Below are 144,179 nucleotides of genomic sequence, written 5' to 3' on the forward strand. Positions count from 1 at the left end.
TGTGCCATTTGCACAGCCTCTCTCAGAGGTTTAGAGGAGGCTAAGCTCTATAGAATGAGAAAATCTATGCGTCTCTAAAGCAATGTTTTTCAACCTTTTTAATCTCATGGCACACTTAAATTATGTCGATCAAAAAGGACTGTTTTGAACTTCTTTGGAAAATAATGTAATGATCTTCAAATATTTTTGCAGTTGAAAAATCACTGCTTTAGTGCCTTCTGCATTTACCATGTCTTATTTTGACAACCTGTTAATAGGTCCGAAGTCTGTGTTATTTCATGCATAGCTTATAATATGTAGGAGCAGGTTGTTCTCTATTAATCTAAAGTATACTTCCTCCAGTTCAAACTTCTGAATCATGAATTATTGCTAAAAGGGAGGGAGCTGAGATGACTGGGACCAAGTGAACAGACCACAACATGTCCTTTAAGATAATAAATGTCTTACATAAGTAAGGGACTCACCATCAAATAAGTGTGTAAAATACTTGATTAAATGTATTTCTTTAATGCAGGACTTTTTTTCCAGAAACTTTAGCAAGTAAATATGTGCCATGACTCTCCAAGTTAAAGCTCCAATGCACAGTATTCTCACATTTATTTCTTCTGAGACTTTTTTTCTACAGTGACTTGTAGAGCAACTATTCTGCAGAGCATGCTTTGGAAACCTCCCAGAGAAGTTTCTGTAAGCCACAACAGTACAGAGCTTTGGGGCACTTCTGTTTTTTCAACGTGACAAGGTAGATTTGGGCTGCCTTATTCAAGAGGAGGATGGGAGCGGCCTTCTGAAACAAAGGAGAAAGAATTGATTCAGTAGGGAGGACATACTTACGTTTCAGAGACTTGGCATTCTTTTAGTTATTTCACCTTCACAACCACTCTCAGATATCAGTTATCCCCATTTTACAGACAAAGAAATGGGCACTTATGAATTTCTTAAATAGCACATCCAACCTCTCATAGCCGAGAAGTAACAGGGCTGATTTTTGGAGCAAGATCTTCTTTACTGCAGAAACCAAGCCCAGTATTGGAGACCGCAGCAGGGGTTGGGGGATAAGAATTGATTTTGTTTTTGTGATCACCTGAGTAGTGAAAAATGAAGACTGGGAGAATAAGGTAGTAGTCAGTATTCAGTCAGTCAGCAGAAGAAAACCCCCAGGGTTGGGATTTGATGTTGGGTTGGAGATAATCCTTCCAAAAGATGCATGGTCAGGAAAAATTGGGAAATTTGTTTTGCTAGGAGATGAGTTAAAAATACAGGTATACCTCAAACATATTATGGGCTCAGATCTCAGGTGATTGCAGTAATGCAAATTACAAGAAAGCAAGTCACACAAATGTGTGGGTTTCCCAGTGCAAATGAAAGTTATGTTTATATTATACTGTAGTCTATTAAGTGTGCAATAGTATTATGTTCAAGAAAACAACATACATACCTTAATTAAAAATCCTTTATTGTCAAAAAGTGCTAACAATCATCTGAGCCTTCAGCAGGTCATAATCTTTTTGCTGATTGAGGATCCTGCTTCAATGTTGATGGCTGACTGAATGACAGGGGTGCTAGCTGCTGATGGTGGAGGTGGCTGTGGAAATTTCATAGACAACAATACATTTTGCTGCATCTGTTGACTTTTCCCTTTACAAAACATTTATCTGTTTGATAGTATTTTACCCACAGTGGAATTTCTTTCAAAATTCTCTCAAATCCTGACACTGCTTTATCAACTAAGTTTACATAATCCTTTTAACAATGTTCACTGCACTTTCACTAGCAGTTCTATCTCAAGGATGCACTTTCCTTGCTCATTAAGAAGCCTCCTACTCAGCTGTTCATGTTTTATCATGAGATTACAGCAATTCAGCATATAGTTAGGCTCCAATTCCAATTCTGATTTTCTTGCTATTACCAGTTTCTTACTACATTAAAAATTAAACCTCTCAAGTCATCCATGAGGGTTGAAATCAACTTGTTCAAAACTCCTGTTAATATTGCTGTTTTGATACCTTCTCATGAATCATCAATTTTTTTTTATTATTATTATTTTTTTTTGTAGAGGCAGAGTTTCATTTTGTGGCCCTCGGTAGAGTAGCGTGGCCTCACCCAGCTCACAGCAACCTCCAACGCCTGGGCTTAAGTGATTCTCTTGCCTCAGCCTCCTGAGTAGCTGGGACTACAGGAGAATCATCAATGTTTTTAATGGCATCTAGACTAGTGAATACTTTCCAGAAGATTTACAATTTGCTTTCCCCAGATCCATCAGAAGAATCACTACATAAGGTAGTACAGCTGGGACTACAGGCGCGCGCCACAATGCCTGGCTATTTTTTTGTTGCAGTTGGGCCGGGGCTGGGTTTGAAACCAACACCCTCGGAATATGGGGCCGGCGCCCTGCTCACTGAGCCACAGGACCCGCCCCGGTCCTATTCCATTCTTAACAATAGCTTCCCCCCGCCACACATACAACTCTCCAGATACAGTGAAACCAGGTGTGGGAGAATGATATTTAACTAAATCGAATTAGGCTGGGCGATGTGAGGTGGCACAGGACTGTAATCATAGAACTTGGGAGTTCTAGGTGGGCGGATCACTTCAGCTCACTGAATTGACCTCCCGAAAATTTGTTTGTTTCTTTGTTTTCCAGTTCTGGCGGAGTCAGGGCTTGAACCAACACCCACGGTATAGTATGGGGCCGGCCCCTACTCCTTGAGCCACGGACTGCGCCCACTCAAACGCACACGCGTTTCTGAACCGAGCAACCCCACCCACCCACCTACACCCGCTGAGGCCGCAGACCCTGACCTCTTGTGGGCCTCCAATTGGCTGCGGAGCGTGCCGGTCCTGCGTTTCTGCAGGTTGCTGACTTGTTGTGACTGCGTGGCCAAAGGCACCACTTTCGGGGTTTCTTTTTTCTTCTTTCTTCCCTTGTTTCTCTCTTTCTCTCTTTCCACATCTCACACGTGTGCTCGAACACATCATCATGACGCTTATGAACTACTAAAGGAGATGCTGCGACACGCATCCCTCCCTCTCCCCTTTCTTTATCTCCTTCCCTGGTAACATCCCCCCAGGCACCCGCACCTGCATATGAAACACCTGAGCTACCGAGGAATGAGCACCCCGCGTTCTCTTGCCAGGCAGGCAGGCATGCATGACATGTGCTCCACGTGGGTGTTAGGTAACTTCGGTCTCCCCAGTGCCCCGCCGATGACCAGACGTCCGTGGCCGACCTCAGACCGGGGATCTTGTCACCTTAGCGCCTGTCGGTCCACCAGATGTCTCTTCTGCGTGCTTTGGCGTACTCAGTCCAGCAGGTGGCGGCCGTGTATAAGTTCTGGTCCCCCTGAGGCTCGGAGCCTCGCCTAGCCCCTCCAAACCCCGTGTTCCTGCTTTCGTGTTCGTCTGCTCTCTCTATCTCCCTCTCTCTCTCTCCCTCTCCCCCTCCCTTTCTCCCAGCTCTCTCTCTCTACCCCCCTCATTCTCTCTCTCCCTTTATTCTGAAACGGTTCTTCTGACACTATGCACTGCTTGCCTCCTATGTAACTACTAGAGCTGAGGAGCGAGCGGGGCAGCGTGTGAGCCTAGGGGGTGTGTCATTTCTATCAAAAAAAAAAACAAAAAAAACAAAAAAACAACTCTTCTTCATTCACGTCTACACAACCAGCTAGGACAATGTATGTCTGTGGGATTATATAATTATTTATTCATAGATTTTTTTTGCCCATACACTCTCAGTCCACCTTCCATAGGAAGAGCGGGGTCTCGCCATTCACAAGTCACAGCACACTGGAATTCTTGAGCTCCAGGGATGCTTCTGCTTCAGATTCCCGAACAGCTGGGTCAATGGTGGGGAGGAGGGCGGTCGTCTCCTGTCTCCACCGGCCTCGGCCTCCCAGAATGCTAGCATTAGAGTGGAGATCAACCGCCCCCGGCCCCGTAACTTCTTTGTGCCTGTATGCAGCATTTCCGCGAAGGACAGATCCGTCCTGTCAAAGCCCAGTGGGGAGGCGGTGCGGGGAAGGGCGGGGACAGATCCTAGGCGTTCTTCCCTTCAACCTCGGCTCTCGGGTCAGGTCAGGTCAGCGCCTCAGTGTTTGGCTACCTAGCTCTCCTGTAAAACGGAACAGATCAGAAAGAAAGGTCGAAAACTTAACTGAGGGGCGGTGCCTGTGGCTCAGTCTGTAAGGCGCCTGCCCCATATAACGAGGGTGGCAGATTCAAACCCGGCCCCGGCTGAACTGCACCCAAAAAATTGCTGGGCCTTGGGGCGGGCGTCTGTAGTCCCAGCTACTCGGGAGGCTGAGGCAAGAGAATCGCTTAAGCCCAGGAGTTGGAGGTTGCTGTGAGCTGTGTGATGCCATGGCACTGGACCCGAGGGTTATAAAGTGACACTCTGTCTCTACAAACAAACAAACAAACAAACAAACAAACGAAACTTAACTGACGACTGGTGTTTTTCTCTGGACTGGAAAGCGGGTGTCGGGGAAGAGGTAGGGTTTCTGTTCCAGGAACTGTGCTACGTGACCATTTACTTCTTTATTTGATGCATTTTAATATTTATTTATTTTTTTTCGTTCATTTGATTTTTTTTCTTTTTCTTGGTGAGGCAGACTCTCACTGAGTCACCCTCCGTAGATTGCTTTGGTGTGCTGTCACAGCTCACAAGAACCTCCAACTCCTGGGCATTAAGGATTCTCTGGCCTCAGCGTCCCAAGTACCTGGGACTGCATGAGCCAGCCACAACGCTGGGGTATTTTTGCTTTGTTGCAGTTGTCATTGTTGTTTAGCTTGTCAGGCAGGGCTGGAATCCGCCACCCTCCTGGGTGGATGTGGTTGGTGCCTTAACCACTGGGCTATGCACCACCCCCCCCACCCCACCCCAGCCTATTTATTTATCTATTTATTTTTTTAATATTTTCCTTCTTTTGCGGTGTTTGACTGGGGCCCGCTTTCAACCCGCCACCTGCAGTACATGGGGCCGGTGCCCTACCCCTCTGAGCCACAGGCAATGAACAACTTTTACTCTTGGATTTTCCTTCCTGCCTTCCATCCTTCCTTCCTTCCTGCCTTCCTTCCTTCCTGCCTGCCTTCCTTCCGTCCCATCCTTTGTCCCTCCCTTTCTCCCTCTCTTCCTTCCATCCTTCTTTCTCGTTCATTTCCTTTCCAGTTTTTGGCCAGGGCTTGGTTTGACCCCGCCACCTCCCGCATATGCGGGAGGGTTGGGCGGGGGTGCCCGCAGGCGAACTCTTTCAACTAAATGATGTTGAGGAGGGGGCAGTTTTTCTTGCCAGCCACCGCCTCTGTATATGGGGCCGGCACACTACTCCTTTCACCCACAGGCGCCACCCGTCAACTTCTATTCTTTTTCTTTTCTGTAGAGACAGAGTTTCACTCTATTGCCCTCTGTAGAGTGCCGCGGCGTCACACAGCTCACAGCAACCTCCAACTCCTGGACTTAGGCCATTCTCCAGCCTCAGCCTGCCGAGTAGCTGGGACTACAGGCACCTGCCACAATGCCCGGCTATTTTTTTGTTGCAGTTCGGCCGGGGCTGGGTTTGAACCCACCACCCTCGGTATATGGGGCCGGCGCCCTGCTCACTGAGCCACAGGACCCGCCCCCGTTCTCTTCCATTCTTAACAAAAGCTTCCCCCCGCCACACATACAACTCTCCAGATACAGTGAAACCAGGTGTGGGAGAATGATATTTAACTAAATCGAATTAGGCTGGGCGACCGTGAGGTGGCTCAGGCCCGTAATCCTAGCACTTTGGGAGGTCTAGGTGGGCGGATCGCTTCAGCTCACTGAGTTGAGCTCCCGAAAATTTGTTTGTTTCTTTGTTTTCCAGTTCTGGCGGAGTTCGGGCTTGAACCAACACCCACGGTATAATATGGGGCCGGCGCCCTGCTCCTTGAGCCACGGACTGCGCCCACTCACACGCACACGCGTTTCTGAACTGAGCAACCCCACCCACTCACCCACCCCCTCTGAGGCCGCAGACCCTGACCTCTTGTGGGCCTCCAATTGGCTGCGGAGCGTGCCGGTCCTGCGTTTCTGCAGGTTGCTGACTTGTTGTGACTGCGTGGCCAAAGGCACCACTTTCGGGGTTTCTTTTTTCTTCTTTCTTCCCTTGTTTCTCTCTTTCTCTCTTTCCACATCTCACACGTGTGCTCGAACACATCATCATGACGCTTATGAACTACTAAAGGAGATGCTGCGACACGCATCCCTCCCTCCTTCCCTCCCTCTCCCCTTTCTTTCTCTCCTTCCCTGGTAACATCCCTCCCAGGCACCCGCACCTGCATATGAAACACCTGAGCTAGCGAGGAATGAGCACCCCGTGTTCTCTTGCCAGGCAGGCAGGCATGCATGACATGTGCTCCACGTGGGTGTTAGGTAACTTCGGTCTCCCCAGTGCCCCGCCGATGACCAGACGTCCGTGGCCGACCTCAGACCGGGGATCTTGTCACCTTAGCGCCTGTCGGTCCACCAGATGTCTCTTCTGCGTGCTTTGGCGTACTCAGTCCACTCAGTCCAGCAGGTGGCGGCCGTGTATAAGTTCTGGTCCCCCTGAGGCTCGGAGCCTCGCCTAGCCCCTCCAAACCCCGTGTTCCTGCTTTCGTGTTCGTCTGCTCTCTCTGTCTCCCTCTCTCTCTCTCCCTCTCCTCCTCCCTTTCTCCCAGCTCTCTCTCTCGACCCCCCTCATTCTCTCTCTCCCTTTATCCTGAAACGGTTCTTCTGACACTATGCACTGCTTGCCTCCTGTGTAACTACTAGAGCTGAGGAGCGAGCGGGGCAGCGTGTGAGCCTAGGGGGTGTGTCATTTCTATCAAAAAAAAACAAAAAAACAAAAAAACAACTCTTCTTCATTCACGTCTACACAACCAGCTAGGACAATATATGTCTGTGGGATTATATAATTATTTATTCATAGATTTTTTTTGCCCATAAACTCTCAGTCCACCTTCCACAGGAAGAGCGGGGTCTCGCCATTCACAAGTCACAGCACACTGGAATTCTTGAGCTCCAGGGATGCTTCTGCTTCAGATTCCCGAACAGCTGGGACTATGGTGGGGAGGGGGGCGGTCGTCTCCTGTCTCCACCGGCCTGGGCCTCCCAGAATGCTAGCATTAGAGTGGAGATCAACCACCCCGGCCCCGTAACTTCTTTGTGTCTGTATGCAGCTGTTCCGCGAAGGACAGATCCGTCCTCTCAAAGCCCAGTGTGGAGGCGGTGCGGGGAAGGGCTGGAACAGATCCTAGGCGTTCTTCCCTTCAACCTGGGCTCTCGGGTCAGGTCAGGTCAGCGCCTCAGTGTTTGGCTACCTAGCTCTCCTGTAAAACGGAACAGATCAGAAAGAAAGGTCGAAAACTTAACTGAGGGGCGGCGCCTGTGGCTCAGTCTGTAAGGCGCCTGCCCCATATAACGAGGGTGGCGGATTCAAACCCGGCCCCAGCTGAACTGCAACCAAAAAATTGCTAGGCCTTGTGGCGGGCGTCTTTAGTCCCAGCTACTCGGGAGGCTAAGGCAAGAGAATCGCTTAAGCCCAGGAGTTGGAGGTTGCTGTGAGCTGTGTGATGCCATGGCACTCTACCCGAAGTGCATAAAGTGACACTCTGTCTCTACAAAAAAAAACACTTAACTCATTACTGAAGTTCTTTTCTGGATTGGAAAGCGGGGGTTGGGAGAGAGGCAGGGTTTCTGTTCCAGGAAGTGTGCTAAGTGTCTATTTACTTGTTTATTAGATTGATTTTAATATTTATTAATTTATTTTTTGGTCCATTTGATTCTTTTTCTTTTTTTTTTGGTGAGGCAGACCTTCACTGAGTCACCCTCCGTAGATTGCCGTGGTGTGGTGTCACAGCTCTCAAGAACCTCCAACTCTTGGGCGTTAACGATTGTTTGGCCTCAGCCTCCCAAGTACCTGGGACTGCATGAGACCGCCACAGCGCCGGGGTATTTTTGCTTTGCTCTTCTGTAAAACGGAACAGATCAAAAATAAAAGTCGAAAACTTAACTGAGGGGGCGGCACATGTGGCTCAGTCGGTAAGGCGCCGGCCCCACATACCGAGGGTGGCGGGTTCAAACCCGGCCCCGGCTGAACTGCAACCAAAAATAGCTGGGCATGGTGGCGGGCTCCTGTCGTCCCAGCTACTCGGGAGGCTGAGGCAAGAGAATCGCTTAAGCGCAGGAGTTGGAAGTTGCTGTGAGCTGTGTCATGCCATGGCACTCTACCCGAAGGGCATAAAGTGACACTCTGTCTCTACAAAAAAAAAACACTTAATTCATTACTGAAGTTTTTTTCTGGTTTGGAAAGCGGGGGTTGGGGGAGAGGAAGGGTTTCTGTTCCAGGAACTGTGCTACGTGTGTATTTACATCTTTATTTTTATTTATTTATTTTTATTTATTTATATATTTATTTATTTTTTTGTAGAGACAGAGTCTCACTGTACCGCCCTCAGGTAGAGTGCCGTGGCGTCACATGGCTCACAACAACCTGTAACTCCTGGGCTTCCGCGATTCTCTTGCTTCAGCCTCCTGAGCAGCCGGGACTACAGGCGCCCGCCACAACGCCCGGCTATTTTTCTGTTGCAGTTTGGCCGGGGCTGGGTCCGAAACCACCACCCTCGGCATATGGGGCCGGCGCCCTACTCACTGAGCCACAGGCGCCCCCCCTGTATTTACTTCTTTATTAGATTGGCCGTGGTGTGGTGTCAAGCTCTCAAGAACCTCCAACTCTTGGGCGTAATGATTGTCTGGCCGCAGCCTCCCAAGTACCTGGGACTGCATGAGATCGCCACAGCGCCGGGGTATTTTTGCTTTGTTGCAGTTGTCATTGTTGTTAAGGTTGTCAGACAGGTCTGGAATCAGCCAGCCTCCTCGGTGAATGTGGTTGGTGCCTTAACCAGTGTGCTATGCACCAACCCCCACCCCACGCCAGCCTATTTATTTATCTATTTATTTATTAAATATTTTCCTTCTTCTGCGCTGTTTGATTGGGGCCCGGTTTCAACCCGCCGCCTCTGTTACTTGGGGCCGGTGCCCTACTCCTCTGAGGAACAGGCACTGAACTACCATTACTCTTTCCTATTCCTTCCTTCCTTCCTTCCTTCCTTCCTTCCTTCCTTCCTTCCTTCCTTCCTTCCTTCCTTCCTTCCTTCCTTCCTTCCTTCCTTCCTTCCTTCCTTCCTTCCTTCCTTCCTTCCTTCCTTCCATCGTTCCGTCCCATCCTTTCTCCTTCCCTCCATCCCTCCCTTTCTTCCTTCGTTCTTTCTTGTTTTTTTTCTTTCCAGTTTTTTGCCGGGGCTTGGTTTGAACCCGCCACCTCCGAAATATGCGGGGGGAGGGCGGGGGTGCCGGCAGGCGAACTCTTTCAACTAAATGGTTTTGAGGAGGGGGCAGTTTTTCTCGCCACCCACCTCCTCTGTATATGGGGCCGGCACCCTACTCCTTTCACCCACAGGCGCCACCCGTTAACTTGTATTCTTTTTCCTTTTTGTAGAGACAGAGTTTCACTTTACTGCCCTCGGTAGAGTGCCAAGGCGTCACACAGCTCACAGCAACCTCTATCTCCTGGGCTTAGGCGATTATCCTGCCTCGGTCTCCCGAGTAGCTGGGACTACAGGCGGCCGCCACAACGCCCGGCTACTTTTTTGTTGCAGTTCGGCCGGGCCTGGGGTTGAACACACCACCCTCCGTATATGGGGCCGGCGCCTTGCTCACTGAGCCACAGGCCCCGCCCCCGTTATCTTCTATACTTAACAAGAGCTTCCCCCACACACATACACCTCTCCAGATACAGTGAAACCAGGTGTGGGAGAAGGATGTTTAACTAAATCGAATTAGGCTTGGCGACGTGAGGCGGCTCAGGCCTGTAATCATAGCACTTTGGGAGGTCTAGGTGGGCGGATCGCTTCAGCTCACTGAGTTGAGCTCCCGAAAATGGGTTTGTTTGTTTGCTTTCCAGTTCTGGCGGAGTTCGGGCTTGAACCAACACCCACGGTATAATATGGGGCCGACGCCCTAATCCTTGAGCCAGGGGCACACGCGTTTCTGAACTGAGCAAAACCCCCGCTGAGGCCCCAGCTCCTGACCTCTTGTCGGCTTCCAATTGGCTGCGGAGAGGGCCGGTCCTCCGTGTCTGCAGGTTGCTGACTTGTTCTGACTGCGTGTCCCAAGGCACCACTTTCGGGGTTTCTGTTTTCTTCTTTTATCCCTTGTTTCTCTCATTGCACATCTCACACTTGTGCTGGAACACATGATCGTGACGCCTATGAACGACTAAAGGAGATGCTGCGACACACATCCCTCCGTCCTCCACTCCCTCTCCCCTTTCTTTCTCTCCTTCCCTCGTAACATCCCCCCTCCCCTGGCCCCCCGCACCTGCATATGAAACACCAGAGCTAGCTAAGAATGAGCACGCCAGGTTCTCCTGCCAGGCAGGCAGGCATGCATGACTCCCACGTAGAGCACATGTGGGTATTAGGAAACTTGGGTCTCCACAGTGCCCGGCGGATGAGCAGACGTCCGTAGCCGACCTTAGAGCGGGGATCTTGTCACCTTAGCGCCTGTTGCTCGACCAGATGTCTCTTCTGCGTGCTTTGGCCTAGTCAGTCCAGAAGGTAGCGGCCTTGTATAAGTTGTGGTTCCCCTGAGGCTCTGAGACTCGCCTCGCTCCTCCAAACCCCGTGTTCCTTCTTTCCTGTTCGTCTTCTCTCTCTCTCCGTCTCTCCCTCCCTTTCTCCCGCCTCTCCGTCTCTCTTCCCCCTCGTTCTCACTCTCCCTTTATTCTGAAACGGTTGCTCTGACAATACGCACTGCTTGCCTCCTGTGTAACTACTAGAGCACAGGAGCGAACTCGGCAGCGTGGGAGCCTAGGGGGTGTGTCATTCCTATCAAAATAAAAACAAAAACCTCTTCTTCATTCAGGTCTGCACCACCAGCTAGGACAGTATATGTGTGTGGGATTATATATTTATTTATTTATATATTTTTTGGCCATACACCCTCAGTCCACCTTCACTGGGAAGAGCGGAGTGGCGCCATTCACAAGTCACAGCACGCTCGAATTCTTGAGCTCCAGGGATGCTTTTGCTTCAGACTCCCGAACAGGTGGGACGATGGTGTGGTGTGGGGCGGTCGTCTCCTGTCTCCACCGGCCTCGGCCTCCCAGAATGCTAGCATCAGAGTGGAGATCAACCGCCCCGACCACATAACTTCTTTGGGTGTGTATGGAGCTGTTCCCCGGGGACAGATCCGTCCTCTCAAACCCAGTGGGGAGGTGGTGCGGAGAAGGGCGGGGACAGATCCTAGGAGTTTTTCCCTTCAACCTCGGCTCCGGTCAGGTCAGGTCAGGTCAGTTCATGTCAGCGCCTCTGTGCTTGGCTGCTTAGCTCTTCTGTAAAACGGAACAGATCAGAAATAAAGGTCGAAAACTTAACTGAGGGGCGGCGCCTGTGGCTCAGTCGGTAAGGCGCCGGCCCCACAGCCCGAGGGTGGCGGGTTCAAACCCGGCCCCGGCTGAACTGCAACCAAAAAATAGCTGGGCATGATGGCGGGCTCCTGTCGTCCCAGCTACTCGGGAGGCTGAGGCAAGAGAATCGCTTAAGCCCAGGAGTTGGAAGTTGCTGTGAGCTGTGTGATGCCATGGCACTCTACCCGAAGGGCATAAAGTGACACTCTGTCTCTACAAAAAAAAAAACAAAAAAACAGAAAACACTTAACTCATTACTGAAGTTCTTTTCTGGATTGGAAAGCGGGGGTTGGGAGAGAGGAAGGGTTTCTGTTCCAGAAACTGTGCTACGTGTCTATTTACTTGTTTATTAGATTGATTTTAATATTTATTAATTTATTTTTTGGTCCATTTGATTCTTTTTTTTTTTTTTTTTTTGGTGAGGCAGACGTTCACTGAGTCACCCTCCGTAGATGGCCGTGGTGTGGTGTCACAGCTCTCAAGAACCTCCAACTCTTGGGCGTTAACGATTGTCTGGCCTCAGCCTCCCAAGTACCTGGGACTGCATGAGACCGCCACAGCGCCAGGGTATTTTTGCTTTGTTGCAGTTGTCATTATCGTCTAGCTTGTCAGACAGGGCTGGAATCCGCCAGCCTCCTCGGTGGATGTGGTTGGTGCCTTAACCAGTGTGCTATGCACCACCCCCTAACCCCACGCCAGCCTATTTATTTATCTATTTATTTATTAAATATTTTCCTTCTTCTGCGGTGTTTGACTGGGGCCCGGTTTCAACCCGCCGCCTCTTGTACTTGGGGCCGGTGCTCTACTCCTCTGAGGAACAGGCACTGAACCACTTTTACTCTTTCATTTTCCTTCCTTCCTTCCTTCCTTCCATTGTTCTGTCCCATCCTTTCTCCTTTCCTCCATTCCTCCCTTCCTTCCTTCGTTCTTTCTTGTTTTTTTTCTTACCAGTTTTTTGCCGGGGCTTGGTTTGAATCCGCCACCTCCGAAATATGCGGGGGGAGGGCGGGGGTGCCCGCAGACGAACTCTTTCAGCTAAAGGATTTTGAGGAGGGGGCAGTTTTTCTCGCCACCCACCTCCTCTGTATATGGGGCCGGCACCCTACTCCTTTCACCCACAGGCGCCACCCGTTAACTTGTATTCTTTTTCTTTTCTGTAGAGACAGAGTTTCACTTTGTTGTGCTCGGTAGAGTGCCGAGGCGTCACACAGCTCACAGCAACCTCCATCTCCTGGGCTTAGGCGATTATCCTGCCTCGGTCTCCCGAGTACCTGGGACTACAGGCGGCCGCCACAACGCCCGGCTACTGTTTTGTTGCAGTTCGGCCTGGCCTGGGGTTGAACACACCACCCTCCGTATACGGGCCGGCCTTGCTCACTGAGCCACAGGCCTCGCCCCCGTTATCTTCTATACTTAACAATAGCTTCCCCCCCCCCCACATACATCTCTCCAGATACAGTGAAACAAGGTGTGGGAGGATATTTAACTAAATCGAATTAGGTGGCTCAGGCCTGTAATCGTAGCACTTTGGGAGGTCTAAGTGGGCGGATCGCTTCAGCTCAGTTAGTTGAGCTCCGGAAAATGGGTTTGTTTGTTTGCTTTCCAGTTCTGGCGGAGTCCGGGCTTGAACCAACACCCACGGTATAATATGGAGCCGGCGCCCTAATCCTTGAGCCAGGGGCTGCGCCCACTCACAGGCACATGCGTTTCTGAACTGAGCAAAACCCCCCCTGAGGCCCCAGCTCCTGACCTCTTGTTGGCCTCCAATTGGCTGCGGAGAGGGCCGGTCCTCCGTGTCTGCAGGTTGCTTACTTGTTCTTACTGCGAGTCCCAAGGCACCACTTTCGGGGTTTCTTTTCTCTTCTTTTATCCCTTGTTTCTCTCACTGCACATCTCACACTTGTGCTCGAACACATGATCATGACGCCTATGAACTACTAAAAGAGATGCTGCCACACCCATCCCTCTGTCCTCCCCTCCCTCTCCCCTTTCTTTCTCTGCTTACCTGGTAACATCCCCCTCCCTTGGCCCCCGCATCTGCATATGAAACACGGGAGCTAGCTAAGAATGAGCATCCTGGGTTCTCTTGCCAGGCAGGCAGGCATGCATGACAACCATGTAGAGCACATGTGGGTGTTAGGAAACTTGGGTCTCCACAGTGCCCCGCGGATGATCAGACGTTCGTGGCTGACCTTAGACCCGGGATCTTGTCACCTTAGCGCCTGTTGGTCGACCAGATGTCTCTTCTGCGAGCTTTGGCCTAGTCAATCCAGCAGGTGCACCGGAAGCCTCAGCAGGGGAGTCGGAACCAGCAGGCTCACACACAGCTCCAGGGGGTGCTGGGGCTAAGACAGATGTGCTTTTGAAGTCTGTGTAAGTAGTAGCTAGAATTCCCTATCCCATTTCCACTTTCCCCAAACCATGTAGCCACATAACTGCTTCTCTCAAATCCCAGCAAAAGACTGAAGGCTAACTCTCCAGAGAAACTAAGCTGGAGGGAATCTGCACTTGGGGGCATCAATCAGGCCAGAGAACAGTGGGGACCTTTCAGAAAGTAGTGGACGACATTAATAGGAGAGCCCCAACCCATTCTGCTCCTATATGCCCTTATGCTCTCTAGCCAGGAGGCAGAGGATTCTCTCTGGGGAGAAGACAAAGGGGATTTTTAGGGTGGGGAGCCTGAAAGGGTGATGGTGGTAAGGAATTTGCTCAGCCAGTCCCACAACAGGGAAGCCCACTTAGTTAGGGTCCTCATTTAAAATACGACTGAGGGTGGCACCTGTGGCTCAGTGGGTAGGGCGCCGGCCCCATATACCAAGGGTGGCGGGTTTGAACCTCGCCCTGGCCAAACGGCAACAACAACAACAACAACAACAACAAATAGCCGGCTGTTGTGGCAGGTGCCTATAGTCCCAGCTACTCAGGAGACTGAGGCAAGAGAATCGCCTAAGTCCAAGAACTGGAGGTTGCTGTGAGCTGTGACACTACAGCACTCTACTGAGAGCGATACACTCAGACTCTGTCTCCAAAATAAAATAAAATACGACTGAATATGGCCCTGTGGTTAACAGCACAAACTTTCTGGGTATGCACCCTCTCTGCTAACACTATCCTGATAATGCCATTAATTGGTTTTACCTGATTTTGAACTTTACATAAATGGAAATCGAACAAACAGTGTATGTATTTTTTATTTTTATTTTTTGGAGAAAGGGTCTATTTTCTTTCACTCAGTAATGTGTGTGAGAGGCATGCAACTTAGGGTGAAGAGCTATAGTTGATCTTTTTCATGGCTATTTATTAATAATATCCCATTATATACATAATAGGTTGCTTCCAATTTGTAGCTATTATCAATTCTTTTATTAATTTTCTCACATGGAGAGGGACAGCTCGCTCAGTAATCTTCCTTTTATAAAATCCTTGTCTCCAGCCCCTTCCCCGATCTCTTTTCTTTTTCTCTTTTTCTGTCTTTGGGGTGTCTCTTGTCTTCTGATGAACATCCCACAGGTCAAGGGGAGTGGAACAAAAGATAAAAGTCTTTCTTTCACTTAGTTTCTCCTTTCTGTCCCCTTATAATGAAATGCTTATATAGTCCTCAGAACCCTATCTGTTTTCATTTTATCTCTATTCTAATTCTGTTGATTCTCTTCTCCTTTCCCCTTCCCGTCCTCCCCTCCCTCCCTTTCTCTCGCCCTCCCTCCTTTCCTTCCTTTTTTTTGAGACAAAATTCATTTTTTTTTTTTGAGACAGAGTCTCACTATGTCATCTTCAGTAGAGTGCTGTGACATCACAGCTCTCAGCATACTCAAACTCTTGGCCTTAAGCTATTCTCTTACCTCATCCTCCCAAGTAGCTGGAACTACAGGCACCTGCCACGACATCCAGCTTTTTTTTCGTTGGAGTTGTCATTGTTGCATAGCCAGCCTGGGTGTATGTGGCCAGCGCCCTACCCACTGAGCTACGGGCGCTGCCTAGTGACAAAATTCTTAAGTCTCCGGATTCTCTATTCTTGATGTCTCTTGGACAATTTCCTTCTTCCTTGAGAATGCTCTGATCTTTTAGAAACCTAGTGGGGTGGAAACCTGTGGCCTTGTAGGTCCTGAAGTGAGGCCTTTTGACTGAATCCTGATTTTATACAACTAATCCTTTTATATTAAAAAGGGGGTGCAGCAGAGAAAGAAGAAGCTCTTCTTTCTTCCTTTGGTGCTTAAAAAAGAACAATCTAGAAATCAGAAGGCCATGGGTCTCCCACCCCTGCAGATACCTTATATAATTACATCAGAACAGTTACCAACTAAAAGCTCTTATTACTACCAACAGCCGTTGCAGTAGTAACAATGAGAACATTTTTTTTTTTGACTGTGTAAATCTGTACGGTGAGTATTTTCAGTAGAGGGAAAAAGAAATACATAATGAAAGAAGTAGAAGTAATAAAGTGTCTTCCTTGTGTGTTAGGAAAACAGTACATGCCCAAGATTTCTATTGCTTTAATATTTATCTTTGCAATATTGGCTGTATATTTAAAACTTCTAACTGGAGCAGTTTAAGTTTTTTTTTTCTTTTTTTGCAGCTTTTGGCCGGGACAGGATTTGAACCCGCCATCTCTGGCATATGGGGTCGGCACCCTACTCCTTTGAGCCACAGGCACCGCCCCAGTCTAAGTTTTTAAACATTTTTGTTATTCCTTTTCTTAAGTTGCCTATTAGGCTTTTTACCATTTTAAGATGTTCCTTCTGCCTCATTTCAGAAATTGGGTTTACTAGAAGAGTTACTAGAAAGGCTTCTAATACAGATTTAAAGTATGGCAGTGAATGGGTAACAATAATTTGGTTGTAATCACTCTTGAAATCTCCTTTCAAATTTTCCTCTTCTAGATTTCCAGGTGTTGTAAAACAAGCTCATAACTGTCACAAGTAAATGCTTCTTTGTCACATGTAAACAGTGCCCTGTGTTTGGTTCAGTGAACGTTTCCTCGAAGGAAAGCTTTGCACACAAAGGAGGTTGGATGATCAAGATGTGGACAACCTTGCCATAGCGGCTTGGTCACACCTACACATTATGGAGTCTCAGACCATCTTCATTGTGCTGCTGAGACCCACGGTCATGCCAAACAAGGCTGTTGTGGAGATTGTTTGAGCTCAAGGAGTCATATGTTTGGAATAATAACTTCTGAAAATTCTTGCCTGAAAATTATAATTGTATTGATAAGATTATATAACAATGACAGTTATATGTTTAATATGTTAGAGAATAAAGTTAAAATTACTGTGGATGGCCCATAATCTAGGAAATTATCAAACTGATTTAAATTTAAATACAGTAGAAGCCCTGTAAGGAACTGCAACAAACTGGTCCACACACAGAGGTGGTCAACATGAGGCCCCCTGTGTGGATATGTACGTGTGGTGCACGTCTGGCCTATGATAGTGAGGTCAGTTTAAGGAGGTGGTAAGTGTAGGGAGGTGATGAGCTATGGAGGTTCTGGTGTACATGCTCCTTAGAATTAGGTGCTGAGGGCATGTGTTTATGCTAGAATAAGGGATTTTTTTTTTTTTTTTTGTAGAGACAGAGTCTCACTTTATCGCCCTTGGTAGAGTGCCATGGCATCACACAGCTCACAGCAACCTCCAGCTCCTGGGTTTAAGCGATTCTCTTGCCTCAGCCTCCAAGTAAGTAGCTGGGACTACAGGAGCCCACCACAATGCCCAGCTATTTTTTTGTTGCAGTTTGGCTAGGGCCGGGTTTGAACCTGCCACCTTTGGTATATGGGGCCGGTGCCCTACCCACTGAGCCACAGACACCACCCAGAATAAGGGATTTTAATGGTTTCACAAGTTCAGATAACTTAAATAGCTATGTTCACTCACATAGAAAAATTCACTTTAAACCTGGTCTGAAGTGGAAACTATAGTAGATTTATTGTGGTAATTAAAAGACATAGTTTGGCTTTAGAAACAAATTATTGAATGAACAAGTTGACAGTGAAATTAAGTTAAGTGTTAATGAAAGCTTAAAAATTTTGCCATTTGCCTCAGTGCCTATAGATCAGTGGGTAGGGTGCCGGCCACATACACAGGGCTGGCAGGTTTGAACCTGGCCAGGGCCTAATAAACAACATTGACAACTATAACAAAAAAATAGCTGGGCGTTGTGGCAGCACCTGTAGACCCAGCTACTTGGGAGGCTGAGGCAGGAGAACCACTCAAGCCCAAGACTTTGAGGTTGCTGTGAGCCACGACAGTCCACCGAGGGTGACATAGTAAGACTCTGTCTCAAAAAATATATATATTATTTTTATTCTTTTTGCCATTTGTTTCCTGATCAAAGCATCCATCAGCTTAAAAGATATTTATCTGTTCTGATTTTCAGGCCCTTGAGCATAATTACAAATGCTTTGGTATCATTCTTTCTGTTCTTATTTATCACTGCTTATTTATCTGTATTTAATTCAAAGGGACTGAGGGTCAGTTTTGAAAGGTTATCATTGGGACCATTAATAATTTTTAAATTTAGGCTCCGCACCAGTGGCTCAAGTGCATAAGGCGCCAACCACATACACCTGTGCTGGGGAGTTCAAATCCAGCCCAGGCCTACCAAACAACAATGATGGCTACAACCCAAATATAGCCAGGCATTGTGCAGGTGCCTGTAGTCCCAGCTACTTGGGATATGGAGGCAGGAGAATGGCTGAGCCCAGGAGTTGGAGGTTGCTGTGAGCTGTGATGCCACAGCACTCTACCCGGACGACAGCTTGAAGCTCTGCTTGAAATTTTTTTTTTTTTAATTTAGTGTTAACGAAAGTAATGAGATACACATTTTTTTATTAATTATTTTTATGTTAGCACATTTTGTTAGAATATTGGTTTTTATTCCTGGAGTTGAATATTTCATATACATTCTACTGTGTCTGGGAATACCATTATGTGTTCAAGTGTCTGAGAGATTTAAAGTAGATCTTGCTTATGTTCTATTTTTTATTTCAGGTATAATTATTTTTTTAAAGTGGTAGTCATCGTTGATGTTGATGAAGACCTAGTTTTACCACATGTACTTAGATTCCTCTTTTGTAACAGCGTGTTATGGGAATGATACCTGGTGACCTAGTGTCAACTCTGCATTTGCAGGGTCCTCGCTCTGGTTGTAAATGCTTGATTAACTTATTTTGGTTTCTTTTTAAAACATGATGAGTGAACTGGATGAGAAAACTCAGGGATATCATTGAAATTGTTACTTGTATTAGGTCTTAATGTAAATAGTACTTGAGAAATAACGGTACCTTTTGATTTATTTGAATGTTCTTTTTAAAACATCATACAAATGATGAAAGAACTCCTATGGTCCTTTTTTGTTAGAAAATGTATCTTTTAATTTTTTTTTTTTTTTTGCAGTTTTTGGCCGGGGCTGGGTTTGTACCCGCAACCTCTAGCATATGGGGCCGGCGCCCCACTCCTTTGAGCCACAGGTGCTGCCTGAAAATGCATCTTTTAGATGTAATCTCAAGAAATTCATTTTAAAACTCTGATGCCATTATTTTGTTTTTTTGTTTGTTTAGCCCGGGGTCCTCAAACTGCGGCCCACAGGCCACATGAAGCGCTGTGAATTGTATTTGTTCCCATTTTGTTTTTTACTTCAAAATAAGATATGTGCAGTGTGCATAGGAATTTGTTCATAGTTTTGTGTTTTTTTAAACTATAGTCCAGCCCTCCAACGGTCTGAGGGACAGTGAATTGGCCCCCTGTTTAAAAAGTTTGAGGACACCTGGTTTAGGCAGAGTCTCACTTTGCCGCCCTTGGTAGAGTGCCATGGTGTCATAGCTTACAGCAACCTTAAACTTTTGGACTCAAGTGATTCTCTTGCCTCAACCTCCTGAGTAGCTGGGACTGCAGGCACCCAACTGTAGTAATTTAAATTATAAATAATGCCTGGCTATTTTTAGAGATGGGGTCTTGCTGTTGCTCAGGCTGTTCTCAAACTCCTGAACTCAGGTGATCACCTGCCTCAGCCTCCCAGAGTACTAGGATTACAGGTGTGAGCCACCACACCCATCCTAATGCCATTATTTTTGTACTTAGAATTGATAAGCTTGTAGTATCGCCTAATTATATGAAAGTGTATAGCATCACAGGCAAAAAGGGGAAAATATGCTTGAGGTGAACTAGTTGATCTACTTTTCTTGAAGAGAGATGATACTTTACTATCTAGAAGGTATATTCTAAAGCATAGGAAAGATGAATTAAGTCAGTGTGTTAAACTGTAGTTCAAGTGGTCCTGGTCCCCTGCTCACACTACATGCCTCAACACATACATAACTAAAGGAAATTCAAAGTACTTATTAATTTTTTATAAAAATAACTCTCACTGTATTGTTGTCCTTTTTTTTCTTTCTGTCTTAATCTTAATCCACGTATTTAGTGAGGAACTACTAGGTTCTGGCCACTCTGTTCTTTCTTAACGTGCTCATCATTTCCTTAACAACAAAGAAATGTCTGTGGAAACTGTGGCGTAAATTCATGGTTTCTATGGAGATAAAGGGGTAGGGAATGGTGAATTATTTTTTTCTGTAGTAATTTAAATGTTTAAAAATGTAACAGATGTATTTTGCTATTGCGAGTCAAAAAGTAATAACTTGTTTAATCTAAACACTTCTTCCTTTTTTGCTTATTGGGCCATGAACTTGGAAACTTTGTAGTCTGATCTGTCACATTAGGCCAAGAATATGAAATTTATTTTTTTTGTGTCATAGTTAAACTTAGTCAGTAGTTAATTAAAGTACTGAAAAATAACACAGCAGCCAGCCCCTCAGAGTAAACAGCCATGAAGTTCTAGATCAGTATTTTTCAACTTTTTTTTTTTTTTTTTATCTCAGAGCATACTTGAACCTATAGTTAAATTTCCATGGCACACTTAAATTATGTTGAACAAGAAAAAGAGTGAAAATGGCTCGTCGCCTGTAGCTCAGTGATTAGGGTGCCCGCCACATACACCGGGGCTGGTGGTTTTGAATCTGGCCCAGGCCTGCTAAACAATGACAACTACAACAAAAAAATAGCCGGGCGTTGTGGCGGGCGCCTGTAGTCCCAGCTACTCTGGAGGCTGAGGCAAGAGAATCGCTTAAGGCTGGGAGTTTGAGGTTGCTGTGACAGCACGGCACTCCACTGAGGGGGACAGAGTGAGACTCTGTCCCAAAAAAAAAAAGAAAGAAAAGGAAAAGAGTGAAAAAAGAATGTATTTATTGTGCTTTGAACTTCTTTTGAAAAACAATTTTCATATTACTCCTAAGATCGTTTCATGGCACACTGGTTGAAAATCATTGTTTGAGACTCTTTAGTGGAGGGTCTTAATTATTATTAGTATTGTTTTTGGGTTGTCAGAGTTAGCAAATAAAATACAGGCACCTAGTTCTAGTTACATTTGAATTTTAAATAATGAATACTTTTTTAGTCTAACATTGTCCCAGATACTTTGTGGGACAGGATTATACCCAAGAAATTATTTGTCATTTCTTTACATCACCAGTCCATTCACATTTAACTTGTGTCTGGTCTGGTCTTTTATTTGACCACCATAGTTATTTCTATTTTTAAAAAAATTTTTAATATTTTTACTTTTTTTGGAGACAGAGTCTTGCTCTGTCGCTCTGGCTAGAGTACAGTGGTGTTATCATAGCTCATTACAACCTCAAACTCTTGGGCACCAGGGATCCTCCTGTCTTAGCCTCCCAAGTAGCTGGCGCTCTAGGTACATGCCAACACGCCTAGCTAATAACTCTTGCTCAGGCTGGTCTCAAACTCCTGACCTCAAGCAATCCTCCTGCCTTGGACTTTTAGAGTACTAGAATTATAGGTGTGAGCCACCCCACATAGCAGTTTTTATTTATTTTATATTAGATGCCAAGCGGTTCAGGGATGATTAAGGAGTTTTTGAGGGTCTCAAAATCTAACTGGGAGAGGCAAGAAGGAAGAGATGTGGAGAAGAGAACACCAGAGAGGGGAAAACATCACGGGAATCTATGTGTTTGGTGCTGGGGGTCCGAGCCACAGTGGGGGTGAGGAGATTGTTACAGTGCCTTATCAATGCCGAGGAAGGTCATCAGCTTGTTTAGACCCACACGCCATCCGGGTCGGCAAACCGCGCCTGCAAGTGCCTTTGAGTGGATGATGGGAAGGGAGAGAGGAGGAAACTAGAGAGTAATAAAAATGATAAAAAGAAATGAGAATGGGAGAAATTAGAGGAAAATGAGAGAAAGAGTCGAGTCCATCCTTTTTCTTCGGTTGTGGTGTCTCAGAGAAGGAGCCCTGAGAACCCTCGGTGCCTGGCGTGGCGATTCCTTACCTTGAGAAACTAGCAGACTCTGCACCTCAGGCTCCTCACTGGTTAGATGAGGGGCTGGCTGAGACAGTCTCGGACGTGATCTGATTATCAGGCCTTCCACACAACAGAGGCCTAACCCCGGGCTTTCTGTCTTTGAAGAGGCATTATCCAGGTTTTGATACCCTTCCTCCCATTCCCTCAGTCTTGCTCTGTCCTTCCAGCCACTTTTTGGAGGTTACAACGGTGCCTTCAAGCCTTTTGTTTGACCCCAACATTCAGTATCTTTGCAATGAAAATGGTTCAGACTGCCTCGAAGATATTTGTTTCTTAATTTTTTTTTCTTTGCACTGACACCAGTGTAGTTTAAAATAAACAGTTGATAAATAAATCCTTCTAATATATTTTAAAATTTCCTTTTGTTCATTTTTGATAATTCATTTCAGATTGAATAAAATGAAGGCTTAGAGCTAAAGCCTTGTATTTTAATATATAACAGAGGCAGTTTGTGAGATTGGAAATATTCAAATGTGTTTTGATCTGTCCCTTGTATGCTTCACTAAACTACCACGTGGTGGGGAATTAGGGCAGGGGTTACTTGTGGCCATTACCTGTTTAATACTCCATTTAAGCCTAGGCTATAAACTCAAAAGTGACTGCCAGTGATGATGGAAGATTTAATAGAAATAAATTTACTATTTAAAGTAGTGTTTTTTAACCATTTTTAGATTTGGAAAGTGTTTTGAAAATCTGATGAAGGCAACCAGCCCTCTTATCTGTTGAAGATAATTCAGGGGATTTTAGAGACGTCCTCCTCTCACTGATGGATGACCAGATTTTAAATTCATGATTTTGGACCTCAACTGTATAGTTAAACTGATCTGTTCATTCAGTTCTTAAATCATTCATTCATGAACTAAGCTTAGGTATTGTGGGAGGCTCTGATTTTTAACTCTCTCCAAACAGTAATAATAGTATTAATATAAACAGATTCAAGAGACCATTTTCATCTTGAAATGAGAAGCGTTATCTCACATACTGTGTGTCTCTAGCACGTGCTTTCTAAAGATGTAAGACTTACTTGGTGTGTCCTAAGGGAAACACGTCACAACAGCGACCTCCCTGGCTTGTTGTCCGTGGCCTTCTTGCTTCCTTTTAGTACCCGCATACGTTATTAATAGTTATAATCACATAGTATTCTCTCGCCTCCCCATCTAAATCTTTATTTATAGAATTTTTGTGCTTCCATATGACTGTTATCTTTTTTTTTTCCTTTTTTTTTGGGGGTCAAATATTAGTGTAATGTTAATTTACAAGAAAGTAAACCAAACCTCTGCAGCAGCTCATTACCAACTGGGAAAACATAGGGGTCAGTGTTCTAGAGCTTTAAAAGGTAAGTATCAATACAATTGAGGAACCCTCCTCTATAGATAAAATGGGATGCTGTATCCATATTGCCAGTGACATTCTCCCCAGGAAATGCAAGCAGCCACATCCACCCTCCTTCAGACTGTAGAGCCATTACATTGTCACTGAAGACTCGGACCCAGCCATCATTTTGCGTGTGATAAGAGGTCAATCAAACCTCCTGCGCAGGCATCTCTGTTGGTTTGGTAGATGGCTCAATGGGTCAGATCATAGGAGTAACCTTGATCCATGACCCCATAAGCATATACAAAGCCAGAACTCAGAGAGTAGGTGTCTCCCTGAGGTCCAGTTCCCTTCACTATCCACATAGTAGAGGCCGGCAACAGCTCCATGTCTTTGTAAAGATGCGCCCTGTTGGCCAACAGCTTGGAGGCAGCTGAGACCGAGATGCCTCCCTTATTTCAAAGCTTGTAGATTTGATGCTGCTGAGCCAGTAACTACTCCCGGAATCTGCAGGCTGCTGCATCCCAGTCATGGTGCCCAGCAGGTACCTTCTTCACCACCCGGGAGGCTATGTAAGTACCCAGTGTAGTCCTGGAGTTGGCTACAACTATGACTGTGACAGAACTTGAAGGCCAGAGTGGTGTTTCCATGAAGCATTTCAATTCCTGTTCCTCTGGGATACCCCAGCTGGGCATGACCAGGCTCAGCCTATCAGCCTGGACTCCTTGAGCCCAGATCCAACAGTCTGCACCACCCCCAGGTCTGAAAAACTCACGCCAGTAGCAGCCTCTCTAGCGTGCTTACCACACCACGTCTACTGAGGGCAAAAGGAACTGACTGCTATCTCTAATGCTGCGCCACACTCCACTGAGTTGATGTTCCTCTCTAACGCTGGCCATAGATGCTGTGTTCTATTTTACACTTTTTGGAGAACGTTGAAAGTAACAATTTTAAGTTGCTTTTTCAGTCTTGTCTTGGATTAGTTTTTTCTGAGGGTAGATTCTCAAGGATGGAAGTAATGGTTTATTCGTTAACGTTTTTATTAAGTAGCTACTATATATCAGGCTGGGTCAAAGGCTTGGCTATTTCCGTGACACTTGATATGGTTTGCCATTCTTTCCCTGTGTATGGGAGAAATACTTAACCAGTCAAGTCAGCTCTGAATTATCTAACCCAATAGACATGTGTTTGGTGAATGTTTAGAAGTAAACAAAAAGCATGTCAGAAAGGTAAATTTGAAGAAATGTCAGTATATAGCTAAATGAGATGTGGGTGTTTTTAGAATGATCTGCTGTTTGGTTTATTGACCCAACTTGGCCTTCTTTTGATATGGTAACTGAGTCATGAAACTGATAAGATCAGAGGAGTAGAAACATACACAAAGTTAAACATCCTGATAAATAACCTAGATTTATTTAAATCACCCAGAAAACTTTAAATTGAGTATTGACTGGGCCAGGTGCAGTGGCTCATGTCTGTAATCCTAATGCTCTGAGAGGCCGAGGCCGGTGGATAGCTTGAGCTTACAGGTTCGAGACCAGCTTGAGTAAAAAGTGAGACCCCGTCTCTACTAAAAAGAGAAAAACTGAGGGAAGAGTATCGCTTGAGCCCAAGAGTTGGAGGTTGCTGTAAACTATGATGCCACGACACTCTACCCAGGGCAACAGCTTGAGATTCTGTCTCAAAAAACAAACAAACGAACAAACAAAAACAGCAACTGAATTTTGATTAAAGCAAAACCATAGTACACAGCTTTATTAATATAGCCAAACTTCTATTTTTGAATATTTTTTGAACACAGTATGTTCTAGGAAAACAAATGTGTTGCCTATTCTTGATTATTTCTTGATTAGTGGGGAGAGACAAATATACAAACAGATAGTTGTGCAGCATGTGGCAGACACTGGAAGAGAGTTTGTATGTCAGAAAATAGAAAGGAGCAAAAGTTTCTGTTTACCCAGATTTTTTACTATAGAGAGGCCTTTCTTTTCCTTTCATGGTTTACTTTTATGTCTTTGGAGAGGAAAAATAACACTTGTTAAAGAGTATGGTAAATATAAGTAACTTAGTTGGGATGAAAGTTCAACGAGTTTTTGAGATACATGTATAATTTAATGAAGATTCAAAGTTGCATAATTAAAGGACCTTTGACTTAATGGATTGCGGTATGGCTGGCTGGTTGAAGAAAAGTCATGGGTTGATGGTTATCTGAAAAGTAGCTAGTTTCTTCATCAATATAATTTCTAATTATCTTTGGAAGAGAAAATAGAATTGTGCATGCTGTCATTAGCCATAGCAAAAATATATTCTAGGATCTTTTTTTTCTGTCATCTAAATTAAAGAGCAAAAGGGTTGGTTTACCTGCTCTTCTAGAACACTGTGAAGATCTCTGTGTCCTTGGTGGTAAATTGGGATATTAACAGCACACACTTGATAAGGCCGCCCAGTCCACTACTGTGCTGTGTTAGATACAGATACTGTACTGTGCTCATCTTTCTCAACCTCTGAGCAGCTTTTGTTACTCTTGACCCTTCTTTCATCTTAAAGACTCTTCTCATTTAGCTCCTGAGACTGCAAACTCTAATTCTTTTCTTCGACCCCCTGCTCCTTTTCATTTTCTCTTCTTGGCTCTTCTACTTAATTACTAAATGTTGGGTGCCAAGAACCTCTAATCTTTCTGTTTATTCCTTTCCAAGGTGATCCATTAGTCCCATGGTTTTCAGTATCATCTATATCCTGATGAATCTCCAGATATGACCTGTGCAACTCAGAAGTCCAGAGTCCAGTCTGATTACTTCTTAGCTGTTACTCCTTTAATCCATCTCTAAGTCGGTCTCTGCATCTGTCCACCAAAACAGCAAACAGAGGTTCCCGTCCTCTGTAATCTCCATGTTCAGTAAATGGCCTCGGATCTGTGACTTGTCCATGATGTTTCCGTCTTTTCCAAGCCAGCGAGTGGCAAGTGCTGTCTCCAGAACGCATGTGTTTTGAATCCATCTATTTCTGTCTTCCCTACCACCATTGTAGTCCAAACCATCCCTTGCCACACGGCCTTCTAATTTGTCCCTTTCCTGTCTATTCTGTATAGATCTCAGATCACGTGACTTCCCTGTGTAAGATCCACTAATGACTTCCCATTGCAGTTAAAATTGAGTCTTTTTCCTTACACATCTGAGCTCGGTTTCCATAGCCAGGGAAATGGGGATAACTATAGCTTTAACTAGAATACATCCCTGAGGACATGGATTTTTTTTTCTTTGAGACAGAGTCTCAGTATGTTGCCCTGGATAGAGTGCTGTGGTGTCACAGCTCACAGCAACCTCTAACTCCTGGGCTTATGCAACTCTCTGGCCTTACCCTCCCTAGTAGCTGGGACTACAGGCGCCTGGCTATTTTTTGGTTGCAGTTGTCATTTTTGTTTAGCAGGCCAGGGCTGGGCTCAAACCTACCCCCTTCGGTGCATGTGGCTGGTGCCCTACTCACTGAGTTACGGGCGCCAAGCCGAGGACATGGATTTTTATCTGCTTTGTTCACTACCGTTTTCTCATTGTTTAGAATAATGTGTACATAGAATAGACAATAAGTATTTGTTGGATGAATAAACAGATGTAAATTGTCTGGAGCCCCCAAAGCCTTTTTTCTTTCCTCTTTGAGAGAAACATATTATAGCTCGTATTTTCCACATTACCTGAAAGTCCATCAAAGGCTTCTCGTGCCAGTGTCTCCCTCCTTTGCCTTTCTCTACTTCTCTGCACACTCTCCTCCAGCCCTGCTTGTTTTATTCTTTAGACCTGAGGACATTAGGAGAAGTTAGGTTATTAGTAAGTACGGCAGGAAACAAATCGAAAAGGCACCCTAATATCAACGACAATTTATTTATTCATTTATGTATGTATTTAGACAGTCTTACTTTGTTGTCCTTGGTAGAGTGCCATGGTGTCATAGCTCACAGCAACCTCAGACCCTTGGGCTCAAGCCATCTTCTTGGCTCAGCCTTCCAAGTACTGGGACTACAGGTACCCCCTGCAACACCCAGCTATTTTTTTTTTTTTTTGTAGAAACAGAGTTTCACTTTATTGCCCTCGGTAGAGTGCCGTGGCGTCACACAGCTCACAGCAACCTCCAACTCCTGGGCTTAGGCGATTCTCCTGCCTCAGCCTCCGAGTAGCTGGAACTACAGGTGCCTGCCGCAACATCCGGCTAACACCCAGCTATTTTTAGAGATGAGGTCTCACTCTGGCTCAGGCTGGTCTCGAACCTGTGAGCTCAGGCAATCCACCTGCCTCAGCCTCCCAAGTGCTAGGATTATAGGCATGAGCTACCACGCCTGGCCTAACAACATTTTAAAAATAAGCATTTTATTATAGAAATCTTGTCATAAGTAGACAGAAATAGTAGATAATGTAATGAATCCTCATCTCTCTATCACATAGTTAGAAGAGTTACCAGTCATGGCTGTTGTGGCATGTAATTTGATGCCTACGGTAACGGAATGCCTAGAGCCCTGGCCTATAGAGGTTTATATCACAAACATAATCTTACCCTGGGCATTGTGGCCTACCATTTTGTAAATGAACTTATTGAGGACAGATCAGGAATATTTTTAAGGGTAATAGAAAGGTTCTAAAATATCTCTCCTGATTCATTTTTGTGAATATCTAAAATTTCACCATTAGTTCAACCATAAATTTGCAAATTGTGAATAAGCCTGAGAAGGGAAGGACATGAAGCCCCTTGCAGTTACTTTTATCTTAGTGGAAATTGGCTAATTATAAGCAGGCTTGACAGGTAAGCAAGCAAGAGCAGGCTTTGATGGAAGGTAGAGAATCATGAGGACTTAAGGTGGAAAGGGCCAAATAGAGACAAGACATGCAGCATTCAAGACAGCAGGAGGGGCTGCTTTGCTCCCTTCCCACCTGGCCTCCAGGTGATCCTGGTGGCAAAGCCTGGAGCGAGGGGCCCTTATTCCAGTTGAGGGTGCCCCTCATGCCATTACCTGGGTAGCTGGCACCTCAGGAGCCCCCTCATACCCCTCATACCCATTAGCTGGCTCCTCAGGACCCTCAGTGCCCTAATTCCAGTTGAGGGTGCCCCTCATGCCGTTACCTGGGTAGCTGGCTCCTCAGGAGCCCCCTCATGACCCTCATACCCATTAGCTGGCTCCTCAGGACCTTATGTAAAGCTGTCCAGAAGATGCTTCCAGCTAACTCTGCTGCTTGTTTATTTTTAGGTATCTTGCAATATATTCAGAACTCTCCCTCCTAGTGACAGCAACGAATTTGATCCAGAAGAAGATGAACCTACCCTTTAGGTGTCATGGCCACACTTACAGGTACTTTGAACTACCATTTGTTATAAAAGAAAGCTCCATTAACTCATTAGCTGATTCAGCATGGAAATTCCTTTGAAGGCCGTTATTCACCAAGATATCAAATTAGAGTACATCAATGGAAAATTGGAGAGTGCTTTTTATGTTTTTACTCTTGATAATCAGGATGCCAAAAGAATAAAATAATAGGTGTCAATGTAATGCTTTAGTGTGGGTCCCCCATGTTGCAGGGACAGGCATAGTTCTTACTCTTTTGATAGAGCTTCTCGAAGATCCTGCCCACTGAAGTCTCAAACAAGAACAGCTCTGTTTCCACATTATTATTAGTTGGATGTGATTAGGTCACAGAGTACATATCTCACTTTTAGCAGTCGGTACCCTGGGGACTTTGTATGCCTGTCTTCATGATGACCACTAATATGTTCCTTTAAGGACAAAAACTGCGATAGCTATTTCTTTCAGTGTTGTAAGGGAGAGCAGCAGCTGGGAGAAAGCCTGGGTGAAGGCCAGTTGTGTTCTCTGGCCCTGAGAAGGCCATGCTTTGCCATCATACCTGTGTGCCAGGACAGAATGGGGCGTCTGCGTCTGCCTGTCCAGGACAGATCGGGGCATCTGCGTCTCCTTGTCCAGCACCAGGCCCACCTGTACTGTAGGTAGTTACTCAGACTTGTTGCTTTGCAGCTCCTTTCTAGTTGCCTTCTCTATGTTGACATTTCTCAAAAGAATAGAACGAGGAAAATTGTACATATTGAGCCCCAAAGCCATCTTTCCATTCATTGAGTCAGAATGTCTTCAGAGGCTGGTTGACCAAACACAAGGACGGAGGATTGGAAGACAAGGATTATGACCTTGTGGGCCGTCTTCACCCCTAGGCAGAAGCCACTGCATCTCTGCAGAAGTGTGTTCACTTTGAAGAGCAAAAAACCATGCAGCAGGGAGCTAGAAGGCCTAGAGATATCTAGGAGTTAATTTTTTCCCCCACTTTGGAATTTTTGGCATAAATCTGCAACTTTGCCTGTCCTGCTTTGGCAACTCAGGGTTTCTACAGATACATGTGTGTGCTGTTTCCCTGGTTATACAGAGAGCCTTGGGGGGCTTTGTTTTCTTATCTCTTACTCAGGCACGTCATACATGGGTATATATTCCTGCTGCCAGTGCCAAGATTGGGTAAATTAGATAAAACACTACAGGTGATTTACTATCTTAGATGTTTCATTTTTTTCTTAAGGTGCTAGACATGTTATCTGCATTCTAAGAACTTTGTAAGACTATTTATGCTTTGCCCAGATTGTGACAAGTTCCAAAAAAGAGTTACTCTTTTGAATGGGCATGTCTTATTTGTAATTCTAGGTCATCAGATTACAGTTTAGTCTGGGAGAAACTTTAAAAAAAAAGAAAGATAATCTCCTCAGGAGATCCCCACATCCTATGGTGGAAGAGGCAAAGAGAGAGATGCCTTTAAACATTCAACTTTCTTTCTTCTCTGTATCCCAAAGAAGACCACCTTGCCATTTGTAAGAATTTTTTCAATACCTTAAATCATGATCACCATAGACAACTTCCCTCTAAATTACAAGAAGGTTTAACTCAATATTTCAGTTAATCCTTCCTATACTTAATAACTCTATAAAATATAAGATCAAATTATTTTCTGAACCTATTAAACTAAATTCTGCCACCTGAAAAACTCTAGAACTGTTAGTACTGTAGGAAAATTAATCATTAGTTGATCTAAAACCTGAAAACCAAAGCGATGATGAGATCTGTGCTCTTTTGGCTATGAAGTCACAAATTTCATTACAAAACTGGCTCTTTCATCTGGGTTGATGTTCTCTTCAAGCCTGAGATCCTTCTGGTCCCTTCTTTAGCTCAGATCCCTAACTACATCATTTTAAAATTCCCAAACCAACAGGCACGCTACTGCCTCCCGCCTGTTGTTCTGTGTAAATCTTGTGTAAGCTCCTGACTTGTCTCAAGAATCCTGTGTTTCCTTTATATATTCTTCTTCTTTTTTCAATATAATAGTCACTTTTTATTATTATGAGTTTAAAATATATATATTTTTTCATAGCTGTGTACATGCAATCATGGGTCCTGTATATATTCTTAACTGCACAAATGAGTTACCTGTCCATTTGCACCATGGGGTGGTTTTAGCACTGTCAAGAGCATTCATGGAGTGTGTAAGAAATGGTTTTTGTTTATGTATTTTCTGAAATTAAGTCTGTCTTTTTAGTAAAATACGGTTTTGTGGGACTTCCATTTTACAATTAAGGAATTGTTGTTAATGCACTTGAGACTGAAAAATGGGAATGCTGAAATCTTTTTATTCAATTCCTTGGAGAATTCATCTGTGTGATCCTGAGAAGCAGTGTGTCCTTGGCCGTTTAGAAATCGTTCTCTTTAGAAATTTAAGAGAAATTTTTCATTCTGAGGTAATAACGTTTCTCTTAAGCTCAAAGAACATTTATTTATACTTATTAATAAATGTCTGAAGTGTTTCCACCAAACTGTTTTAAGCCACATCTGCTTTCAAGGGACCAGAGATACAGGAGAGCTCTGCCACCCTGCGTGCCTGGGAGATGAGACTCTCCCCATTTTGTGGGAATTAAAAGAGGGATAAAACCCACTTTGAATAAGGCTAACATTCTGTTTGTAAAACTGAGAGTTGGAAGATGCATAAATTAATAAAAGAACAATTATAAGAGGTGTTAGGACTCAAGCATTATTTTGACCAGAAGAACAACATATCAAACTCAGCAACACCCAGATCATTGGGAAAGAAATTTTTCTGACTTCAGAGTTTCAGAGAGAAAAACATAGTTTTATAAAGAAGTAAAACGCTAATGTGAATACCAAATTTAAGTTTTAAGTGGAGTCAGAAGTCACAAGGTCTGATATTTAGGAAGCACATAAGTCAGCAGTATCTGTGGACAGGTAAGGGAAGCCCTAGACGTGATTTTCAGTGGCCTGCAAGGTTAAAACTACTTTAATGCTGGGTAGTACTCCCTATGCTGTTTTCCCATGTCACCATATTGACACTTGTACTATTCATTGTAAAACCAGTGGTGTTTAAAAGTGCTGCTGCCTTAGTGACAGGATGATAATTAAGGCATTTGTGCCAAACTGGTCAAGTTGTCATTGCATTCTTTTTTTTTTTGAGGTAGAGTCTCAAGGTGTCGCCCTGGGTAGAGTGCTGTGGCGTCATATCTCACAGCAACCTCAAACTCTTGGACTTTATTGATTCACTTGCCTCAGCCTCCCAAGTAGCTGGAACTACAGCCGGCCACCACAACACCCGGCTATTTTGTTGTTGTAGCTGTCATTGTTGTTTGGCAGGCCCGGGCTGGATTCGAACTCACCAGCCCTGGTGTATGTGGCTGGCTCCCTAGCCCCTGAGCTACAGGCTCCGAGCCATCATTGCATTCTTTACTACTGTCATGCATTTGCAAGTAAAAAAAAAAAAAGCCAATTGAACTTGTTGAACATCCTTGAAGAAGCACTATAAATTATTAACCTGGGCGGCGCCTGTGGCTCAGTCGGTTCAAACCCATCCCCAGCTGAACTGCAACCAAAAAATAGCCGGGCGTTGTGGCAGGCACCTGTAGTCCCAGCTACTCGGGAGGCTGAGGCAAGAGAATCGCTGAAGCCCAGGTGTTGGAGGTTGCTGTGAGCTGTGTGATACCACGGCACCCTACCAAGTGCTATAAAGTGAAACTCTGCCTCTACAAAAAAAAAAAAAAAAAAATTATTAACCTTATTAAAGTTTGACCCTGGAGCACATATTTAAAAACAATATCCTGCATGACAAAATGGAAAGTATTGATGAATCACTTCTGCACAGCGTACCAGTTATTTTGTGGAAAGGCACTGGTGCGATTGTTTTTATCTGCGGTGTAACAGCAGATTTTCATGAAACATTTTTACTTGAAGAAATGATTAGCAGAGAGCAGGATGTCCAGCTTCCAGCTTGGAACTTTGGTGCTGTCAGTAACCAAAGAATGAATTAAACATGGGTGATAGAGAAAGGAAAGACGATTTTTGTTGAGAAGTGTGCCCAGGGCCATACTGTGGGAAAGGGGGTCAGGCACAAGACTGGCCAAATCTCCATGGTCTCTGGGGTGGAAGACAGGTCAGGCTTCTGGCTCCTCGTACACAGAGGCCAATGAGAACAAAGGCATCACCTGGGGAGGGGATACACTGACGCAGTATTTGGAGAATCCCCAGAAGTACATCCCCGGAAAAAATAAAAATGATCTTCACCAGCATTAAGAAGAAGGGACAAAGGGCAGACTTGATAACGTGTCTCAAAAAAGCTACTTATGAGAAATAGTTGGCCACGGCCTTACTTATTACAAAAGAGAACTATCTCACTGCTTTTTTTTTATGTGTACAGTAATTTGATCCGTCACATTTACCAGAATTTAGACCATGAATGAGTAGCAGAGTATTTTTGTTGGACAGTCCTGATTTAACTAAGACTGGCTTGTGGCTAAGTGAATAGGATTGGGTTTTTTGGATTTTGATAGTGATTCCAGTTCAGTAGATGTTATAACTGTCTTCCCGTTCTAAAGATATGATTAGATTTAATTAGTGATGTTCACCTTTTCACAAAGGTAGTAAACTGTCATCCCCAAACCTACTGAAGAGTGGTTTATATTAAGATTTATATAACTGGTTATGTGAATATATTTAAATACTGGGGAAATCCCCTCACTGTCTGAGAACCAAACAAAACTCACTGGTGTTTTAATTGATGTTCATTAGGTGTTCAAGGCTGGAGAGAAGGTTAAAAAAAGAAAAGGAAATGATTAGCAAACTGTGGTCATTCAGACTTGAGTATTTGGCAAATTCTTTCTCTAAAACAAGGACACCAATTAACAGTTTTGTTACCACTGATCAAATTGGAGCATTCAAGCAAAATTTAAAATTAGAAATTTTGAAAACTTGTATCTGTTTTGTGTCAGTCACCATGAGCTGTATACAGCTTCCCAAAACTTGAAGTATTTTTTAGAGTAAATTTGGAGATATTAAATAATATATTTTTTAAAGATAAGGATCCATTCAAAGCATAAGACAAATGGTTGGATTTTAGTGTAACGTATGAAAAGTTCACTGATACAGTTTCAGATTCTACTTTACAACTAATATTTAAGAAATGACACATTTTTGAGTTTTGATGTAGTATCAAGGAATATCCACAATTATGTAAAAAGATAAAGTAGTCTTCCTTTTTCCAACTACTAGATCTCTGTGAGGCTTGATTTTCTTTATATACATCAACAGTGTATCACAACAGATTGAACACAGAAGCAGATGAGAATCTGTCTTCTATTAAGTGCGACATTAAAGAGATTTACAAAAATGTAATCAATACCTCTCAATAATTTGTTTTGGGAAAAAAGTTATGTCTCATTATGTTGCCCTCGGTAGAGTGCTGTAGTGTCACAGCTCACAGCAACCTCAAACTCTTGGGCTTAGGCGATTCTCTTGCCTCAGCCTGCCAAGTAGCTGGGACTACAGGCACCTGCCACAACGCCCAGCTATTTTTGGTTGCAGTTGTCATTGTTTAGCAGGCCTGGGCCTGGCTCGAACCCGCCACCCTCGGCTTATTCACTGAGCTACAGGCACCGCGCCCCCCCAAATATATCCTTTAACATGTAATACATTTTATTGTTTTAAAATGAAATACTAAAAACATTTTAAATTTTCACAGTCTGGTGGGGTGTAGTGGCTCTGCAGTGCAGTGGTCCTAGTACTCTGGCAGGCCCAGGTGGGTAGATTGCTTGAGCTCAGGAGTCTGAGACCAGCCTGAGCAAGAGTGAGACTCTGTCTCTACTAAAAGTAAAAAAACTAGCCAAGTGTAGCGGTAGGAGCCTGTAGTCCCAGCTACTTGGGAGGCTGAGGCAAGAGGATGGCTGGAGCCCAAGAGTTTTAGGTTGCTGTGAGCTGCAACACCATGGCACTCTACCCCAGTGCACCAGAGTGAGGCTCTGTCTCAAAAAACAAAATAGAAGTTCACAGTTTTATATATAGCATATAAACGAAAGCTTTTTTTTTTTTTGCAAATGCTGTTCTAAGAATAGTGACAGTGATGCTATTTATTATTTGCTGTACAGAGGGCTTTATGTATATTATCAAATTCAATCTTAGGGATTATTACAACCAGTTTCAGAGAAATTAAATTGCTCAATTTTATACAGTTTGTAAGGGAAAGAACTAGGCTTCTAGCCCTAATGCTTTTCTCTTAAAAGTTCTGATTTTGATGTTCTGTTGTATATTACACCAGGATCGAATGTAGCCTTTAATAATAATTTATTATGTAAAGAGAATAAACAGTTATCTCCCACTGTTTATCAGAACAGTAATTTGGGTTTGACTCTTGGTAGATGAGAATATTGTGCTGTACCACCCTATGTTGCTTGGAGGAATGTACATTGCCGTAAACTTTCTGAAAGGAAATTTGACAATGAGTATCAAAAACCCTGAATGTTTTGATATTTTTTGCTCTAGCAATTTTACTTTTAGAAATAGTTCCTCATAAGGTAATTGAACAAGTGCACAAATGATGTGTGTTATATGATGCATATTGTGGCATAATGACAGAGAAATCATTCAGAAATTACTTAAATGTCAAAGCATAGGAGATTGATTAAATTAATCGTAAATTGTGATGACTACTTAGTAGCTACTAAGATAGTTGATGTAAATTGTTTGCAATATATTGGGTTTTTTTGTTGTTGTTGTTGCAGTTTGGCCTGGGTCGGGTTCAAACCTGCCACCCTTGGTATATGGAGCTGACACCCTACCCACTGAGCCACAGGCACTGCCCGTGCAATATATTGTTTAAATGGTAAAAGTAGTTTGCAAAACTTTGTAAAATATAATACACTGGTATGTTGTAGAACAGCGGTTCTCAACCTGTGGGTTGTGACCCCTTTGTAACAATGAAAATACATCATTAGGAAGGTTGAGAGCCACTGTTGTAGGAGGAGGTATATATGTTAAAATGGTAATAATAGTGGTTGTCTCTGAATGGTGAGACTATGGTAGATTCCTATTTGCTTTGTTTGATTGTATTTTCTAATTTTTAATTTTAAAAGTTAAAAAGCATAACAATAACTGTGAGCTGCAAAAAGGCTAGCATGATTGTCAATTGATACAAAAATTAATTTTCTAAGCCCTGTCAGTTTTGGTGTTATAGGCTTTTCATGGTTTTTAATACTATTCTCAGTGACTCGTGATTTGAAATTAACTATAATCTGTTTGTTACAGCTTGTATATGAATTTTTCATCCGATTTTTGGAAAGCCAAGAATTCCAACCTAGCATTGCCAAAAAATATATAGATCAGAAATTTGTATTACAGGTAAGCATATTCTTGTAGACATGGTTATCTGTTAATCAATTAACACTGTGTAATTTTCTATTGGTATTTGTTTAGAGAAAGTTTGCAGTGACAGTTAACATCACCTCATAAACGTATATACGTGGGTTAATTTCCATTGCTGCCCGTTAAAAGTTATAGGTATAGCTTTAATTTATGTATGGTAGAAATCAGTAACATTTTAGATATCTAGGAATGCTAGTGCTTGAATCCTGTGGTGTTCTTTCCTAAAGTTTAATTATAAAGGAATTTTATTTATGTAGTCCTAGTTTTTGTGAATCTTTGTGTAGCTTAAAAACTTATATTTACGTAAAGAACTATTGGATAGATCTGTTAAAACTGAGTAGGTACGTTCAGACTGCAGAGCTGAAGGCCTTTTAATAAACAATCTTAAAGTCAGGGTGCTGTGTGCTTCCACTGCTAGGAAACAGCATAGTTAGCTAATTCCATACAGGAGTTAACTCTGACCTATCCATTGGAAACTTCTCAGGGAGCATATTTTTTGTGATTCCTCATTTTGTATGTCACAATCATGGATTGCATCTTCCTTTTTACTGAGACTTTTGGGTACCTTCATGGCATTGGAATTTTAGGTAGCAGCTTTTTGCTCCTCTTGTTGCTACTCATGTATAAAAATGGGTACTTGAGCCAAACTGGTGTATGGGCTGTTGTAGCTCCTTTCTGAGTGACATATGAGGCACCTAAGATAGAAAGGAACAAGTATCTATCTCCTAGTGAGCCAATAGCAGAATTTCAAATTTAAAACATTAAGTTTTCAGGAATTTAATCTATGCCTTACCTGGATAAAGTTGAATAACTTTCATCACAGCTGACCTCTTTTCCCTCCCTCCATAATTAAATTAATAAATTTAGAATTTGGAGCATGTAGATTGACCCATAGCCAATATTTAGACTGTTTTTAACATTCAAGACACAGTTTCATGGGGTTTAACCCAACAGAGTGCCAGCAGCAAGCCAGGTCCAGAGAGCAGAGGGCTGTGGTCATGTGGCTAAGTGGAATCAAACCTGAAGTACAGTGGTCAGCTCAGAACAGGAAAGGAGCTTGGTGCCTTGCTTGTGGGGCTCATTAGCACCAGCGTACCCTGCTCCCCCAGGTGCAGGAAGCAGTTCACTGAGCTATGATCTACTGTACATTTACAGTACTTTGGTACCATACTGGTGAATCATGGCTCTCTGTTCAACCTGGGAGGCTCTGGAAAACTGAGGTTTGAGAGAGAGTTAGGAGGAAAGGTGGATACGTGGATCACTGGACAAATAGGTAGATTGATACAGATCCTTCCATTCCTGGAAAATGACAGTTTGCATGGTAGACCTGTATTTTGTGTTGGAAAGTTGTTGTACTTACGTAACATGATGTAGTTGTCAGGGTAAATTCACATGCACTATTTAATTTGAGTTATACAGGGATCTTGTAGAACTCACGTGGCTAAGCTTTTATGCTCTTTCCTAGATGAATAAACTGAGGTCTAGAAAGATCATCCAGGTTATTCAAGCACATTCCTGTTGTGATTTTCTGTGCTTTATGCCGTGGCCTCTCCTTGTGATTCCCCTCTCTGTCACTCGGAATGACTTCAAGGAAGGAGTAGCTCTCCTATCTCCACACTAATGAAGTAATAGAGTTCTCAGATTTATGGTGAATTAACGTGCCTGTGAGGATCAGATAGTGATCCTCTGTTAGAGCCTGTGTTGGGCTGACATGGAATCAGCAAATCCTGTGATCTTACCATGAAGCCAGGGCTTTTCTGACACAGAAAGCAGGCAGCGCTCGGCCCAGTGTGCTGTGCATGGCAGATGGCCCTGAAGATGAAACTCGTAATGCTGAAACATCAGAGAAACCCAGATTTGGAAAGGAAATTGTATATTGTATATTTGTTGTATACCCTCGTTCTTTACCCAGGGAATCAGTCTCCTCTGAGACTCTTTTTTAGTGTGGAAAAGCCACACAGACAGTTTATTCCATTTTTGTTAGAAAGTTCTTTTTTGTGTTGAACCTCCCCATACCTTGTACCCTTTGGCCTTATTCTCTGTCAGCGTATCACTAGCCCAGACACAACCTTTCAGGTCTTAAAACACTGCTCTTGTTTTCACCTTTGGCTCTTTTTCTCTAGAACAGCTCACAGGCTCATTCCTAGTGTCAGACAGTAGGATATGGACTGGCTCAGATTAAAGGGGTCTTTGTCTACACCTCTCAATTCAGTTACTACCAGGCTTTTCTTTCCCTTACCCCTCCTTTAAGAGAAAAAGAAATCCAGATTTTTATATGAAATTTTCTGATCTTACTAAAATGTTGCTCAGGATGAGCTAAGCCTGTTTGCCTTCTGGATCTGGCCTCCTGGCTGTCTGTGTGCATTCCTGCTCTAGACTGAGACCTCAGGTCTGTCAGCCTTTTCTGCATTTGTTAGTTTTTGAAGCCTTCGGGGTCTTCTGAATGTGTCTGTTTGTCTTCAAGAATGACATCTGTCTCTGAACACAGTGCTCTGAGCCTGGTCAGCACAGTGCAGCTTGGAGTTGGAGTTTTCACCCTCTTGTCTACACTCTAAAAGGCCAAGTCTCACCAGCACTTCTTGCTGGAGCATGCCATTGCCAGCCTAGGTTAAGCTGTGGTCATAGCTGACTTCTCATTGAGCTTTACTCATGTTGCTGTAAAACCATGTTTTCCTTTTATTTCTCCCTTAAGAGATGATGTCTTGCTGTGTTACCCAGGAAGGCCTTGTATTCCTGGGCTCAAGCAATTCTTCTGCCTCATCCTCTCCACTAAGTGGGACTACAGGCACGTACCCTGTCATCCAGCTTCCTTGTGCTTGTTTATGCAGTTTGCTTATTTTTTAATCTCAGTGTAGGACTTGACATACATTGCTATGGAATATCATTTCTCACCAGTTTGTGGAGGTCTTTCTGGATCATTATTCTGTTATCTACTTTATTCACCATGTTTTCCTCTTTTATGACATCTGTAATTATTGGTCTCATCTAAGCCATTGATTAAAATTGTTCCAAGTCCTGAAAATGCTTTTTAGAAATTCCCTGATTGTGCTGGTGCCCGTAGCACAGTGGTTACGGCGCCAGCCACATACACTAAGTCTAGAGGGTTCAAATCCAGCCTGGGCCTGCTAAACAACAATGACAGCTGCCACAGACAAATAGCTGGGCATTGTGGCAGGTGCCTGTGGTCCCAGCTACTTGGGAGGCTGAGGCAGGAGAATCTCTTGAGCCCAAGAGTTTGAGCTTGCTGTAAGCTGTGACTCCACGGCACTCTACCCAGGGCGACAGCTTGAGACTCTGTCTCAAAAAAAAAAAAAAAAAAAAGAATTTCCTGATTGTACACAGATTCATTAATCAGTAATCTTTGAATTCCATCCTTAAACTAGTCAGAAATCCACTAGCATGTTATCATCCCTTCTGCATTTTTTAATTTTGTTCATAAAGAGGGCATAGTGACTTTGTTAGATGCTGTGGTAAAAGCCAGGACTTTGTGTTTACTGCATTTTTCTCGTCTGCAGGTCTTGTAATGTCATCGTGAAAAGGAATGCCATTTGTCTGCCACATGGCCTTGTTGAACTCCTAGAGCCAAGTAGTGAGGTCCCTCTACGTATAGTTCATATTTGCAGCTCCTTCCTTGTTTTTACAACCTTTGCCTTCTTTACCTGCCATCTGTTAGATTTGTTGATGAATTTGACCTTCAGACCAAGGCTCAGAAGAGTTAATGCTCATATTTCATTCCATTATTCCACATTATTCCCTCCTTAGTCCTCCTTCCCGCTCAACGTGCCTTAACTGTCTTGAGCCAGCAGGTCTTTCCCATCTCTGCACTCTGTAGTCCGGTCTTTTTCACACTCCCATTTTTTCCCTTCTCTACTTCACAGACTCCTATGATAGCACTTGGTCCCAGTGTGTTCGTGCCCTAAGCCTGGTTCTTATGGCACGAGAACCATCATACTTTTCCTTTTGGCAAGTCAGGATGATGTTTACCTTGTTCCTTTTATTTAGGTAGATTTCTTACTTTCTGTGGATTCTCAGTGATCTCAAAAAGAGTTTTGGTGATCTCAACTTAAAGCTTCTTTCTTCTGTTAGACATAATTTATTCTATGAAATTTAAGTTTACTTCCTATAAAAGCTAGATGTGTTTTTTTACAGTCTTTTCTGACTCTGATTCCCTCATCAGTGACTACAAAAGCAAAATAAGAATTGAGCCATTTTGCCATGATGTAATGGAAAGTTGGTTAACCCTGGGTTTGAGTCCTGATTCCCCTCTGTACCATAAGCATAGGTTAGGAGCTGAGGATGTGAGCTGTGGGATGGGAATGAACTGCATACAAACTCTGGCTTTTCTGCGAACTTGCAGTATGACTTTTAGCAAGTTTGGACACTTGCTGCCTAAGCCTGGGTTTCCTTATTCAAGACATGGGCAAAATAGGAGAGACCCTGTTAAGTAAAATAGGAGATAGTTTCAAATTGACAACTGGTAAATCTGCTTAGTTAAGCTGTCAGTGTGGATACAAAGACAGGATCCCTACCTTCACTCCTAAATAGGTACCGAAAATCTTGTGCAGATTATTAACGACCCTGAGCCTCAGGTTCATCTGTAAAACGGCAGTAAGAGTCACCTCTGTCACAATTCACAACAAGTAGGTTCGATATGATGTAAAATGAGATGAGAATGTCTGTTAATATCATGCATGGGACATAATTGTTCTTTAAATATTAATTTTTCTTTTTACATCTTTCTTATATTATCTGCTCACATTGGTAGGGTACCTTATTTTTCTTGATTCCAATATTAATTTTCAAACCTCTGCCTTAAAAATGTATGAGAAACTTACAATGAAATTTTGTAAAGAAGGTTTGAATAAATGTAGACTTTTAACATATTTCCAGATTAGAAGGCTTGCTGCCATCATAAAGATATTAATATAATCTCCAAAATGAGTTATACGTTTAGTGTAGTTCTAGTTAAAATTCTACTCATTTTTATTTGAAATTTTCAGAGTTCACAAAATAAATGTTTGAAAAACACAACTAATGATATGGTACTTTACAAACTATTAGATAACAAAACATATTATAAAGGTGTGTTACTTAAAACTATATCATGTTTTTAAAAAACTATATTATGTTTAATAGGAAAATGGAACAGAGTAGAGGTTTAAGTGGAGGAAAAACTTTTGAATATGCCATAAAATCCATAAGAAAATATATCCATCAGTTAATAAATAGGCACATACATATGTACATGAAATTGTTATAATTGTTCAGAAGAAGAAACCGTACAGGTGTTCTGCCAACTCAAATATTGATCCAGCAATTCCATGAGAAATAATCAGATATGTACACAGAGATACATGTACAAAGATATTGAATGCATCATTGTTAATTCCAATTAGAAAATTGGAAACTTAGAATTTCTGAGTAGAAGGTAGTTGAATTGTAGACATTTGTGTATGGAATATTCATCATTTAGTAAAAAGAATCTGATAGAGTTACTATCTGTTTTTAAGGGAAACATGCATTTTACAGAATAGATGAATTTTTGAGCCAATGGGAAAGGAATGTTGGTATGTTTGTCTTAGTTTGGCTGCTGTAACAGAATATGTTGGACGAGGTGATTTATAAAGAACAGAAATGTATTTGCCATATTTTGGGAGGTTCAGTCCAAGCTGAAGGCGCAGGTGTCTGATCAGAACCTTCTTACTGTGTCCTCAGAGGGCAAACGTGGAAAGACGAAAGTGAACTCCAAAAAGCCCTTTGTGTAGTGCTGTTATTTAGTTTGTGAGAACAGAGCCCTCATTACCTAACACCTCCCAAAAGGCCTTCCCTCCTCACAGTGGTGCCTTGCGTTGCCGACACATGAATTCTGGGGGACACGTGCAGACTACAGCAATCAATACGCGTTCACAGCTTTGGAAAGATATCAGATTGTTGTTAATTGTCTCAAAGGGTGTGATTACATGATGATCTTCTCTTTCTATTTTTTTTAAATATTTCTCTATTTCTTGCATTTAAAAATAATGAGCGTATGTTACAATCAATAGGAATAGTAAAAAGATTTTAATTGCAAGTACATTCTCGTTTTACTGCCTTGGATTTTTCATAAACGTCAGTTGATTTTGTGTGTTAGCCTAAGACTATTTTTGTAGGACTGCACCATTCTTTTATGCCCAATATTCGTAGTGTTTCCTTCCTTTCAACATTTATATATGTCCTTTTAAAATCTGCAGCTTGAAGGAAAGTTTCCTGTGTTGTGCTAAAAGCCTTTTCCATACCTTGAGTTTTTCTTCTTCACCAGGAAGCAGTATGTATACATTGGGGGTTAAGGGTATAGACTAGTTTGAATTTAGACTTGCCTATTTTTTTTTTTTTAAGGAGACAGAGTCTCACTTTTTATCACCCTCAGTAGAGTACTGTGGAGTCACAGCTCACAGCAACCTCCAACTCCTGGGTTTAGGCGATTCTCTTGCGTCAGCCTCCCCAGTAGCTGGAACTACAGGCACCTGCCACAACACCCAGCTATTTTTTGTTGCAGTTTGGCTGGGGCTGGGTTCGAACCCACCACCCTCAGTATATGGGGCCAGTGCCCTACTCACTGAGCCACAGGTGCTGCCTGTAGACCGGCCATTTTTTAGTGTGTGACCTTCTGGGAGTTACATATTCTTTGCCTCAGTTTTCTCATCTGGAAAGTAAATGCAAAATATGTACAATAGTAATGACATTGTGAGGTTGTTGAGATTTAATAACTAAATACCTGTACAGCCTGAGCAAGAGTGAGACCCTGCATTTAGAATAATTCCTGACACATGGGGAGTCAGTAAGCGTTATGCTGGTTCTGTCAGTAATGTTTTCTTTAGGATCAGTTCTGATATAAGAAAGGTTTTGAGAACTTGTGGTTCTTCTCAGAGTGTCAGATTCTCTTACAGTATCACATGCCGTCTCGTGTGTCCCTGGATCCTCATCAGTCCCACTTTGCCAACGAGTTCTTCCAGTCGATGTTGGAAGTAAATGTTTATTAGTGCCAGGAGCATATAACTTATGTGAAATAAGGGATAGTACATTTAAATTTTGTAGAAGACAAAATTTACATGTGGGTGTAAGGAAAAGGAGTGATGGTAACTGTGGTGATGTAGAGAGCTTGGACCCATTTGTCAACCCACTCCTGTTAGCTACTGGCCTCTAGGTAGGTAAGCAAGACAAGTGTCGCTAGGTCTTCTGGTTTTATCCAGAGAAGCTGGAAATCCAGATTTTTGTATGGGCCAGGCAAAACAGTCCTTTTCACCGTTGTTGTTTGAGACAGAGTCTCACCTTGTTGTCCTGGGCACAGTGCCATGGCTTGATAGCTCAGAGCAACCTCAAATTCCTGGGCTCAAGCGATTCTCCTGCCTCAGCCTCCTAAGTAGCTGGGACAACAGGCAGCGGCCACAAGGCCCAGCTATTTTTTGAGACAGCGTCTCACTCTTGCTCAGGCTGGCCTTGAACTTGTGAACTCAGGCAATCCACCCGCCTTGGCCTCCCAGAGTGATAGGATTACAGGCCTTAGCCACTGCATCTGGCCTTGTTTTGTTGTTTTTTATTCAAGGATCTGGAAGGGTCTTGTTCTTCATTCAAGAATAATATGGCTGGCTCACTTGAATTTCATAATTTTTATTAAATTTAGACTTACATAAGCTTTAGTATTTTTTATGTATCGTTTTAAATGTTTATGCAAGAAAGCTGTCAGATTTATCAAATCTGTAATAATGTTGATTTTAAGTAACTTGGTAAATTGTATTCTGCAGCTCTACGTGTATAGACTTGCCTTAGCTTATGGAACAATTTTGTCTATTCTCAATAAGGTTATTTTTTAATCTATGTTAGGATGGTTGGGGAAATAGTTTCTTTATGACCTCCCCTACCCTTTCTTTAGACAGAAATGAATTGCCAAACCTTAAATTATTTCATCTGGTGGGTTATTGTGGCAAGAGTTTCGCAGCATATTTCTAAAGATTGCTTTTCACCACTCCGCAAATCTGAAAAGCAGTCAGTGGTTGCTAAGAGACATACTATTCAAGTATCCCCATAAACATATGTACTGCTGGAGATAGCTGTTTAGTAATTTGTACTTCATGTTTGCGGTTATATTTAGCTGAAAGGTATTGTAATTATCATGAAAATTATGCAAATTATGCATCCTTAAAAGTGACCTTTTGCTATTGTGTTTTTAAAAACTGAAGACTAATTAGACATGACACAAACCAACCTGTTGAAAAAATTTTACGTTCTAAACTGAAATAAATTCCAAAAGCCTTGAATCTTAGCCCTAATACAAAGTACAAAATAATACTGTTTTTCAAATAAGTTCCTTGAATATGTCTAAATGTTTACATTTCTCTCTCAGAACCTATAGCAAATAAGCCTTTAGAGAAGTAATTTCTCCCTGGAATTCTATCAGTCATTGTCAGTTAGCAATAAATCACTTCATCCTGTCCTGTCCACCGTGTAACTCAAAGACCTTTTTAAAAGGGCTTCACTGCTTCCAGCATCCAGAGCCAGCCTGTAACATGTGCAGGTAGGTGCTCCAGGCCCTGTGCTTAGAGGGCCCCATGCATGGTTCAGCCTCTGCCCTTGCTGCCTTGAAAGTCTTAATACTTTTTGAACAAGCAGCGCTGCGTGTTCACTGGGCACTGGCCCCACAAATCCCAGGTGTACATCATCATTGAGCACAACAGCTCTTTCTTGAAATGCTGGCCAAATGAGTTGTCTTAAAAATTTAAATAACAAGATTTTCTTGAGTCAGACAGAATACAGAAAGAAAGAATATGCCTGAAGTTAGAAGGAAAGTAAAAGCATGTGACCTGGTAGAGTTGTTCATATTTGTATGACTTATACCTTTCACTAGGGGTCTGGGAGTCATAATTGCTAACTTACAACATTTTGATCCCTTGTCCCCACTGTCCTTTCTCGATGGCTGCCCCTAAATATAATCTTCTTTCTTTTTTTCTTTCTTTTCTTTTTTTTTTTTTGAGACGTGGTCTCCCTCTGTTGCCCTGGGTAGAGTGCTCATAGCAACCTCAGACTCTTGGGCTCAAGCGATCCTCTTGCCTCGCTGGGAGTTTAGGCACCTACCACAGCGCTGGGCTAATTTTTCTATCTAGATAGCCCTGTCTCATGTTGTGGTTCCCTTGAGTTCTGATTCGCTAGACTCAGACGACCATTCACTGTTGTTTCTTTGTTCTGGGCTTTCTCCACTTGTGTTGTTTGGACAAGATGAAGGCATCAGGAGGAAAGTCAGTTTTCAGTTAGTAGAATAGTTAAAGTTGCAAACAAAGCAGAAATGTGGACATCTGATTTAAGTGCTCTGTGATAATTTGGATGAAAACATTTAAAAACCAATTTTATTGACTATCAACTAAAAAGGTCTTTTCTAAAATTGCTTTTGATGGAATAGGGCAGGGCACTTACTTCTTTATTGTGGAAGAGGGCAACTGGATTTTTTACTTGGAAGTCTTGCTTGCTCTTAACAACTTTTAAAAATGGTTTTAATTAACAAGGTAATGTCTACTTTAAAAACTCAAATATATTTATATGACTTTTAAATGAAAAATAACATTCTTTTTCCTCACCCTTTCCCAGTCCAGAGTCCAGTCCCTTGGAGGAGCACACTCACATCTTCAAGCTGTTTCCATGTATTTATATGATATTTCCAAATAGCATGCTTGTACTGCTATTTCTCAGTCTTTCATTTTAGATTTTATCTATCTATTGACTCCCAATACTATAGGCATTGTATATCTCCTTCTATAGCTTCCTCCTCCACCTCCAATCCATTGCCACAAAATTTAACTAAATCAAATTATAGTATTTACACTAGTATGACTATATGCATATTGTTCATACCTGAGGCATGTAATTACATATCTTATAGAGCTTTAAAAAATTCCCAGAATTAATAGTTGCCTTATTTCTTGCTGGCTTGTTTTTCTGTGTATTGATTGGTCTCTGGTTCATTCCAAGGCACCCTACAGATCTTTGCAGTACGGCCCATACATCAGCTGTTCTGTCTGTGCGTTTTTTGTTTGTTTGTTTGTTTGTTTGTTTCTTGAAGGACTTCTTCTGAGATTCCTGGTCATCCTGCTTTCATGGGCACTGGTTGCCTTCTCTAGGCTGTATCCACAGTGGGCTTCCTGGGACTGCCCTTTCCACTCTTCCACACCACGTTTTTGCTTCCTTAACTTCCTCTCATCCCAAGGAATGTAGCCTTCAGACGCTTCTCAAGAAAGCACGAACGGGATGTGATGTTGGAAGATTGCTTGTCTGAAACATACTTGACTGGCGTTTGGCTGGGTGTAAACTTGTACACACATGTTGGAACCCGTACGCCCTCCGATGTTAAGGAATTGTTCCTTAAAGACAATGTTGGCATTGAGAAGGCCTGTGTTAGCAGAATGCCCTGTCTTTTATAGTGATCTGTCTTCTCTGTAAACTTCTGAGATCTTTTCTCTGTCCCCAAGTCCAGAAAGTGATATTCCTTGGTGTGAGTGCTATATCTATGTTGAAATAATTAATTTTTTTTTCCTGAAAAATTCCATCAGATTTTTCCACCGTGGTTTTCTTTTCTCCGTTTTCTGTTTTTCTGTCTCTGTGTTTCTCTGAAGGCCTGTTGCTCGTGTACTAGACTTTCTGGATTGAGCCTCTAGTTTCTTATCTTCTTTCCTTGATATACATCTTTTATACATCTCTCTGTCTTTTGGTTATACTTTCAGAGGTAAATTGGCTCATTTTAATGTTCTAGTGCTCTGCTGAACTACTTATTTCTTATATTTTGAATTTCCAAAAGCTCTTTTTATTTTCTGAATATCCACCTGTAATAGCATTCTACTTTTGTTTCAGGGGTCCGGTATATTTATCTCTGAAAATGTTATAGTTTCTTTTTGCAGTTTCTCTACTCTTTGCCAAGTAGAGAGCATCTGTACTTTTCCTCCAAGTTCCTTATAATTGTTTGTTTACATTAGAATATCTGGTGATCCTTGACTTCCTAGTCATAGTTATATATTAGTCTACCGAGAGTCTGCTTATAACCTGTGTATGTGCATGTGGGTGTGCATGTGTGCACATGCATACGTGTTTATATTTGCATAGTAATACTTGGCAGCTGGTAACTTTTCATAATATAATTGGGCAGGAACCTTGCCATTTCATTAGAAACCCTCAGATGTAGGTATAGATCCTCTCTCTTGACAGGGAAGAGGGATGGCAGAGGTCTTAATTCTTAAGTACACAGAATTGTATTTAATCCATTATTTTAAATTAGTGCTTCACTTAATTGTCTCCAAGACTAGGTACTTGCTGGTTCATTCTCTGCAGAGTTAGGTTGTAAACTTTTAGTGCTTGGGACAAGGATCTGGGGAAGTTTGTTACTTCTTCTAGAAACTTGGAGCCAGTCTTCTGTTTAGCTCCTCTCACACCCTTGCGATCAGATTTATCTGGTGCCTTTAATTCTTAAGCCTTTCAGGGCTTCTCTAGAGTGAATTGGCCACCCTCTTGTTGGCTTTCCTTCCTGCTTGCAGAGTGGAAAAACACGTAGTGGACAGGAGAAGATAAGAGAGAACCTAAGATAGTCAGTCACCTGTTGTCATCCACTTTCTATCTTTGAAAAGTTTTCAAATATGTCAAATTTGCTTTCCAAGCCTTTCTGTGCTCTGACTTTTTTCCCTTCTTATTCTTTTACTGTCATTTCAGGGGGGATCAAGAAGAGAAAGGTTCGAGCTCCCTTGTGTAACTTACTGCCTTTTTCGTTTCACCCTTCTCATTTCACTGCAATTAATTATGAAGTTCAAAAAAAGGTTCTCTGGCTAAATCATGACAGTTCATCCCTGTTTGTTAGCTTCTGGAAAGCTGGGTTTTTGTAAACTTGGAGCCAGCATGTTGACAGGTCTGCCTTTCCTCTGTAATGACTTTGGAAACTCTCCAGCTTTTCTTTGACCACACGCCATGTCCCATCTCACTGCCTGTTTTTGAAGCCTGTGTGTTATGGGTGGCACCGTCCACCTTGGCATTATGGGTCAAGTACAGGATTCTATTTCTCATAGCTTTTTTTTTGGTGGGAGTGTCTGGTAGTATATATGACTAAGCACACGCATTCTGTTTTGGAAATTAGAGCTCCTCCTCCCCCCCCCTTTTTGGCCTTTGCACTATTATACTATTTCTTTTCTCTCACACATAAAGTCTCTAAAAGTATATTCATAGAATGAAGGAAAAATAGTTTAATACTGCAATTCATCTTTCTCATAACACATAATACCTTTAATATTTGTGACTTTATAAATAAAGTTAGGTGCTTAATAGTGCATTTTCTTTGAGAGTGTAATGAAAACATTAAATCATTTTTTTTTTTCTTTTTTTTTTTTTTTTTTTATTGTTGGGGATTCATTGAGGGTACAATAAATCAGTTACACTGATTGCAATTGTTAGGTGAAGTCCCTCTTGCAATCATGTCTTGCCCCCATAAAGTGTGACACACACTAAGGCCCCACCCTCCTCCCTCCATCCCTCTTTCTGCTTCCCCCCCCCATAAACTTAATTGTCATTAATTGTCCTCATATCAAGATTGAGTACATAGGATTCATGCTTCTCCATTCTTGTGATGCTTTACTAAGAATAATGTCTTCCACTTCCATCCAGGTTAATACGAAGGATGTAAAGTCTCCATTTTTTTTAATAGCTGAATAGTATTCCATGGTATACATGTACCACAGCTTGTTAATCCATTCCTGGGTTGGTGGGCATTTAGGCTGTTTCCACATTTTGGCAATGGTAAATTGAGCTGCCATAAACAGTCTAGTACAAGTGTCCTTATGATAAAAGGATTTTTTTCCTTCTGGGTAGATGCCCAGTAATGGGATTGCAGGATCGAATGGGAGGTCTAGGTTGAGTGCTTTGAGGTTTCTCCATACTTCCTTCCAGAAAGGTTGTACTAGTTTGCAGTCCCACCAGCAGTGTAAAAGTGTTCCCTTCTCTCCACATCCACGCCAGCATCTGCAGTTTTGAGATTTTGTGATGTGGGCCATTCTCACTGGGGTTAGATGATATCTGAGGGTTGTTTTGATTTGCATTTCTCTAATATATAGAGATGATGAACATTTTTTCATATGTTTGTTAGCCATTCGTCTGTCATCTTTAGAGAAAGTTCTATTCATGTCTCTTGCCCATTGATATAAGGGATTGTTGGCTTTTTTCATGTGGATTAATTTGAGTTCTCTATAGATCCTGGTTATCAAGCTTTTGTCTGATTGAAAATATGCAAATATCCTTTCCCATTGTGTAGGTTGTCTCTTTGCTTTGGTTATTGTGTCCTTAGCTGTACAGAAGCTTTTCAGTTTAATGAAGTCCCATTTGTTTATTTTTGATGTTGTTGCAATTGCCATGGCAGTCTTCTTCATGAAGTCTTCCCCCAGGCCAATATCTTCCAGTGTTTTTCCTATGCTTTCTTGGAGGATTTTTATTGTTTCATGCCTTAAATTTAAGTCCTTTATCCATCTTGAATCAATTTTTGTGAGTGGGGAAAGGTGTGGGTCCAGTTTCAGTCTTTTACATGTAGACATCCAGTTCTCCCAACACCATTTATTGAATAGGGAGTCTTTCCCCCAAGGTAAGTTCTTGTTTGGTTTATCAAAGATTAGGTGGTTGTAAGATGTTAGTTTCATTTCTTGGTGTTCAATTCGATTCCAAGTGTCTATGTCTCTGTTTTTGTGCCAGTACCATGCTGTCTTGAGCACTATGGCTTTGTAGTACAGACTAAAATCTGGTATGCTGACGCCCCCACCTTTATTTTTGTTACTAAGAACTGCCTTAGCTATACGGGGTTTTTTCCGGTTCCATAGAAAACGCAGAATCATTTTTTCCAAATCTTGAAAGTACGATGTAGGTACTTTGATAGGAATGGCATTGAATAGGTAGATAGCTTTGGGAAGTATAGACATTTTAACAATGTTGATTCTTCCCATCCATGAGCATGGTATGTTCTTCCATTTGTTAATATCCTCTGCTATTTCCTTTCTGAGGATTTCATAGTTTTCTTTATAGAGGTCCTTCACCTCCTTCGTTAGATATATTCCTAGGTATTTCATTTTCTTTGAAACTATGGTGAAGGGAGTTGTGTCCTTAATTAGCTTCTCATCTTGACTGTTATTGGTGTATACAAAGGCTACTGACTTGTGGACATTGATTTTATATCCTGAAACATTACTGTATTTTTTGATGACTTCTAGGAGTCTTGTGGTTGAGTCTTTGGGGTTCTCTAAGTATAAGATCATGTCATCAGCAAAGAGGGAGAGTTTGACCTCCTCTGCTCCCATTTGGATTCCCTTTATTTCCTTGTCTTGCCTAATTGTATTGGCTAGAACTTCCAGCACTACGTTGAATAGTAAAGGTGACAGAGGACAACCTTGTCTGGTTCCAGTTCTAAGAGGAAAAGCTTTCAGTTTTACTCCATTCAGTAAAATATTGGCTGTGGGTTTGTCATAGATAGCTTCAATCAGTTTTAGAAATGTGCCACCTATGCCTATACTCTTCAGAGTTCTAATTAGAAAAGGATGCTGGATTTTATCAAATGCTTTTTCTGCATCTATTGAGAGGATCATGTGATCTTTATTTTTGCCTCTGTTAATATGGTGGATAACGTTTATAGACTTGCGTATGTTAAACCAGCCTTGCATCCCTGGGATGAAGCCTACTTGATCATGATGAATGACTTTTTTGATGATAAGCTGTAATCTATTGGCTAGGATTTTGTTGAGAATTTTTGTGTCTATGTTCATGAGTGAGATTGGTCTGAAATTCTCCCTTTTGTTTGGGTCTTTTCCTGGTTTTGGTATCAGGGTGATGTTTGCTTCATAGAATGTGTTGGGGAAGATTCCTTCTTCCTCAGTTTTTTGGAATAATTTCTGCAGTACAGGAATAAGCTCTTCCTTGAAGGTTTGATAGAATTCTGGAGTGAAGCCATCTGGACCAGGGCATTTTTTAGTTGGAAGCTTTTTTATTGTTTCTTTGATCTCAGTGCTTGAAATTGGTCTGTTCAGGAGGTCTATTTCTTCCTGGCTAAGTCTAGGGAGAGGGTGTGATTCCAAATATTGATCCATTTCCTTCACATTGTCAAATTTCTGGGCATAGAGTTTCTGGTAGTATTCAGAGATGATCTCTTGTATCTCTGTGGGATCAGTTGTTATTTCCCCTTTATCATTTCTGATTGAGGTTATTAGAGATTTTACTTTTCTATTTCTAGTTAGTCTGGCTAATGGTTTATCTATTTTATTTATTTTTTCAAAAAGCCAACTCCTTGTTTCATTAATTTTCTGAATGATTCTTTTGTTTTCAATTTCATTGATCTCTGATTTGATTTTGGATATTTCTTTTCTTCTACTGAGTTTAGGCTTAGATTGTTCTTCTTTTTCCAATTCCATAAGATCTCTTGTGAGATTGTTGATGTGCTCTCTTTCTGTTTTTCGAATGTAGGCATCTAAAGCGATGAATTTTCCTCTCAAAACTGCTTTTGCAGTATCCCACAGGTTTTGGTAGCTTGTGTCTTCATTGTTGTTATGCTCAAGGAAGTTAATGATTTCCTGTTTTATTTCTTCCTTCACCCATCTGTTATTCAACAGAAGATTGTTTAATTTCCATGCCTTTGGGTGGGCTTGAGCATTTTTGTTAGAGTTGAGTTCCACCTTTAGTGCCTTATGGTCTGAAAAGATACAAGGTAAAATTTCAATTCTTCTGATTCTGTTGATATTTGTTTTGTGTCCCAGGATATGATCAATTTTGGAGAATGTTCCATGGGGTGATGAGAAGAATGTATATTCTTTATCTTTGGGGTGGAGTGTTCTATATGCATCTATCAAGCATAGTTGTTCTAGGGTCTCATTTAAATCTCTTACATCTTTGTTTAATTTCTGTTTAGAGGATCTGTCCAGCTCTGTAAGAGGTGTGTTAAAGTCCCCTGTTATGATGGTATTATCAGATATCATATTGCTCAGACTGAGTAAGGTCTGCTTCAGGAATCTGGGAGCATTTAAATTGGGTGCATAAATATTTAGAATTGAAATGTCTTCTTGTTGTAGTTTTCCCTTGACCAATATAAAGTGACCATCTTTGTCTTTTTTGACTTTAGTTGCTTTAAATCCACATGTATCTGAAAATAAGATTGCAACTCCTCTTTTCTTCTGAATTCCGTTTGCCTGAAAAATTGTCTTCCAACCCTTGACTCGGAGCTTTAATTTGTCTTTTGAGGCCAGGTGTGTTTCTTGCAGACAGCAAATGGATGGCTTGTGTTTTTTAATCCAGTCAGCCAATCTATGTCTCTTCAGTGGGGAATTCAAGCCATTAACATTTATTGAGATAATTGATAAGTGTGGTAGTATTCTATTTGTCTTATTTGGTGAGAGTCCATTGCTTAATTTTATCTTTTGCATCAGTGTGGAGGTTAGGTTTTGTCCTTTGATTTCTGAGTTCTTACTTTGCTGCTGATCCATTGTGGTGGTCAGTGTGCAGAACAGGTTGAAGTATTTCCTGTAGAGCTGGTCTTGTTGTGGCGAATTTCCTCAATGTTTGTATATCTGTAAATGATTTGATTTCTCCGTCAATTCTGAAGCTTAGCTTAGCAGGGTACAGAATTCTGGGCTGAAAATTGTTCTGTTTAAGTAGATTAAAGGTAGATGACCATTGTCTTCTTGCTTGGAAAGTTTCATTAGAGAAGTCTGCGGTCACTCTGATGGATTTGCCCCTGTAGGTCAACTGGCGCTTACTCCTGGCAGCTTGCAGAATCTTTTCTTTTGTCTTGACTTTGGACAGGTTCATCACAATGTGTCTTGGAGAAGCTCGGTTAGAGTTGAGGCGACCTGGGGTCCGATATCCCTCTGAAAGCAGTGTGTCAGACTCTTTGGTGATGTTTGGGAAATTTTCTTTTATAATATTCTCTAGTATGGCTTCCATTCCTCTGGGGCATTCTTCTTCCCCTTCTGGAATTCCTATAACTCGTATGTTGGAACGCTTCATAAAGTCCCATAATTCTGACAGTGAACGTTCTGCTTTCTCTCTCTTCTTTTCTGCCTCTTTTACTGTCTGAGTTATCTCAAGAACTTTGTCTTCTACCTCTGAAATTCTTTCTTCTGCATGGTCTAACCTGTTGCTGATACTTTCCATTGTATCTTTAAGTTCCCTAATTGACTGTTTCAGTTCCTTCAGGTCTGCTATATCCTTTTTATATTCTTCATATCGTTCATCTCTTATTTGATTCTGTTTTTGGATTTCCTTTTGGTTATTTTCCACTTTATTAGCAATTTCCTTCATTGTTTCCATCATTTCTTTCATTGTTTTCAACATGTGTATTCTAAATTCCCTTTCTGTCATTCCTAACATTTCTATACTGGTGGAATCATCTGCAGTAGCTACCTCATGGTCCCTTGGTGGGGTTGTTCTAGACTGGTTCTTCATGTTGCCTGGAGTTTTCTGCTGATTCTTCCTCATGAGTGATTTCTTTTATCTGTTTCCTTGCCCTAATTTTCCTTTCACTTCCTCTTGCTCTTTAAGTTCTTATGCCAGTGGACTAAGGGTTATAGGACCAGAAGGGTGAGAAGGTTGAAGAGCAAAAAAAGGGGATGAAAGAAAGGAGGACCGAGTGATAAGAAAAAAAGAAAGATAGAGAAAGGAGAGGGGGTGGGTATAAGGAATATTGACAAAAAGAAGAGAGGCACAGAAAGAGGGAGACAGGGCAATATAGGTGTACAGTAGGGTACTTTGACACAACCTTAAAAAACCCCACCTTCTGGGGGTGCCCAGTTGCGTGGTTCCCTTGAGGTCAGCAGCTCTTTGCTAACCTGATCAGACACAGTACCCCACCTCCACCAAGTAGAGAGGAAAGACAAAAATGCTATAAATCAAACCAAAAGAAGCAAACAGAAAACTTTACGGGGATAAAATTGGGTGAAAAACCAAATTATATCAGTAGAAACACTAGCAAAAATGAAGTTGAAGTTATTAAAAAAGGCAGCAATGGGAAATTATAATTAAACTAGGAAAATTGAGAAAGAAAAAGGGATCTGTGTGGAAAAGATTGAAATTAAAAAAACAAAAGAACATCAGCAACGTCAAAATAAACAAACAAAAAAAACAACCAAACCAAAAAAAAAAAAAAAGAAGAAAAAAATACACAACCAAAAACAAAGCAGTTTGTATATGTTATTGAATATTGTCTGGGCAACACGTGGTCTTCTGGGGTATGAGATGTTAGTCACAGTTCTGATACGACTGGAGGCTGCTGATTTCTCAAACCCCAGCAGGTAGACACCCTAAATCTCTCTTCAGCCTACTTAAAAGGCACTTTGAACTTGTAAACTTGCTGAGCAGAAGCTTTCCCAGCTTTCTCGCTGGAATCGCTGCTGAAGTGGCTATGCACTTACTCAGTGTGCCAAAACCGATCTCACTCTGCCCCTGAGGGTTAGGGCTGCAAGGCGGCTCAGACCCCACCCTTAGGCTACTTGGTTGCTGGGTTACCAGCTCCCACCCGTTTCTAGCTCTGCGACCCTGAGGGCAGAGCTTGCTGGGGCAGATCACTGACAATGGATCCGTGTGACCCACCGCCAAACACTATCAGCTCCGTCTGGCTCAGCGGCTCAGACTGGGGCCCTAGACAACGGCCAAAGTTCTCCGCACTCCCGCTCAGGCCTTCCCCAAGGCAGTTCAACTCAGTGCCAAGTCCAAGGACATCAAAACAGTTCACAGGTAAGGCCTTTCTGGTTTGCAGTCTCGCTGCTACTGAACTTACAGTTGTGGGCGGGTTTAGACGGATTGAACACACGCGACCACTTGCCGGCTTTCCACTGTTTTAGTCCTCCTCTTGGGGTCCAGAAGTCTCTCGCTGACTCCCTGTATTTTCATAGGAGTGATGATAGGCAGTTCCCACCAGCCAGAGATGCCTGGAGTCCTATCTCCCCAGACTCACGGTGCCCAGATGCAAGGAAGCTGTTACTCGGCTGCCATCTTGCTCCGCCTCCCCATTAAATCATTTTTGTTTAATTATTATGTTTTCACTAAGCTCAAGAATAACACTATATGAGCATAACTGACTCAAGTTGAGCTAACATTACATGCTCATAAGCCTTCTCTTGTGTTTGCAAATTATTCCTTAAACTCTGCAACACTTAAAAATGGAAACCAAATTTAAAAAAATAGAATTTAAAAGGTTAATTATTTTCATTAACAAAGAATGGGACAGGTGCGTTAGAGATCTCATGTAATTTTGAATATGTTATAGATAACGATATACTGAGTCTATACTGGACCTTTTTGCCTGTTGGAGCCGCGTTCCTTCCTAGATAGAATGTTTTCCTGTGGAAATGTATTTTTAACCTGCTCTTTGCCTCCCCTACCGGGCTCCAAAATTATTTAACACTCTGTATGCTCAGCAGTAAGGACAGTTTCTGGCACATAGAAAGAACTCAGTAACTCAGTTCGTATTTATTTATTTTATTGCTGAATGGGCAGAGAGATGTTAACAGCAGCCTCTATTTGGATAGGCCCCTAGTAAGAGCGTGCACTGTTAAATCTTCTGTGGACACTCACGCTCCACTTGTAACTCACAGTTTCTTCCTGGGTCAGCCTAGATGTCATCACTTCCTCTAGAAGACTTCCCTGATCACTCCACTTCTTCCAAAAAGAGTAGACGTGTCAACGGTACGTTTATACAGCGTCCATGGTGTTTATTTATCTGTATTCCCCCCGTAGAATAGGCTCCAAGAAAGCAGAGATTGTCTTGCTTATCATTACATCCCTGACACCTTGCCCACTGGTTAGCCCTTAATAGGCTCACGGTAAATATTTACTCAAATACTCATTGAATGAATGAATGGACGGATGCATTGGTGATGCTTGGAATTGTATAGACAAAACGTACGTTCCGTCTCATTCCCTACTTTTGAAGATGATTTTTCAGTGTGTGCTTCCTGCCATATTTGAAGGGCTAGTTTTGTGCCCATAACTCAGCTTCCATTCAAAGAAAAAGCACATGTGATTGTTGTTGATTGAGTGATTCTCTTGTTGTCAGGCTCAGCTTTGGTCTTAACCACCAACACCAGAAGTCAAAGTTGTGTATATCTTGATAGCTTTTTGATAATGATGGTTGTCCACTTTTGTTGTGTGCTCTGGTGTGCTCTTGAAATGTTGTGCTATAAAGATTGGAATTCTGAGTTTTGCATTATTACAGTAAGGATGAATATAAAAACATCAGTAAAATTCAAACCAATCTACCAAGTTTGTTTTCCATCCAGAGGAACTTACCCACTGTCATTTTTAAAAAGGTTGCAGATTTATTGGGTTATGATTCACATACCCCCAAATTCTTTCCAAGTTTCTAGTTTGTGTTTTTAAAGTATATTTACAGAGTTTTACAACCATCACCACAGTATAATTGGAGAACATTTTTATCATCCTCCAAAGAAACCCAGACCTCTTCTCCCCATTCTATTCTCTGTCTCTGGATTTGCCTATTCTGGATATTTCATATAAGTAGAATTTTACGTTATGTGGCCTTCTTTGTCTGGTTTCTTTTACTCATCATATTTGAAAAGTTCATTCATTTTGTAACATGTATCACTATGCATTTCTTTTAATGGATGAATAATATTCCATTATATCACATTTTGTTTATCCGTTTATCAGGTGATGGACATTTGGATTATTTCAGTTTTTGACTATTATGAATATTGCTACTATTGAACATTTGTGTAAAAAGGTTTGTACAGATACGTGTTTTCAATTCTGTTGGGTATATAGCTGGGAGTTGCTTTGATTCGTCGTAGCATATCTCTTTGGAGGATGTTTCTTTTGAGGAACCACCAAACTGTTTTCCAAAGTAGCTGAACCATTTTACATTCTTACCAACAGTAGATGAGGTTTCCAGTTTTTTTACATCTTGCCAACACTTTTCATTATTCCTCTTTATGATTATAGCTATCTAACGAATGGTACCTCCTTCCTGTTTTGATTTACGTTTCTGTAATAATCAATGAAACTGAGTACTTTTGAGCTGGGCAAGGTGGCTCACGCCTGTAATCCTAGCACTCTGGGAGGCCGAGGTGGGTGAATAGCTTGAGCTCACAAGTTCAAGACCAGCCTGAACAAAAGCAAGACCCCATTTCTACTAAAAATAGAAAAACTGATGCAAGAGGATTGCCTTGAGCCTAAGAGTTTGACATTGCTGTGAGCTATGACGTCACAGCACTTTACCCAGGGCAATATCTTGAGACTCTGTCTCAAAAAAGAAAAAAGAAATTGAGCACTTTTTTCACCCGTTTATTGGCCATTTGTATACATTCCTTGGGGTTTATCTATTAAAAAAATCCTTTGTCGGGAGGCGGAGCAAGATGGCAGCCGAGTAACAGCTTCCTTGCATCTGGGCACCGTGAGTCTGGGGAGATAGGACTCCAGGCATCTCTGGCTGGTGAGATCTGCCTATCATCACCCCTGAGAGGATACAGGGAGTCAGCGAGAGACGTCTGGACCCCAAAAGGAGGACTAAAACAGTGGAAAACTGACAAGTGGTCGCATGTGTTCAACCCGTCTAAACCCGCTCGCAACTGTACAGTAGCAGCGAGACTGCAAACAAGAAAGGCCTTACCTGTGAACTATTTTGGTGCCTTTGGACTTGGCACTCAGCTGAACTGCCTTGGGGAGAGCCTGAGCGGGAGTGCGGAGAACTTTGGCCTTTGTCTAGGGCCCCAGTCAGAGCCGCTGAGCCAGACGGAGCTAACAGTGTTTGGCTCTGGGTCACAGGCAGCCATTGTGAGCGATCTGCCCTGGCAAGCTCCACCCTCAGGGTCCCAGAGCTAGAATTGGGTGGGAGCTGGTAACGCAGCAACCAAGTAACCTAAGGGTGGGGTCTGAGCCGCCTTGCAGCCCTAAACCTCGGGGCAGAGGGAGACCAGTTTTGGCAAACAGGGCAAGTGGATAGCCACTTCAGCAGTGATTCCAGCGACAAGCACTTAACTGGGAAAGCTTCTGCTCAGCAAGTGAACAAGTTCAAAGTGCCTTTTAAGTGGGCTGAAGAGAGATTTAGGGTGTCTACCTGCTGGGGTTTGAGAAACTAGCAGCCTCCAGTCGTATCAGAACTGTGATTAACATCTCATACCCCAGAAGACCATGTGTCGCCCAGACAATATTCAATAACATATACATACTGCTTTGTTTTTGGTTGTGTTTTTTTTTGGTTTGGTTGTTTTTTTTTTTTTGTTTATTTTGATGTTGTTGATTGTTGTTTTGTTTTTTAAGTTCAACCTTTTCCATACAGATCCTTTTTTTCTCAATTTTTCTAGTTTAATTATAATTTCCCATTGCTGCCTATTTTAATAATTAGAACTTCATTTTTGTTAATGTTTCTACTGCTATTATTTGGTTTTCCAGGCAATTTTATCCCGTAAAGTTTTCTGTTTGCTTGTTTTGATTTGATTTATAGCATTTTTGTCTTTCCTCTCTACTTGGTGGAGGTGGGGTACTGTGTATGATCAGGTTAGCAAAGAGCTGCTGACCTCAAGGGAACCACCCAACTGGCCACCCCCAGAAGGTGTTTTTTTTTTTTTAAGGTTGTATCAAAGTACCCTACTGTACACCTATATTGCTCTGTTTCCCTCTTTCTGTGCCTCTCTTCTTTTTGTCAATATTCCTTTTACCCACCCCCTCTCCTTTCTACTTTTTTCTTATTACTTGGTCCTTCTTTCATCCCTTTTTTGCTCTTCAATCTTCTCACCCTTCTAGTCCTGTAACCCTTAGTCCACAGGCACAAGAACTTAAAGAGCAAGAGGACGTGAAAGGAAAATTAGGGCAAGGAAACAGATAAAAGAAATCACTCATGAGGAAGAATCAGCAGAAAACTCCAGGCAACATGAAGAACCAGTCCAGAACAACCCCGCCAAGGGACCATGAGGTAGCTACTGCAGAGGATTCCACCTATACAGAAATGTTAGGAATGACAGAAAGGGAATTTAGAATACACATGTTGAAAACAATGAAAGAAATGATGGAAACAATGAAGGAAACTGCTAATAAAGTGGAAATTAACCAAAAGGAAATTCAAAAACAGAATCAAATAAGAGATGAACGATATGAAGAATATAAAAAGGATATAGCAGAGCTGAAGGAAATGAAACAATCAGGGAACATAAAGATGCAATGGAAAGTATCAGCAACAGGTTAGACCATGCAGAAGAAAGAATTTCAAAGGTAGAAGACAAAGTTCTTGAGATAACTCAGATAGTAAAAGAGGCAGAAAAGAAGAGAGAGAAAGCAGAATGTTCACTGTCAGAATTATGGGACTTTATGAAGCGTTCCAACATACGAGTTATAGGAATTCCAGAAGGGGAAGAAGAATGCCCCAGAGGAATGGAAGCCATACTACAGAATATTATAAAAGAAAATTTCCCAAATATCACCAAAGATTCTGACACACTGCTTTCAGAGGGCTATCGGACCCCAGGTCGCCTCAACTCTAACCGAGCTTCTCCAAGACACATTGTGATGAACCTGTCCAAAGTCCAGACAAAAGAAAAGATTCTGCAAGCGGCCAGGAGTAAGCGCCAGTTGACCTACAGGGGCAAATCCATCAGAGTGACCGCAGACTTCTCTAATGAAACTTTCCAAGCAAGAAGACAATGGTCATCTACCTTTAATCTACTTAAACAGAACAATTTCCAGCCCAGAATTCTGTACCCTGCTAAGCTAAGGTTCAAAATTGATGGAGAAATCAAATCATTTACGGATATACAAACATTGAGGAAATTTGCCACAACAAGACCAGCTCTACAGGAAATACTTCAACCTGTTCTGCACACTGACCACCACAATGGATCAGCAGCAAAGTAAGAACTCAGAAGTTAAAGGACAGAACCTAACCTCCACACTGATGCAAAAGATAAAACTAAGCAATGGACTCTCACAAAATAAGACGAATAGAATACTACCACACTTATCAATTATCTCAATAAATGTTAATGGCTTGAATTCCCCACTGAAGAGACATACATTGGTTGACTGGATTAAAAAACACAAGCCATCCATTTGCTGTCTGCAAGAAACACACCTGGCTTCAAAAGACAAATTAAAGCTCCAAGTCAAGGGTTGGAAGACAATTTTTCAGGCAAAAGGAATTCAGAAGAAAAGAGGAGTTGCAATCTTATTTTCAGATACATGTGGATTTAAAGCAACTAAAGTTAAAAAAGACAAAGATGGTCACTTTATATTGGTCAAGGGAAAAATACAACAAGAAGACATTTCAATTCTAAATATCTATGCACCCAATTTAAATGCTCCCAGATTCTGGAAACAGACCTTACTCAGTCTGAGCAATATGATATCTGATAATACCATCATAACAGGGGACTTTAACACTCCTCTTACAGAGCTGGACAGATCCTCTAAACAGAAATTAAACAAGGATATAAGAGATTTAAATGAGATCCTAGGACAACTGTGCTTGATAGACGCATATAGAACACTCCATCCCATAGATAAAGAATATACATTCTTCTCATCACCCCATGGAACATTCTCCAAAATTGATCATATCCTGGGACACAAAACAAGTATCAACAGAATCCAAAGAATTGAAATTTTACCTTGTATCTTTTCAGACCATAAGGCACTAAAGGTGGAACTCAACTCTAACAAAAACGCTCGACCCCACCCAAAGGCATGGAAATTAAACAATCTTCTGTTGAATAACAGATGGGTGCAGGAAGAAATAAAACAGGAAATCATTAACTTCCTTGAGCATAACAACAATGAAGACACAAGCTACCAAAACCTGTGGTATACTGTAAAAGCAGTTTTGAGAGGAAAATTCATAGCTTTAGATGCCTGCATTTGAAAAACAGAAAGAGAGCACATCAACAATCTCACAAGAGATCTTATGGAATTGGAAAAAGAAGAACAATCTAAGCCTAAACTCAGTAGAAGAAAAGAAATATCCAAAATCAAATCAGAGATCAATGAAATTGAAAACAAAAGAATCATTCAGAAAATTAATGAAACAAGGAGTTTGTTTTTTGAAAAAATAAATAAAATAGGTAAACCATTGGCCAGACTAACGAGGAATAGAAAAGTAAAATCTCTAGTAACCTCAATCAGAAATGATAAAGGGGAAATAACAACTGATCCCACAGAGATACAAGAGATCATCTCTGAATACTGCCAGAAACTCTATGCCCAGAAATTTGACAATGTGAAAGAAATGGATCAATATTTGGAATCACACCCTCTCCCTAGACTCAGCCAGGAAGAAGTAGGGCTCCTGAACAGACCAATTTCAAGCACTGAGATCAAAGAAACAATAAAAAAGCTTCCAACCAAAAAATGACCTGGTCCAGATGGCTTCACTCCAGAATTCTATGAAACCTTCAAGGAAGAGCTTATTCCTGTACTGCAGAAATTATTCCAAAAAACTGAGGAAGAAGGAATCTTCCCCAATACATTCTATGAAGCAAACATCACCCTGATACCAAAACCAGGAAAAGACCCAAACAAAAAGGAGAATTTCAGACCAATCTCACTCATGAACATAGACGCAAAAATTGTCAGCAAAATCCTAGCCAATAGATTACAGCTTATCATCAAAAAATCATTCATCATGATCAAGTAGGCTTCATCCCAGGGATGCAAGGCTGGTTTAACATACGCAAGTCTATAAACGTTATCCACCATATTAACAGAGGCAAAAATAAAGATCACATGATCCTCTCAATAGATGCAGAAAAAGCATTTGATAAAATCCAGCATCCTTTTCTAATTAGAACACTGAAGAGTATAGGCATAGGTGGCACATTTCTAAAACTGATTGAAGCTATCTATGACAAACCCACAGCCAATATTTTACTGAATGGAGTAAAACTCAAAGCTTTTCCTCTTAGAACTGGAACCAGACAAGGTTGTCCTCTGTCACCTTTACTATTCAACGTAGTGCTGGAAGTTCTAGCCAATACAATTAGGCAAGACAAGGAAATAAAGGGAATCCAAATGGGAGCAGAGGAGGTCAAACTCTTCCTCTTTGCTGACGACATGATCTTATACTTAGAGAACCCCAAAGACTCAACCACAAGACTCCTAGAAGTCATCAAAAAATACAGTAATGTTTCAGGATATAAAATCAATGTCCACAAGTCAGTAGCCTTTGTGTACACCAATAACAGTCAAGATGAGAAGCTAATTCAGGACACAACTCCCTTCACCATAGTCTCAAAGAAAATGAAATACCTAGGAATATACCTAATGAAGGAGGTGAAGGACCTCTATAAAGAAAACTATGAACTCCTCAGAAAGGAAATAGCAGAGGATATTAACAAATGGAAGAACATACCATGCTCATGGATGGGAAGAATCAACATTGTTAAAATGTCTATACTTCCCAAAGCAATCTACCTATTCAATGCCATTCCTATCAAAATACCAACATCGTACTTTCAAGATTTGGAAAAAATGATTCTGCATTTTGTATGGAACCGGAAAAAAACCCGTATAGCTAAGGCAGTTCTCTGTAACAAAAAGAAAGCTGGGGGCATCAGCATACCAGATTTTAGTCTGTACTACAAAGCCATAGCGCTCAAGACAGCATGGTACTGGCACAAATACAGAGACATAGACACTTGGAATCGAATTGAAAACCAAGAAATGAAACTAACATTTTACAACCACCTAATCTTCGATAAACCAAACAAGAACATACCTTCGGGGAAAGACTCCCTATTCAATAAATGGTGTTGGGAGAACTGGATGTCTACATGTAAAAGACTGAAACTGGACCCACACCTTTCTCCACTCACAAAAATTGATTCAAGATGGATAAAGGACTTAAATTTAAGGCATGAAACAATAAAAATCCTCCAAGAAAGCATAGGAGAAACACTGGAAGATATTGGCCTGGAGAAAGGCTTCATGAAGAAGACTGCCATGGCAATTGCAAAGACAACAGAAATAAACAAATGGGACTTCATTAAACTGAAAAGCTTCTGTACAGCTAAGGAGACAATAACCAAAGCAAAGAGACAACCTACACAATGGGAAAGGATATTTGCATATTTTCAATCAGACAAAAGCTTGATAACTATGATCTATAGAGAACTCAAATTAATCCACATGAAAAAAGCCAACAATCCCTTATATCAATGGGCAAGAGACATGAGTAGAACTTTCTCTAAAGACGACAGACGAATGGCTAACAAACACATGAAAAAATGTTCATCGTCTCTATATATTAGAGAAATGCAAATCAAAACAACCCTGAGATATCATCTAACCCCAGTGAGAATGGCTCACATCACAAAATCTCAAAACTGTAGATGCTGGTGTGGATGTGGAGAGAAGGGAACACTTTTACACTGCTGGTGGGACTGCAAACTAGTACAACCTTTCTGGAAGGAAGTATGGAGAAAGCTCAAAGCACTCAACCTAGACCTCCCATTTGATCCTGCAATCCCGTTACTGGGCATCTACCCAGAAAGAAAGAAATCCTTTTCTCATAAGGACACTTGTACTAGACTGTTTATTGCAGCTCAATTTACAATCGCCAAAATGTGGAAACAGCCTAAATGCCCACCAACCCAGGAATGGATTAACAAGCTGTGGTATATGTATACCATGGAATACTATTCAGCCATTAAAAAAAAATGGAGACTTTACATCCTTCGTATTAACCTGGATGGACGTGGAAGACATTATTCTTAGTAAAGCATCACAAGAATGGAGAAGCATGAATCCTATGTACTCAATTTTGATACGAGGACCATTAATGACAATTATGGTTATGGGGGGGAACAGAAAGAGGGAAGGAGGGAGGTGGGTGGGGCCTTGGTGTGTGTCACACTTTATGGGGGCAAGACATGATTGCAAGAGGGACTTTGCCTAACAATTGCAATCAGTGTAGCCTGGCTTATTGTACTCTCAATGAATCCCCAACAATAAAAAAAAAAAAAAATCCTTTGTCCATTTTAAAATTTGGTTGTCTTTATTATTGAGCTTTAAGAGTTCTTTATATATTGTGGATACTAGTATCTTATCAGATCGGTTTGCAAATACACTTGACCCTTGAACAACACAAGAGTTGGGGTGTCAGTATGCCCACACATTGGAAAATTGATGTGTAACTTTTGACTTCCCCCAAACTTACCTATTAATAACCTCCTGTGGGTGGGGAGCCTTACTGATAGTTGACTAACACATTTTATATGTTATATGCAGATGGCGTCCCAAAATGTATATACCTTTTAAGAAATTTTATTTAAAGTTGTTAACACCCATGTCACGTTTGATTTCTGTGATGACAAGAGGTGCTCAAATGTGTCTCATATTCATCTTTTGTTATTCGTGTATATTATTACAATTTTAATATAGTTTTTTCCTTTCTTAAAATGTATATACATTTTTGGGCACAGTGCATATTATATACCATAGTCTTACCATTAAAGTAAATAGAATTAAATGTTATTAAGAAAATCATAAAGAAGAGAAAGTATATTTACTATTCAGTCAGTGGAAGGGGCTCACGGTAGAGTCTCTATCTGCAAAATCTTCATGTTGTGCAGGATAAGGAGGGGAGAGGAAGGGGGGCAGAGGCCGAGGAAAATTCATGTGTAATGGACCCATTTATAAGTTGGTCAAGGGTCTGTGTCTTTTCATTTGCTTGAAGGTCTCCTATGAAGCATGAAAGTTTCCAGTTTTCACCACGTCTACTTTATCTGTTTCTTCTTCTGTTGCTTATTATTTGGTGTCATGTCCAAAAGACCATCCCCTTATCTAGGGTTATAAAGACTTATTCTTATGCTTTCTTCTAATTGTTTTACTCTGCCCACAGGTTGACTATTATTTTGAGTTAATTTCAGTGTATGGTGTGAGTTAGGAGTCCAACTTTATTCTTCTGGATTGCAGCTACCCAGTTGTTCTGGCACCAGTTGTTGAAAAGACTTTTCTTTCCCCATTAAAATGTACTGATGTTCTTTGTTGATAATCAGTTGGTGTAAATGTGAGGGTTTACTTATTTGAATTCCAAATTCTATTCTTTTTTGAATTCTGTTTCTTTTGATCTGTATGTTTGTCCTTATGCCAGTACCATGTGGTCTTGACTACTGTGGCTTTGGCTTTATGATGCTAAGTTTTAAAATTGAGAAGTGTGAGTCTTCCAACTTTGTTCTTTTATTCCCAAAATTATTTTGGCTCTTCTGGGTTTCTTGTATTTCCATGTAAATTTTAGGATCAACTTGTCAATTTCTGCAAAAGCAAAGCAGGAATTTTTTATTGTAGGATTTGGTTGCGTCTCTTAGCTTGTTTCCTCTTTTGGATTTGTCTCATTATGAGTACATAGATGTGATGTTACCTGAATTCTGTTCTTAACTTTAGATTACACATGATTTGGAACTTAAAAACGTCATTCGTGGACTAAGCGCAGTGGCTCACACCTGTAATCCTAGAACTCTGGGAGACCAAGGCAGGAGGATCACTTGAGTTCAGCCTAAGCAAAGTGAGACCTCATCTCTACCAAAAATAGAAAAATTAGCCAGGTGTTGTGGTGTGCACTTGTAGTCCCAGCTATTTGGGAGGTTGAGACAGAAGGACCCTTTGAGCCCAGGAGTTTGAAGTTGCTGTGAGCTAGGCTGACACCATGACACTCCAGTCTGGTCAATAGAGTGAGACTCTGTCTGAAAAAATAAAAATAAATAAATAAATAAATCCATCTTTTAAAAAAAGGCTATCCATGTATATAACATGTACCCAGAAATAGTAAATGTTCACCTCAGTGAATTTTTTTTTTTTTTTTGTAGAGACAGAGTCTCACTATATCGCCCTTGGTAAAGTGCCGTGGCATCACACAGCTCACAGCAATCTCCAACTCCTGGGCTTAAGCGATTCTCTTGCCTCAGCCTCCCGAGTAGCTGAGACTACAGGCACCTGCCATGATGCCCAGCTATTTTTTTTGTTGCAGTTTGGCCGGGGCCGGGTTTGAACCTGCCACCCTCGGTATGTGGGGCCGGCGCCCTCCCTACTGAGCCACAGGCACCACTCCACCTCAGTGAATATTTACAGAATGAAGTATACCTATGTAAGAAGAATCCAGACCTAAAAGGGAAACATAGCTAGTATTACTGGAAATTTTTTGGTGTTTGCTTGATTGTTTCACTTATTTGCATGTTCTGGTATTGCTGAAGGCTTATCTTAATTGTGTGTTTGGAATGTAAGTTCAGTAGCATAGTACAGTGATTGAATTCATGGACTTTGGGCCTTGACAACTTGGGATCTAATTCTAGCACTTACTAACTGTGAGGCCATTGGCAAGTTACTTACCCTTTTGGTGCCCTGTGTTCTTCATCTGAAAAATGGGAGTAAAACTAGGGGGAGGATTAATATATGTAGATTGCTTAGAAAATTGCCCGATAATCATAGTAAGTGCTGCCTGTGTGTTAGCTGCTATTATTATTTTTATTATTGTTGTTATTGTTATTACTGTCGTATATTTCTTCACAAGAATATGAGCCCCTGGTCTGACTTATCACTATATTCTTAAAGAATAACACTATGCTGGCACATACGGATACTCAATAACTTTTTTAGGAAGGAAGGAATGAAGGGATATTCCATAATGAGGATAGAATCACCACATCCTTTGCTGAAGCTGCCTTTGACAATACCGTGTTTCATTTACCACAGCTTTTGGAGCTATTTGACAGTGAAGACCCTCGGGAACGGGACTACTTAAAAACAGTCTTACACAGAATTTATGGCAAGTTTCTTGGTCTTAGAGCATTTATCCGAAAACAGATTAACAATATTTTTCTAAGGTAAGTGGAGGGTGGGTGATAGAATAAGAAGCAGCAAAGTTGGTATTTTTGTAGAAGTATTAAATAAACCTCAAATATGTGAACATCTTGTACTGATTTCTTTCTCTCCCTTCTTCCCCTATATTGTCTTCTTTTGTCTTTTTTTTCTTTCCCGTTCTTTTCTTTTTTCTTTTTCTTCCTTTTCTCTTTTCTGTTCTGTTTTCTTCTCTTTTAAGGTTTGTTTATGAAACAGAACACTTCAATGGTGTAGCTGAACTGCTGGAAATATTAGGAAGGTAAGCACTTTTTACCTCCCAACTAACCTCAGGTGATTATCGTCTGAAAATGAGGCTCAGGCAACAGGGGAAGCACCGCCCAGAGCTCTGCTGTCTGTACGTGGAGCCGTTCGCCTGTGCTTACTAGCATGTTCCCCAACAACTCCATGAGACACGATTTCCTGTTCCCTTTGTTCCACAATTACGTGTAACTATTTCCACTGGAATTACTGACAGAGCTAACAGTTCATTCGTTACTACAGAGATGACATCTATTTGCAGTCAGGACAGTTACTCCAAAATATCTTGTTTTCATTAGTTTCTAGGCTGTCTGTCCTTTGCCAAATCTGTTGAAAGCAAGTTTGTAATAAGTTGGAAAGATTGCCCTTTTCAAAGGCACTGTGTACCCAGGTGTAGCTCTTAGGCTGCTGCCTAGAGTAGTGGGAGGGCTTGGAAAGACGCAGGTGTTGTGAGGTTTCTACACACAATGGAGGCTAAGACAGCTGGACAGTGCCGTGACTTAGTCTCCTCCTCCTGTGAGGAGAAGGAGAAGGTGGAGTCCCTTAGCCTTGTCTCAGTGACTTCCCTGGCCTGGGTGGAGACTTCAGACTTCAGAAGGCATGATGTCTAGAAAGGGAAAAGAGTCATTTAAAGAGAAGGTGAACAAGGCAGGTGATTATTTCAAGAAGGGAATGGAAGGGAAAATAAAGAGTGTTGACAAGGAGCTTTTGGGAGCATCCAACTAATTTTAAGACACAGGACCCTCTGTTGGGTGATCATAAGCAAATGTTCTTCTTCCCTTAATTCCTTCATCCTTAAATGTATTTTTTGAAGTGACTAAGAAATCTTGGGTGTCACTGGAATGGGTATTAGGTTGTTCTTTACAAACATAAATTGATTACTTTTAACTATCTCACAAGAACAGTATCTTCACTGCAATATAAGCCCCTGGTCTGATTTAGCTCGTTGTGGTAACATAGCTAATTTATGTCTCTTTCTTTTTCCTAGTATTATCAATGGCTTTGCTTTACCTCTTAAGGAGGAACACAAACAGTTCCTGGTGAAAGTGTTGATCCCTTTACACACCGTCAGGAGCTTATCACTCTTCCATGCCCAGGTAGAATTCTGTGCAACTATGTTCGGAAGCAAAAGGTTGTCATATTTCGTGTATCTTTGATGTTTTCTTAATTTCTAAAAAAAAAAAAAAAAGAAAAAGAAACTTGTTAAAGTTTAAAATGCTTGGTTTGGCACCTGTAGCTCAAGCGGCTAAGGCGCTAGCTACATGCACCAGAGCTGGCGGGCTCAAATCCAGCCTGGGCCTGCCAAACAGCAATGGCAACTACAACCAAAAAATAGCTGGGCATTGTGGCAGGTACCTGTAGTCCCAGCTACTTGGGAGGCTGAGGCAAGAGAATCGCTTGAGCCCAGGAGTTGAAGGTTGCTGTAAGCTCTGACGCCACGGCCCTCTACCCAGGTGACAGCTTGAGGCTGTCTCAAAAAAATAAAAATAAAATAAAATAAAATGCTCCCTGAGGAAAATACATATAAATGTGTATATTTTCTTCTATTCATAGTAGAATCATAGGAATATTTTAAAAATAGGGCAAGCCTTTGTTTGGCCATCTCATTTTACAAAGAACTTAGATGACCCAATTACATAGTGAACATGTTGCATGTGAAGTATGTGAGTTTGTCAAATGTAAGTCTTCAGCACATGTAAACGTTTGTTAATGTTCCTGAGATTTTGTCCTGCATTAGTAAATGAGCTGGCCTTTTACCCCCTTCTAGTTCATTCACCATTTTCTCACGTCCTACACATGGATACTCTCACAAGTAACGAAACTGGCTGATATTTTCACACCTTTTTTTAAGCCTTCATTACTTTAAAAAGCATACTGTCTCGTCCCCACGCTAATTCTCGTCCTAACGCTGCCTTGCATGGTAAGGATGTCACTAGAAGGTAGATAAGCCGTCGAGTGGTATTCTCAGTTTTGGGATTTCAAACCTCTGACTCTCCACTCTCTGACAGGAATATTTTGAGTTTGCTCAAAAATGTAATACATGGGCGGCGCCTGTGGCTCAGTGAGCAGGGTGCCGGCCCCATATACCGAGGGTGGCAGGTTCAAACCCGGCCCCGGCCAAACTGCAACCAAAAAATAGCCGGGCGTTGTGGCGGGCGCCTGTAGTCCCAGCTACTCGGGAGGCTGAGGCAAGAGAATCGCCTAAGCCCAGGAGTTGGAGGTTGCTGTGAGCTGCGTGAGGCCACGACACTCTACCGAGGGTGGTACAGTGAGACTCCGTCTCTACAAAAAAAAAAAAAAAAAAAAAAAGAAATGTAATACATTTTTCTAAGCAGTATTCCTCTTTAGATGTGAAATTCTGTATTTTGAGGAAAAATTAGTCCATATGTTTCTAATTTAGAACAATACCAAATGTTGTTTTGTGAAGGTAGTGTTCTTGTTCAAGAACCTTTACAAGCCCTTTACAAATCTTGCCTTTAGTTTTCAAAATGGTATCATATTCTGTGATTATTTAAAAGAATTCTCACTCTGATGTGTTAAATCAGATGTAGCACTCTTTTTACATCTCCCCAGGTTCTAGCCGGCAGCCCCAACCTTTTATCTCTTCATAAACTGCTGTAGTTGGCACTTGCGCCATTTCAGGGAGTCAGCAAGGCTTCGAGTAAGTGCCTGTTTCCCATGGAGGCCTCTTCTGGAACAGTGAAGCCCAGTACTGTCAATGGCAGCAGAAAGAAAAAGGAAGCCCCCGCGCTGTGGCTTAACCGCCGTAGATGAGACGCTTCCCCTGCTCACGGGCCGTGACAGCGCACCCCTGCTCCACGCAAGCTGGGACCTCTTGAAAAACTCCCCTGGAGTCTTGTAAATGTCAATTTGTGGCTTGAAAAAGTTTCTTATTTCACTTCATATATATATATATTTAAATAATAGTTAAAATGAATTGAATGTAAAGTTATTAAAGCCAGTCTGGAAACTTTTTAGGACGTGTTAATAAAATGTCCTATTGAGCTCTTACTATACAGAATTAAAATTTTTGTCTTTCATTTTTTTCATTTCTTTAGCTGCCGTATTATATAGTACAGTTTCTGGAGAAAGATCCTTTACTCACAGAACCAGTAAGTATTTATTCTTAATTTCAAAAAGCTTCAGAAAAACCACCTTTTCTAAAAGTGTATGTGAAAAATTAAATGTCATTTGTTCTTCCCTTTTCTTTTTAGGTTATTAGGGGTTTAATGAAATTTTGGCCTAAAACATGTAGTCAAAAAGAGGTAAGTCCTGGGCGGCGCCTGTGGCTCAGTCGGTAAGGCACCAGCCCCATATACCGAGGGTGGCGGGTTCAAACCCGGCCCCCGGCTGAACTGCAGCCAAAAAATAGCTGGGCGTTGTGGCGGGCGCCTGTAGTCCAGCTACTCGGGAGGCTGAGGCAAGAGAATCGCTTAAGCCCAGGAGTTGGAGGTTGCTGTGAGCTGTGTGAGGCCACGGCACTCTGCCGAGGGCCATAAAGTGAGACTCTGTCTCTACAAAAAAAAAAAAAAGAGGTAAGTCCTGAATGTCAGAGAGTGTTACTGAATACTTTGTGGAGGCCAGACATTGGGCTAAGCATGTGATGTAAGATACACCATCTCATCCAAACCTCACTGTAGCTTTATAAGGGCTATGAATATTTTTGTTTTACTAATTATGAAACTTCAGAGAGCCTAAGTAGTCTGCCAAAGAACAATAAATAAGAACAGGTGATTAGGCCAGACCCCGCCTCCCTGACTCTGCACACTGAGGTTTTTTTTTTTTTTTAGACAGAGTCTCACTTTGTCACCTTCAGCAGAGTGCCATGGTGTCACAGCTCACAGCAACCTCAAACTCTCTGGCTCAAGCTCACCACAACACCCAGTTATTTAGAGATGAGGCTGTTGCTCAGGCTGGTCTTGAACCTGTGAGCTCAGGCAGTCCAGCCTCCTAGAGTGCTAGGATTACAGGCAAGCCACCACACCCGGCTGCACCCTGGGTTTTTAATTCATGATGTCTCTCAGCCTCAGGTCAGTCCAGGTCAGGGCCCCAGTCATGTGTCCAGTTGTCTAACTCTGTTGATGTCACTTTCCTAGTGACTTCTTTCATAGTATGGAGATTTTGCTTTCACTATAGATAGATGATAAGGCAACCTGCCCAAATGCGCACTTTAAAGCAGAGTATAGACAGAATCTCAACTGTCTTAAAATTTACAACAAGCCTTTAGTTTTAGCCATTCACAAGTGACACTGGAAGGTTCAGACCCACAATCATTTGTGTCTTGTGAGACACGTACAAGGTTGTTACAACGGAGGGAGTAAGTATCTTAGCTTGGAGGTGAACTTGACTGGACACCAGACCTGCAGCGCTCTTCTAGAAGGTTAGAAACTCTGGAAAATGGCCCAGAAAAAAGGTCAGCTTTTAGTTTTATGTTCTTGGAAGAACCTTGGTAGAATCGTGGAAGAACCTCTTGCATATCTTGGCTGATGGAAAGGGTCTACTGTATTTTACTTTTAGCAGAAACATCCCTCTTCTCAAAGTAACTTTAATTCTCCAAACCCTAGTTCATATAATACCTATTAGATAAAATTAAACTAGGGATTGCAACCTGTATTCATCTCAAGATAAGAAAGCATGGCTATTTTCATACTTGAATTGCATACCTAATTTTTTCCAAGATAATTATTTTTTCATGGCTGAATAAGTACATTGGTTTTCATTTCTCCATCATTTTTCCATTATATTTAAAACAGTTGACTTGCACCATTGATTTGATGTTCCCTATTGTGGTCTAAAAGCTCTGTTTCTCAAGGCACACAAGATTCACTGTGCCCTGTAGAGAGTAATTGTGTTTGTGTGTGAGCATGGAGAATGGGTTAGCATGTGGTAGTGGCTTTAAAATCGAGCCTACGTGTGGCTGAGTCTGCTATTTTGTGTTTTTTAAGACTTTGTCTGGCCCAGGCACAGTAGCTCACGCCTGTAACCTTAATACTTTGGGAGACTGAGGCAGGAGGATCACTTGAGCTCAGGAGTTCAAAACTAGCCTGGGCCAGAGTGAGACCCCATCTGTAAAAAAACACAGTGATGTTATTTCTTGGACGGTGGTGAGGACGGCAGATCCCATCTACAGCATTGGCACAGTGCCTGCCTGCAGGCAGTGCTGAGTATATATTGCCCTTACAGGGATGGGCAATTCTAGGCTTTCCTCAGTAGCTGTGGCTGAACACCAGCCACGTGCTGGGCCCAGTGGTTGATCTGAGTGTGTGGGATCAAAGTGGTGAGCCAGGAAAGGAGGCCTGGACAAGTCAGGAATTTGAGACCAGCCTGAGCAAGAGTGAGATTCTGTCTCTACTAAAAATAGAAAAACTAGCCAAGTGTTGTAGAAGGCATCTGTAGTCCCAGCTACTGGGGAGGTTGAGGCAAGAGGATCACTTGAGCCCAACAGTTGGAGGTCGCTGTGAACTATGACACCAGGACACTCAACCCAGAGCAACAGAGTGAGAGACTGTCTCAAAAAAACAAAACAAAACAAAAAAGCCCACCAAAGACTTAATGTGTTCTGTGCATCTGAGAGGGGCACATAGCTCACTGTGGGACCTGTAACTATCTGGCAAATGACTGCATTTGGACGTCTGCCCATCCATGCAGGAGGGCCTGCCTCCTATTATTTTTACAGAAGCCTTGAGGGGAGATAGCTAAGTTGGAAGCAACAGAGAGGAGAGCCCCACGGGGGCAGGAGTGATTCCCGGGAGCCCCAGTGCAGGGCGTAATATACAAACATAGTGAGTAGAGTAGTTTTTCCAAGTAAGTAGAATTATATTTTCAGTGCTGTGGGGAACTTGCTTTTAAGAAATACTCTATGGTGAATTATTTGTGAAACAAACATCTAACATTGAATAATGCCTGGTTCATTTATATTTGGTTTTATTTGTAAATTTTTCTTAAAATATTAGAAACTTAAAATTAACCTAAATGTCATTAATCTTTGTGATTCATATGGATTTTTAATAGAAAGCCTCACATTTTGTTTTTTACTTGTATTTATAGGTCATGTTCCTTGGGGAGCTGGAAGAAATATTGGATGTGATTGAACCTTCACAATTTGTTAAAATTCAAGAACCTTTGTTTAAACAAATTGCCAAGTGTGTATCTAGCCCCCATTTTCAGGTTAGTAGTAAAAAGAACATGAGCCAGAGTGGCCTATACAGCATGGATTTTTTAGGTTAAATTTCATTTGTGTTGAAAGAAATGTTTGTTTGCTTTTTTCTCCCATGAAGGTAATAATTTTAGCTGCAGTTACCTTTGTCTTGAGCACCTGCTATGCAGCAGTGACTGTCGTGGTGTTTTTTCCCAGTAATTTTAATTCTCACAGTATTCTGCAGGGAGGTCTTGTGTGTTTTACAGATTGACAGATGTGAACACCAAAGCTCAAAAGTGTTAAAAAAGTGTTCCAAGTAAACTGCAGAAGAAGTGGGCTGGGAGGGAGTGTGTAAGAGAGAATGCTGAATGATGCTCACGAGGAAAGAGAACCTCAGATTCCACACTGTGCTAGGTGCTTTACATACATTGATTATAAACTTTTCTGTGTCTTCTGATGGGCAAAAACAGTGATGCTCAGCAAATGTTTTGCTCAGGCTCCCAGGTTCACAGGGAGTGGAGTCTAACGCGGATCTTAGGTTAGTTTCTTCTTCCAGTGGCACTGCCCTGCCTCCCCGTGGCCACTCAGGAACACAGGGGAGGTGAACCTGGGCAACTGGCTCTTTTCTTGAAGTCGTAGCTGTAGCGCTGTGGCCTCTGCCGGGAGGAAAGAAGGTTACGGGATTGAACACACTTTAGGTTTTTATCCGTTGGCCTCTCACTGAAGGTCATATCATAAACCTGAGAATTGAGTCTTTCAATATTGCCTGCCAATTTGAAGAGGCTGTTCAGATTATAGTTCTTAACACAGAACCACACCTCTCATGGTGGACTTTTTCCTTAAGCTGTCATTATCTTTCATAGTTAGAAATACTGGCTGTTGTTGTTTTAATTGGACCTAAAGACATGTTAGTATGTTAAAGCAGTGATCTCATAACAATCTGGCAGCTGTACCACAGAACAAAACAGAAACCCCGAAACCAGGAATATAGAAACTATTACATGAAGTGTTCAGATAATATAACACATGTAGCAGATAAATATTAGACTTGTAATTGGATATAGGAAAATCCTAGGTTCCTCCTCACTTGAGCCCAAGGGTTTGAGGTAGCTGTGAGCTGTGATGCCACGGCACTCCACCCAGGGCAACAGAGTGAGACTCTATCTAAAAGGAAAAAAAAAAAAAAACCTGTAATCCTAGCACTCTGGGAGGCTGAGGCAGGTGGATTGCTTGAGCTCAGGAGTTCGAGACCAGCCTGAGCAAGAATGAGACCTCATCCCTAAAAGTAGCTGGGCATTGTGGCAGGCACCTGTAGTCCCAGCTACTCAGGAGGCTGAGGCAAAAGGACTGCCTGAGCCCAAGAGTTTGGGGTTGCTGTGAGCTGTGACTCCAGGGCGCTATACCAAGGGTGACAAAGTGAGACTCTGTCTCAAAAAAAAAAAAAAAAAAGAAAAAGAAAAGAAAGGGGATGTAGAAGATGGCTAACATGATCAGGAAAATAGAATGGTACGTGGACAGATGGTAAACGTGTTTGTATCTTGGGAGCTATATTGGGAAAATCTGGAATCGGGTGACATAGACAGAATTACAGGAGAATATAAATTAACAGGCCAATTTCTTTTCCTTCCCCAAGTTGATGAAACACGTCGGAACTTTCTGAGAGATTTTAAAACTATAAAAAAAATGTAAAATATAATTAATATTTAATTTTACATTTGAGTGAATGATTTAACAACAGTCTTTCAAAATACTTCTGTTTGGAAAGATGATTTTATTTTCTCTTCGTCTTTTTCTCTCTCTTAACATTTTTTTTCTTTTCCCATAGGTGGCAGAAAGGGCACTCTATTATTGGAATAATGAATACATCATGAGTTTGATAGAAGAAAACTCTAATGTCATCCTTCCCATCATGTTTTCCAGTCTTTATAGGATTTCAAAAGAGCATTGGAATCGGTAGGTTTTCAGTTTCTTTCCCCTCCCTCCTTTTCTCTCTCTATTTCCTCCTCTCCCCCATTCTTCTTTTTCTTGAAAAAAATGTCCCGACTACTCACTGTGTGCCAGATGCCCTGCTTGCTGCCAGGGACAGATTTGTGAAAAGATAAAATCCCTTTTAGAATTTCACTGACTGGTTGGAGAAAACCACAAATAAACATTTTAATGAAACTGTGCCGTTTTGTTAAAAATACCTGTTTGCTTAAAAGGCTTCTTGACCTCGGCAGCGCCTGTAGCTCAAGGAGTAGGGCGCCGGTCCCATATGCCGGAGGTGGAGGGTTCAAACCCAGCCTCGGCCAAAAACCACAAAAAAAAAAAAAAAAAAAAAAAAGGCTTCTTGACCTGTCTGTGAAGGTAGCAGTTTGGGGTGGGGCTTGGAGAGATGCTCTGGTGCTGAGAACAGAGCATTGTAGATTGGGGGTTTGTGGGGGGGGAGGTGGCATGCTCAAGCTGGATCTTAAAGGAATTTGGCAAATGGACAAGATGGGGAAACGCTCATTCAGACAGTGGGTCCCTCCATGACACAAAAAGGGCAGAGATGTAATAAGCACCTGTCAAGTTCTGAGACCCGTGCATTTGGGAGGTTAAGGTACAAAGTCTTTGGGAGAAGGTGCTAGCAGATAGGCCAGGGAAGGAAGCAGATGGTTTACCTGAGCCTTCACCAGGTGAAAGATAAGGAAATGCCAAAGGCTTGTGAGGAGGGAAGTGGCCCAGCTACCTTTGCATTTTAGCAAGATCCATTTCTTAACAGCCAACTCAGTCATTATACATAGTACCTATTCTCCAGGAAAAGTAAAATTTAAAATCTTTTTTTTTTTTAATTTTAAGGTTTTTTTTTTTTATTAAATCATAGCTGTGTACATTAATGCAATCGTGGGGCACCATGCACTGGTTTTATATACAATTTGAAACATTTTCTTTTTTTTTTTTTGGTTTTTGGCCGGGGCTAGGTTTGAACCCGCCACCTCCGGCATATGGGACGGGCGCCCTACTCCTTGAGCCACAGGCACCGCCCAATTTGAAATATTTTCATCAAACTGGTTAACATAGGCAAATTTAAAATCTTAAAGGAAAAGTTTAATAATATTCAGCCCTATGAAAGTTGAAGTATTCTATATTTGAATGACTTTATGTATTTCTCTGTAGGATGGAAGCAAAATTTAATGTGGCATCAAAAAATTAGTAGGTGTAATTGAGTATATTCATAATATGTTTGTCTTAAAATTATATAATTGTAAAATATCACATTTTCTCAATGTTTCAAATTTGCCAGATTTTATGAATAGAACTTACAAAGATAAGGGGCTCGAATGATGAAGTCCCATACAGATAGTCTTTTGAGGACCTAGAAAGTGGTTCTAGCAGGTGGCTGTAACTGCCACGCATATTGTCTGTGGTACTTCTCCGTAACTGCCCTTGTGAGGAAGGCCATTCTGGAAACTTAATAGCAGAGAACTTCAGTTTTCCTTTTACTAGACGCGGGAAGGGGGCTGCATAGCAAGTATGCTTTTCTTCTAAATGTTTCATGGTTTATTTAATCAGTGGCTTAATTTTTGCCAATACACTTTTCAGTGGTATTGGGAGCATGTTTGTTACAAAACAGAAGCAGTGGGTAATTTTGAAGAGCTTCAGACTCTAGTCTGAAGCTGTCGAGATCATCATAACCTCACATTGCCCAGAGCTGCTTCTTCCCCTTGAGAAGTGAAGGCCACTGTTTTGGCTGTTCAGCTGTGTGGTGCTGCAGAGCTATTAGCCACTTACTCACCAGGGCACGTCCTAGGTCAGCAAGGAGCCAAGAGGGATGGGTGGACTAAAGCAAGTCATGGCCCGATAGATAGCTCATATTGAACTGCCCATCTTATAGGGGCTTGGTTTCGTCTCTTTGGATATGAATGGTTTTCATAATATATATATATATATATATATATGTTTTGTTTTGTTTTTTTTTTTTTTGAGGCAGAGTCTCACTTTGTCACCCTTGGGAGAGTGCTGTGGCGTCACAGCTCACAGCAACCTCAAACTCTTGGGCTTAAGTGATTCTCTTGCCTTAGCCTTCCAAGTAGCTGGGATGACAGGCACCCGCCACAATGCCTAGCTATTTTTGGTTGTAGTTATCATTGTTGGTTAGCAGGCCAGGGGTGGGTTCGAACCCACCAGCTCTAGTATATGTGGCTGGTGCCCTAGCCACTGAGCTACAGGCACCAAGCCTTCACATAATATTGGTATAAGCATATAACATTTACGTATATTATTACTTTGCAATTCCATGCAAATTCTAAGGTTGCTTTTACCATGGGTGCTTATTTTAGGGTAAAGTAGTTTTATTTTTATACTTGCTTGTTTATTAAATGAAGTTATCAAGTGCCTACAGTCAGGTCTATTCTAGGTACCAATAATTAGTAGAGGGAAAAATTAGATTTTTTTTTCTCATTCTACCACCCCTCAGAAAGACATCTGGCCTTGAGCAGTAAAGAGTAAATCTTTTGCTGTGAAAATGAACTGTAGGTCATTTCCAGCTGTTCCAACTAAAAAGGGATAGTTACAAGGAACTCATTCAGACAGAATTGGGCTTTTGCTTCTTCGTTCAGCATCCTGTTGGGTAAGACTAACATGTCCCTTTCTCCTGTGCCTCACAGGGCTATCGTGGCGCTAGTGTACAACGTGCTGAAGGCATTCATGGAAATGAACAGCACCATGTTTGACGAGCTGACAGCCACATACAAGTCAGATCGTCAGCGGTAACTTTTTAAAGCTTTTTTGTCAGCTGTGCATAAAATTATTGAAGTCTTTCCTTGCTCTTTGCTGAAGTTGGCTTGTTGTACCTCGAATCATAAGTAGCCCAATTTTGTTTACAGTCGTGCATGGCTTAATGATGCGGACGCATTCTGAAAGACGTGTTTTAGCAATTTTGTCATTGCAGAACCTCACAGGGGGCACTTACACAAACCTCCACGCACAGCCCGCTGCACACCTGGGCCGTGTGGGCGGCCTGTTGCTCCCAGGCTACAAACCTGTGTAGCATGTCACTGCACCCAGCACTGCAGGGAGCGGTAACAAATCTATCAGGTGATAGGGACTTTTTAGCTCTGTCACAGTCTTGTGGGACCGCCAATGTATATGTGGTCGGTTGTTGACCGAAATCATCATCATGCACCCGATGACTGTATTAATAGGTTCATTTTTGCACACTCATTAGTGGTGTTTTTATTAGTGGCCATTGGGTAACAAAGCTTTGTGATAGGGTCATTTTGATAAAGACTACTTTCCTCCCTCCCTTTAATACTAGTTCAGTTCTGCCTCAGGGGTAAGAGCTTGGCATATAACTGTACCAGGCCCATGTAAGGGGACCAACCAGCAGGTAGTTTGCTTTCTGGATTGACTCCCACTTGGAACTTCCTTCAGCTAGAATTGGGTTGATCTTGTATTTCACCCTAGCAGGAAGAGGCCTAAGGTACCATTTGTCTAGGTCTTTGGCCCAGAGCTTACTAACACCCAGCAAATTCATCGCAACTTAAAGAACAGTGAACAGAACATAAATGTTAATGGTCTGGTATTATACAAATCTCGAAGTGTGTAAGAACATAAGGGAACAAAAACCTTGGGCCTGTTTATAGTAAATGCCGTGTGGGCCTGGGAAAGCCTGTCTCGATTTCATTTACATGATGTTTCAGTTTTGTTACGTCCTGTCCAGTGTGTCCACTCTCTAAAGGAAGGACATGGAGAGATTAAGGAAAGCCGAGCAGGCTCTTAGGAGTTGAGCCTCTGGTTTTGCTTTGATTACCCAAAAGCAAATGTTGGCTTTGAACATCATAAAACCGTGGGCTTTCGAGGATTCCAGAGGTGTGCACAAGCGCTCATACCCAGGACCTGGGTGGACCTCCGGAGCAGAGCCAGCAGCGGTTCCCTTGCTTCTTTGCTTTACCTAATTTTTAATGTGTCACTTTCATTTTATTAATAAAAAGCAATGAAGAGAATGTGTTGGTGGCAGAGAGAAAAGGACCTTTGCAGTGATTTATTTATTTAAGTTACCAAAGACATGCTTTATGAAAAGCATGTAATTGTGGAATATGGCAGGTGTTTAGTAGATAGGCTGAGATTTTTGTACCAGAATATTGAGATAAATATCAATTATGGAGCATGACATGCTACACTCAAAATTTGAACAACTTTTAATTAACTATATTAGCAGTTGTTGCAAATCATTAAATTTATAATAACCTTCTTACCCCAAGGTTAAATTAAAATCTTTAAAAAATATTATTTAAAAAGTGCCAAGAGCACATTTTAATACTGTGATGCACCAGGTATATGTTAAGCGAGCATTGTGCATAAGATCCTCTCTTTTATTTTTTCTATTATTATTATTTTTATTTATTTATTTATTTTTTTTTTTGAGACAGAGTCTCACTTTACCATCCTCGGTAGAGTGCCATAGCATCACAGCTCATAGCAACCTCCAACTCCTGGACTTAGGTGATTCTCTTGCCTCAGCCTCCCGAGTAGCTTGGGACCATAGGTGCCCACCACAATGCCCGGCTATTTTTTGTTGCAGTTTGGCCAGGGCCGGGTTCAAACCCTCCACCCTCAGTATGAGGGGCTGGTACCCTACCCACCAAGCCACAGGTGCCGCCCCAAGATCCTCTCATTTAGAGCAACTGGAAACTCATTGTTATCCTAGTTGAACAAGGATTAAATCTGTACAATCCCATCAAGAATTTTTTTTGTCTGGGGGAATCATTGAGGGCCTATCAAGAATTTTTGTTTTTTAATTTCAGGTTAATTTGAGGGTACAAAGAATTAGGTTACAATTTTTGCATTTGTTAGATAGCATCCCTGTTGTAGTTGTGTCCTGTCCCCAGGAGGTGTGCCATATACCTCCTGCATTGTGCCCATAACTGCCCATCAAGAACATTGAAGACCGACTCCGCAGCTGTGGCTCAAGCAGCTAAGGCACCAGCCACATACACCTGAGCTGGCGGGTTCGAATCCAGCTTGGGGCCCGCCAAACAACAATGACGGCTGCAACCAAAAATTAGCCAGGTGTTGAGCAGGTGCCTGTAGTCCCAGCTACTTGGAAGGCAGAGGCAGGAGAATCACTTGAGCCCATGAGTTGGAGGTTGCTGTGAGCTGTGATGTTACGGCATTCTACCCAGGGCAATAGCTTGAGGCTCTGTCTCAAGAAAAAAAAAAAAAAAAGAATATCGAAGGCCTTATTTATAAAATACTCAAATCACTTGTTTTATATTTAGGCAACTTCACTAATAAAACTTCTTTGATTATTTATAACCTAAAATACCAGGAAGAAACAAAACTATGAAGGTGATGCTCATATTCTGGCACATTAAAATGATTTATAATGAGTGGACTTTGCTAATGAGAGAAGGATTTTCTTTTTTCTTTTTTTTTGAGAAGAATCTTACTTTGTCACCCTTGGTAGAGTGCTGTGGCATCATAGCTGACAGCAACTTCAAACTCTTAGGCTCAAGCAATCCTCTTGTCTCAGCCTCTACAGTAGCTGTGACTACAAACACCCACCACAGAACCCAGCTATTTTTTAGAGACGGGGTCTTGCTCTTGCTCAGGCTGTTGTCAAACTCCTGAGCTCATTCAATCCACCTGCCTGGGCCTCCCAGAGTGCTAGGATTACAGGAGTGAGCCACCACGCCCAGCCTCGAAACAAGATTTTTTTTTAAAGCAAGGGTAATACTTCGTCAAAGGAGCAATAGAAGGTTATACTGACAGATGAAAACTGGTTTCTTCATAGATGTGGGAATAGGAAAAGAGAATGAAGAGATTTGTTTTGTACTGTCAGAAGAACTGAACAGAGGATTACAATTTTGGATGACAAGAAGTTAATCATTTCAATTCAGATCAAATTTTTAAGTATTGCAAATCTGAAAATGGTGGGTGGAATAAGTATTTAACACTGTAAGATACATATGCCAACATTGGTGCTATATAAAATTGCAATTAGAGAATTTGACAATATCCCCAGTGTGACATTGTGATTAAGTTTTAAAATTGCCACCTACATGGAGAGAGAGAAGTGGGAAAGAACGGAGATGACAGTAACTATAACAGCAATATTTACAATTTTTGACGATAAAATTGTCATTATGAAAGCTATGTGATAACTTAGCATAAAGCTCATCTGGGAAAAAAAAGCCCCACAGGACAAATTGCATTGATTGGCATAAAACTCTTGACAAGAATGAATGAAACACTTCAGTAACACGATGAGGAGTGTTGTAGTGACGTCAGCACTTAGTTAGACTGGAAATTAGGGCATTGTGAACTTGAACTTGCTGAGCTGCTATTTGGTTGAGTAAAGGTCTCAAGCCCTTCTCATTCCAAATAAAAAGTTTATATGCACTGGCACTCAGCAGGATCTATAGAATTGATTTTTATATACTCAGATGAATGTTCTATGCTAACATTTGTTTAGACTGTACCAAAAAGTGGTAATTTAACAAACAACTTCCTTATGTTAAGAATTTGAAATTCAGGGGCGGCGCCTGTGGCTCAAAGGGGTGGAGTGCTGGTCCCATATGCTGGAGGTGGCAGGTTCAAACCCAGCCCCGGCCAAAAAAAAAAAAAGAATTGTTAAGAATTTGAAATTCACATGATTGCAAGAGGGACTTTACCTAACAATTGCAATCAGTGTAACCTGGCTTATTGTACCCTCAATGAATCCCAAACAATAAAAAAAAAATAAATGAAATAAAATAAAATAAACAGATTTCTCAGTCCCACCTCTAAAAAAAAAAGAATTTGAAATTCATAATGATTAGAGTATTATCTAATCTTGCCCCCGTGCCTTGTAAATGCAATTTTTTTAGGTCAAAATTACCAAAAAGGGTACTTGCATAAAAACTGTTAAGCTTACTGAAATTCATATTGTACAGATTATATTTGAGATAACTGAAACTAATTATCACAAACAAGCACTGCATTACCACAGTATTAATTGACATATTATACAGTTCATCATTCCATTAAAATTCTGGAATGTGGGCGGCACCTGTGGCTCAGTGAGTAGGGCACCAGCCCCGTATACCGAGAGTGGTGGGTTTGAACCCGGCCTCTGGCCAAACTGCAACAAAAAAATATCCGGGCGTTCTGGTAGGTGCCTGTAGTCCCAGCTACTCGGGAAGCTAAGTCAAGAGAATCGCCTAAGCCCAGGAATTGGAGGTTGCTGTGAGCTGTGACGCCACAGCCCTCTACCGAGGACGACAAAGTGAGACTCTGTCTCTAAAAACAAACAAAAGAAAAAACACTCTAGTGGAATGAGAATATAAATTTATTTTAAGTTTTTTAGAGATTTGGGGTGAGGATGAAGATTGATTTCTACTGCTCTAGATATTAATATACCTTTAAAAAACATTGATGACAACATTAAAAAAAGATACTGGAATTATATGATTGATTTAAGTCATGTGGATTTTCCTGAGTAAAAATTGTTATGTGGCTCAAGTTAAATCCTTACTAAGTGAGGCAGTGTGAGGAACATAAGATAGCAGAGTCTCCATTTTCGGGAATTATCTGAATTCCTGGATTCAGAAATATTAACCTACATCTGCTTTTTACTGATTTCACTCCAACTTGAAAAAATCAGGGGTAGTGCACTGAAACATTTTTATAAATGTGAACTCATTTAACTTCTAAGAAAGTATTCCTTTCTTGCATCCTACTTGTTTGATGTTAAAACATCCTTTCTTTTTTCTTTTTTTAAATAAGCTAAATTTAAAAATGTCCTTAGCAAAATAAATTTTGTTGACCCTATTTTAGATAATCAGATTTAGAGGAAAGTTTTTACAAACAGTAAAATACAGAAGTCTGAAGAAAATGGTACTGAATGAAATTTGAAGGCTTGGCTGCTGAACCGTCTGTCAGCTAAGCGGTAGGAGGGACGTGAGTGTTGGCGGTAGGATGGGAAACAGTGCTCTCCGCGCTCATGTGGAAACAGCGCAGAAAACTGGTGTCTTTCAGCTTAAGGACCGAGGGCTGACCGAGTTCCCCTCGGAGTTGCAGAAGCTGACGAACAATCTAAGGACCATCGACTTGTCCAACAACAAGATCGAGAGCCTACCGCCTTTGGTGATAGGGAAGTTCATTCTCCTGAAGAGCCTCTCTCTGAACAACAACAAACTGACTGTTCTGCCTGAGGAGATATGCAGTCTGAAAAAACTAGAGACACTAAGTTTAAACAACAATCACCTGAGAGAGCTGCCATCTACCGTTGGGCAACTCTCTGCCCTCAAGACCCTGAGCCTCTCTGGGAACCGACTGGGAGCCCTACCACCCCAACTTTGTAACCTACGGCACCTGGATGTAGTAGATCTCTCTAAAAACCAGATTAGAAGTATCCCTGATACAGTAGGGGAACTGCAGGCCATCGAACTCAACCTCAATCAGAACCAGATATCTCAGATCTCAGTAAAGATATCTTGCTGTCCTCGCCTTAAAGTTCTTCGCCTTTAGAAGAGAACTGTCTTGAGCTTAGCATGCTTCCACAGAGCATCCTCAGTGATTCCCAGATCTGCCTACTTGCTGTGGAAGGCAATCTTTTTGAAATAAAGAAACTTCGAGAACTGGAAGGCTATGATAAGTACATGGAAAGGTTCACGGCCACAAAGAAGAAGTTTGCCTGATGTTCTCCAGGACCGTGGAACATTATAGGATCCTGACTTGGCACCTCTGCTGGAATTTGGCGGAATCAAAGGCTCCTGTTGCTTTCAAGGTTATCTGCAGTTAGGAGATGACACTCCAGGAGATTGTATTTCACCTGATGAACTTTCTTTTCAGGGCCCTACTCAGATAAGGAATCAAGAAATGGGAAGATTCCTCTGTTTTGAGTCATAGATAGGGCAGTAGACAAGGTTCTTCAAAACCATCATTAGTTTGGCTTTAAGAAAACAGTAGCTAGTTGCTATTTATACAGTGAGGGGTGCTGCTTGGTAACAGAATAGCTTCACACCACAGCTTGAGATTTTGTTTAGTTTCAATGTGTGAGCTTTCATAAAGTCAGTAGCCATTCCATCTCTGTGTTAACATTTCATATTTTTGTGGAATTCAAATAATTTGTGAGAGGCTGCTATCTAAGAGGCTTAATTTAAAGGTTTATGATTTTATTCCATTTCATCAGTTCAATTGCACTGTTTATACTTGGAATTTAGGACATACATACATATGTGACTGTTTGTCTTGATTAAAAGTGTGTTTTGTCAGAAAAGCACCAACACAACACTAAGATGTTCCCCAAGGCTGCAGTAGCGAATTCTTAACTATTGCATGTGCCTTACTGGTAGAGGGCTCTGAAGAATAAAAACTGTATATGCAACACTTGTAAGACAAAAGGGATTTTAATAATCAAGATTTTCTGAAGCTTTATTAGAAATAATGTCTTATTTCTGGTAATCTTTCCCCCTTTTTGTATGTATACTACTAATCAAATTATCAAGAAACCATTGTTACAATATTTTTTCTTTTTCTTTTTTTTTTTTTTTTTTGTAGAGACAGAGTCTCACTGTACCGCCCTCGGGTAGAGTGCCGTGGCGTCACACGGCTCACAGCAACCTCTTAACTCTTGGGCTTACGCGATTCTCTTGCCTCAGCCTCCCGAGCAGCTGGGACTACAGGCGCCCGCCACAACGCCCGGCTATTTTTTGGTTGCAGTTTGGCCGGGGCTGGCTTTGAACCCGCCACCCTCGGCATATGGGGCTGGCGCCCTACTCACTGAGCCACAGGCGCCGCCCCCATTGTTACATTGTTACAATATTTTAAAACAACCTATATTTATCAAGTTTATTCTCTGAATGAATATATAAATATATAAAAATAAAGAATTTTTAATGAACTTTGACTGAAAGCAAGATTAATCCCTTAAAGGAAGAAGATAGGAGAACTTTAAACTGTAAATGGCAATGGCCTTTTGTTCTCTGAAAGTAAACTGATTAGGAAGAAAAAAAAAAAAAAAGAAATTTGAAGGCTTGGCATATTAAAAAATTAAAACATATGGCTCAGCGCTCATAGCACAGTGGTTAGGGCGCCGGCCACAGCTTGAGACTCTGTCTCAAAAAAAAAAAAAAAATTAAAACGTAATGATAATAATATCAATAAAGTTCTGTCCAGATCATTAATTAAAACTGAAATCACAAGTTGTATGGGTTTTTTTGTTGTTGTTTTGTTTGATGGGGGTGGTGGTTTTGAGACAAGCTCTTGCTCTGTCCCAGGCTGGAGTACAGTGGTATAGTCTTAGCCCACTGCAACCTCAAACTCTGGGCTCAAGTGATCCTCCTGCTTCAGCCTCGCAGAATGCTAGGATTTCAGGAGTGAGCCACTGCACCAGGCCTGAAATCTCAAGTTTTTACTTTATTTTTAACCGCTAAAGTGTTTAAATTTACATGAGGTAGGAAAAATAGATTGTATTTTCTGGACTTGCTACATTCTCTGTATCAATGTCATCTCCAGCATTCTTTTTGAGAAACTATTGAGAGAGAAAGAAAAATTAGATTCTAACTAGGCCCCAAATAAAAATTTCTAATGTGCCTTTGGTGTTAGAATATCTGGTACATATAAATCATCTCTGACTTTTGTTTCTCTGTAATTTTAAAGTTGTTTTTCTATAGCAAGCTACATGTAAATTGGTATTAATGTGAAATCTTAAAATATTTTGGTCATGTCTTACTCTTCATTAATACTACTTTTGTGTTTTTATGAGTCAAAAAAAATGAAATCATGGGAGAGGAAAAGCAAAAAGAACCCACAAGCTTAATGTCAACATTTTTTTCAAGAACCTTTTAAAACATACCTAGGCAAAACTAGGTCAAAGGGCATTACTTGCTGGATAATATCTTTAAACCTTCTGAGTTGTTTACATTGTATTCTATTTCTTCCTCAGTGAGAAAAAGAAAGAACAGGAGCGTGAAGAATTGTGGAAAAAATTGGAGGATCTGGAGTTAAAGAGAGGTCTTAGACGTGATGGCATAATTCCAACTTAACAGAAATAATGAGAACAACACTACTAACCTGTGGAGTCACACATTATGTAGTGGAAGAGGGAGCAACAGTTTTCTGTATTGTGCAACTTTACAGTAGATTTCACGTTTGTTTCATTATTACAACAGCACTGTATATACCTGTCTCTAAGTAAAGGAAAAAAAATAAGGACTTCAATCCAAAGTTTGGACAGTAGATGGACTTCTCAGAACTTTGCAAACATAATCATTGTTCTAACACTCTTTTACAAAAAGCGATCTTCAGAGATCTGTTGATGAAAATGCTGTGTTAAAATTCCATTACGGGGAGTTCCTTATTTATCCCTAGCAGAGAGTCTGTTACAATTTTCAAATGTGAACAATCTTAAATTTAGCTTGTCTTTCTGCTAAGCTGTTAAATGTATTTATAGTAAAGGGAGAGAAAAAGACTGTCATTTCCTTATAAGTTTGTATAACATCCTCCTCTGGATAACGTGACTGTAATTTGACATCTTTTCCTTTTGCACATCTTCCTGAGTTGAATGTTCATGTGAAACGGGGCCATGAATTATTATAAAGGTCCCTGATAAAAGTTTTGTTTACTGGGGTGAACATCTTTCCAGTAACCAGGTAGTCCTGGTCCTCCTTTAGTTTTAAAATTAGGAGTAAAAACGGAAGGGATGATAAACATAGTAGGGAAGGGAAATTTGGATTCATACGTTCAATTTATGGTGAATCCAAATCAAAGTCTTGAATCCTTTGAAAGCAGACACTGGGACATCACAGGCTTCAGTCCCTGACCAGTATCAGTTGCATACATCATTGGACACACACCAGAGATGTTTTAGAAATGTCAGAAAAACATCCTTTTGGATCATTTGAAATAGGAAAAACAAACACTTAATAATACAACCATGAAATTGATCACCAGGATTGTGAATCTAATTGGGAAAAGAAGAGCAAACAGCTTGGACTGTTTGGAGTCGTTGCCTTACTTTTTAATATGTATTTATAAAGTATTCCAGCAAAAGAGGATGTAGCCTCTGGGAAAAAACAAACCTGTTCAGTGTTTTTTGTAGATTCTCGTTCAGTATCTCATCACAGCGCCAGCCCTGTTTTTAGCCGGAAAGGATTCAGGATAACATTATTATGCATTCTAAAGTGGATGCATATTCCTAACTACTGTATTTGTTACCAAAAGTGGTTCTGAAATGCTACTGAAAAAAATCTGGAAATTCCTAATGTCCTGAGTATTAATAATAAAGTTTAAAAATGCTTTTATATCAAAGGTGCATCGTGACCAAATTGTTTAAGAAAAAACAAAACAAAATCTAGGGCTGTGTATATCTTATTGGCTCTCTGCTTTGCATTTAAAAGAAGAGTCTTAGGTTAATAGGTAAACTGCTGTTCAAACTGTGTACAATATGTACTTCCCTGATGGAGCTGCCTTGTTATGTACTGAAACGTATGTGCCTGGGGATTTTCTTCCAGGATGTTTTTGCTTATTACGGACATGGCAGCTGTGAGTTGATGACCCTGGCGATCACTTCCAGCAGTGCTCATGGTGTGGAGCTGAATCTGTGTTCATGTATTGAATTGTGATGGTAGCAAACAGGAACATACGAACTGTTGCTTTTCCTAGACAAAATATAAATATGGGCTTGTATGTTTTTCCTTTCATTTAAATATAAAGTAGAATAAGCAGTGAAGCCACTGACCTTTCTTCCCCAAGAAGTGTTTCAGGATTATCCAGGTCACAGTGTATATGGGGAGTCAGCTAATTAGGGATTTTGTCATCTTGGTCATGTTGTAGGAAAAAAACAAAACAAAAACAAAAGTTGGCATAGTTAATTCCTAAAAAGAAACATCAGTAAAAAGATCATATGCAGCACCAAACACAACATGGTTCAATGGAGTTAATAGATTTTTTTTTTTAAAGCGTTAGTGGGAATTCAATGTAAAGTTGGCAGAGGCTACAAAGACAAAACAACTTACTTTAAAAGTGTTGGAATAAAGGTGCAAGTTCAATACTAATGGTAAAAAAATAAATTTGTAGCAAATATTCTTCTTTAGCCCTTTTGATTTTAGCTTTTTAGTTTTGACACTGCAGTACATTTACTTTTGATAGTATCAACTTTTTGCCAAGTGGCTCAGTGAGTAGGGCGCCAGCCCCATATGCCGAGGGTGGTGGTTTTGGACCCAGCCCCGGCCAAACTGCAACAGAAAAATAGCCGGGCGATGTGGCGGGCGCCTGTAGTCCCAGCTACTCGGGAGGCTGAGGCAAGAGAATCGCGGAAGCCCAGGAGTTAGAGGTTGCTGTAAGCCGTGTGACGCCACGGCACTCTACCCGAGGGCGGTACAGTGAGACTCTGTCTCTACAAAAAAAAAATAAATAAATAAATAAATAAATAAAAATAAATAAATAAAAAAAAAAAGAAGAAGTAAATAGACACATAGCACAGTTCCTGGAACAGAAACCCTTCCTCTCCCCCAACCCCCGCTTTCCAATACAGAAAAAAACTTCAGTAATGAATTAAGTGGTTTTTTTTTTTTTTTTTTTGTAGAGACAGAGTGTCAATTTATGCCCTTCGGGGTAGAGTGCCATGGCATCACACAGCTCACAGCAACTTCGAACTCCTGGGCTTAAGCGATTCTCTTGCCTCAGCCTCCCGAGTAGCTGGGACGACAGGAGCCCGCCACCATGTCCAGCTATTTTTTGGTTGCAGTTCAGCCGGGGCCGGGTTTGAACCCAACACCCTCGGTATGTGGGGCCAGCGCCTTACCGACTGAGCCACAGGCGCCGTCCCCTCAGTTAGGTTTTCCACCTTTATTTCTGATCTGTTCCGTTTTACAGAAGAGCTAAGCTGCCAAGCACAGAGGCGCTGACCTGACCAGAGCTGAGGTTGAAGGGAAGAACTCCTAGGATCAGTCCCCACCCTTCTCCGCACCGCCTCCCCACTGGGCTTTGAGAGGACGGATCTGCCCCCGGGGAACAGCTCCACACAAACACAAAGAAGTTACGGGGTCGGGGGCGGTTGATCTCCACTCTAATGCTAGCATTCTGGGAGGCCGAGGCCGGTGGAGACAGGAGACGACCGCCCAACACCCCACCATAGTCCCACCTGTTCCGGAGTCTGAAGCAAAAGCATCCCTGGAGCTCAAGAATTCGAGCGTGCTGTGACTTGTGAATGGCGCCACTCCGCTCTTCCCAGTGAAGGTGGACTGAGGGTGTATGGCCAAAAAATATATAAGTAAATAAATATATAATCCCACACACATATACTGTCCTAGCTGGTTGTGCAGACCTGAATAAAGAAGAGTTTTTTTTTGTTTGTTTTTGATAGGAATGACACACCCCCTAGGCTCACACGCTGCCGAGTTCGCTCCTGAGCTCTAGTAGTTACACAGGAGGCAAGCAGTGCGTATTGTCAGAACAACCGTTTCAGAATAAAGGGAGAGTGAGAACGAGGGGGGAGAGAGACGGAGAGGAGGGTGAAAGGGAGGGAGAGAGGGAGAGAGAGAGAGAGAAGACGAACACGAAAGAAGGAACACGGGGTTTGGAGGAGCGAGGCGATTCTCAGAGCCTCAGGGGAACCACAACTTATACAAGGCCGCCACCTGCTGGACTGACTAGGCCAAAGCACGCAGAAGAGACATCTGGTCGAGCAACAGGCGCTAAGGTGACAAGATCCCCGCTCTAAGGTCGGCCACGGACGTCTGCACATCCGCGGGGCACTGTGGAGACCCAAGTTTCCTAACACCCACATGTGCTCTACGTGGGTGTCCTGCATGCCTGCCTGCCTGGCAGGAGAACACGGCGTGCTCATTCTTAGCTAGCTCCGGTGTTTCATATGCAGGTGCGGGGGCCAGGGGAGGGAGTATTTTACGAGGGAAGGAGAGAAAGAAAGGGGAGAGGGAGTGGAGGACGGAGGGATGTGTGTCGCAGCATCTCCTTTAGTCGTTCATAGGCGTCACGATCATATGTTCCAGCACAAGTGTGAGATGTGCAATGAGAGAAACAAGGGATAAAAGAAGAAAAAAGAAACCCCGAAAGTGCTGCCTTGGAACACGCAGTCAGAACAAGGCAGCAACCTGCAGACACGGAGGACCGGCCCTCTCCGCAGCCAATTGGAGGCCGACAAGAGGTCAGGAGCTGGGGCCTCAGCGGGGGTTTTGCTCAGTTCAGAAACGCGTGTGCCCCTGGCTCAAGGATTAGGGCGCCGGCCCCATATTATACCGTGGGTGTTGGTTCAAGCCCTGACTCCGCCAGAACTGGAAAGCAAACAAACAAACCCATTTTCGGGAGCTCAACTCAGTGAGCTGAAGCGATCCTGCCAACTAGACCTCCCAAAGTGCTACGATTACAGGCCTGAGCCGCCTCACGTCGCCCAGCCTAATTCGATTTAGTTCAATATCCTTCTCCCACACCTGGTTTCACTGCATCTGGAGAGATGTATGTGTCGGGGGGAAGCTATTGTTAAGTATAGAAGATAACGGGGGCGGGGCCTGTGGCTCAGTGAGCAAGGCGCCGGCCCCATATACGGAGGGTGGTGTGTTCAACAACAGCCCCGGCCGAACTGCAACAAAAAAGTAGCCGGGCGTTGTGGCGGCCGCCTGTTGTCCCAGCTACTCGGGAGACCGAGGCAGGATAATCGCCTAAGCCCAGGAGATGGAGGTTGCTGTGAGCTGTGTGACGCCACGGCACTCTACCGAGGGCAATAAAGGGAAACTCTGTCTCTACAGAAAGGAAAAAGAATACAAGTTAACGGGTGGCGCCTGTGGGTGAAAGGAGTAGGGTGCCGGCCCCATATACAGAGGAGTAGGGTGCCGGCCCCATATGGGTGGCGAGAAAAACTGCCCCCTCCTCAAAATCATTTAGTTCAAAGAGTTCGCCTGCGGGCAACCCCGCCCTCCCCCCCGCATATTTCGGAGTTGGCGGGTTCAAACCAAGCCCCGGCAAAAAACTGGAAAGAAAAAAAACAAGAAAGAAGGAAGGAAGGAAGGGAGGGATGGAGGGAAGGAGAAAGGATGGGACGGAACGATGGAAGGAAGGAAGGAAGGAAGGAAGGAATATGAAAGAGTAAAAGTAGTTCAGTGCCTGTTCCTCAGAGGAGTAGGGAACCGGCCCCAAGTACCAGAGGCGGCGGGTTGAAACCGGGCCCCAGTCAAACACCGCAGAAGAAGGAAAATATTTAATAAATAAATAGATAAATAAATAGGCTGGCGTGGGGTGGGGGGGTGGTGCATAGCACAGTGGTTAAGGCACCAACCACATCCACCGAGGAGGCTGGCGGATTCCAGACCTGTCTGACAACCTAAACAACAATGACAACTGCAACAAAGCAAAAATGCCCTGGCGCTGTGGCTGTCTCATGCAGTCCCAGGTACTTGGGACGCTGAGGCCAGACAATCATTAACGCCCAAGAGTTGGAGGTTCTTGAGAGCTGTGACACCACACCACGGCAATCTACGGAGGGTGACTAAGTGAAGGTCTGCCTCAGCAAAAAAAAAAAAATAAAATAAAAATCAAATGGACCAAAAAATAAATTAATAAATGTTAAAATCAATCTAATAAAGAAGTAAATAGAGGGGCGGCGCCTGTGGCTCAGTGAGTAGGGCGCAGGCCCCAGATGCCGAGGGTGGTGGTTTCGGACCCAGCCATGGCCAAACTGCAACAGAAAAATAGCCGGGCGATGTGGCGGGCGCCGGTAGTCCCGGCTGCTCAGGCGGCTGAGGCAAGAGAATCGCGGAAGCCCAGGAGTTAGAGGTTGCTGTGAGCCGTGTGACGCCACGGCACTCTACCCGAGGGCGGTACAGTGAGACTCTGTCACTACAAAAAATAAATAAATAAATAAATAAAAATAAATAAATAAATAAATAAAAGAAGTAAATAGACACGTAGCACAGTTCCTGGAAAAGAAACCCTTCCTCTCCCCCAACCCCCGCTTTCCAATCCAGAAAAAAACTTCAGTAATGAATTAAGTGTTTTTTTTTTTGTTTGTTTGTTTGTTTTTGTAGAAAAGGAGTGTCACTTTATGCCCTTCGGGTAGAGTGCCATGGCATCACACAGCTCACAGCAACTTCCAACTCCTAGGCTTAAGCGATTCTCTTGCCTCAGCCTCCCGAGTAGCTGGGACGACAGGAGCCCGCCACCATGCCCAGCTATTTTTGGTTGCAGTTCAGCCGGGGCCGGATTTGAACCCGCCACCCTCGGTCTGTGGGGCCGGCGCCTTACCGACTGAGCCACAGGCGCCGCCCCCTCAGTCAAGTTTTCGACCTTTATTTCTGATCTGTTCCGTTTTACAGAAGAGCAAAGCTGCCAACACAGAGGCGATGAACTGACCTGACCTGACCTGACTGGAGCCGAGGTTGAAGGGAAGAACTCCTAGGATCTGTCCCCGCCCTTCTCCGCACCGCCTCCCCACTGGGCTTTGAGGGGACGGATCTGCCCCAGGGAACAGCTCCATACACACCCAAAGTAGTTACGGGGTCGGGGGCGGTTGATCTCCACTCTAATGCTAGCATTCTGGGAGGCGGAGGCCGGTGGAGACAGGAGACGACCGCCCAACACCCCACCATAGTCCCACCTGTTCGGGAGTCTGAAGCAAAAGCATCCCTGGAGCTCAAGAATTCGAGCGTGCTGTGACTTGTGAATGGCGCCACTCCGCTCTTCCCAGTGAAGGTGGACTGAGGGTGTATGGCCAAAAAATATATAAATAAATAAATATATAATCCCACACACATATACTGTCCTAGCTGGTTGTGCACACCTGAATGAAGAAGAGTTTTTTTTTTTTTTATAGGAATGACACACCCCCTAGGCTCACACGCTGAGGAGTTTGCTCCTGAGTTCTAGTAGTTACACAGAAGGCAAGCAGTGCGTATTGCCAGAGCAACCGTTTCAGAATAAAGGAAGAGTGAGAACGAGGGGGGAGAGAGACGGGGAAACGGGCGACAGGGAGAAAGAGAGGGAGAGAGAGAGAGAGAAGACGAACAAGAAAGAAGGAACAAGGGGTTTGGAGGAGCCAGGCGAGTCTCAGAGCCTCAGGGGAACCACAACTTATACAAGGCCGCCACCTGCTGGACTGACTAGGCCAAAGCACGCAGAAGAGACATCTGGTCGAGCAACAGGCGCTAAAGTGACAAGATCCCCGCTCTCAGGTCGGCCGCGTACGTCTGCACATCCGCGGAGCACTGTGGACACCCAAGTTTCCTAACACCCAAAAGTGCTCTACGTGGGTGTCATGCATGCCTACCTGCCTGGCAGGAGAACCCGGCGTGCTCATTCTTAGCTAGCTCCCGGGTTTCATATGCAGGTGCGAGGGCCGGGGGAGGGGGGATTTTACGAGGGAAGGAGAGAAAGAAAGGGGAGAGGGAGTGGAGGACGGAGGGATGTGTGTCGCAGCATCTCCTTTAGTCGTTCATAGGCGTCACGATCATGTGTTCCAGCACAAGTGTGAGATGTGCAATGAGAGAAACAAGGGATAAAAGAAGAAAAAAGAAACCCCGAAAGTGGTGCCTTGGGACACGCAGTCAGAAGAAGGCAGCAACCTGCAGACACGGAGGACCGGCCCTCTCCGCAGCCAATTGGAGGCCGACAAGAGGTCAGGAGCTGGGGCCTCAGCGGGGGTTTTGCTCAGTTCAGAAACGCGTGTGCCCCTGGCTCAAGGATTAGGGCGCCGGCCCCATATTATACCGTGGGTGTTGGTTCAAGCCCGGACTCCGCCAGAACTGGAAAGCAAACAAACAAACCCATTTTCGGGAGCTCAACTCAGTGAGCTGAAGCGATCCTGCCAACTAGACCTCCCAAAGTGCTACGATTACAGGCCTGAGCCGCCTCACGTCGCCCAGCCTAATTCGATTTAGTTAAATATCGTTCTCCCACACCTGGTTTCACTGTATCTGGAGAGATGTATGTGTGTGGGGGAAGCTATTGTTAAGTATAGAAGATAACGGGGGCGGGGCCTGTGGCTCAGTGAGCAAGGCGCCGGCCCCATATACGGAGGGTGGTGTGTTCAACAACAGCCCCGGCCGAACTGCAACAAAAAAGTAGCCGGGCGTTGTGGCGGCCGCCTGTAGTCCCAGGTACTCTGGAGACCGAGGCAGGATAATCGCCTAAGCCCAGGAGATGGCGGTTGCTGCGAGCTGTGTGACGCCACGGCTCTCTACCGAGGGCAATAAAGTGAAACTCTGTCTCTACAGAAAGGAAAAAGAATACAAGTTAACGGGTGGCGCCTGTGGGTGAAGGAGTAGGGTGCCGGCCCCATATACAGAGGAGGTGGGTGGCGAGAAAAACTGCCCCCTCCTCAAAATCATTTAGTTGAAAGAGTTCGCCTGCGGACACCCCCGCCCTCCCCCCGCATATTTCGGAGGTGGCGGGTTCAAACCAAGCCCCGGCAAAAAACTGGAAAGAAAAAAAACAAGAAAGAAGGAAGGAAGGAAGGGAGGGATGGAGGGAAGGAGAAAGGATGGGACGGAACGATGGAAGGAAGGAAGGAAGGAAGGAAGGAAGGAAGGAAGGAAGGAAGGAAGGAAGGAAGGAAGGAAGGAAGGAAGGAAGGAAGGAAGGAAGATGAAAGAGTAAAAGTAGTTCAGTGCCTGTTCCTCAGAGGAGTAGGGAACCGGCCCCAAGTACCAGAGGCGGCGGGTTGAAACCGGGCCCCAGTCAAACACCGCAGAAGAAGGAAAATATTTAATAAATAAATAGATAAATAAATAGGCTGGCGTGGGGTGGGGGGGTGGTGCATAGCACAGTGGTTAAGGCACCAACCACATCCACCGAGGAGGCTGGCGGATTCCAGACCTGTCTGACAACCTAAACAACAATGACAACTGCAACAAAGCAAAAATGCCCTGGCGCTGTGGCTGTCTCATGCAGTCCCAGGTACCTGGGAGGCTGAGGCCAGACAATCATTAACGCCCAAGAGTTGGAGGTTCTTGAGAGCTGTGACACCACACCACGGCAATCTACGGAGGGTGACTAAGTGAAGGTCTGCCTCAGCAAAAAAAAAAAAAAAAAAAAAAAAAAAAATCAAATGGACCAAAAAATAAATTAATAAATGTTAAAATCAATCTAATAAAGAAGTAAATAGAGGGCCGGCGCCTGTGGCTCAGTGAGTAGGGCGCCGGCCCCATATGCCGAGGGTGGTGGTTTCGGACCCAGCCATGGCCAAACTGCAACAGAAAAATAGCCGGGCGTTGTGGCGGGCGCCGGTAGTCCCGGCTGCTCAGGCGGCTGAGGCAAGAGAATCGAGGAAGCCCAGGAGTTAGAGGTTGCTGTGAGCCCTGTGACGCCACGGCACTCTACCCGAGGGCGGTACAGTGAGACTCTGTCTCTACAAAAATAAATAAATAAATAAAAATAAATAAATAAAAAAAGAAGAAGTAAATAGACACGTAGCACAGTTCCTGGAAGAGAAACCCTTCCTCTCCCCCAACACCCGCTTTCCAATCCAGAAAAAAACTTCAGTAATGAATTAAGTATTTTTTTGTTTTTTGTTTTTTTTTGTAGAGACAGAGTGTCACTTTATGCCCTTCGGGTAGAGTGCCATGGCATCACACAGCTCACAGCAACTTCCAACTCCTAGGCTTAAGCGATTCTCTTGCCTCAGCCTCCCGAGTAGCTGGGACGACAGGAGCCCGCCACCATGCCCAGCTATTTTTGGTTGCAGTTCAGCCGGGGCCGGGTTTGAACCCGCCACCCTTGGTCTGTGGGGCCGGCGCCTTACCGACTGAGCCACAGGCGCCGCCCCCTCAGTTAAGTTTTCGACCTTTATTTCTGATCTGTTCCGTTTTACAGAAGAGCAAAGCTGCCAACACAGAGGCGCTGACCTGACCTGACCTGACCGGAGCCGAGGTTGAAGGGAAGAACTCCTAGGATCAGTCCCCGCCCTTCTCCGCACCGCCTCCGCACTGGGCTTTGAGAGGACCGATCTGCCCCCGCGGAACAGCTCCATACACACCCAAAGAAGTTACGGGGTTGGGGACGGTTGATCTCCACTCTGAAGCTAGCATTCTGGGAGGCCGAGGCCGGTGGAGACAGGAGACGACCGCCCCACACCCCACCATAGTCCCACCTGTTCGGGAGTATGAAGCAAAGGCATCCCTGGAGCTCAAGAATTCGAGCGTGCTGTGACTTGTGAATGGCGCCACTCTGCTCTTCCCAGTGAAGGTGGACTGAGGGTGTATGGCCAAAAAAATATATAAGTAAATAAATATATAATCCCACACACATATACTGTCCTAGCTTGTTGTGTAGACCTGAATGAAGAAGAGTTTTTTTTTTTTTTTTTTTTATAGGAATGACACACCCCCAAGGCTCACACGCTGCGGAGTTCGCTCCTGAGCTCTAGTAGTTACACAGGAGGCAAGCAGTGCGTATTGTCAGAGCAACCGTTTCAGAATAAAGGGAGAGTGAGAATGAGGGGGGAGAGAGACCGAGGGGCGGAAGAAGGGGAGGGAGAGAGAGAAGACGAACACGAAAGAAGGAACACGGGGTTTGGAGGAGCGAGGCGAGTCTCAGAGCCTCAGTGGAACCACAACTTATACAAGGCCGCAGGACTGAGTAGGCCAAAGCACGCAGAGGAGACATCTGGTCGAGCAACAGGCGCTAAGGTGACAAGATCCCCGCTCTAAGGTCGGCCACGGACGTCTGCTCATCCGCGGGGCACTGTGGAGACCCAAGTTTCCTAACACCCACATGTGCTCTACGTGGGAGACATGCATGCCTGCCTGCCTGGCAGGAGAACCCGGCGTGCTCATTCTTAGCTACCTCCCGTGTTTCATATGCAGGTGCGGGGGGCCAGGGGAGGGGGCATTTTTCGAGGGAAGGAGAGAAAGAAAGGGGAGAGGGAGTGGAGGACGGAGGGATGTGTGTCGCAGCATCTCCTTTAGTCGTTCATAGGCGTCACGATCATGTGTTCCAGCACAAGTGTGAGATGTGCAATGAGAGAAACAAGGGATAAAAGAAGAAAAAAGAAACCCCGAAAGTGCTGCCTTGGGACACGCAGTCAGAACAAGTCAGCAACCTGCAGACACGGAGGACTGGCCCTCTCCGCAGCCAATTGGAGGCCAACAAGAGGTCAGGAGCTGGGGCCTCAGCGGGGGTTTTGCTCAGTTCAGAAACGAGTGTGCCCCTGGCTCAAGGATTAGGGCGCCGGCCCCATATTATACGTGGGTGTTGGTTCAAGCCCGGACTCCGCCAGAACTGGAAAGCAAACAAACAAACCCATTTTCGGGAGCTCAACTCAGTGAGCTGAAGCGATCCGCCCACCTAGACCTCCCAAAGTGCTCGGATTACAGGCCTGAGCCGCCTCACCTCGCCCAGCCTAATTCGATTTAGTTAAATATCCTTCTCCCACACCTGGTTTCACTGTATCTGGAGAGATGTATGTGTGGGGGGGAAGCTATTGTTAAGTATAGAAGATAACGGGGGCGGGGCCTGTGGCTCAGTGAGCAAGGTGCCGGCCCCATATACGGAGGGTGGTGTGTTCAACCCCAGGCCCGGCCGAACTGCAACAAAAAAGTAGCCGGGCGTTCTGGCGGCCGCCTGTAGTCCCAGCTACTCGGGAGACCGAGGCAGGATAATCGCCTAAGCCCAGGAGATGGAGGTTGCTGTGAGCTGCGTGACGCCTCGGCACTCTACCGAGGGCAATAAAGTGAAACTCTGTCTCTACGAAAAGGAAAAAGAATACAAGTTAACGGGTGGCGCCTGTGGGTGAAGGAGTAGGGTGCCGGCCCCAAATACAGAGGAGGTGGGTGGCGAGAAAAACTGCCCCCTCCTCAAAATCATTTAGTTGAAAGAGTTCGCCTGCAGGCACCCCCGCCCTCCCCCCGCATATTTCGGAGGTGGCGGGTTCAAACCAAGCCCCCGCAAAAAACTGGAAAGAAAAAAAACAAGAAAGAACGAAGGAAGGAAGGGAGGGATGGAGGGAAGGAGAAAGGTTGGGACGGAACGATGGAAGGAAGGAAGGAAGGAAGGAAGGAAGATAAGGGAGTAAAAGTAGTTCAGTGCCTGTTCCTCAGAGGAGTAGGGCACCGGCCCCAAGTACCAAAGGCGGCGGGTTGAAACCGGGCCCCAGTCAAACACCGCAGAAGAAGGAAAATATTTAATAAATAAATAGGCTGGCTTGGGCTGGGGGGGTGGTGCACAGCACAGTGGTTAAGGCACCAACCACATCCACGGAGGAGCCTGGCGGATTCCAGACCTGTCTGACAACCTAAACAACCATGACAACTGCAACAAAGCAAAAATACCCCGGCGCTGTGGCGGTCTCATGCAGTCCCAGGTACCTGGGAGGCTGAGGCCAGACAATCATTAACGCCCAAGAGTTGGAGGTTCTTGAGAGCTGTGACACCACACCACGGCAATCTACGGAGGGTGACTCAGTGAAGGTCTGCCTCAGCAAAAAAAAAAAAAAAAAAAAAAATCAAATGGACCAAAAAATAAATTAATAAATGTTAAAATCAATCTAATAAAGAAGTGAATAGAGGGGCGGTGCCTATGGCTCAGTGAGTAGGGCGCCGGCCCCATATGCCGAGGGTGGTGGTTTCAGACCCAGCCCCGGCCAAACTGCAACAGAAAAATAGCCGGGCGTTGTGGCGGGCACCTGTAGTCCCGGCTGCTCAGGAGGCTGAGGCAAGAGAATCGCGTAAGTCCAGGAGTTAGAGGTTGTTGTGAGCCTGTGACGCCACGGAACTCTAACCGAGGGCGGTACAGTGAGACTCTGTCTCTACCAAAAAAAAAAATAAATAAAAAAATAAATAAATAAAAATAAATAAATAAATAGAAAAAGAAGTAAATAGACACGTAGCACAGTTCCTGAAACAGAAACCCTTCCTCTCCCCCAACCACCGCTTTCTAATTCAAAAAAAAACTTCAGTAATGAATTAAGTGTTTTTTTTTTCTTTTTTTTGTAGAGACAGAGTGTCACTTTATGCCCTTCGGGTAGAGTGCCATGGCATCACACAGCTCACAGCAACTTCCAACTCCTAGGCTTAAGCGATTCTCTTGCCTCAGCCTCCCGAGTAGCTGGGACGACAGGAGCCCGCCACCATGCCCAGCTATTTTTGGTTGCAGTTCAGCCGGGGCCGGGTTTGAACCCGCCACCCTGGGTATGTGGGGCCGGCGCCTTACCGACTGAGCCACAGGCGCCGCCCCCTCAGTCAAGTTTTCGACCTTTATTTCTGATCTGTTCCGTTTTACAGAAGAGCAAAGCTGCCAAGCACAGAGGTGCTGACCTGACCGGAGCGGAGGTTGAAGGGAAGAACTCCTAGGATCAGTCCCCGCCCTTCTCCGCACCGCCTCCCCACTGGGCTTTGAGAGGACGGATCTGCCCCCGGGGAACAGCTCCATACACACCCAAAGAAGTTACGGGGTCGGGGGCGGTTGATCCCCACTCTAATGCTAGCATTCTGGGAGGCCGAGGCCGGTGGAGACAGGAGACGACCGCCCCACACCCCACCATAGTCCCACCTGTTCGGGAGTCTGAAGCAAAGGCATCCCTGGAGCTCAAGAATTCGAGCGTGCTGTGACTTGTGAATGGCGCCACTCCGCTCTTCCCAGTGAAGGTGGACTGAGGGTGTATGGCCAAAAAATATATAAGTAAATAAATATATAATCCCACATACATATACTGTCCTAGCTTGTTGTGTAGACCTGAATGAAGAAGAGTTGTTTTTTCTTTTTTTTTTTTTATAGGAATGACACACCCCCAAGGCTCACACGCTGCGGAGTTCGCTCCTGAGCTCTAGTAGTTACACAGGAGGCAAGCAGTGCGTATTGTCAGAACAACCGTTTCAGAATAAAGGGAGAGTGAGAATGAGGGGGGAGAGATAGGGAGAGGGGGTAGAAAGGGAGGGAGAGAGGGAGAGAGAGAGAGAGGACAAACTGGAAAGAAGGAACACGGGGTTTGGAGGAGCCAGGGGAGTCTCAGAGTCTAAGGGGAACCACAACTTATACAAGGCCGCCACCTGCTGGACTGAGTAGGCCAAAGCACGCAGAAGAGACATCTGGTCGAGCAACAGGCGCTAAGGTGACAAAATCCCCGCTCTAAGGTCGGCCACGGACGTCTGGTCATCCGCGGGGCACTGTGGAGGCCCAAGTTTCCTAACACCCACATGTGCTCTACATGGGTGTCATGCATGCCTGCCTGCCTGGCAGGAGAACCCGGGGTGCTCATTCTTAGCTAGCTCCGGTGTTTCATATGCAGGTGCGGAGGCCAGGGGAGCGGGGATGTTACGAGGGAAGGAGAGAAAAAAAGGGGAGAGGGTGGGGAGGACAGAGGGATGTGTGTCGCAGCATCTCCTTTAGTAGTTCATAGCCGTCATGATCATGTGTTCGAGCACAAGTGTCAGATGTGCAATCAGAGAAACAAGGGATAAAAGAAGAAAAAAGAAACCCCGAAAGTGGTGCCTTTGGACTCGCAGTCAGAACAAGTCAGCAACCTGCAGACACGGAGGACCGGCCCTCTCCGCAGCCAATTGGAGGCCGACAAGAGGTCAGGAGCTGGGGCCTCAGCGGGGGGTTGGCTCAGATCAGAAACCCGTGTGCCTGTGAGTGGGCGCAGCCCCTGGCTCAAGGATTAGAGCGCCGGCCCCATATTATACCGTGGGTGTTGGTTCAAGCCCGGAATCCGCCAGAATTGGAAAGCCAACAAACAAACCCATTTTCGGGAGCTCAGCTCAGTGTGCTGAAGCGATCCGCCCACCTAGACCTGCCAAAGTGCTTCGATTACAGGCCTGAGCCACCTCACGTCGCCCAGCCTAATTCGATTTAGTTAAATATCCTTTTCCCATACCTGCTTTCACTGCATCTGGAGAGATGTATGTGTGGGGGGGAAGCTATTGTTAAGTATAGAAGATAACGGGGGCAGAGCCAGTGGCTCAGTGAGCAAGGCGCCAGCCCCATATACTGAGGGTGGTGTGTTCAACCCTGGCCCGGCAACTTATACACGGCCGCCACCTTCTGGAGTGACTAGGCCAAAGCACGCAGAAGAGACATCTGGTCGACCAACAGGCGCTAAGGTGACAAGATCCCCGGTCTAAAGTCGGCCACGGACGTCTGGTCATCCGCGGGGCACTGTGGATGAACTGCAACAAAAAAGTAGCCGGGCATTGTGGCGGCCGCCTGTAGTCCGAGCTACTCGGGAGACCGAGGCAGGATAATCGCCTAAGCCCAGGAGATGGAGGTTGCTGTGAGTTGTGTGACGCCACGGCACTCTACCGAGGGCAATAAAGTGAAACTCTGTCTCTACAGAAAGGAAAAAGAATACAAGTTAACGGGTGGAGCCTGTGGTTGAAAGGACTAGGGTGCAGGCCCCATATACAGAGGAGGAGATGGGTGGGGAGAAAAACTGCACACTCCTCAAAATCATTTCGTTGAAAGAGTTCGCCTGCGGGCACCCCCGCCCTCCCCCCCCCGCATATTTCCGAGGTGGCGGATTCAAACCAAGCCCCGGCAAAAAAACTGGAAAAAAAAAAACAAGAAAGAACGAAGGAAGGAAGGGAGGGATGGACGGAAGGAGAAAGGATGGGACGGAACGAAGGAAGGAAGGAAGGAAGGAAGGAAGGAAGGAAGGAAGGAAGGAAGGAAGGAAGGAAGGAAGGAAGGAAGGAAGGAAGGAAGGAAGGAAGGAAGGAAGGAAGGAAGGAAGGAAGGAAGGAAGGAAAATGAAAGAGTAAAAGTGGTTCAGTGCCTGTTCCTCAGAGGAGTAGGGCACCGGCCCCAAGTACCAGAGGCGGTGGGTTGAAACCGGGCCCAATCAAACACCGCAGAAGAAGGAAAATATTTAATAAACAAATAGATAAATAAATAGGCTGGCATGGGGTGGGGGTGGTGGTGCATAGCACAGTGTGGTTAAGGCACCAACCACATCCACCGAGGAAGCTGGCGGATTCCAGACCTGTCTGACAACCTAAACAACAATGACAACTGCAACAAAGCAAAAATACCCCAGCGCTGTTTTCGGGCTCATACAGTCCCAGGTACTTGGGAGGCTGAGGCCAGAGAATCGTTAACGCCCAAGAGTTGGAGGTTCTTGAAAGCTGTGACACCACACCACCGTAATCTACGGAGGGTGACTCAGTGAAGGTCGGCCTCACCAAAAAAAAAAAAAAAAAAAAAAAAACGAATGAACCAAGAAATAAATTAATAAATGTTAAAATCAATCTAATAAAGAAGTAAATAGACACGTAGCACAGTTCCTGGAACAGAAACCCTTCCTCTCCTCCAACCCCCGCTTTCCAATCCAGAAAAAAACTTTAGTAATCAGTTAAGTGTATTTTTTTTTTTTTTTTTTTTGTAGAGACAGAGTGTCACTTTATGCCCTTCTGGTAGAGTGCCATGGCATCACACAGCTCACAGCAACTTCCAATTCCTGGGCTTAAGCGATTCTCTTGCCTCCGCCTCCCGAGTAGCGGGGACGAAAGGAGCCCGGCGCCATGCCCAGCTATTTTTTGGTTGCATTTCAGCCGGGGCCGGGTTTGAACCCGCCACCCTCGGTCTGTGGGGCTGGCGCCTTACCGACTGAGCCACAGGCGCCGCCCCTCAGTTAAGTTTTCGACCTTTACTTCTGATCTGTTCCGTTTTACAGAAGAGCTAAGCTGCCAAGCACAGAGGCGCTGACCTGACCTGACCTGACCTGACCGGAGCCGAGGTTGAAGGGAAGAATTCCTAGGATCTTTCCCCGCCCTTCTCTGCACCGCCTCCCCACTGGGCTTTGAGAGGACGGATCTGTCCCCGGGAACAGCTCCATACACACCGAAAGAAGTTACGGGGTCGCGGGCGGTTGATCTCCACTCTAATGCTAGCATTCTGGGAGGCCGAGGCCGGTGGAGACAGGAGAAGACCGCTCCACAACCCACCATAGTCCCACCTGTTCGGGAGTCTGAAGCAAAAGCATTCCTGGAGCTCAAGATTTCGAGTGTGCTGTGACTTGTGAATGGCGCCACGCCGCTCTTCCCAGTGAAGGTGGACTGAGGGTGTATCGCCAAAAAAAAAAAAAAAAGAATAAATATATAATCCCACACACATACACTGTCCTAGCTGGTTGTGTAGACCTGAATGAAGAACAGTTTTTTGTTTTTTTGTTTTTTTGATAGGAATGACACACTCCCCTAGGCTCACACGCTGCCGAGTTCGCCCCTTAGCTCTAGTAGTTACACAGGACGCAAGCAGTGCATATTGTCAGAACAACCGTTTCAGAATAAAGGGAGAGTGAGAATGAGGGGGGAGAGAGAGGGAGAGGGGGGAGAAAATGAGGGAGAGAGGGATAGAGAGAGAGAGAAGTCGAACACGAAAGAAGGAACACGGGGTTTGGAGGAGCCAGGCGACTGTCAGAGCCTCAGGGGAACCACAACTTATACAGGGCCGACATCTGCTGGACTGACTAGGCCAAAGCACGCTGAAGAGACATCTGGTCGACCAACAGGCGCTAAGGTGACAAGATCCCCGCTCTAAGGTCGGCCCCGGACGTCTGGTCATCCGCGGGGCACTGTGGAGACCCAAGATTCCTAACACCCACATGTGCTCTACGTGGGTGTCATGCATGCCTGCCTGCATGGCAGGAGAACCCGGGGTGCTCATTCTTGGCTAACTCCGGTGTTTCATATGCAGGTGCGGGGGCCAGGGGAGGGGGGCTGTTACGAGGGAAGGAGAGAAAGAAAGGGGAGAGGGAGGGGAGGACGGAGGGATGTGTGTGGCAGCATCTCCTTTAGTAGTTCATAGGCGTCATGATCATGTGTTCGAGCACAAGTGTCAGATGTGCAATGAGAGAAACAAGGGACAAAAGAAGAAAAAAGAAACCCCGAAAGTGGTGCCTTGGGACACGCAGTCAGAACAAGTCAGCAACCTGCAGACACAGAGGACCGGCCCTCTCCGCAGCCGATTGGAGGCCGACAAGAGGTCAGGAGCTGGGGCCTCAGCGGGGGGGGGGGGGTTGATCAGTTCAGAAACGCATGTGCGTCAATTTTTAAGGCTGAATGGTTATCCATGGTACACATATATCACATTTTGTTAATCCATTCATGTATTGATCGGTACTGGGGTGGATTCCACATCTTGACAATTGTGACCTGAGCTGCAATAAACCTTCTAGTGCAAAAGTCTCTATGTTAAAATGATTTTTTTGTCTTCTGGGTTGGAGTGGAATTGAAGGATCAAATGAAAGGTTTACTTTTAGTTCTTTCAAAATTCTCCATACTTCTTTACAAATAGGCTATATTAGTTTGAAATCCTACCAACAGCGTAAAAGTGTTCCCTTATCTCCACATCCATGCCAGTCTTAGCAGCTTTGGGATTTTATAATGTATGCTATTCTCATTGGGGTAGATTATATGTCAAAGTGCTTTTGATTTGCATTTCTCTGATGATTACGGATGGTGAGCACTTTTTTTTCATGTATTTGTTTGGCCATTTGTTCATTACTGTTAACTTAGAACATTATATTTTATGGCTGAGTAACAGTCCATGGTATAGTAAACCCCAAGATGTTTATCCATTCATTTATTGATTAATATTTAGGTACTTTTGATTTTGCCTCGATAATGTATGTTGTAGTCACCCTTATGCTGAGACTCTTTATCTACAGCCTGAGGAACAAAGATGTGAATGGAGCCCTGGGAAAACTCCTCAGAATAGCAGCCCTTGTCTGTGATTAATTAGAGCCTCAGAAGTACTTGAACTCTTTGTGCAACTAGGCCAATGGGTGTGTATTTCAATATCCTATGTCTTTTTCTCTCCCAAGACATGCTTCTTGTCTTTTTATTGCCAAAAAAATTTTTGACTTTGTTTTCACTTGTTTTCATGTTACTTTTATTCAAAACTCCCTGTTTTATTTCTTTCTGACATTTGTTTCCTATATTTTGTCCAGAAAATTCCATCTTTAGGCCATCTGCAGTCCCTCATACCTGTAGTCTTAGCACTCTGGGAATCAGAATGGGGAGGATCACTTGAGAATAGTATTTGGAGACCAGTCTGAGCAAGAATGACACCCCATCTCTACGAAACAAATTAAAAAGTTAGTTATGTGTGGTGGTGGAAACCTATAGTGCCAGTAACTCAGGAAGTTGAGGGAGGAGAGTCACTTGAACTGAAGAGGTTAAGGTATCAGTAAGCTATGATGATGGCACTACACTCTACCTAGGGTGACAGATTGTGACTATGTCTCAAGGAAAAAGAAGAAACATAGAAAATTTCATCTTTTGCCAGTTTTCTGAAAACCATTCCTGAAATTTCTGTCACATTTATAGCACATTTTGCATCAAATGCAGACATGATTTCCTCAAACACTATTCTTGTCAATGTTAATACTCTTCACTTTAGCATTTTTTCTCCTTCTACCAAATGAAATAAAAGTCATAGTGTATCATAAGCAATGTTTACATTATCAGGACTGTTTTGTTGCTTTACATGTATGACTTTAATACTGAAAACATTTATTCTAGCTATTTTCTGTCATTTATCTTTCTATCAAGGAAAGATACTGAGATTCAGGTGAACTATGTCCTGGGAAACTGACACTTTGCCCACACTCCTAACTTTGCTGTCCTGCTGTTCATAAGAACTCATGAAGTGACTTTCAACTTCAAATTCAGAATCTAGATTTGAAAGCTCACAGATTCAGATGGTTCCTAGCAATGTACAACCCAGGATAGCTCTGACCTGGTATCTCTTTATGGTACAAGCAGAAGTCAGAGTTGTGGCCTCCAGGAGCACAAATTCCTCAATCACTCACTGTTGGTAATCTTTGTCAGTGCCACTTTTGTTCCAACTCTATTCCTGGACCCATGTATTCTATATATTGAGGACATAGCATGTTGCATTTTTTCACTCTTTGGAGTACACATACTGCATCATGCATTTATGTACCAAACCTTTCCTGTTAGTCAAATGCCTGCAATAAGTATAATCTCTTTGAAATAAAAGCATTTTTATATCTTCCATTAAATATATTTTCAAACTTTCCTTCAATACTTCATAATCCTTGAGGATATATTTTACCCCTGCCCTTTCTTTCCCTGATAAACTTTACAATTGGTTTATATTTGTCACGTCTATTTCCACAATACTCATTCCTTTCTTTTTTCTTCTTCATGAGACAGACTCTGTCCCACCCTGAGTGCAATGTTATCATCGTAATTTTCTTCACTTTCAAGCTCCTCGGCTCAAGTGATTCTCCTACATCAGCCTCCTAAGTAGCTGGGACTACAGGCTTCCACCAGCATGCTCGGCTAATTTTTCTATTTTTGTGTAGAAACAGGATCCCCCTCTTAACTTATATACATTCTGCAACCCTTTCCACCTGAATTGTTTTTGCCTCTACATTTATATTTATTTGTAATTTTTTCCATTTCTCTTCATTTGATCATTTATGGGGTACAAGTGCCATTTTTTTGCATGGATATATTGTATTATAGTGAAATCAGAGCCTCGAGTGCATCTATCACTGGACCAATTCACATTGTATCCACTAAGCAACCTCCCATGGCATGACCCCTTCCCAGCCTCCCCACTTCAAGTTTCCATTGTCCATCATGCAACATTCTCCTTCCACATTTACACATCGTTTAGCTCCCAGGTATAAGTGAGATCATGCAGTACTTGTTTTTATGTATCTGCATTGTTTCACTTAAGATAATGACCTCCAGTTGAATCCTTGCTGCTGTAAAAGACATTATTTCATTCTTTTTGTGGCTAAATAGTATTTCATTGTGTATATAGACCACATTTTTTTTTACCCAGCACTCCACTGATGGCAACTTAGGTTGATTTCATATCTTTGCTATCATAAACAGTGCAGTAATAAACATATAACTTCAGATGTCTTTTTATACATTGATCTATTTTCCTGTGGGTAAATGCACAGCAGTAGTATTGCTGGATTGTGTGGTATTCCTATTTTTAGTTCTTTGGGAAATATCTAAATATTATCCACATCCTGGCCAACATCTTTTTTTTTTTTTTTAATCATAGCCATATTGACTAATGTAAGATAGTATCTCATTGTTGTTTTAATTAAAATTTCTCTGATAACTCTGATGGTGACATTTTTTCATACGAATTTTGGCCATTTGTTTATCTTCTTTTGAAAAATGTCTATTCATGTCCTATGTCCATGTTTTGTTTTTTTTTTTTCTTTCTCTTGGGCTCAAGTGATCCACTTGCCACAGTTTTTCTATTTTTAGTAGAGACAGGGTCTGATTCCTGCTCAGGATGGTCTTGAACCTGTGAACTGAAGCTATCCATCCACCTCCGTCTCCCAGAATGCTAGGATTACAGGTGCGAACCACCGCGCCTGGCCTACTGTATTATTTTTAATTTGTATTTTTTATTTTTATTTTTATTTTTTTTTATTGTTAAATCATAGCTGTGTACCTTAGTGCAATCAAGGGGTACAATGTACAGGTTTCATATACAATCTGAAATATTCTCATCAAACTGTTCAATGAAGCCTTCATGGCATTTTCTTAGCTACTGTATGTAGGCATTTGTATTCTGCATTTAGTAAGTTTCGCCTGTACCCATTCCGAGATGCACCGTACATGTGGCCCCACCCATGACCCTCCCTCCACCAAAACCTCCTGCCTCCCTTCCCCTTCCTTGGCCCTTTCCCTAGTATTGTGCTATAGTTGGGTTATAGCCTTCATGTGAAAGATATAATTTAGCTTCATAGCAGAGCTGAGTACATAGGATACTTTTTTCTTCCATTCCTGAGATACTTTGCTAAGAAGAATATGTTCCAGCTCCATCCATGTAAACATGGATGTAAAAACATGGATGTAAACAGCCCTCCCATCTGAGGGCTGTAAAGAGGTAAAGTCTTAGCAGAGAGTCTTAGCAAAGTCATAGCAGAGCTGAGTACATAGGATACTTTTTCTTCTATTCCTGAGATACTTTGCTGAGAAGAATATGTTCCAGCTCCATCCATGTAAACATGGCTGTAAACAGCCCTCCCATCTGAGGGCTGTAAAGAGGTAAAGTCTCCATCTTTCTTTAAGGCTGCATAATATTCCATGGTATACATGTATCACAATTTGCTAGTCCATTCGCGGGTCAATGGACACTTGGGCTTCTTCCATGACTTAGCAATTATGAATTGGGCTGCAATAAACATTCTGGTACAGATGTCTTTGTTATATTGTGAGTTTTGGTCTTTGGGGTATAAACCTAGTAAAGGAATTATAGGATCGAATGGCAGGTCTATTTTTAGGTCTCTAAGTATTCTCCAAACACCCTTCCAGAAGGAACGTATTAGTGTGCATTCCCACCAGCAGTGTAGAAGTGTGCCCTTTTCTCCACATCCATGACAACATCTCTGGTTTTGGGATTTTGCTATGTGGGCTACTCTTACTGGGGTTAGGTGGTATCTCAAAGTAGTTTTTATTTGCATTTCTCTGATGATTACGGATGATGAGCTTTTTTTCATGTGTTTGTAGATCATGCATCTGTCTTCTTTAGAGAAGTTTCTCTTCAAGTCCCTTTCCCACCCTGAGATGGGATCACGTGTTCTTTTCTTGCTAATACATTTGAGTTCTCTGTGGATTCTGGTTATTAGACCTTTATCGGAGGTATAACCTTCAAATATTTTCTCCCATCTGAGGGCTGTCTGCTTGCTTTACTCACTATGTTCTTGGCTGTGCAGAAGCTTTTTAGTTTGATCAGGTCCCAGTAGTGTATTTTTGATACTGCTTCAATTGCCTGGGGAGTCCTCCTCATAAAATATTCACCCAGGCCAATTCCTTCAAGAGTTTTCCCTGCACTTTCTTCAAGTATTTTTATAGTTTCATGTCTTAAGTTTAAATCTTTTATCTATCTTTGTCTATCTTAGTTAATGGTGAAAGGTGTCGGTTCAATTTCAAACTTCTACAGGTTGCCAGCCAGTTTACCCAGCATCATTTGTTAAATAGGGAATCTTTTCCCCACGGAATGTTTTTAATTGGCTTGTCAAAGATCAAATAACGGTAAGTAGCTGGATTCATCTCTTGGTTCTCTATTCTGTTCCAGACATCTACTTCTCTGCTTTTGTGCCAGTACCATGCTGTTTTGATCACTACCAATTTATAGTACAGTCTGAGGTCTGGTAGCGTGATTCCACCTGCTTTGTTTTTATTGCTGAGTAATGTTTTGGCTATTCAAGTTTCTTTTCTGATTCCATATAAAACAAAGTATTATTTTTTTAAAGATGTTTAAAATATGACAATGGAGCTTTAATAGGAATTGCATTAAAATTGTATATTGCTTTGGGTAGTATAGACATTTTAACAATGTTTTTTTCTTCCCAGCCATGAGCATGGTATGTTTTTCCATCTGTTAACATCTTCAGCTATTTCTTTTCTTAAGGTTTCATAGTTCTCTTTGTATAGATCTTTCACATCTTTGTTAGGTATACTCTCAAATATTTCGTCTTTTTTGGCACTACTATGAAAGGATTAGAGTCCTTGACTTTTTTTTCGGCTTGGATATTGCTGGTATATATAAAGGCTACAGATTTACGGGTGTTGATTTTGTAGCCTGAGACATTGCTGTATTCCTTGATCACTTCTAAAAGTTTAGCAGTAGAATCCCTAGTGTTTTCCAGATATATGATCATATCATCTGCAAAGAGTGAAAGTTTGATCTATTCTGACCCTATGTGGATACCCTTGATCGCCTTTTCTTCCCTAATTGCAATGGCTAAAACTTCCATTACAATGTTAAAGAGCAATGGAGACAATGGGCAACCTTGCCTGGTTCCTGATCTAAGTGGAAATGATTTCAATTTAACTCCATTCAATAAGATATTGGCTGTGGGTTTGCTGTAGATGACCTCTATTAGTTTAAGAAATGTCCCTTCTATACCAATGTTCTTAAGTGTTCTGATCATGAAGGGATGCTGGATATTATCAAATGCTTTTTCTGCATCAATTGAAAGAATTATATCTTCCTTATTTTTTAGTTTGTTTATGTGTTGAATTACATTTCTAGATTTACGTATATTGAACCAGCCTTGAGACCCTGGGATAAATCCCACTTGGTCATGGTGTATAATTTTTTTGATGTGTTGTTGGATTCTGTTTGTTAGGATCTTATTGAGCATTTTAGCATCAATATTCATTAGTGATATTGGTCTATAATTTTCTTTTCTTGTTGGGTCTTTCCCTGGTTTGGGGATCAAGGTGATGTTTGTTTCGTAGAATGTGTTGGGTAATATTCCTTCTTTTTCTGTATTTTGGAAGAGGTTTAGTAGTATAGGTACAAGTTCTTCTTTAAACATTTGGTAGAATTCTGACGTAAAGCAATCTGGTCCTGGGCTTTTCTTTTTGGGGATATTTTGTATAGTTGATGCTATTTCAGAACTTGATATAGGCCTGTTCAACATTTCCATTTCATTCTGGCTAAGTCTTGGTAGGTGGCGTACTTCCAGGTATTGGTCTATTTTTTTCAGATTTTCAGATTTTTGAGAGTAGAGTTTCATGTTTTAATGGGGTTACTTGTTTTTGTTGTTGTTGTTGTTGATGAGCTGTTTGAGTTACTTATAAATTCTGAATATCTTATTTTATCCCATTCTGAATATTGCCTTTTCACTCTGTTGGTTAATTCCTTTGCTGTGCAGAAGCTCTATTGTTTAAGTTCTGTTTTTCTGTATTTGTTTTTGTTGTCTGTGCTTTTGAGGTCTTAGTGATGAACTCTTTGCCTAGATAATGTCTAGAAGAGTTTTCTCTAGTATTTTTTATAATTTCAGGTCTTACATTCAAGACTTTAATCCATTTTGAGTTGATTTCCATATGTGGTGACAGATAGTTATCCAGTTTCACCCTTCTGCATATGGCAACCCAGTTTTCCCATCACCACTTATTGAGAAGGATATATTTTCCCTGGTCTATGTTCTTCTTGACTTTGTTAAAGATTAGTTGGCTGTAAGTATGTGGGTTTATTTCTAAGTTCACTGTTCCATTTCATATACATATATTTATTTCTCTTTTTTTTTTCTTTCTTTTACTTTTTAGAAACGGGTGTCTTGGCTCAGCACTTGTAGCTCTGTGGCTAGTGTGCCAGCCACATACAATGAAGCTTGTGGGTTCAAATACAACCCAGGCCAACTACAACCAAAAAAATAGCTGGGCATTGTGGTGGGCACCAGTGGTCCCAGCTACTTGAGAGGCTGAGACAAGAGAATCACTTAAGTCCAAGAGTTGGACGTTGCTATAAGCTGTGACACCACAGCACCCTACCAAGGACAACATATTGACACTCTGTCTCAAAAAAAGAAAAGAAAGAAATGAAGGTCTTCCTCTAGTTCCCAGGCTAAAGTGGAGTGTGATGACTATAGCTCAATGGAACCTCAAATGCCTGAGTTTAAGTAGACTTCCCACCTCAGCCTCCCAAGTAGCTGGGACTTCATACAACCACACTTGGCTGTTTTTTTTCTTTTTTCTTTCTTTTTTTTTTTTTTTTTTTTTTGTAGAAACAGGAGCTCACTTTATTGCCCAGGGTGAATTTGAACTTCTGGCCTCAAGGGATTCTTCCACCTTTCCCCCCCAAAGTGGTAGAATTATAAGCATAAGCCACCACCCCTGACCTATATGTCTTTTTTATACCAGTTACTGTAGACTTATAGTATACTTTTAAATCAGGCAAAGTGATGCCTCCAAATATGTTCTTTTTCCTCAAGATTACCTTGGAAATCCAGACGTTTTCATAATTGCATATGGTATTTATAAATGTTGTCTCTAAATCTGTGAAAAATAATATTGGTATTTTGATGGAGATTGCACTGAACCTTGCTTTGGGTCATCTGGCCCTCTTAACAATATTGGTTTTTCCAATCGAGGAACATAAGATGGGTTTCCATTTGTGGAAACAATGGAAGCAATTTATTTTATAAGTGTTTTCTAGTTTTACTTTTAGACATCTTTTTCCTATTTTATTTAATATATTCCTAGTATTTTTTTTTCCTTTTTGCAGGAAATAAATTGTTTTGTTGATTTGTTTTTTGCTAGGTTGGTATACAGAAAGGCTGCTGGTTTCTGTACATTGATTTTGTATCCTTAAATTTTCTGTATTTATTTATCAGACCTAGAAGTTTTTTAATGGAATCTTTAGGATTTTCCAAGTATAACATCATTGAACAAGAATATTTGTATCATTTTTATTTTTCTTCTTCTTCTTCTTCTTCTTTTTTTTTTTTTTTTGGTCTGATTGCCCTAGCAAGACTTCCAAATACTGTGTTGAATAACATTGGTTAAAATAGACGTCCTTGTCTTGTTACACTTTTTAGGGGGAAATGCCCTCAACTTTTTCTCATTAAGTATGATGCTGGCTGTGCATTTTTATGTATATGGCACTTTGTATTTTGAGGTATGTTCTTTCTATGCTTAGTTTGTTGGGGATTTTCATCATAAGCGATGCTGAATTTTTTCTTTTCTTATGTTTATTGTACATATTTGGAAGATGATGGCCATATCAATTTTTTTAACATTTTTTTTTTTTTTTTGTAGAGACAGAGTCTCACTTTATGGCCCTCGGTAGAGTGCCATGGCCTCACACAGCTCACAGCAGCCTCCAACTCCTGGGCTTAAGCGATTCTCTTGCCTCAGCCTCCCGAGTAGCTGGGACTACAGGCGCCCGCCACAATGCCCGGCTATTTTTTGGTTGCAGTTTGGCCGGGGCCGGGTTTGAACCCACCACCCTCGGTATATGGGGCCGGCGCCTTACCGACTGAGCCACAGGCGCCGCCCAATTTTTTTAACATTTTATTTTTTTTAATTCCTTTATTTTTTTAGTGTTAAATCAAAGCTGTGTACATCTGTACAATCAAGGGGTACAATGTGCTGGATTCATATACAATCTGAAATATTCTCATCAAACTGTTCAATGTAGCCTCCAGGGCATTTTCTTAGTTATTGTATGTAGACATTTGCATTCTGCATTTAGTAGGTTTCACCTGTACCCATTCTAAGATGCACCGTAGGTGTGACCCCACCCATTACCCTCCCTCCACCCTGACTTCATATCAATTTTTTTTTAATTCATAATTATATTATTATTTTCCTGAGGTCCTAGGAACTCGTTATTTGTACACCTAATGTGGTCAATTCATGTACGAGTGTATTTATAATACAGGGAAATTAGTTCGTAGAGGATATTTCTTACCACAATGACTATCCATTAATGAATTTTGGTAAGTTCATTTTACTTTTTAAACCTACTGGATTACTAGAGATGCTGAATTATATTGAATGCTTTTTTTTATCTATTAAGATGATCATATGGTTTTTGTCCTTAATTCTGTTTATGCAATATATCACATTTACTGATTTGCATGTGTTGACCCATCCTTGCATCCCTGGTATAAAAGACACTTGACCATGACATAAGATATTTTTGATGTGCTGTTGCATTTGATTTGCTAATATTTTGCTGAGGATTATTGTGTCTATGTACACTGGGAATATTGGTCTATAATTTCCTTTTCTGTGCGTGTTTGTTTGATATTGGTATCACGGCAATCCTGGCTTTGCAGAATGAGAGATAACTCATTTTCCTCTCTCTTTTGACACTAAACTGTCAAAATGGCAATGGATGTGGATCTGCAATCATAATTGGAAGCATGTTATTTAGGCAAGAAGCATGGTAATGTGGTATGCCCACATCTCAGCCTCATAATAGCTCATTGAAGGGCAGTCAATACTATCTTAAGGGCACTTAAGATAGCCTTGTTCCTCTGTCCCTCCCTGTCAGGTAGCAGCTTAAACCTCATTATCACAAACTTGGCCTGAGGGTGTTGCACAGTCGAGCATCAGTCTTGCAAAGTGGCACCTAAGGCCTTTGACCAGCGAGGGCATCTCTACCACCACAGTCATGCAGCATGTGCAAGAAGCTATGAGGAGTGCAATCTACTTCTGTCTTAATCTTAACCACAGCCAGCAGCAAGGAAGTGTGACCCTTCCCAGAGGTGCTTGAAAACATATGGTCTTCCTTCCTCCTCCTCAAAGCAGTGTTGTGGCAGCAGCTAAATCTAAAGACCCCTTTCTCAATTCCTCTGTATAGCCTACTTAGAGGTAATGTATGACAGTCTCCCTAATATCCACAAAGGCTTCCATGACATTTGCCAAAATCAAAGGATATTTTTCAATCCTCGTCTTGTTAGTCCACTCACAAAGTCCCCCAGAACTATTAACCACTTTGATTTTATTCAGAAAGAGTCTTTTTATCATCCATAACACTGTGAACACTAGATGATATACAAAAATCTCCAAAGATTCTTCAAGAGAGGCACATTGTAAAGAGATAATTTCTTAGTTTGGTTCCTTATATAAATCATATACCAATGTATTTCTTTCTTTTTTTTCATGATCAAATGGAAGGTCTGATTTTAGTATTTTTGAGAATTCTCCATATTTCTTTCCATAAAGGTTGTATTACTTTGCAATCCTACCAGCAGTGCAAAAGTGTTCCATTCTCTTCACATCTATGCCAGCATCTCCAGCTGCAGAATGTTGTGATGTAAGCTATTATCACTGGGGTTACATGATATGCAATATAGTTTTGATTTGCATTTCACTGATGATTAGAGATGATTAGAATTTTTTAATTTGTTTATTGGGCATTAATCTGTTATCTTCAGAGAAGTTTCTATTAAAGTCTCTTGCTCATTTATAAATAGGGTTGTTTGCTCTTTTCTTATGGATTAATTTGAGTTTTCTGTAGATTCTAGTATACAGGCTTTTCTCAGATTTGTAGCATGCAAAAACCGCTCCAATTCCCATGACTATCTGTTTGCTTTGTTTGTGGAGCCCTTAGCTCTGCAGAAGCTTTATAGCTTGATCAAATACTATTTATTTATTTTTGATGTTGCTGCAATTGCCAAGGGTTATTCCTCATAAAATCTTTTCCCAAGCCAATATTTGCAAGTGTTTTCCCCACACTGTCTTCTAGGATTTTTATTATTTGACATATTTTTTATTTAATTTTTATTTTTTAATTTTTTTGAAGAGTAACATTCAGTGCCTATCATGTACAATTCTTTATGTAGTTTTGGGCGGCGCCTGTGGCTCGGTCGGTGGGGCGCCGGCCCCATATACCGAGGGTGGAGGGTTCAGGCCCAGCCCCGGCCAAACTGCAACCAAAAAATAGCCGGGCGTTGTGGCGGGCGCCTGTGGTCCCGGCTGCTCGGGAGGCTGAGGCAAGAGAATCGCTTCGGCCCAGGAGTTGGAGGTTGCTGTGGGCTGTGTGAGGCCACGGCACTCTGCCGAGGGCCATAAAGTGAGACTCTGTCTCTACAAAAAAAAAAAAAAAAAAACAATTCTTTATGTAGTTTCTTTCTCTTTTTAATTTATTTTTATTAAATCACAACTGTGTACATTATGGGTTATAGTGTGATGATTTGATATACAATGGAGAATGCTTAAATCTAACTGATTAACATAAGCATCACTCACTTATTTTTGTGGAAAGACATTTATAATTTACTCTTAGTTGTTTTGAAATGTACCCTTGCATTGTGTTCATTATGTAAGATCCCACCGATTGCCCTCACTCCTCCCTCTACTTGACCTCCCTCCTCCTCTCTGCTCCCTCTTCTCCCTTCCTTCCTGCTGAACTATTATTTGTTTTATAATTTGTATTAATGTGTAAGTGATTATATACTGGTTTCGTGATAGTATTGAGTACATTGGATACCTTTTTTCCCCCATTCTTGAGGTAATTTACTAAGAAGAATATCTTCTAACTCCATCCAGGTAAACATAAAAGAGGCAAAGTCTCTATCTTTTTATGGCTGCATAATATTCCATGGTATACATATACCACAGTTTTTTAATTCATTCATGAGTCCATGGGCACTTGGACTGCTTCCGTGACTTGACAATCATGAATTGGGATGCAATAGAGAATCTGGTGCAAATGTTTTGTTGTAAAATGATTTTTGTTCACCTGGGTAGATACCTAGTGATGAAATGACCAGATCAACTGGTAAGTGGAGATACTTCTTTCCAAAAAGGCCTTATTACTTTGCAATCCCACCAGCAGTGTAGAAGTATTCCCTTCTCTTCACATGTATGCACGGTTTTGTGATTTTGGGATGTGGGCTAATCTTACTGGAGTTAGGTGATATCTCAAAGTGGTTTTGATTTGCATTTCTCTGATGATTAAAAATGATGAGCATTTTTCATGTGTTTGTAGGTCTTCAGAAAAGTTTCTGTTCAAATCTCCTGTGCACAAAAAAAAATGGGGTTGCTTTTCCTTTTCTTATTGATTGGAGTTCTCTGTAGATTCTTGTTATCAAACCTTTATTAGAATCATAACATGCAAAAATAGTCTCTCATTCTGAAGGCTGTTTGTTTTCTTTAGTTATAGTTCCCTTAGCTATGAAGAAGCTTTTTAGCTTGATCAGATACCAGTAATATATTTTTGTGTTGTTTTAATTGACAGAGGAGTCCTCCTCATAAAAATTTTCCTGGGCAAACATTTTCAAGCATTTTCCCTGCATTGTATTCTAGTATTTTTTACAGTTTAGTGCCTTAAATTTAACTCTTTTATCCACTGAGAATCAATTTTGGTTAGTGGTGAAGTGTGAGGATCCATTTTCAATCTTCTACATTTTGCTAGTCAGTTCACCCAGCACCATTTGTGAAATAGGGAATCTTTTCCCCAGTGCATGGTTTTGTGAGGCTTATCAAAGATCAGATAATGCTATGTGGCTGGCTTGATCTCTAGATTTTCTACTCTATTCCATATATCTATCTCAATATTTTTGTGCCAGTACCAACCTATTTTGATCATTGTAGATTTGTAGTATAGCCTGAAGTTTAGTAAGGTGATGCCTCAATATTTGTTTTTATTTTTATGTAATGTATTAGCTATTTGAGTGTTTTCCTGATTCCATAGTAAATGAAGTATTAGTTTTTCAAGTTGTTTAAAGTATGACATTGGTGCTTTGATAGGGATTGCATTAAATATGTAGATTGCTTTGGGTAGTATGAACATTTTAACAATGTTCCTTCTTCCCAGCCATGAGCATCATAAGTTTTTCAATTTGTTAACATCTTCTGGTATTTTTTTCCTCAGGATTTCATATTTTTTTTTTAATAGAGATCTTTCATGTCCCTTGTTAGATAAATTCCCAGATATTTCATCTCATTGGCACTACTGTAAAGGAATAGAGTCCTTGATTATATTTTTGGCTTCACTTTGTTGGCGCATGTAAAGGCTACCATTTTGTAAGTATTGATTTTGTATCCTGAGAAACTGCTATATTCCTTGATCATTTCTAAGAGCTTTGTAATTGAGCTCCTAGGGTTTTCCAGGTATAAGATTGTATCATCCATGAATAGTGAGAATTTGACCTCCTCTGACCCCTTGAATACCCCTTGAATACCCTTGATCCCCTTTTCTTACCTGATTGTGATGGCTAGGACTTCCAGTACTATTTTGAATACCAGTGGTAACATTAGTCATCCTTGTCTAGTTCCAGATCTGAGTGTAAATATTTTCAATTTTACTCTATTCAATATGATATATAGTATCTCAGGAATAAAAAATATATATATCCAATGTACTCAGTACTACTGTGAAAGCAATTTACAATCACTCACACTTGCATATGAAACACAATTATAGCCTTGGATGAAGGAGGGAATGGGAGGTAGAGGGGAGGGGAAGGGGTGGGTTGATAGAGGGAGGGTTAGTAGGGGGACCACACCTATGGAGCACATTGCAAGTACAAGTTGGATCTATCAGGTGTAGAACACAAATGTCTTAATGCTGTAATTGGGTAAATGAGGTGTAAGCTATGTTGATTAGTAGGATGTAAGCACTCCAATTTGTACAAATAACCAACATATCAAATCCCATAATGGCGTAACTATATTTATGATCTATGTAAAAATGACTTCATAAAAATATGATATTGGCTTTGGGTTTGCTCTAAATGGCCTCTATCAGTTTAAGAAATGTCCCATCTAAGCCTATTTTCTTCAGTGTTCTAATCCTGAAAGGATACAGCATCTTTTTATCAAAAGCCTTTTCTGTATCAACTGATAGAATCATAAATTCTTTGTTTTCAATTTTATTTATGTGGTGTGTTATTTTTACAGATTTACATACACTGGGATAAAACCAACTTGATTGTGATGCATAATTTCTTTTGTTATTGTTTGTTTAGCAGGCCCAAGCCAGGTTTGAACTAGCCAGCTCAGGTGGACGGGGCCGGCACTCTAACCACTGTGCTATGTGTGCCCAACCAAGATGTATAATTCTCTTGATGTGTTGTTGAATTATGTTTGCTAGGATCTTACTGAGTAGTTTTGCATTGATATTCATTAATGATATTGGTCTATAATTTTCTTTCTTTGTTCTGTCCTTTCCTGGTTTGGGGATCAAGGTTATATTTGCTTCATAGAATGTGTTGGGGAGGATTCTTTCTTTTTCTACGTTTTGGAAAAGCTCGTGGAATGTAAGTAGTAGTTCCTCTTTGAAGTTTTGGTAGAATTCTAATGTGAAGCCATCTGGTCTCAAACTTTTCTTTTTTAAGAGATTTTGCATACTTGATGGTATTTCAGCACTTGATGTAGATCTACTGAAAATTGGTAATTCTTTCTGGTTGAGTCTAGGAATGTGGTGTGCTTTCAGGTATTTCTCCATTTCCTTCGGATTATTATATTTCTCACAATAGAGGGGTTTTTGTAATCATTGAGAATTATTTTAATTTCTGTGGTATTTATTGTTTTATTCCTTTATTGTTTCTCATTGACATTATGAAAGTTTTCACTTCCTGATTCTGTTTAGTCAACCATTTATGAATTTTATTAATCTTTTCAAAGAACCAACCTTTCGTTTCATTGATCTTGTGAATAATTCTATTGTTTTCACTTTCATTTAATTCTGCTATGAATTAAAAAGAGGCTATAATTTTAATATAATATTATCTGCTATAATTTTTGTTATTTCTTTTCTTCTGCTAGGTTTAGTGTTGGATTGTTCTTCCTTTTCTAGTTGCTTGAAATGACCCATTAGGATGCTGTCTTTCTCTCTTTCTGTATTCTTGATGAAATCTTCTAAATTATAAATTTCCCTCTTAGGACTGCCTTTGCAGTAGCTACTGCTTTTGATAACTTGTGTCTCCATTATCATTTTGTTCAAAAATTTGATGATTTCTTTTTTTAATCTCATCTTTGACCCAGTTATAATTGAGTCTAAGTTATTTAGTTTTCATAACTTTGTTTGAGTATGAAGATTTTTGTTCCTGTTGACTTCAATTTTTATGCCTTGATCGTTCCAGAAGATACAAGGAATAGTTACTATTCTTTTAAATTTGTTGAGATAAGACATTGTTTCATAAGATATGATCAATTTTGGAAGATGAAACATAGGCTGATGGGAAGAATGTGTAATCAATTTAATTAGGCTAAAATGCTCTATAGGTGTCCATTAAGTCCATTTCTACTAGGGTCACATTGAAGTCTATTATTTCCTTGTTCAGTTTTTCTTGAAGGGTCTATCCAGAACTGCCAAAAGGGTGTTAAAATCTCCAACTATCATAGTGCATGAAGATATCAAATTATTCATATCCATTAGGGTTTACTTTCTGTATTGAGCAGCATTTAGGTAGGGTGCCTAAATGTTAATTATTGAAATTTCTTCATTTTGAGCCTTTCCCTTGACAAATATGTACTGTACATCCTTGTCTTTCCTTACCTTTCTTGGATTAAAAACACTTGTATCTGCCAATAAGATTGCACTCCTGCTTTTTTTCTGATTTCTACTTGCCTATATTATAGAAGTTTATCCCTTTACCTTGAGTCTTTTTTTATCCTTTGAGGTAAAATGAATCTCTGGTATTCAACAGATACATGATCTGAGGTTTTGTATCCAGTTAGCCAACCTGTGCCTCTTTAGAGGACAATTTAAGCCATTTACACTAATGGGAACTGAATAGGTGTGGTAGTGTTTTGGCCATCATGTTTTTCAAAAGTCTAGTGAATATTTTTAATTCTTTCATCATGTGGAAGTTATGTTTTCTTTGGTAAATTCTGGGTGAGTTTACTTTGGTGGTAGACCGTTGTGTTTGTCTTTATGGAAAAATGGGTCTGAGTATTTCCTGGAAGGCTGGTTTAGTTTTGAAACATTTCTGTAACATGTATATATTCATAAAATACTTGATTTCTCCATCACAAATGAAACTCAGTTTTTCTGGATACAGGATACTAGGATGAAAGTTCGTTTTCTTTAGAAGATTGAAAGTCAGTAACCATCCTATTCTGACTGGAAAAGTTTCAGCTGAAAGATCTTCAGTCCACCTTATATTTCTTCCTCTCTGGTGATGCTTTTCTTATGTCTGGCTGTCGCAGGATTTTCTCCTTTATACTAACTTGGGGGAATGTTAATTACAATGTGTTTGGGAGATGCTTTATTTGGATTCAGTAATACTTGGGTTCTGAAACTATCTATCTGAATTTTGGTATCTCTTGCAATGTTTGGAAAATTCATCTCCATAATATCTTGGGGTAGAGAATCTGTGCCTTTAGGACCATCTTCTTCTCTTTCAGGAATTCCTAATAAGTCAGATTTTTGATATTTTGGAATGGTCCCCCAATTCTGTAAGGAAATGATTTGTTCTTGTTTTCCATTTATCTGCCTCTTTGAATGTTTGGGATTGATAACAGCCTTCTCTTCAATTTCAAAGATATTTTCTTCCACCTGTTCAGCTCTATTACTGAGGGATTCTACTGTATTTTAAAGCTCCTCAAAGAAACTTTTTCATTTCCTTGAGCTATGCTCTTTTTTCATTATGTCCATATCCTTGTTGATTTTGTCTTTGAATTCATTAATTCCTTGAGACAATTTTTTTTAGCTACTTTTGGATTTCTTTTTCCATCTTTTCCTTCATTCTATTCATCTTATTTGTCATTTATATTCTGAATTCCGTTTCTGACAATTCAGCCACTTGTCTATGAATGGCATCTTCCATTGTAACTCTTTTTACTTTCTAAAGGGAGTTGATTTACTCTGATTATTCATATTACCACTGTTCTTCTACTGGTTCTGCTCCATGAATATCTTCTGCAGTTTGTCAATTAAAACTGGTTGGCTGAGGTTAGATTCAGAGCACCTTTACCAATGAGCTAGGACTGGTGATTTTGACTTATCCCATACAGCCTTATGAAGGTCCCTTTCAGAGCTTCAGCCAGAAACTCCAAGGATCGCTTAGTGAGATAGCACACAAGCTGGCTTTGTCTTGTAGTCAGCCAGCCTCTACCCAATCCTAACGAGTTGTGGTGTTAGGTTGAAATATTAGTTGTGCATTAGGCTGGGAGTGATACAAGCAACTGTGGTGCCCTGTCAACCATCATAGATATCTGGACATGGAGAATCAGTCCCTCCCCACTAGACAACAAGCACAGCTCAACCTCACAGGGTCTCCAGGTGGACCACCAAGGTCAAGGGTTCTAATCCGATTTTCCTGGACTGTACAATCAGTGCTCAACAGGGGGAGTTCAAAGGGTCTCCTGCCACCCAACAGTAGGAATCCACAGTCAGTTCTATCCTGCAAACCTGGGGGGCTAGAGCCTGGTTCCCCCATGTGAGCAACAGAGTCAGCACCCACCAAAGTCAGTCCAGGGACACCAGTGCCTCTGCCCTTGCCATGCACCATCACCAGCAACCTCTGGTGAGTGAGGGAGCCAGAAAAGTTCACCTACCATAGTCAGAATAGGATGTCCACACATGTTTACTGTGAATCCCTCTCTCCTGCAAATCCTTCACTCTCCCTAACCCCTGATTCCACTGGTGTCACTGTTTCCACACAGCTGTTCAACTGGCCACACAATCACCAGGCCTGTCACAGAATTGCCATACACTCTGGGCTCTGCAGGGGTCAGACATTCAGACATCCAGGCAAGGGTTGAAAGGTGGACTGGAAGTTCAGGATTGTGGGGAAAAATATTTGTTCAATTTGATGTCAGGCAGGATGATACCTAAGCTTACAATTGGGATCTCCCTGGAGAAGGAGGTTTAGTGTTTCTCAACTCCCTCCCATAGTGTAAAATAATAACTGCTATTATTCATTGCTCACTTACACAGAGCATCCCACTTGGGGGAGGGTTTCTCTTTTTATTGGTGATGGGCTTACTTGGAATTTGCTTTCTTGGATTCTCTTCTTGGAGTCAGCTTGCCTCAGGAAAGATGATGTGCTCTTGTCTATCTTCTTTCTAAGTTCAGCTCCCCAACTTCGCCTTCACCGAGTCCACTTCTCTCCAGTATCTCTCTCTCTGGACAGGAGTCTCTGGAAAAACCTGCCTCAAATTGGCCAAATTCCTTCCTCCTCCTGTTTTATATCTTAAATTTAAATATTTTATTCTGAGATAATCAATGTCAATGTTGAGAGCTATGGGTCCAGTTTCAGTTTATTAAACTGGTTTAATTTATTAAACAGGAATTATTTTGTGCATGCTTTATTAAGTTTATCAAACAGGAATTATTTTGTGCATGCTTTATTAAGCTTATCAAAGATCAAGTGACGATAAGTGGCTGGGTTCGTTTCTAGATTCTCTATTCTATTCCATAGATTTATATCTCTATTTTGTGCCAGTTCCATGTTGTTTTGATGACTATAGACTTGTAATATAACCTGAAGTCTGGTAATGTGATGCCTCCAGATTTATTTTTATTTCTAGGAATTGCATTACCTTTTCAGGGATTTTCCTGGTTCCATATGAAATGAAGTACTATCTTTTAAAATTCTTCAAAGCATGACATGTGTGCTTTGATGTGGATTGCATGAAATTTAAAGATAGCTTTGGGTAGTATGGACATTTAAATGATGTTTATTCCTACACAGCATGATATGTTCTTTCATTTATTCTTCCATGTCTTCTGCTATTTCCTTTTTTTTCAGGTTTTCACAGTTCTCTTTTTTTTAGTAAGTAAGACATACATAGATCATGAATATATTTATGCCTTTGTGAGATTCAATGTGTTGATTATTTGTACAAATTGGAGTGCTTACTTCCTACTAATTAACATAGTTTTTATCTCTTTTACTTAATCACAGTGTTCAGACATTTGTGTTCTATACTTGATAGATTTGACTTGTACCCTTGCAATATGATCTGCAGGTGTGCTCCCCCTACTAACCCTCCTTCTATCAAACCACATCCCTTCCTTCCCATCCCCTCTCTATCCCTCCTTCATTCTGGTCTATAGTTGTGATTAATCTTTCATATGAAAGTGTGAGTGATTATAAATTGGTTTCATAGTACTACTGAGTACTTTGGATATTTTTCTTCCATTTCTGAGATACTTTACTAAGAAGAATATTTTCAAGCTCCATCCAGGTAAACATAAAAAAGGTAAAGTATCAATCTTTTCTTAATGCTGCATAGCATTCCATGGTATACATATACCATAATTTATTAATCCATTCATGGATCAATGGGCACTTGGACACTTCCCTGATTTCAAAATTATGAATTGAGCTGCAATGAACAATCTGGTGCAAATATCTCTGCTGTTAAGTGATTTTTGGTCTTTTCGATACACATCTAGTAGAGAAATTATAGGATAAAATGGCAGGTCTACATTTAAATCCCAGAGTGTCCTCCAAACTTCTTTCCAAAAGGAATGTACTAGCTTGCATTCCCACCAGTAGTGCAGAAGTGTTCCCTTTTAATCTACATCCATGCCATCATCTGTACTTTTGAGATTTTGTGATGTGGGCTACTCTTACTGGAGTTAGATGTTATCACAAAGTGGTTTTGGTTTGCATTTCTCTGATGATTAAAGATGATGAGCATCTTTTCATGTGTCTGTAGACCATGTGCCTGTCTTGTTCAGAGAAGCTTCTGTTCATGTCTCTTGTCCACAATGAAATTGGATCACTTGTTCTTTTCCTATTAATAAGTTTGAGTTCTCTGTGTATTCTGGTTATTAGACCTCTGTTGGAAATATAACGTGCAAAAAATCCTCTCCCATTCTGAGGGCTGTCTACTTGCTTTACTTACCGTGTTCTTAGCAGTGCAGAAGATTAGGTTGATCAGATCTCAGTAATGTATTTTTGATGTTGCTTCAATTTCCTGGGGAGGGTCCTCCTCATAAGGTATTCTCCGAGGCCAATTTTTTTAAGTGTTTCCCCTGCACTCTCTCCAAGGATTTTATAGTTTCATGTCTTAAGTTCAAGTCCTTTGACTAGTAAGGGGCAATTTTTGTTAGAGGAGAAAGGTGTGGGTCTAGTTTCAGTCTTCTACAGGTCGCCAGCCAATTCACTTAGCACCATTTGTTAGATAGGGAATCTTCCCCCCAATTTATATTTTTGATAGGCATATCAAATATCAAATGATGATAAATGTCTGGATTCATCTCTTGGTTTTCAATTCTTTTCCATACATCTAACTCTCTATTTTTGTGCCAGCACCATGCTGTTTTAATCACTATGGATTTATAGTGTAGTCTGAAGTCTGGAAGTATGATTCCTCATGCTTTGGTTTTCTTTCTGAGTCATGTCTTGGCTATTTGAGTTTTTTTCTGTTTCCATATAAAACGAAGTATTAAATTTTCCAGATCTTTAAAGTATGACAGAGATGCTTTAAAGGGGATTGCATTAAATCTGTAGATTGCTTTTGGTAGTATAGACTTTTTTTTCTATTTTCTTTCTTTTTTTTTTTTTTTTTTTTATTGTTGGGGATTCATTGAGGGTACAATAAGCCAGTTACACTGATTGCAATTGTTAGGTAAAGTCCCTCTTGCAATCATGTCTTGCCCCCATAAAGTGTGACACACACTAAGGCCCCACCCTCCTCCCTCCATCCCTCTTTCTGCTTCCCCCCCCATAAACTTAATTGTCATTAATTGTCCTCATATCAAGATTGAGTACATAGGATTCATGCTTCTCCATTCTTGTGATGCTTTACTAAGAATAATGTCTTCCAGTTCCATCCAGGTTAATACGAAGGATGTAAAGTCTCCATTTTTTTTAATAGCTGAATAGTATTCCATGGTATACATATACCACAGCTTGTTAATCCATTCCTGGGTTGGTGGGCATTTAGGCTGTTTCCACATTTTGGCAATGGTAAATTGAGCTGCCATAAACAGTCTAGTACAAGTGTCCTTATGATAAAAGGATTTTTTTCCTTCTGGGTAGATGCCCAGTAATGGGATTGCAGGATCGAATGGGAGGTCTAGGTTGAGTGCTTTGAGGTTTCTCCATACTTCCTTCCAGAAAGGTTGTACTAGTTTTCAGTCCCACCAGCAGTGTAAAAGTGTTCCCTTCTCTCCACATCCACGCCAGCATCTGCAGTTTTGAGATTTTGTGATGTGGGCCATTCTCACTGGGGTTAGATGATATCTGAGGGTTGTTTTGATTTGCATTTCTCTAATATATAGAGATGATGAACATTTTTTCATATGTTTGTTAGCCATTCGTCTGTCATCTTTAGAGAAAGTTCTATTCATGTCTCTTGCCCATTGATATAAGGGATTGTTGGCTTTTTTCATGTGGATTAATTTGAGTTCTCTATAGATCCTGGTTATCAAGCTTTTGTCTGATTGAAAATATGCAAATATCCTTTCCCATTGTGTAGGTTGTCTCTTTGCTTTGGTTATTGTGTCCTTAGCTGTACAGAAGCTTTTCAGTTTAATGAAGTCCCATTTGTTTATTTTTGATGTTGTTGCAATTGCCATGGCAGTCTTCTTCATGAAGTCTTCCCCCAGGCCAATATCTTCCAGTGTTTTTCCTATGCTTTCTTTGAGGATTTTTATTGTTTCATGCCTTAAATTTAAGTCCTTTATCCATCTTGAATCAATTTTTGTGAGTGGGGAAAGGTGTGGGTCCAGTTTCAGTCTTTTACATGTAGACATCCAGTTCTCCCAACACCATTTATTGAATAGGGAGTCTTTCCCCCAAGGTAAGTTCTTGTTTGGTTTATCAAAGATTAGGTGGTTGTAAGATGTTAGTTTCATTTCTTGGTGTTCAATTCGATTCCAAGTGTCTATGTCTCTGTTTTTGTGGCAGTACCATGCTGTCTTGACCACTATGGCTTTGTAGTACAGACTAAAATCTGGTATACTGACGCCCCCAGCTTTATTTTTGTTACTAAGAACTGCCTTAGCTATACGGGGTTTTTTCCGGTTCCATACAAAACGCAGAATCATTTTTTCCAAATCTTGAAAGTACGATGTAGATACTTTGATAGGAATGGCATTGAATAGGTAGATAGCTTTGGGAAGTATAGACATTTTAACAATGTTGATTCTTCCCATCCATGAGCATGGTATGTTCTTCCATTTGTTAATATCCTCTGCTATTTCCTTTCTGAGGATTTCATAGTTTTCTTTATAGAGGTCCTTCACCTCCTTCGTTAGGTATATTCCTAGGTATTTCATTTTCTTTGAAACTATGGTGAAGGGAGTTGTGTCCTTAATTAGCTTCTCATCTTGACTGTTATTGGTGTATACAAAAGCTACTGACTTGTGGACATTGATTTTATATCCTGAAACATTACTGTATTTTTTGATGACTTCTAGGAGTCTTGTGGTAGTATAGACTTTTTAACAATGTTGATTCTTCCCAGTGATGAGCATGGTATATTTTTTCATTTGTTAACATCTTTAGCTATTTTTTTCTCAGAGTTTCATAGTTCTCTTTATAGAGATCTTTCACATCCTTTGTTAGGTACACTCCCAGATATTTCATCTTCTCTGGCATGATTGTAAAGGGAATAGAGTCCTTGATCGTGTTTTTACCTTGACTCTTGTTGATATATATATATATAAAGGTTACAGATTTGTGAGTATTTATTTTGTATCCTGAGACACTGCTGTATTCCCTGATCACTTCTAGAAGTTTTGTAGTTGAGTCCCTGGGGTTTTCCAGATATAAAATCATATCATCTACAAAGAGTGACAGTTTGATCTTCTCTGATCCTATTTGGATACACTTGATTGCCTTCTCTTGCCTAATTTTGATGTCTAATGCTTCCATTATAATGTTGAAAAGCAGTGGAGAGAATGGGCAACCTTGTCTGGTTCCTGTTCTGAGTGAAAATTATTTCAATTTAACCCCATTCAATATGATATTAGCTGTTGCTTTGCTGTAGATGACCTCTTTTGGTTTAAGAAATGTTCCTTCTAGACCTATTTTCTTAAGCGTTCTGATCAAGAAAGGATGCTGGATAATATCAAAAGTTTTTCTTCTTCAATTGAGAGAATCATATGGACTTTGCTTTATATTTTGTTTATGTGATGTATTATATTTACAGATTTACATATATTGAACCAACCTTGAGACCCTGGAATAAAACCCCCTTGGTCATGGTGTATAATTTGTTTGATGTGTTGCTGGATTCTGTTTGTTAAGATCTTGTTGAATATTTTTGCATCAATATTCATTAGTGATATTGGTCTATAATTTTCTTTTTTTGTCTGTTCTTTTCCTGGTTTGGAGATCAGGGTGATATTTGTTTCAGAGAAGGTTGAGCAGTATTTCTTCTTTTTATATGATTTGAGAAAGGTTAAGTAATATAGGTACTAGTTTGTCTTTAAAGTTTTGGTAGAATTCTGATGTGAAGCCATTTGGTCCCTGGCTTTTCTCTGGGGGGAGATTTCAAAGGAGTAATCAACATATTAATAAATCAAAATGTTGTTTTTTTTTGAAAAGGTCAATAAAATGGATAAACTTTTTTGAAAAGGTCAATAAAATGGATAAAAGAGAAAAATCCCTAATTTCGTCAGAAATGATAAAGTCAAAATAATGACAGACTCCTCAGAAATTCAAAAAATCCTTAATGAATATTACAAAAAAACTTTATTCTCAGAAGTATGAAAATATGAAGGAAATAGATGAATACTTGGAAACACTCCACCTTCCTAGACTTAGCCAGAAAGAAGTGGAAATGTTGAATAAGCCTGTATCAAGTTCTGAATTAGCATCATAGTTCTCTTAACAGAGATCTTTCACATCCTTTGTTAGACATATTTCCATGTATTTGACTTGCTTTGGAGACACTGTAAAATTTGATTTTATTGTCGTCTTGACTGTTATTAGCATATATGAAGGCTGATGACTTATGGACATTGATTTTGTATCCTTAAATTCTGCTATGTTTCCTGAACACTTCTAAGAGCTTGGTAGTTGAATCTTTGTGGTTTTCCAGGTAGAATATCATGTCATTCACAAGGAAGAAGTTATAGTTGTCTGCAATTGGACTATTGCAACTATTTTAAAATGTGGTAAACAAAAAAGTTGATGGGAAAATGGACCAAGATGGCAAAGTAGAAACATCTTCTTACCAGGCACTTACAATGAGACAGGAAAAAGAGAACTCTGTCTGGGAGAACCTAACCACGAACATCATTATGGTGGCATAAGGAAGCAGTGGTGGACTACAGGAGCCAGTGAGGTGGTCTGGAGTTGAAGAAAACTACAGAGAAGGCAAGTGCCTGGGTAAAGACAGGAACTGGCTAGCCAGCTCACCTGCAGAGGACTGGTGATAGAAAACGGCTGTCCTGCAGTTTCTTGAATTTGAACTAAAATTGCTGGACCTGCACTGGAAGGCTTAAACAAATGAATGGACTCTAACAGCATCCAACATCCTGGATTAAATACTGGGTATGGTGGAGCTCCCATTAGTTTGGTGCCACCATTGTTGAAAGGCCATGCCAGAGGAATGGTCCAGACTCTCAGTGCATGGCTGGCTCTGGTTCATCTGCTGAGCTTGGGCAATTATCCTTGGGGTGAGCTGAGCAGTCCCTGCACCTTCAGGAAGGCTACTTTGTTGTCAGGGGGCTCTATTTGATGTACCTCCTAAGAAACCTGGCAAGATGTTTAAGACCCCAATCTCACAGGGACTGAATGCTGATAAAGTGACCAGGCCCGACTGAGGGCAAATAAGTCTGGGAAAGAAGATGAGATCTCCTCTATAAGTAGTCAGTGGCTTCTGAACCGCAAAGCCATTGTGTGTGTTCTCCATCTCCTAAAACCAAAATGTCACCTGGTGTCCAGGCAATAGGTTATTAAAGACAACATATTTTATTTATTTATCTGAAATCTTTCACTTTTTTCTCTTTTTCCAAATTTGCCAATTTATTCCTTAGTTTTTTTCTCTCTCTCTTTTCTTGTTTTTGTTTGTTCATTTGTTTTGTTTTTCTCTTTTGTATTGATTTCATTTTTACTCTCTTCATTAGCCAAGACTCCTCCATTTTTGCTATGGTTTTTCAGACCCTTTTATTCTTTCTTTTTATTTCTTCTCTCCTTTTTCTCTCTTTTGGTAGAGATTTTTCTACCTTACTTATCTTTCCCACATAAATTTCTCATATAACAACTAACATATTCCCTATTGCCCCATATTTCTTTAACTTAGATAAAATTATTTTTAACATTCTTTATCAATTTTGGTTACTTTTTTCTTTTTTCTGAGTTCTGGGATGTCATAGCATTTGGCTGGTTTTCAGGTCACAGAATTGCTTTGGCTCAAAGAGGTCACGTGCTTACAGTCTAGGGTGTCCTTCTAGATCTGGCCTTTGGAAGGATGGCATTGGTAGGTCCTGATGGGTACATGCTGCCAATTTTCTTTTCCTTTTTTCTGTATTTGGAAGATAAGGAGTTTTGCTTTTCCTCAAGCTGGTAAGAGTTCCTTACTTCAAGGGATGCACCCAACCAGGTTCCCCAAAGTCCTAGATTGTGGGTGTGGGTCCAAATTCCCTACCAAACACCACTATTTCTCCTGTCACTCTCTTTCTGTCCTTCTTTCCTTTCTTCAGTTCTTTTGTCCCAGCCCTTTTCGTTCTTTCTTTTTCTTTTTTCTTTCTTTCTGTTTTTCTGATTTTTACTGTTTCTCTATCAATATTTACTTGGTCTACTGTGCTTCTCATAGTCGCCCAAAGTTTTTGACACAGTATTTGTTTAATTTTTGCTATCTGTGCATCAGTTCTGCTAATTACTGGCCACCCCAAGCTCTCTTCATCACTGATGTTTTCTCTTCCTCTGAAAAAAAGTTTAATCCATTTTCACCCTGTCATTTGTTTCATGGGATTATCCTCACAAACTTGAACTAAAATTTCCGTGATTTTACTTCCACTCTTGCCAATTTTAACAAGAAATGTAGTATTTGTTTATTGTTCTAATTCAAGCTCAGACATTCTGGCAATGGCACACAATAACAATAATAAATGCCACCAAGCAAGACATTGCAAAACATTTACACAAAGACAGCTGTGAGACACTGATATACCAAGGTTATGACATCTTACTGAGTTGTTTGTACAGTGCTGCCAACGTAAGTGCACAGTGGCAAGTTTGCAAACTTATTTGTCAGACCTTGTACGTTATTATAGGTATAGTTAAAAACAATAAATTTGTATACTCAGAAAATAAGGAAAGATAACATATAAACAGAATGGGGGAAATATTTGCAACACATATATATGATAAGCGTCAATTATCCAAAATATATAAAGAACTAGTAAAAGTCAGAACCAAAAGTGCAAACTACTAATGAAAAATGAGCACAGACTTGAAAAGTCATCTCCCCAAAGAAGATACACTAGTTGCCAAGAAGTTTATGAAAAGATGTTCACTTTGTCATTTAGGGAAATGTAATGCAAATGCACAAATACATGCCACTTCACACATACAAGGCAGATATAATCTTTGCAAAAAAGGAAAGCAACAAGTATGAGCAGAGATATGAAGACAGTGTAACACTCATACATTGCTGGGAGGTAAATTGTGCCAGCTGCAATAAAAAAAAAGTTTGGCCTTTCCTCCACTTATCACCTGACAGAGCAGTCCCACTCAGATATGGCTCACAAATTTTTTTTTTAAGAAATCAAACCAATAAATGTACATAGTTGCTCAATTCACAACAGCAAAGAGAAAAAAATAACCAAAATATACATAAATGGATAAACATGTTTATTATATGGAATATTATTCAGCCATAAAAAGAATGGAGTAGGGGGAAGGGGGAAAGGGTGGGGAGGGAGGGGGGAAGTGGGTAGAGGGAGAGGCATTGAAAGGATCACACCTGTGGTGCATCTTACAAGGGTATATGTGAGGCTTGGTAAATGTGGAATGTAAATGTCTTAGTAAAGTAACTAAGAAAATGCCAGGAGGGCTATGTCAACTAATGTGATGAAAATGTGTCAAACGGTCTATGAACCAAGTGTATGGTGCCCCATGATCATATTGATGTACACAGCTATGATTTAATAAAAAAAATAATATATATAATATGTAAATATATTATTTTATAATATATAATATATAAATATATATTTTATATATTATATATATAATATATAAAAATATATATATATATAGGAATGGAGTAAGGAGCATTAACCCACAAAATCCAAGGGGGAAATAGTGAGGAAGTAATAAATGGAAGAAAACAGAAAGAAAGGGAGAGTAGAAAGAAAAGAAGTAGGAAGGCAAAAACCAAGGATCACAGGAAGACAACATATCAGAATTATCCTAGGCTGTGATATGTATCATGTTAACGAACCAGCTTTCAAATTGTTTGAATGAACCAGCTTTGATATTGACAATCTCATTGCTATTCCTGTGAAAGCAGGACAGCAAAGGTAAAAGTGTGGGCTCATTGTCAGGGTAGTGCGTTACTGCCAATTTTCAACTGAGTCATTGAGACGTGTTTTCTCTGTGTCTGGATGTTCACCAGCATCTTAGGTATTGTAGTTGAAGTAAAGCAGATGTCAGCCAAGTACATGTTGGAGAGGAAGAAGTACCTGGGGGTGCGCAGGTGGAAGTCAGAGAATATGGCCAGGATGATGAGCAGGTTCCCCAAAACCATGACCAGGGACATAGACAGGAACAACCCACACAGAAAAGGCTGCAGTTTGGGACCTTCTGAGAGACCCAAGAGTAGAAACTGTGATACTTCTGTGTAGCTTCTGCTTCCATGTAGCTGGCATGTGCTGGGGAAGGAGGCAAATGGAATATCTCATGAAAAGCCAACTGGTATTTCAGCTAGTTGTCACACTACAGTGTCACCCATGGATGGATATTCAAAGACTGAGATTCATCTAGCCAAGTGGTATATTATTTATATTTTAAATGTGAGTTGTTCAGATTTCCTTCTATTTAGCAGCAATGTCTTTATTTATCATCTATTCACTAGATTTAATTTTCATATATGAACCTATGTGCATTAACTAATTTCTTCTTGGATAGAATCTTTCCATATTACTGCAAATATATCTCATATTTTCTTGATAATCCCTACACTTCCTTCATTCCAATGGGTCTACAATAGTGATTAGCACATGGATTTTCAACTCAACCTTCTTTCTGTTACTTGATATTTCCTGTTGTGACAGTTACCTCTTTTTTTTCTTATTTTTAAAGATATGATCATTAGTATCACCTTGTGTGTAAAGTTAAAAACTAATTTTGAATAGTCTCAATAAATAGTATTTGTAAATATTATTATTAAACTTTTCCATTTAGGATAATTATTTGGGGAGGTTTTTTTTTTTTTTTTTTTTGTTTGTTTGTTTGAGAAAAAGTCTCCTGTCACGGTCAGTAGAATGTTGTGGCATCATCATAGCTCACAGAAACCTCAAACCCCTGGACTAAACTAATCCTCTTGCCTCAGCCTCACAAGTAGCCAGGACTAGAGGTGCCTGACACTACACCTCAGCTAGTTTTTTTTCTATTTTTAGTAACACTGTTTAACCAGGAGAGTAAGAAAAAAACAACTTTCTAGGATGAGAGAGCAGAATGCTATAGTGCATGCCTCTCAGTGGGCTTCATTGTGGGAACTTGAGGGATAGTGAGATGGAGAGCAGGGGATGAAGGTCAGCATGGCAGAGGTGTGAGCCCCACAGTGAGTATCCCATGGTCTACCTTATGTCTGTAATTTTATTTTTATTTGTGGGTCTGAGGCTGGGACTATTTTTTTTTTTTTCATTATTGTTGTTTCTAGGGATGTACATAAACTTTGTGCATGTCAGATTGTATGGGGCCAATAGATGCAAATCTTGCATGTGAGACCAAATGTATCAACAATAACACACAAAAAGAAATAGTGAAGCTCATCACATGCCTGAATATAGACTCAAAATGGAATAGTAAGGTTAAATAAAATGCATTCATTTCCATTTTAAAGAAGTAATGAATGATGATCAAGTAACACTTATTTCAGGAAAATTTCATGGTAGGATGTTTGTTAACATAGTACATCATAGCTTAGGTCCAAAAAAGTTTCATTATCACAAAGCAAAAAATATATTTACATATATTTGAGAATATGCAGTTGTCAGTTCTGTGTTCTCAGCCAGGGGAGAGAATCTCCAGACACACATACAGAACAAGAACAACTTCTTAATCCATTACCCAGGAAAGATTAGTGGTTTGAAAACCACAGCCTGCAAAATATTATGCATTAACATACCAGAACATTTGTGTAAATTTTATGATTAGGTGAAAACAGACTACTCCAACACAAATGATTCAATATTCTTCTAATCATTTAAAGAGATTGGTGAAAATCAATCACGAAAAAGGAAAAAAGCTTGAGTGCCAACTGTCAGAAATAAATGCATTATTTGCATTATATTGTGCACACTGGAATGAAAAAATAAGGTGACAACAATAATATAGAACTTTTCAGTATGTCAGACTCACCAGCAACAATGGTTGAGTAAATCAGAAATTCCAATCAAATGAAGAAGAAAATATTCAATACCTGATGCATGATAGGTCTTTCATGAGAAGTGAATGAATTATTGATTGGATAAAGGGAATCTAACAGGGACCTACAATATTTGGGAGACATTGGAGGAGCTTTGCAGAATGCCCAGAAAATGTAGCATTCAAGAAACAGACATTTCTAACTCTTTCTGGAAGGAGATTATAGATTCAAGAAAGAAAAGGAAACCAAACAAGAGCTGGAAAAGACCAGTCTCAGTGGAAAGTAAATTACCCTCAACGTTCAGGGATTTTACCCTCACAGATTAAATAAGTAGAGAACTGTCTTTGTTTCATTATTGTAAAGGCAAATCCTGACACCCATTTTCCTTTTCTCCTTCTCACCCTACCAGCCCCCCTGCTCATACTGTCTCTGATGATGTCACTGAAACTTTCTCTTCTCCAAGATCTGAGTCTTGGAAGCCCAGTACAGGTAGTGGGCAGCAGGGGCATGTTTAACATTTCTAATTTCTGGAGGGTTGAATTCTTTGAGCACCTCATGTGAAGAGTGGGGTGTGAGGTGGCAAGGCCCCCACAGCCTGGGAGATGTTCAGGGAACAACCTCTAGCTGCTTTCCTCCTGCTGAGTTAACATGTTTTTCCTTCTCTTAAAACTACGTTTTTTTCCTTCTTATGTTTTTGCCATAAGTCAATTATCTCTTTCTTTACCTGGTTAATCTTCAGGAACTATGCAGAAAACTATGTAACCCTTCCCTTTTTATTTATTATCTTTAACATGGTAATGATGTTATGTAGTAGAAAACATTAACAAAATATATTTTTCATGATAAAGTTATTTATATTTTCCAGTCATATTGTAAGACCAAAAATATGTTTGTTTGTTTGTTTGTTTTTGTTATTTGTTTTTAGAGACAGAGTCTCACTTTGTTGCCCTCAGTAGAGTGCATTGGTGTCAGAGCTCACAGCAACCTGCAGCCTCCAGAGTAGCTGAGACTACAGGTGCCCACCACTGCCCCCAGCTATTTGTTGTTGTTGTTGTTACAGTTTGGCTGGGCCAAATCTGCTACCCTCGAATATGGGGCCGACACCCTACTTACTGAGCCACAGGCATGCCCCTACAAATATGTTTTTTGTCTATGCTACTTCTTCATAAAAACCCTGCTGAGATACTATAAAATAAAGTTGATTTTACATTTTGGGGTTGGCTGCAGTGTGTCTGCTCCAGACCTCCTGATCCCATCCTTGTCTCTTCTATCTTTTCTCTCATTCTCCATGATTCCCATCCTGGTTCATTTTCTTTCATGCTGGTTTGCAATAACCTCATTAAATGAACTGTTCCATTGTCTCTGCACTCTGCAAAGTAGTTTAGTCCAAGGGAACATATGTTCAGTTCCTTTGGGCTATAAAGCAGATAGCAGAATACAATCTTTTCAGTCACTTTTGTGTCTAGGGAGACTGCTGTTGGGGAACTTGGATTTATTTTCTCCAAGGAGAAACTCTTTGCTTGGTTTCTTTGAAATGTCACAAGGTTTACCCTAAGGAAAGTTTAATTTCCATGCACAACAGCACTCAGGCATCATCTCTCTGTGATGTGCCAGCATTGAGGAAAGATTGAGATTTTTCACATCTCTTGGTGCCCACAGATTTACTAAGGCAAAGATGTTTTTTCTTCTTAAATGTTGTTCATTAACTTTTAACCAGTTTATAGATGTGTGATTGAAACTTATAAAGCTGTACATATTTAATGCATCAGGATACATCTGTGAAACTATGGCCACCATCAGGCTAAAGACCTATCAATCACCTGATAAAGTTTCCTCCAGAATTCTTTATTATTTTTTATTTATTTATTTATTTATTAAATCATAGCTGTGTACATCAATATGATCATGGGGCATATTTTCATGTATGATAAAATATTTAACATAAAATGCCAATTTTTGGTCAATTTTTAGTACACAATATATTATTATTAGGTAAAGACACTAAGCTGATCTCTAAGACTAATTTATTTGGCATCACTAAAACCCCTCAGTTTTATATTATCTTCCCATTTTTCCCTCCCTCAGTCCCTGGCAATCATCATTTCACTCCAAAGAGGTTCTTTCTGATGGGCAAAAAATTAGATACCATTTTTGTTCATTTGAAAAGGACTTCCAAATTTTGGAGAGGAAAATAGCCCTTGACATTTGCTATTTGCAAATGGGAGCCATTGTTGAGAATAGGGCATCATTTATTACTACTAAATAGAGGAACAGGGCAGTGTAACCTGGGTGGAGGTGGTAAACAGTGAGTGCAGAGGAAATACATGGGGCAAATATGAACCAACTATAAAGCTTTTCAGGGATGGGGAAAAGAGAAATTAAGCATAGCCTAAAAGAAGTATGGAGGTTTGGATAATGTTTTTAAAGTGATTTTATTGGTGTTTTAAGGTGTTTTGAAATATATGAGCATGTTTAATTTCAAGGAGAATAAATATAATTAAGGTATGCATTGGAATATATAGGAAATAACAGCTGAATAATGTGAAGAAAGTGATATGCACAGTAAATAAATTAAAAAGTTATACTGTGCTATATCTCCAATATTCAGAACATATGGGTGCAGAAAGTAAGCATTGGGGGCTGAGCGTCTCTGCCTGATATTACTCCTTGGTAGCCACTTAGAGGGCATGCACTTCTGGTCTCTGTAAGATTTAGAAGTCTTTGACTCTGAAAGGAATGGTTCTTCTAAAGACAGGGCAAAAGTCCTGCACCATGAAGCTATGCTGTTGCCTGGCCTTCAATAGTCTCATGCTAAGAAAAGGAGTCAATACCCTGGGGCCCAGGAAGGAACATGCTGTGGTCAGTCAGTATCTGGGAGCAGCCTGGGGCAACCTTGGCAAAAACAGAGTGGTGGTTGCAGGTGCCCATCAGTTAGTAATGCTCCCCACAGACAGATGTTTGAGTGCCGTGACCACAGTGAAGCAGCCTCCTTTAGTTGACATCTGTCAGATATCCATGCTGCCCAGGACTAGAATAATCCCCAAATTCTGAGATGTATTAGTGGGAGTTGCAGCATAGCACTCTTTCCCTCTGCAGATTATCCATCTGGATTCAGCATGTCAGTTCAGGCAGCAGCACCTTCATGGTTTCCTGGGCCTTTCTTTAGGGGAGAGATGTCAATGGCGTGAACTTCTTTCTAGAGAAGTATCAGTGGGGTCAATGTGCAACTTCTTCTACTGAAGGTCATCTCAAGGTCATACTCATATGCAATTTGTTCTCCCTTTTTTCTGTTCTCAATTCCCCTCACCTCTGAATATCACCTCTGGTAGTCAGGATGACTGACATTGTGGAGTGAGATTGTTCCTCATTCCTGAATTTTCTGAGCCTGGCCATCATTTCCATATGTGCTGGCTGCTGCATTTCTCCATCTATGGAAAAAATTCATAAAGGGACCATCACGAAGTGCTAGGTCAATCAGCTGCATGCAAACACTGTCTCCACTTCTCCCATGATATGCCCTTATCATTTGGGGTGATGGTATGATTTATCACAAAGACATATGTTATTAAATGTCATTAGAATGTCTTAGGAGGAGAATCATGGTACAGGCCCCAGGATTCTAGAACAAGGCTATGTCCCCACCAGTCCTCTGCTGAGAATATTTATGTTTCATGGAAAATGACTTCTGGTTCATTACTGAGTTATGGATTTATGAGATGTTTAACTGTAGTGCACCTACTGACCTCATATCTGAAATTTCTCATTACAAGACTACTTTTATTGAACGTGCTAAGTCATAAAGTCAGACAGGTTCAGCACTTTTCCTTGGTGGAAATGTTACCTTTCAGATCAAATCTGAATAGGAAAAGAGGTGTGGGTAAGTGACACAACCAGGCATCCAAGATTCATTATAATTGCACCAACACTACTCCTTTAGCCTAAACCTGTGGCTTATTGAGGGCAGGTGTGTCCTGCACTACTAACTGACAGAGAAGAAAAATATACAACTTTGTTTTTAGATAGATTGGTTTGGTTTATGGGTAGAGACCAAAAATGGACCATGGCTTCTTTATAGCCAATGTCTGGTATATGATTAAAATGTCAAGCATAAGAAAGATACTTGCAATGGGAGGAGGAATAAATGGCACATCTGGTTATCCATTTTGTGAGGAAGAACAAGTGGCTTGAGGTGGTGATACTCTCTGTTCAAGTTCCTTGAAGGGAAAGAACTGGAGGAGTAGAGACAGGTAAATGGGTGGACGCAGAAAAATGGACATGACTTATAAAATATTTTTCCCATGTCAAACAAGACCAGGTAAGCACTCATTTGAACAAGTAACATTTGCCAAGCATCACCACTGGTAACCGTATGGTGTGATGGGCAGAGGAACAGTCTCTGGACATATTGGCAGAGACTCCCACTGACAAAGACCCCCCTAGCTGCTTCTGCATCTGAATGTCCAAACCATCAGCAGTAGAGACAATAACTGACCACACAGATGGAACTGTCTTTGAGGTGACCAAGGACAAGGCCTGTGTGGTGAGGTGTCCACATACGTCTCCTTCTACCTTGGAAAAAACAGTAGTTTATCCTCACAAGCATAGTCACCTACCCCAGGTATCAGTTTGAATTTCCTACTTGTAGACCAACTCTCATCCAACAAGTGGGGCTTAGAGAATGCTGGATCCACAAGCATGGAATCTCACAAAACAAAGCATCCCAGGGGTGTACCTAGCTCATGATGAGGGAAATGTGGGGTAGGAATGCATATATTAAATTGAGAGAATTCTAGCTTCCCTCTACACAGTATTTTGAGTTTTTATTGATTTATTTTTTTAAAAAACTTAATTTTTTATATTAATATAGGGGCACATATGATTAGGTTACATGGCTTTCATTTGTTAGGAAAAGTCCAAGTTGCAGTTGAGCCCTTCACCCAGGAGATGTGCCACATACATTGTCCCCCATAGGTGAGAGCTTACCACTCTCCCTGTCCCCACCATCTTCTTGAATTTAAATATGTTTTTCCTCTCATGCAGGCATGTAGTTGCTCCTTTACTCGTTTAATATGAAGTACATTGGGTGCTTGTTTTTTCATTCCTATGATACTTTACTTTCAGTTGGCTGGGATGTTCAACTCCTAACCTAAAGTTACACCATCATATTGTAACTGAAACAGCTAGAATCATCATTTGATGGGAATAATTGACCTTGATAAGAAGAAGGGGAAGGATGATTTTTTACACTGTGATATCAAGGAGATATACACATAGGAACTATATGGTGGCCAAAAAGTTGGTTCTTTGAAAAGATGAATAATACTGATGAACCCTTGGCTAGACTAAGGAGAAACAGAAAAATAAAATATCTAATAATGACAATCAGAAATGATATAGGGAAAATACAGATGTCACAAAAATACAAAAGATTGTCAATAATTATTATGAAACACTCTATTCCAAGAACTATGAAAATGTAGAGGATATGGACCAATATCTGGAAGCACAATACCATCTGAAACTCAGACAGAAAGTGTCACAACTGCATAAATGATCACAGGAGACACAGATTGACAGTACACGCTGCAAGAGGTGAGGCTAACCAGAGGTGCAGGATACCACTGAGCACTTCTTGCAGAGTCCTTTTATTGAGAAGATACTTAATGGTCAGAAAGATAACTAAGCAAAGACATGCAGGGACTGCGTGCTCAGGGACCATGTGTTTTAGGGGCTATGTGCTCAAGAAAAAGATCCCATATGGATAAAAAAAAAAGATGGTAAAAAGTTATGTACTCAAGGAAATTATTTCCAAAAATTATTTCCAAAAAATTATTTCCAATTATTTCCTACATGCAATTCCCTTTATTAATTCTTCAAGGAACTGCCATAAAATGTTTGCTATTTAACATCAGCCTTACTAAATCAGGTTTGAGCTTTCCACCTCTGGGATTACTGAGTTACTTGGTGGCTTGCCTCCAAGTGAAAGAGATTTCCAGGCTTGCCAGGAGAATGTCTTATTCTCAAGAATTCCTCACATAAGTTATGAGATTGATGGCTATTGTAGTAAATATGATTTTTAATCCTCTACAAGAAAGAGTTAGAAATCTTCAATAGACAATGAGAAACACTGAAATAACATCAATTATAAAAAAGTCCCCCAAAATAAAAGCTCTGGACCAGATGGCTTCACATCAGAATTCTATCAAACCTTCAAATAGGAACTAGTTCCTATGATGCATAAACAATTCAAAAATATGGAAAAGGAAGAAATCCTACCCCAAAAAAATTATATGAAGAAAGTATCACTCTGATCCCCAAACCAGGAAAGGAAACAACAACAACAAAACAACAACAAAACTTTAGACCAATAACATTAAAGAATATGAGTGGAAATATATTCAACAAGATACTAACAAGAATACAATGACACATTAAAAAGGTTATACACCATGATCAAGTGTGTTCTATGCCAGAGATACAAGGTTGGTTCAACATACATCAATCTATTAATATAATACACCACATAAATAGAATAAAAAGCAAAGACCATATGATTCTTTCAATTGATACAGAAAAGGCTTTTGATGATATTCAGCCTCCTTTCAAGTTAAAAACCCTCCAGAAAATAGGCTTAGATGAAACATTTCTGAAATTGTTTGAGGCCATCTACAGCAAACTCTTAGCCAATTTCGTATTGAATGGACTAAAACTAAAGGCATTTCCATTCAAATATGGAAACAGATAAGGATGCACCCTGTCTCTATTGCTATTTAACATGTGTTGAAAAAGTTTCTGCCATCACAATCAGGCAAGAGAAAGAGATCAAAGAAATTTGAATGGGGTTGGGGAGATCAAACTCTCCCTCTATGCATATGACATGATCTTATACCTGGAAAACCCAAGGGACTCAACTAAAAAACTCTTAGAAGGGATCAAGAAATATAGCAGTGTCTTGGCATACACAATCAATAGCCACAAATCAGTAGCCTTCATAAATGCCAACAATTGTCAAGGCAAGAATAAAATGAAAGCCTATTCTTTCTATAAAATCACCAAAGACGATGAAATACCTGGGAATATATCTAACAGAAGACGTGAATGATCCCTGTAAAGAGAATTATGAGACTCTGAGAAAGGAAATAGCAGAAGATGTCAACAAATGGAAGAATATAAAATACCCATGGCTGAGAGGAATAAACATTGTTAAAATGTCAAAGCTAACTAAAGCAATCTATAGATTTGATGCAATCCCATCAAAGCAACAATGTCATACTTCGAAAATCTTGAAAAAATAGTATCTCAATTCATATGGAACCAGAAAAATACCCTCAACAGCAAACACAATTCCTAGATATTAAAAAAAATCTGGAGGTATCAGGTTGCCAGATTTTAGGTTATACTACAAGACTATAGTAATCAAAACAGTGTGGTATTGGCACACAAATAGAGACATAGACCTATGGAATAGAAAACAGAGTCTAGAGATGAACTCAGCCACATGTTGTCATTCAATCTTCAATAATCCTAACAAAAACTTGAACTGGGGAAAAGAATCATTATTTAACAAATGGTGCTGGGAGAACTTGTTATCCACATGTAGAAAACTCTCAACCTCTCATCACTGACAAAAATTGATTCTTGCTGGATATAAGATTTAAATTTAAGACTTGAAACAATAAAAATTCTATAAGAGAGTGTGGGGAAAACATTTGAAGATAATCTGGGAAAATAACTTTATGAGGAATTTCCCCCTGGCAATTGCAGCAACATCACATATAAATACCTGCTATTTTATCAAGACAAAAAGTGTTTGCACAGCTAAGGGTACTACAGACAAAGAAAACAGACAGCTTTCAGAATGGTAGAAGCTTTTTTCAAGTTATTATTCTGCCAAAGGCCTGATAACTGTAATATACAGACAACTCAAATTAAACAATAAGAAAAGTGCTAAGAACCCCGTCTATAACTAGGCAAGAGACTTAATAAAAATCTCCGAGGATGACTGAAAAATGGCCTAGAAACACATGAATAAATGCTCCTCATTTTTAATCACCAGAGAAATGGATGGTGAAAGGAAGATGACAAACTGAAAGCAGCTTTTACCTGAGGCTCCTGTCCAGAGCTAGAGATATTTGACTGAAATGGACTCAGTGAAGTCAAAGGTGGGAACTAAGCATAGAAAGAAGATAGACAAGTGTACATGATCACTGTTGAGACACGTTGTACCTCCAAGAATTAGATGGAAAGAAAACAAAGTCCAGATATGAAGCCCTTCACCAAGTGGATGGGAGGTCCCTCCCCAAGTCAGAGACCTGTTTGGGGCTCTCTGTAAGTGAGCATGGAACAAAGGACCTCTCACATTGCCCCACAGAAGAAAGCCAGTAAAGCTGGTCCTTCTTCTTCAGGGAGGTCCCATCTGTGAGCCTAGGTGACAACCTGCCTGGAATAAAAGGAATGAAATATTTTCTCCACAATTCTGAACACACAGTTCACCCTTCTCCACTAGCCTGGCTGCCTGAATGTCTACCCCTTGCAGAACCCATAGTGTTTGGTGAATTCACCCAGAGGCTCAGGAATTGTGTGGGCTGCTGGTTACTAGCAGGGAAACTGATTCATGTGGCACCAGGGGTGTGTAGGGAGAGAGAAAAAGGCAGGAAAAGAGGGACATAAAGGAAGAGAAGGTTGCTTGGAGATGGTGCATAGTGGGCACTGGGGCACTGAAAACTCAGTTTTGACTTGCTCAGACAAACTTTCATGACTTCCCTACCCCCCAAAGGGACCAAGCTTCAGCCCCATGGGTTTTTCAGGTGAAATGTCTGTGGATATCTACTTACTGGGCACTTGAAACTCTTCGAATTCACTCCTGTGAACAGTTATTGTACTGACTTGGACAATCTGATTAGAACTTTCAAACTGGGATGTCCACCTAGGGACCCTCCAAGGTTGAGTGGTGATTGTTTTGTAGTGGAGATGGACATATTTTCCTCCTCCAGGTGTTGCTAGTGGGGCCCAGATGAGATTTCAGCCTAGTACAGTGATTCATTAGGCTAGGGTAGGGGAAGCCTGACATGAAGGCAGAGCCAGATTGTGTTATTTCAGCAAGAAAGACCTCAGAGTCTTTGACTGCAGCTCTGAAAGAGACTACTGCAAGGCTCCAGGGGAAAAGCCATAAGCACAAGCCCCAGCTCATTGGTTAGGGGCTGGTTAGATCCAATTCTTGGGACACCAATTCAGTCTCACCACACCAGTTTTAATTTTCTGCAATATAATTGTCAAATTTCAAAAAAATACTCATGGGGAGGAACCATGGAAGAACTCTTACAACATAAATAAATGTTGCATGACTGGAGATGCGAACGAACAGCAGCTTTGCCATGGGTGTAAACTTGCTTCAGTAATTATTAAGTCAATTATTAAACTTGCTTTCTATACACTGTAGGATGGCATATAGCAAAATTCTTTATTCCAAGTTTTAGTTTTGTACTCTTCCAGTCACGTACACACCTAATCTATTATCTATTAGTTTCATCATCTTATCTTCTTTTTTACATAACTGTAATTTAACTTGAAAGGAAATATTTATCATATCAATACAATCACCTGTGTAGTAAATCTCTTCCTCTAAACAGTGACTAGTTTCCGAGCAGGTCACAAAGACGAAAATAGCCATAGGGGAACAGAGTTGATAGAAGAATATCTTCAAGCATTCACTCAGTTCACTCAGTATGAAGTAATGACTGTGTCCTTCCTTCAGGGCAGAGTACCTATAGACTTCTGACAATATGTTGTTAACATATGTCAACCCTCTGGCCCGTATCTCTGAGGAAGGGCGGCATGCCCTTGGATCTCAGGCTTCACGGGGTGTACAGCTTCAGAGAAAAAGCCTAAGGAATTTTACAACTCCAAAAAAGCCTAACTCTGTGAGTAACCCAGGGGGGGTCCAGATCTCTTAAGCCTCAGAAAGAAAAGCAAGTCATTTTAAACTCACACTGAATTTACTTTGTGTGCTTGATGTAGGATATGTTTATTTCTAAATATTATCCTACAATAAACAGAATAGATCAACTTCCCCAAGGGATGACAAAGAAAATATAACAGAAATTACCATACATAGAGAAATGGCTGAAATGTCAGAAAGGGAATTCGGACAAAAAAAAAAAAAGAAAGAAAGAAAATTCAGAATATGGATTGAAAATAAGATGAATAGAATGGAGAAAAGAATGGAAATAGATATCCGAACAGTAGTTCAAAATTTATCTCAAGAAATTAATGAATTCAAAGACAATGTCACCAAGACTATGGACATAATGAGAAAACATAGCAGAGATCAAGGAAGTACAAAAGTTATTCATAAAGTTTCAAAATACAGTAGAGTCTCTCAGCAATAGATTTGAGCAGGCAGAAGAAAGGATCTCAGAAATTGAAGACAAGTCTTTTGAATGATCCCAAGCATTTAAAGAGGC

At 41.5% G+C, this 144,179-nt stretch overlaps 1 protein-coding gene and 1 pseudogene across 1 annotated transcript; both read left to right on the forward strand.

The window, feature by feature from the left end:
* The first annotated feature begins 27,642 nt into the window (after positions 1-27,642).
* Positions 27,643-77,857, forward strand: LOC128574184 (serine/threonine-protein phosphatase 2A 56 kDa regulatory subunit epsilon isoform-like; annotated as a pseudogene).
* A 5,138-nt stretch (positions 77,858-82,995) lies between these two features.
* LOC128574000 (leucine-rich repeat-containing protein 57-like) lies at positions 82,996-84,591 on the forward strand. The gene is given in 2 exon segments (XM_053574591.1): positions 82,996-83,590; positions 83,593-84,591. Coding segments are annotated over 2 exon segments (720 nt in total). The 5' UTR covers positions 82,996-83,044; the 3' UTR covers positions 83,767-84,591.
* The last annotated feature ends 59,588 nt before the right edge of the window (positions 84,592-144,179 follow it).

The sequence above is a fragment of the Nycticebus coucang genome, chromosome 21 (genome assembly GCF_027406575.1).
Source record: "Nycticebus coucang isolate mNycCou1 chromosome 21, mNycCou1.pri, whole genome shotgun sequence".
NCBI classification, from domain to species: domain Eukaryota; kingdom Metazoa; phylum Chordata; class Mammalia; order Primates; family Lorisidae; genus Nycticebus; species Nycticebus coucang.